The following is a 133376-nucleotide window of genomic DNA, read 5'->3' on the forward strand; positions in this document are numbered from 1 at the left end:
GCTGCTGCGCTGAAGAGCATCGGAACGCACTGGAATACACCGAGTGAAGGTAAGTGCAAGCTCCGCGACAGATTTTTTGTTTTAAATGCGGCGGTTTTTCCGAATCCGTCGCGTTTTCTTTCGGCCACGCCCCCCGATTTCCGTCGCGTGCATGCCAGCGCCGATGTGCCACAATCCAGGGGCATTTCAGGGGAAATCAACGCAAATCGGAAATATTCGGGTAACACGTCGGGAAAACGCGAATCGGGCCCTAGGAAATGACCCCCATTGCGTTTTTTGTTGCGCTTACGCACTTGCTAATATGTAACCTCAGGGCATGTTCACACAATGCATTGCATCGCAGTTTTTGATGCGTTTTTGACCCATTCAAATGCCTTCAGCCTGGATCACATGCTGAGGTTACATTGTGTTTTAGCAGATCAGATGCAGTGGAAACACAACGTAACCTCAGCATGTGATCAAGGCTAAAGCCTTTGGAATGCGCCAACGCATTAAAAAACGCAATGCGACATGTGGTCACGGTTCAAAACCGCAACACATCATGTCACTGCAGCCCTTAAACCACATGAACCCTCTGCTGTACCCAGCACTAAGGCCGCGGTCACACGTACCGCTAAGCGTCCGTCATAACGCAACGCTAGCGCACAGGGGGAGGTCCTCGACCCGAACGCACATGCGTTTCCAGGGAAACGCATGCAATTGTTAAGCCAATCGCATGCGTTTCTCTGAAACGCATGTGCGTTCGGGCCGAGGACCTCCCCCTGTGCGCTAGCCTCACATTACAAACAGACATCTAGCGGTACGTGTGACCACAGCCCAACACAGGGGCAGGACCCCTTTAAGAATAATCCAGGAACCTGTGAAATTAGGGACAGGTGCAGCATAGATCCTCATCAGAGCTGATTGGGAGGGACCGGCGGGTGCATATAAGGTGCAGCGGGTGCAGGAGGAGGCACTGATCTACAGAGGACAAGGAATTATGGCTCCTAAGAAAGTGGCTGCTGCAGCGTCTGCTCCAGAGAAGGGACAGGAGGAAGTCCCTGCAGGTGAGGACACAGGAGGGGGGCTGTTGCAGTGTGTTGGGGGGCTGTTGCAGTGTGTTGGGGGGGCTGGTATTTGCTGGGGTGCAATTACTTTGTGCACATTAAGGCCCTAGTGTCCTGTTCGCATGTAGTGGATTTACTGCAGTTCTTCTGCAGATCTATAATGGAGTAGAGAACCTCCTGTATAATATCTGGATAGGTTGTGGTCATGTGTAACTGGCTGCCTGTAATACCCCACTTATCCTGTAGGGTTGCTATAGGAAAATGGTTTATTTCCTGTAGTGCCCCTTCAGGATATGTGGAGTATTACATGCAGATATTATTCAGGATGCAGTCAAATGCAGGTTTCTGGTTAAAATTACTACTCTGCTTGTCCTGTAGGGGGCGCTGCAGGTAATGAGTAGATAATGCACTTGTGGTGGTGTCTAATAAGATCAACCAATAGAAATGCCTGTTCCATAATCTCCTGTGCTGTATTTAAGGGATTTCCTAGAATAAACCCCTGTCCTTGGGTTGTGGCTGTTACTGCAGTGAAATAAAAAGGGTTTGAGCTGTAATACCAGACACCACCTCTGGATAAGTGTGGCGCACCATATACCTGTAAATCCCTTCAATGAGGGGTCTGGCCCAGGAGTGCTGCTGGAGGTGAGCTATAGTGCCCCCCACATTACTCCTGGAAGCTTTCCATAGTGTCTCCTGCCCATGCTGGTCTTGGATAAGAGTCCTGCCTAGTTTTGGGTAACTTGGCCCCTAATGCTTCCCTGTATCATGCTTTAGGTGCCGCCTGAGGCAAAAGGCTCAACTATCTGGCTGGTGCACCCCCATACATTGAATAGGGTTTAGAAGCAATACCAAGCACAACCAGATGTGGCGCTGTTTTGGATAAGCAATGTTCTCTATCTGCAGCAGAAACCAAAGCTAAGCCCAAGATGGCTAAACCGAAGCTCCTGGGTCACCCCTCGACTCTGTCCATGGTGGTGGAAGCTCTGAAGACCTCCGAGAGGAAGGGGACCTCGGTGCAGGCCATCCGCACGCGTATCCTGGCCGCACACCCCACCGTAGACGCTGTCAGGCTGAAGTTCCACCTGAGATCCGCACTGAACAAGGGGATTGAGAAGGGAATCCTCATCCGTCCTCCAAACTCCAGCTCTACCGGGGCCACCGGCCGCTTCAAGGTACGTGAGCTCTTGGGTCAAGGTCTACTGTGACCTCCTATAGGGGTCAATGTGGTGATGCTATAGGTTGATGGGGGTTATTGTCTGCTCTGCAGCTGGCGAAGCCCGGCGCCAAATCTAAAGCGGGAGGTGAAGATAAAATGTCCGAGAATGTGGACCCCAATGTCCAACCCAAGGAGAAGACCAAAGAGAAGCCCAAGAAGAAGGTCCCCAAGAAACCAAAGGCTGAGAAAGGGGAAGCTAAAGGTATTTGGGGCGGTGCTGTGTCATGACGCATCATGGTGGGGGGAGGGGGGGGTCTGATATTGGGCCAAGGTTCTGGTCCAGAGCTTCTGTTCAGTACCCCCCCCCCCCTCAGTTCTCATATTCCTTTTCTCTAATGCAGATGAGGACGTGGAGAAGGAAAAGGCAAAAGGAAAGGACAAGGAAAAGGCTCCAGAGGTGAACAAGCCACAACCTACACCCGAGATCTGCTGCAGAACCACAACTCCCAGCTGGTCCAGTGTATTCGCCCTTCAGTATTCGGGGTCTACCCTGGGATGAGTCCCTTGGTCTGTCCATACTAAAGGAAATCTCCCATCATGATAACCCCCCCCCCCCCCCCCCCCCAAACACTGCTACAGAAGGTTTCTGGGGCATGTTACCAGAGCCCCTCCGTGCTGCAGAGTCACAGGCTGTTGCACTGTCCAAGGGCAAATCTTTCCCTCTTACTGCAGCAGAAAGTTTCAGTGCACATTGTAACAGCCTGTGAATCTGCAGCTGAATTTGGAATAAGGAAGCCATGGATGACAAATGATACCAGTCACAGGGCCTGGAGGTAATGTCCCTGGTTTAGGAAATCCACCATAAGATACAATGTGACTCGTGTTGTGTCGGCTGCCAGGTTTGACACTGTTGCTGTGGTGCCTCAGACTCTGCAAACCAACTGACATTGGGCATAATGGGGGTTGTAGTCATTCTGGAGCCATGAGGGGTAACTTCATGCCACTCAATCTAATTTGGGGAGTGGGTGACTATCCTCCTGGGTTCTGCTATGAGTCGGTGACTATTTGTCTCTTGCAGGTGAAGGCAGCGGCCACTAAACCAAAGAAAGGCGCCGGAGAGAAGACGAGCAAAGCCCCGGCGCCGGCAAAGAAGCCGAAAGCCAAAGCCCCGGCCGCAGAGGAAGAGGCAAAACCCAAGAAGGAAAAGGCCAAGAAGAAGACGACTGAGCCGCAGGAGGAGAACCCAGAGGAGAAACCTGCCGCTAAGAGCAGCAAGAAGGGGAAGAAGTGACCTCCAGGGGCGCAGGGTTTTAACTTGTGTAAATGTCTATAAATTATTCTGAATAAAGTGTCTAATAAAACCACAAACTTGTCCTGGTGTCTAGAGATGAGAACATCTGCCCAGTGTGAACAGGGTGTAAGGGAGACGAGGGAACCTGTCAGCAGGTCTGACCATACAGACTGCAGCCAGGGTTATATACTGTCCCTGGAGAGATGTGTAATCAGACCTCACACTGCTGTGCTCTGTGCTCTCTGCAGCCAGTGTTATGTATTGTCCCTGGAGAGATGTGTAATCAGACCTCACACTGCTGTGCTCTGTGCTCTCTGCAGCCAGGGTTATATACTGTCCCTGGAGAGATGTGTAATCAGACCTCACACTGCTGTGCTCTGTGCTCTCTGCAGCCAGTGTTATGTATTGTCCCTGGAGAGATGTGTAATCAGACCTCACACTGCTGTGCTCTGTGCTCTCTGCAGCCAGTGTTATGTATTGTCCCTGGAGAGATGTGTAATCAGACATCACACTGCTGTGCTCTGTGCTCTCTGCAGCCAGTGTTATGTATTGTCCCTGGAGAAATGTGTAATCAGACCTTTGTGTATATTGTTAGTAGCAGCAGGACTGTGATGTATGGATTTATACTCCAGGATTGTAGCTTCTAAGTGTTTTGCGGATGTGTTCCCACACTGCTGTGCACTCTGTAGTCAGTATTTTGTATGGTCCCTGGAAAGGTGTGTATTCAGACCTTTGAATGTTATTAGCCGCAGGACTGTGAAATATGGATTTATATTCAAGGACCATACAGGGGATGTGTCCTCACTGCTGTGCTCTCTAATAAACTGCTTCACAGTCCCACACCGGTACAGACTAACGTAAAAACTGAGAAGAAGGCTTGTTAATTTGAGGGGCTGTGGAGCAGTCCAATGCACAGAGCTAATGGCACAGCAGTGTGAGGACCCCCAGTGCACTTGATGCAGTGACACTCCTGGAAAGAATCTCCTTGCAGCTCTGGATGTGACTAGAGTGGAAGATGAGTCTTGAAATGTCAGAATAATGAGAATATTAGACTTTAAATATTTTATTACAAAGATCACATAGAACTTTCATACATAAACCAGGATCTCGCTTTATATACATCTACATACAGTGTGCACAATCGCCTCCGCCGCCAGAGGCAAAGGGTTAAAGTCTGAATTTCACTCTGCTCCACCATAGAGCGATTTGGGTGGGTCTGGATGGATTGTCGGGTCTGTAGCACCGGTGTCCCACAATGCACTGCACAACGGTCTATCGGATTGTATAAGGCTTTCTATGGATCTGGACTCGGATACTGCGGATCTGGCACGGGAAGAGGTTTCGGACTCCTATTGTCTGTGATCCAGGGAATGTGTGGGTGACCCTTCTGCTCCCCTAGACCACCAGGATTCTGCAGTCCCAGTGATCAGAGGACTCGCTCTAATAGCTGCCCGTGAGATCAAATCTTCATACGTCAACATTACGGATTGTATTTGGCCGCCATGTTCGGAGGGGGATGGTGCAAGCTGCGTCCTTGTGCTTGGATCCTATGAAACGCACCTGGTGCCCCCCATGGCATGGATGTGGGAGCTTCACAAGGTCCCTACAGACCAAGCAGAAGTCCTCAAGATGGAAGGAAACTAGAGGGGTCCCAGCATCACTACATCTCCGGATCCTGCAGTCTGCCCCATTCCCTTCAAATATCCTGAGATCCATGACTATAAGGCACTGGCAGGGATGTGTGTATGTGACCCAATGTCACGGTTCTGCTATGGACTTGGTTGTGCCCTTGCGGTCCGATGAAGAGAACATAATGGAAGAGGGAAGGCTTGGACCTACAGAAAAGTATACGGGGACGTGCACAGTGCGTGTGTTCAGGGTATGACCCGAAAAGTTCCTGGAAAGGGAATGTCCTCCAGGTGCCGAGTTTGGACCGTTCATACATTAGGAATCCTCTGTGCACATCTTGAGGGTCGCTGATATCCGCCATCTAAGAGGTGGTGACCGATATCTGCCCATTGGAGGATCCACCAGGAGAAGAGGAGGGTCCGCGCAGCTTCCTACGCTTCACTGCTACACGTGTAGATGTCGTCCTCCATCAGGACAATCACCTGCTCGAATTTGTGCTGGAGCTGCCCCCTCCGGGTGATGGGATTGGCTTCTAGGGCGCAGACAATCTGTGGGGTGAGAAGGTAGAGACGGGTCAGGACCCCTGGACCTCGCTGGTGGTGCCGGTGTCTTACGGTAAGGGTTTGGCGCGGCTTACCTGGGAGCGGTACTTCTTGGCGTACTTGTAGATCTCAGCCAGGGCCACGTTGGTGTTGAATTTATTCTGGTATTTCTGAGAAAATATAAAACGGATAAAGATGAAGGTGAAGTCTATCACAGAGACCCCAGAGAGAGACCACCACAAGGCCCAGGTGAAGAGAGAGGGGAGGACCTCTTCTTCTCCTGCATGCAGACCCCCTTATATCCTTCACTGTGACTCCTCGGCCAGGTGTGCAGACCCCCTTACATCCTTCTATCTTACCCGTGACTCCTCAGCCCGGTGTGCAGACCCCCTTACATCCTTCTATCTTACCCGTGACTCCTCGGCCAGGTGTGCAGACCCCCTTATATCCCTCTCCCTTACCCGTGACTCCTCCGCCAGGTGTGCAGACCCCCTTACATCCCTCTCCCTTACCCGTGACTCCTCGGCCAGGTGTGCAGACCCCCTTACATCCCTCTCCCTTACCCGTGACTCCTCGGCCAGGTGTGCAGACCCCCTTACATCCCTCTCCCTTACCCGTGACTCCTCGGCCAGGTGTGCAGACCCCCTTACATCCCTCTCCCTTACCCGTGACTCCTCGGCCAGGTGTGCAGACCCCCTTATATCCCTCTCCCTTACCCGTGACTCCTCGGCCAGGTGTGCAGACCCCCTTACATCCCTCTCTCTTACCCGTGACTGCTCGGCCAGGTGTACAGAACCCCTTATATCCATCTATCTTACCCGTGACTCCTCGGCCAGGTGTGCAGAACCCCTTATATCCCTCTATCTTACCCGTGACTCCTCGGCCAGGTGTGCAGACCCCCTTACATCCCTCTCTCTTACCCTTGACTCCTCGGCCAGGTGTGCAGACCCCCTTACATCCCTCTCTCTTACCCGTGACTCCTCGGCCAGGTGTGCAGACCCCCTTACATCCCTCTCCCTTACCCGTGACTCCTCGGCCAGGTGTGCAGACCTCCTTACATCCCTCTCCTTTACCCGTGACTCCTCGGCCAGGTGTACAGACCCCCTTACATCCCTCTCTCTTACCCGTGACTCCTCGGCCAGGTGTACAGACCCCCTTACATCCCTCTCTCTTACCCGTGACTCCTCGGCCAGGTGTGCAGACCCCCTTACATCCCTCTCTCTTACCCGTGACTCCTCGGCCAGGTGTGCAGACCCCCTTACATCCCTCTCCTTTACCCGTGACTCCTCGGCCAGGTGTGCAGACCCCCTTACATCCCTCTCTCTTACCCGTGACTCCTCGGCCAGGTGTGCAGACCCCCTTACATCCCTCTCCCTTACCCGTGACTCCTCCGCCAGGTGTGCAGACCCCCTTACATCCCTCTCCCTTACCCGTGACTCCTCGGCCAGGTGTGCAGACCCCCTTACATCCCTCTCCTTTACCCGTGACTCCTCGGCCAGGTGTACAGACCCCCTTACATCCCTCTCTCTTACCCGTGACTCCTCGGCCAGGTGTACAGACCCCCTTACATCCCTCTCTCTTACCCGTGACTCCTCGGCCAGGTGTGCAGACCCCCTTATATCCCTCTCTCTTACCCGTGACTCCTCGGCCAGGTGTGCAGACCCCCTTACATCCCTCTCCCTTACCCGTGACTCCTCGGCCAGGTGTGCAGACCCCCTTACATCCCTCTCTCTTACCCGTGACTCCTCGGCCAGGTGTACAGACCCCCTTACATCCCTCTCTCTTACCCGTGACTCCTCGGCCAGGTGTGCAGACCCCCTTACATCCCTCTCTCTTACCCGTGACTCCTCGGCCAGGTGTGCAGACCCCCTTACATCCCTCTCCTTTACCCGTGACTCCTCGGCCAGGTGTGCAGACCCCCTTACATCCCTCTCTCTTACCCGTGACTCCTCGGCCAGGTGTGCAGACCCCCTTACATCCCTCTCCCTTACCCGTGACTCCTCCGCCAGGTGTGCAGACCCCCTTACATCCCTCTCTCTTACCCGTGACTCCTCGGCCAGGTGTGCAGACCCCCTTACATCCCTCTCCCTTACCCATGACTCCTCCGCCAGGTGTGCAGACCCCCTTACATCCCTCTCCCTTACCCGTGACTCCTCGGCCAGGTGTACAGAACCCCTTATATCCCTTTCTCTTACCCATGACTCCTCGGCCAGGTGTACAGAACCCCTTATATCCCTCTCTCTTACCCGTGACTCCTCCGCCAGGTGTGCAGACCCCCTTATATCCCTCTCTCTTACCCGTGACTCCTCGGCCAGGTGTACAGAACCCCTTATATCCCTCTATCTTACCCGTGACTCCTCCGCCAGGTGTGTAGACCCCCTTACATCCCTCTCTCTTACCCATGACTCCTCGGCCAGGTGTGGAGCCCCCCTTACATCCCTCTCTCTTACCCGTGACTCCTCGGCCAGGTGTGCAGCCCCCCTTACATCCCTCTCTCTTACCCGTGACTCCTCGGCCAGGTGTGCAGACCCCCTTACATCCCTCTCTCTTACCCGTGACTCCTCGGCCAGGTGTGCAGACCCCCTTACATCCCTCTCTCTTACCCGTGACGCCTCGGCCAGGTGTGCAGACCCCCTTACATCCCTCTCTCTTACCCGTGACTCCTCGGCCAGGTGTGCAGCCCCCCTTACATCCCTCTCTCTTACCCGTGACTCCTCGGCCAGGTGTGCAGACCCCCTTATATCCCTCTCTCTTACCCGTGACTCCTCGGCCAGGTGTGCAGCCCCCCTTACATCCCTCTCTCTTACCCGTGACTCCTCGGCCAGGTGTACAGACCCCCTTACATCCCTCTCCTTTACCCGTGACTCCTCGGCCAGGTGTGCAGACCCCCTTATATCCCTCTATCTTACCCGTGACTCCTCGGCCAGGTGTGCAGCCCCCCTTACATCCCTCTCTCTTACCCGTGACTCCTCGGCCAGGTGTGCAGACCCCCTTACATCCCTCTCTCTTACCCGTGACTCCTCGGCCAGGTGTGCAGACCCCCTTACATCCCTCTCTCTTACCCGTGACTCCTCGGCCAGGTGTGCAGACCCCCTTACATCCCTCTCTCTTACCCGTGACTCCTCGGCCAGGTGTGCAGACCCCCTTACATCCCTCTCTCTTACCCGTGACTCCTCGGCCAGGTGTGCAGACCCCCTTAATCCCTCTCTCTTACCCGTGACTCCTCGGCCAGGTGTGCAGACCCCCTTATATCCCTCTCTCTTACCCGTGACTCCTCCGCCAGGTGTGCAGAACCCCTTATATCCCTCTCTGTTACCCGTGACTCCTCGGCCAGGTGTGCAGCCCCCCTTACATCCCTCTCTCTTACCCGTGACTCCTCGGCCAGGTGTGCAGACCCCCTTACATCCCTCTCTCTTACCCGTGACTCCTCGGCCAGGTGTGCAGACCCCCTTACATCCCTCTCTCTTACCCGTGACTCCTCGGCCAGGTGTGCGTTCATCTCCTGCTCGCTCAGGGGACTCATCTCCTTAATTTGCCGATAATATTTCTGCACTATCTTCCGATATTCCGGAATTTCCTTGGCGTACAGCAGCTTGTTGGTGGGTGAATCCTGGGAATAATTTGGATACATATGTTATAACCGGAGCTCGGCGCCTATAGATCGAGTCTACAGCATTGACGGTGACTCCAGTCCTGGCTCAGTGGCGCCCCCTCCCTGCGCTCTCACCCCGCTTCTTCATGCGCTGTGTGTGGTCGCTTGTACAATCTTTTGATGCCCCCCTTAAAGGCATTTCCTGCAAGTATTTATCCGTGTAGGTCACTGAACTCTCGTCACCGAAAACATTCCCAGCTGTGCTGCGAGGCCCGGAGACCCTCGGGGGCTCCATCCACACCACAGACTGACAATACACCCACGTTACTATGTGCAGGTAATGGGGGGCCTCATCACATGTGTCTCCCAGATTTCTGTCCTGTAAATAAAGCTTCAGCTGTCAGGACCCATTGTAAGGGCCCCGACTCCATCTCCACAGCTGGAGGTTATGTCTTCTAATACAGAGACACCTGTGAATGCAGCTCTGGAGGTGACTAGAGTATAAGCCAGGATATCACACAGTAGCGGGGTTAGAGATCGGCAGATTATAGGGTCAGGGAGGAGCACAGGAAATAATAAGGGAATGTGTATATAAGTTTGATATATGGTTTGGGGTCTTAGAGGAACATCTCAGGAATTTTCCCAGAGCGAGAATTTGAGGAAACACGTAAACATCTGTAGATCGGGGGTCTGAACGCTGAGTGTTCCCCCTTCCAAATAATAATTCATCCGATGTGGAAGAGCTAAACAGAGATGATCCCCTCGACCCCGCAGATTTTATAGGATTAGTAGTACAATGTACTCAGTGACGCCCCCCGCTGGACGCACGACCTCACCTTGCCCAGTTGCATATCGGAGATGGAGCAGGCGTCGATGAACGCTTGGGCGATGACCGACAGGCAGGCGTCCATGTGGTCCGACTTCTCCATGTCAAATACAAACTCTGGATTTTTCAGGATATTCACCCAGAAGCGCAGGGGGAGACTGGAGGGGAGAGAAGGAGAAGGCGGTGAAGACGCTGATCCTACGTGTCACATCCACAGACTTCATCCTGATCCGTCCACAGCTGCAGCGCTCGTTTCAATGTATCCCTGATGCACCACTGCGACATTGTAACGTAACACCACTTGCCGAAAAGCAAAAGTTAAAGGGGTATCCTACCTACATCACATAATAGAAGATAGGAAATCCGTGGGTGGATGGAGGGCAATGATTGTTGTTATACAAGAGCTTACAATCTACAACTTATTCTCTATCGACTCTATGGCCATAGACATAGAAGCTGTGTGATCATCTGCTTCATTCATCTGTGGGTACAAGTGGCCCCAGATCCTGCAATGCTCCATTCACTGACACGAAGCAGAGGTATGGACCTGCAGGCTGCCTCTTACCTGTTGGTCTTCCATATGTGTAAGGTGTCCGGGTCGGAGATCCCCCTCTTCTCTGCTTGTTCCTCCAGGAAGTCAAAGAAATACTTGATGGCGAGGGGCGGCCGGTCTTCCCGGATGCTGAGGACGGCCCGGAAAAGGTCATCCAGGAATTTCTGCAACGTTCCCTAAAGCCCAAACAGAAACAGTAATGATGATGATGACCCCAGGAGAAAGGGTGAAGTGTAGGGGGTCAATGTTCACTATAATCAGAGCCACAACTCAGGAATCCCCAATACATAGTGTGTAGGTCACCGTGACCTCTGCCACCAGGACCTCTGACCCCGCTGTGTGACTGGCCACTGCTGATTTCCGTACCTTTGTAGAGAGGAGGCGGGTGAGATAGATTTCGGGTAGGACCTTCTTCCGATGACTCTGCCGGTGAGATTTCTTATTCTCTAGGATGTCTTCAGTCGGGAGGACCTGGAAGAGATTAATGTCAGGGTCAGTATTATTAAAGGGGCTCTCCATCTATAACCACTCATTCCTGTTTACTGTCCAGCTTCTGGTCACTGTTCTGCCAAATTGTCTCCTCTTTGTTTCATTGCAGCCAATCGGCAAGATCAAAAAAAGTTATTTTATTTGCTCATTATTGTGCCCTCTGCCCCCATTTTGACAGAAACTGAAATATCACCTGGTGAAAAGTATTCAGACTCTTTGCTGTGACTTTTATATGTCACTCACATGCTGTCCATTTCTTTCTGATCCTCCTTGAGATTGTTCTACTCCTTCATTGGAGTCCAGTTGTGTTTAATTAAACTCATTGGACTTCATTATGAAAGGCTCACACCTGTCTATATAAGACCTTACAGATCACAGAGCATGTCACTGCACATGAGAATCATGAGGTCTAAGGAACTGTCCAAGGAGCTCAGAGATAGAATTGTGGCAGGGCACAGATCTGGCCAAGGTTCCTGAGAGCACAGTGGCCTCCATAATCCTCCACCAACGTTCACCATCCAACCTGAGGGACCTGGAGAGGATCTGCAAGGAAGAGGCAGAGGATCCCCAAATCCAGGGGGGAGAAACTTGTAGCATCTTCCCAAGAAGCCTCCGGGCTGCACCAGGTCCAAAGCTTCTACTCATCACTGAGCAAAGGGACCGAACACTCATCACCGGGGGGCCGAATACACATCACCGGGGGGGGGGGGGGGCGAACACTCATCACCGGGGGGGCCGAACACTCATCACCGGAGGGGCCGAACACTCATCACCGGGGGGGCGAATACACATCACCGGGGGGGGGGGGGCGAACACTCATCACCGGGGGGGCCGAACACTCATCACCGGGGGGGCCGAACACTCATCACCGGGGGGGGCGAACACTCACCACCGGGGGCCGAATACTCATCAACGGGGGCCAAATACTCATCACTGGGGGCCAAATACTCATCACTGGGGGCCGAAAACTTATCACCGGGGGCCAAAAACTCATCACTGGGGGCCGAACACTCATCACCGGGGGTCGAACACTCATCACCGGGGGCCCGAATACTCATCACCGGGGGGCCGAACACTCATCACCGGGGGGGCCTAACACTCATCACCGGGGGTCGAACACTCATCACCGGGGGTCGAACACTCATCACCGGGGGCCCGAATACTCATCACCGGGGGGCCGAACCCTCATCACCGGTGGGGCCGAACACTCATCACCGGGGGCCCGAATACTCATCACCGGGGGGCCGAACACTCATCACCGGGGGGCCTAACACTCATCACCGGGGGTCGAACACTCATCACCGGGGGGGCCGAACCCTCATCACCGGTGGGGCCGAACACTCATCACCGGGGGCCCGAATACTCATCACCGGGGGGCCGAACACTCATCACCGGGGGGCCGAACACTCATCACCGGGGGGGCCGAACACTCATCACCGGGGGGGCCGAACACTCATCACCGGGGGGCCCGGACACTCATCACCGGGGGGGCGAACACTCATCACCGGGGGGCCGAACACTCATCACCGGGGGCCCGAATACTCATCACCGGGGGGCCGAACACTCATCACCGGGGGGGCCGAACACTCATCACCGGGGGGGCCGAACACTCATCACCGGGGGGGCCGAACACTCATCACCGGGGGGGCCGAACACTCATCACCGGGGGGGCCGAACACTCATCACCGGGGGGGGCGAACACTCATCACCGGGGGGGGCGAACACTCATCACCGGGGGGCCCGGACACTCATCACCGGGGGGGCGAACACTCATCACCGGGGGCCCGAATACTCATCACCGGGGGGCCGAACACTCATCACCGGGGGGGCCGAACACTCATCACCGGGGGCCGAACACTCATCACCGGGGGGGCCGAACACTCATCACCGGGGGGGCGAGCACTCATCACCGGGGGGCCCGAATACTCATCACCGGGGGGCCGAACACTCATCACCGGGGCAGATTTCAGGTTTTCTTGTTTAATAAATTAACAAAAATATCTACATTTCAGTTTTTTCTGTGAAGATGGGGACAGGGTGTTACATTACTGGGGGGCAGAGTGTTACATTACTGGGGGGCAGAGTGTTACATTACTGGGGGGCAGAGGGCACATTACTGGGGGGCAGAGTGTTACATTACTGGGGGACAGAGTGTTACATTACTGGGGGGCAGAGTGTTACATTACTGGGGGGCAGAGTGTTACATTACTGGGGGGCAGAGGGCACATTACTGGGGGGCAGAGTGTTACATTACTGGGGGGCAGAGGGCACATTACTGGGGGGCAGAGTGTTACATTACTGGGGGACAGAGTGTTACATTACTGGGGGGCAGAGTGTTACATTACTGGGGGGCAGAGGGCACATTACTGGGGGGCAGAGTGTTACATTACTGGGGGGCCGAGTGTTACATTACTGGGGGGCAGAGGGCACATTACTGAGGGGCAGAGTGTTACATTACTGGGGGGCAGAGTGTTACATTACTGGGGGGCAGAGTGTTACATTACTGGGGGGCAGAGGGTACATTACTGGGGGGGGGGGTTGGTTACATTACTGGGGGGCAGAGGGTACATTACTGGGGGGCAGAGGGTACATTACTGGGGGGGGGGGGGTTGGTTACATTATTGAGGAAATAGAAGAACTTTTTGATCTTCACAATTGGCTAAAATAAAACAAAGAGTGAAATATGTAAAGGGGTCTGGCTACTTTGGGCCCCCCTGTACACATCCCTGCCCCCCCCCCCCATGCATTAGGCTCCCTATGACTCCCTCTCCTTCTGTGTGCAGTGGGGGGCTCTGCTGTCACCCGGCATTCCTGCGCTGACCCTGAATTCCTGCGCCCCTTCTGTATCTGCCGGCTGCTTCCAATTACATCTCCCGCGTCCTATCTGGAAGATTATCGTCTCTCCACTTTCTATAAATATACACATCTCCGCCGTCGCCTTTCTTGTGACCGCTCCGTATTTCCTCCACATAATCCTCCATCAGGAGACCCCCGCATCCCCCAATATCCCCCTCTCTCTGGCAGATGCTATCCTGTATGGTGCACTGTGAGTATATTACTCCCTGATGCTCCAGAGCTGCACTCACAGTTCTGCTCTTCAGAGTATTAACCCTTTTCAGATACCAGGAAATAATTTTCGGTAGCTCTCAGCTGCTGCAGCTTTGGATGTGATTGGAGCATAATGCTCTGTGCGGATAGTGAAAGAAGCAGAGGTACTGCCGCAGGCTACTCACCAGGTGAAAATACTTGTCTGTGTCCAAGTCTTTCACTGCAAGAAATGAAGAAGAAGCAGATTTAGTTGTACAATCAATCGCCTGATACATTGTTTCACCCCAGAATGTACACCAGACTGACTCCATCCACTGACAGCAAACAGAGATCTTTAAAAATGATAATAAACTGATACAATCTAATCAAAAAGCTGCAGAATTCTTTTTATTATACCTCGGCCCAGCGTGTTATCTCGTTGGTCCTTCAGACTCATCGCCAGCGACGCCCCGTCATTCACCTGGCACCGCGGGGAGGAAAAATGATTTATTTTATTAGTGAAAAATGTAACAATGTCATAAAACAGATAAATATAATGTACAGGTCACTAGAGTATAACTATAAACATCTGCTATATTCGGTATATTATAGAGGACAGGAGGTCATGAGTCTTAATACGACCCCCTAAATCCCACCCACTGTTAGCATAAGCTCCGCCTCCCAGGGCAGAACATGTTGTTGGTGCTAGAATTCGGGGGGAAATAGTGAGATCCTGTTTTCCAGGTACCTTATAGTGTGACAATGTGTTCAGCTTCTTCCTTCCATCTTCCATGATGGACGTGTCGTCAAGGTCTCGCAGGATGAAGCCCCTCGAGCTGAACGCAAACCATTCTGTGGGGAGGAGAAGAGAGGTCATGCTCTGCACAAGTCTGGTCACTCATTAAATAATGTATATAATATGGACTAATCATGCACATTAACATAACACATCCAGAATGCATTGGGGGGGGCGTGTCCTCACACTGCTGTGCTCTTTTCATTTAACTGCTGTGGAGCAGCTCATTCTAGAAAGTACAAAGCAAAGCTATAAAGAGCACAGAGCACAGCAGTGTGAGGACAAGCAATCTGTGCACTTGGGGAAGCTACAAACTAAGAATAAAAATTCATATTTTCACAGTCCTGCTGCTAATAACATACACAAAGGTCTGGTTACACATCTCTCCAGGGACAATAACACTGGCTATAAAGAGCACAGAGCACAGCAGTGTGAGGTCTGATTACACATATCTCCAGGGACAATAACACTGGCTATAAAGAGCACAGAGCACAGCAGTGTGAGGTCACACACTCAGGGCACCCAGAGAAGCTGCAATTCTGGAATATAAATCAATATTTCACAGTCCTGCTGCTACTATCAACATAAACAAAGGTCTGATCATACTGTATATAACTAAAACTATACTACTTGTTCAATCATTGGGGTAGGATGTCACTTAGAAGAATCATCCATGATTACCTAGGTCCACGTCTTCCACTTGTGGCCACTGTGAGAAGGGAAGGTTCTTACAAAAAGCTTCCAGTATCTTCTCCTTACACTGACTGACAGTGTCCGTGTCCAGCACGCGTACAGTCAGCGAGTCCATTCCACAACCCTGGAAGGAGACATTTATATTCTGCAAGAGAAATCACAAGAAGGGATTAGTCACTGAAGAATAGTGAGTGCAGCTCTGGAGTATAATACAGGATGTAACTCAGGATCAGTACAGGATAAGTAATGTAATGTATGTACACAGTGACTGCACCAGCAGCAGAATAGTGAGTGCAGCTCTGGGGTATAATACAGGATGTAACTCGGGGTCAGTACAGGATAAGTAATGTCATGTATGTACACAGTGACTGCACCAGCAGCAGAATAGTGAGTGCAGCTCTGGGGTATAATACAGGATGTAACTCAGGGTCAGTACAGGATAAGTAATGTCATGTATGTACACAGTGACTGCACCAGCAGCAGAATAGTGAGTGCAGCTCTGGAGTATAATACAGGATGTAACTCAGGGTCAGTGCAGGATAAGTAATGTCATGTATGTACACAGTGACTGCACCAGCAGCAGAACTCAGGATCAGTAATGTCATGTATGTACACAGTGACTGCACCAGCAGCAGAATAGTGAGTGCAGCTCTGGAGTATAATACAGGATGTAACTCAGGATCTGTACAGGATAAGTAATGTCATGTATGTACACAGTGACTGCACCAGCAGCAGAACTCAGGATCAGTAATGTCATGTATGTACACAGTGACTGCACCAGCAGCAGAATAGTGAGTGCAGCTCTGGAGTATAATACAGGATGTAACTCAGGATCTGTACAGGATAAGTAATGTCATGTATGTACACAGTGACTGCACCAGCAGCAGAATAGTGAGTGCAGCTCTGGGGTATAATACAGGATGTAACTCAGGATCAGTACAGGATAAGTAATGTCATGTATGTACACAGTGACTGCACCAGCAGCAGAATAGTGAGTGCAGCTCTGGAGTATAATACAGGATGTAACTCAGGATCAGTACAGGATAAGTAATGTCATGTATGTACACAGTGACTGCACCAGCAGCAGAATAGTGAGTGCAGCTCTGGGGTATAATACAGGATGTAACTCGGGGTCAGTACAGGATAAGTAATGTCATGTATGTACACAGTGACTGCACCAGCAGCAGAATAGTGAGTGCAGCTCTGGGGTATAATACAGGATGTAACTCAGGATCAGTACAGGATAAGTAATGTCATGTATGTACACAGTGACTGCACCAGCAGGAGAATAGTGAGTGCAGCTCTGGGGTATAATACAGGATGTAACTCAGGATCAGTACAGGATAAGTAATGTCATGTATGTACACAGTGACTGCACCAGCAGGAGAATAGTGAGTGCAGCTCTGGGGTATAATACAGGATGTAACTCATGGTCAGTACAGGATAAGTAATGTCATGTATGTACACAGTGACTGCACCAGCAGCAGAATAGTGAGTGCAGCTCTGGAGTATAATACAGAATGTAACTCAGGATCAGTACAGGATAAGTAATGTCATGTATGTACACAGTGACTGCACCAGCAGCAGAATAGTGAGTGCAGCTCTGGGGTATAATACAGGATGTAACTCAGGATCAGTACAGGATAAGTAATGTCATGTATGTACACAGTGATTGCACCAGCAGCAGAATAGTGAGTGCAGCTCTGGGGTATAATACAGGATGTAACTCAGGATCAGTACAGGATAAGTAATGTATGTACACAGTGACTGCACCAGCAGCAGAATAGTGAGTGCAGCTCTGGTGTATAATACAAGATGTAACTCATGGTCAGTACAGGATAAGTAATGTCATGTATGTACACAGTGACTGCACCAGCAGCAGAATAGTGAGTGCAGCTCTGGGGTATAATACAGGATGTAACTCAGGATCAGTACAGGATAATAATGTCATGTATGTACACAGTGACTGCACCAGCAGCAGAATAGTTAGTGCAGCTCTGGAGTATAATACAGGATGTAACTCAGGATCAGTACAGGATAAGTAATGTCATGTATGTACACAGTGACTGCACCAGCAGCAGAATAGTGAGTGCAGCTCTGGGGTATAATACAGGATGTAACTCAGGATCAGTACAGGATAAGTAATGTCATGTATGTACACAGTGACTGCACCAGCAGCAGAATAGTGAGTGCAGCTCTGGAGTATAATACAGGATGTAACTCAGGATCAGTACAGGATAAGTAATGTCATGTATGTACACAGTGACTGCACCAGCAGCAGAATAGTGAGTGCAGCTCTGGGGTATAATACAGGATGTAACTCAGGATCAGTACAGGATAAGTAATGTCATGTATGTACACAGTGACTGCACCAGCAGCAGAATAGTGAGTGCAGCTCTGGGGTATAATACAGGATGTAACTCAGGATCAGTACAGGATAAGTAATGTCATGTATGTACACAGTGATTGCACCAGCAGCAGAATAGTGAGTGCAGCTCTGGGGTATAATACAGGATGTAACTCAGGATCAGTACAGGATAAGTAATGTCATGTATGTACACAGTGACTGCACCAGCAGCAGAATAGTGAGTGCAGCTCTGGAGTATAATACAGGATGTAACTCGGGATCAGTACAGGATAAGTAATGTCATGTATGTACACAGTGACAGTTCTGGATGTGTATATCTTCTCATGATACATTGTATACATAACATGTTGCTCTCCTCCCTGTTGTCTCTTGTATCTTGTTACGTTCTTGCTATTATATTACATTCCTGTGTAATTGCATCTTAATGAAATAACTTAATTACAACATAATGTGAATGAGTGGAATGTGATATAGTCTGGAGGGGCTCGGCCTGTGATATCATCAGCTGTGACACGGTGAGAGGTCAGAGAGGAGATAACCCTCCTCCAGGACGCAGACTCTCATCTGGATCCTTCTGTCATGTGGTAAGTAGTGTTGTTATTCAGGCTCTCGGAAAGCTGGGTCCTTGTGTTCAGTTCCGCCTTTACTTAGTTTAGTTCTACTAGTTCTTCTTTCCCAGGTCATAAAAAGTTCTGCAACTTACACTGTTTGAATTCTGCATTATTTTAATATCTGTGTTTGCTGTCAGTGAATGAATGTATAGACCTAATTCTTCCCAGAGCGAAGGTTCTGTTATAATTGTATCCAGTTAAGACAATATCCTATAAGCAAAGACAATTGTCTACAATGTATCAGCGCTGACACAATCTATAACAATCCGTCTGGGCTACACAACTCACAGAGGAATGCTATGATTATAAACCACTGTAACAAACCTTCAGCTTTGACTGGGTATATATTAGACAGAAGTATGTAGTAAGGAACCTGTCAGCAGGTATGACCATACAGACTACAGCCAGTGTTATCTATTGTCCCTGGAGAGATCTGAAATCAGACCTTTGCGTATGTTTTATAGTAGCAGCAGGACTGTGATATATGGATTTATATTCCAGGATTGTAGCTTCTTCACATGCACTGGTAATGTGTCCTCACACTGCTGTGCTCTGTGCTCTCTGCACCCAGTGTTATGTATTGTCCCTGGAGAGATGTGTAATTAGACCTTTGCGTATGATGTAAGTAGCAGCAGGACTGTGATATTTGGATCTATATTCCAGGATTGTAGCTTCTCCAAGTGCACTTAGGGGGAAAAAGGGAATTGTCATCACACTGCTGTGTTCTGTGCTCTCTGCTGGCAGTGTTATGTATTGTGCCTTGGGGAGTTTTGTAATCATACAGTTCTGCTGCTGCTAACAAGATACACAAAGGCCTAATTACACATCTCTCCAGGGACAATACCTAATAGTGGTTGCAGGGAGCACAGCAGTGTGAGGATACACCCCAGTGCACTTGGAGAAGCTACAATCTTAGAATATAAATCCATACATCACGGTTCCGCTGCTACTAAGATTGTAGCATCTCCAAGTGCATTGAGGATGTGTTCTCACTCTGCTGTGCTCTGTGCTCTCTGCAGCCAGTGTTATGTATTGCCCCTGGAGAGATGTGTAATCAGACCTTTGTGTATCATGTTAGTAGCAGCAGGACTGTTATATATGGATTTATATTCTAAGATTGTAGTTGTTACCAGTGCACTGGGGGTGTGTCCTCACACTACTGTGCTCTGTGCAGCCAGTGTTATGTATGCGTCCCTGGAGAGATGTGTAATCAGAGCTTTGTGTATCATTTTAGTAGCAGCAGGACTGTTATATGTGGATTTATATTCTAAGATTGTAGCTTCTGCAAGTGCATTGGGGGCATGTAAGTGTCCCTAGAGAGATGTGTAATCACACCTTTGTGTATGTGTGTATTACACATCTCTCCAGGGACAATACATAACACTGGCTGTAGTGTCATATATAAGTACACTGAGTATGTGTGTATGGTCCTACCTGCTGACAGTTTCCATTGCAGTTTGGTATAAAGTAGCAGAACGTCTCATTATACTGGGGTTATGTGTCGCTCTGGTGATTCTTATGTTACATTTTGGAGGTGACTTGTTCCCCGCAGCTTCTCCCCCTCTCTGGAAAGTCTACATAGGAAATGAAAGTCCTTCCCTCCTGTCTGTACCCCGCTCCCCGTGAGGTCGGAGCCATAAATCACAGCTGTCCTGGGGGACGGGCCCCTCCATCCATTCTCCAGGACAGGGCGGAGGGGGGGCCGGGGGTTTCGATCTTTCCTCTGTCTGGGATATTTCAGGGAATGTTAGAGGGGACGGCTCCGGAGAAACAATGGATCAGTCCTGTCATCTATCAGAGTTACGCTTCAAAACTTTTTCTGGAAAAACATGAAATGTTTTTGTGCTCATTTATCATCCTGCCACCTGCGTGCACCCCAGATGCCGCCGCGCCCGCACGCATGGCATCACTCCTTGTATTATTGCACTGGACGGGCAGGTTTGTCATAGGAACCAATCAGTTCCAACCAATCACATCTGTTTTAGGACCCCTGAGCCCATTGCCCAATCAGAGCTGAACCCTATATTGACCCCAAGATGAACAAGTAGGGGGGAAGGGAGGCTTACCAAGGCTCTACTATGAAGGGGCCCCATTCCGGTGTAGGGGCCCTGATCTGAGCCGCATTTATAGTCACAGGATTGCACCTGACATAACATACCCCGACCTGCGGGTGGCGCTACTCACCATAGGCTTGGCTTCAATGTTCTCTCTCAGCAGCCACTCCTCGTTCAGCGTGTATCGGGCCTTCCCCGTGATGGCGTCAATGGATCCCTTGTTGATTTGCTGCTTTATGGCGCAAAGTAGAAGGAAAAATGGCTCCCCTACCGTCTCCTGTGGAAAGAGGAGCGTGTTCATTGTAGGGGATCACGTGCTCCCAATAATATAGTATTTTGTATTATATGCTATAAGCTTTCCAGACAGTTCCTGCTTCGCAGTAATCTCTCATAGAAGTTTCCATTTGGATCTTTATGCAAATTAGCATTGTAGTGCACAGGAGGCGAGGCTTGGACTATTGGTGCACCTGTAGGATTTATTCTACTTTTTATGCAGAGTATTAGTCACTATGTAAAAGGGCTATAGATAACGTAAGGACCTGAACACATGTGCACCAGCTGGAACAGCCCCGCCTCTAGTGCACTGAGAAGCTCATTTGCATAAAATCTTCACTTTTTTTTTAAAGATAATTAAAGATCTGGTTGGATTTGTCATAGAATCCACTTAATTCTACCCCGGTAGTGGAGATATAATGAAGCAGATTCATCCTGGGAAAGCTGGGTGACATGGTAGGACGGCTCACACCGAGTGTCACCTAACTTTGCCAGGAACAGATAAGCAGGTTGTATACCATTCTATCCATATGTGTGCAAAAAGTGAGATTTACTGGGAATTTTTGTGATATAGGGAAAGTCCTTAATTTACATCAAGGGAGCGGAGCCGTAATATAACGGGACCATGGGACGTAATAACATACGTGTGTGAGGGGTGAATGGAGGAGCAAACACTGATGATAATCCCTTAGATCCTTCCAGACTGATACTAATACAGGACGTCTGGGTGCGCTGGATGCTTGTAGTCAGCCCATGACCCTCTTGTCCTCCGCAGACCCCCGGACCCCCCCTCCGTCACAGCAGTGATTATATTTGGATTTGTTTGCACAAACCAACTGAGTGGAACTAATCAATTCCAGGCCGCTCCCCAACGCCTTACAACTCACGCTTATTAGTGGGGGGCTTCACTATCATAACACAAGTTGTAACCTTTCACCTCAATGCCAGGGAGGCAGCAGCGAGGGACTACAGATATGGAGAAGTGAATACGCTACTGAAAGATGCTATTGTTTAATTAGCAGGAGGAAGGGATTTACAGTTGCACGTTCACTTCCAATTGGAATTATTCCTCTAGTTTGGAAAATCAACAATTCGAAAGTACAGAAGATGACGCTTGTGAATTCACTGGTCCATGGTGACCCCACTAGCCATTGCGCCCCCTATTCTCCGTACCCGCAGACAGCTGTACATGCAGATGGACATCCAGTTGGTCAGCATCTTCTCCACCACCGACTCCGTCCTGCGCAGCATCAGTTTGGGGTTTTTGGAAGCAGAGGAGTCAATGAGGTCGACCAGGAGGTCCTTCATGATGCTCGTGTAGTACTCCAGCTTCCCGTGCAGGGCTATGGTGAGCAGAGAGGCCAGGTTACACCTAGATAGGGTTATCAAGGGGAAAGGGTCACTGGAGGCTGAATGTAGGAAATGTAATCAGTAACAGCAGTCAGTGTATCTGCGCCATATTTGAACCTTGTATAATTTCTATAATAAAGCCCGACTAATATGATCACGCTCCCTTACATCCCATAGAGAGCCTGCCCCACATAATCCCTTTAAAGAAGCTACACCCCTCCTCTGCAGGCTACATCCCTCCTCTGCAGGCTATACCTCTCCTCTGCAGGCTGCACCCCCTCCTCTGCTGACTACACCCCTCCTCTGCTGACTACACCCCTCCTCTGCAGGCTATACCCTCTCCTCTGCAGGCTATACCCTCTCCTCTGCAGGCTATACCCCCTCCTCTGCAGGCTGCACCCCCTCCTCTGCAGGCTGCACCCCCTCCTCTGCAGGCTGCACCCCCTCCTCCGCAGGCTGCACCCCCTCCTCCGCAGGCTGCACCCCCTCCTCTGCAGGCTGCATCCTCTCCTCTGCAGGCTGCGCCCCTCCTCTGCAGGCTGCATCCCCTCCTCCGCAGGCTGCAACCCCTCCTCCACAGGCTGCACCCCCTCCTCCACAGGCTGCACCCCCTCCTCCACAGGCGGCACCCCCTCCTCCACAGGCTGCACCCCCTCCTCCGCAGGCTGCACCCCCTCCTCCGCAGGCTGCACCCCCTCCTCCGCAGGCTGCACCCCTCCTCCACAGGCTGCACCCCCTCCTCCACAGGCTGCACCCCCTCCTCGGCAGGCTGCACCCCCTCCTCCACAGGCTGCACCCCCTCCTCCACAGGCTGCAACCCCTCCTCCACAGGCTGCAACCCCTCCTCGGCAGGCTGCAACCCCTCCTCGGCAGGCTGCACCCCCTCCTCCGCAGGCTGCACCCCCTCCTCCACAGGCTATACCACTTCCCCTACCCTCTGCTCTAATCCTTATGTCTCCTCCGATGAAAAGTGTAAAATAGTTACTAAATTTCTAAAATAAATAAATAAAGTGGCAAAAACAATTTAAAACATAAAGATAATAAATTCATTGCTGCGATGAATATGCAGGGATTTATCTATGTGCGATCTACCAGATAATTTTCACTTGCAGATTTTATTTAAATTTTTTTTTTTAATTCTACAAAACTTTTCCCTCCATCGAGGCCTCAGGCAAACGTTCTCCTACATGTATTCTGTACCTTTCTCGCGCTACAAAGTCCTTCTGTGCCTCCACCGCGTGGATGAAGGTGATCAGGAAGTGGCGGTTACTGAGCAGCGTGGACAGCGTGGCGATTCCTTCCTCCATGTTTGTGCGGCAATTCTCTGGAACCTGCCATAGGGATAAATGTGGTTTTACTACACAACCTACTCTGGGGTCAGTTCTCAGCTAGTTTCCTGCTTGCTGTCAATGAATACAAACATCCTCTATTTATCCAGAAGCTGCAATCCTGTCACGTCCAAACTGTGCGTCAACCAAACAAGTGTAACCACCTGAAACACAGATCGCTCTGCTTGACTTATTCACTGACAGCAAGCAGAGATTTTGAAAAATGTAGTACAGTAGTCCTCTTTCAATGCAAAATTCAGGGATAATTTGGGATTCTAATATCAGGACAACACCGATATTTTTGCAAAAAAAGCTTATTTTGAGCTATTTTGACTTCTGGTCCCAACTCCACGGGATAATTTGTGATTTCCTGTGAGATGATAATTTGATTCTCAGCTAAATAAACATGAAGGATCACAAGATGCAATGGAGCAAAGGAACACAAAAAAATTCCCTTTTTTTTGGCTCTGATCGTGTGACTGTCCTCATTCCTGGGGTTAATGTAATGATATGTCACTGTGTCCTCCATGGGTGGAAAATATTTCTATCCTTTTTTTTCCAGTATTTTGAATAATGTAGGAAGTTTCTTCAGTCTACATTAAAAATGTGAAATCCGTTTTCAATTCTTTGACATATTTCCTGAGATTTAATAACTTGCAGTTACAGGCCCAAAGCCTGAGGCTGCACTACTGAGAGAATCTGACCACAAGATGGCCGACATCAGTCAGAGCGTTACCATGGAGACTCTATGTGGATCCAGATCACCTAATACATCAGTGCACCCCTATATCACCTCCAGCAGGGCGTAGACATTGATGTGGATGGTGGGTTGTCTCCTGTGTACATCACTACAGTATAGGACGCCTTCCATGCCTTCTAGAATCTGATTAGATCTGTTTTTTCAGCGCCATTTTGGGGCCTGAGCCAAAACAAACATCTCAGGGTCGAGGGATTTAAGTGTCGCAGTCCAAAAATTCCATAATGAAGAGGACGAGGACTAATCACATAAACACTAGGGACACTTCATTAACTCTTAATTCAGCCATAGGGCTCGGGTTTCAGGATCAGCAGCGGGATCCCGGGATTATGGGATGTTTATCATGGCCGCTCTGTACAGGAATCCACAGCCATGAATATATCATCCAGATATAATACCCCGGAGTATCATCAAACAGATGGACGAGGCACGACGGGTCTTGTACATGTCTTATATAAATATACGAAGGAAGGTGGGGAGTAACACAGGAATGATAGGGGGTAACACAGGAAGGATAGGGGGTAACACAGGAAGGATAGGGGGTAACACAGGAAGGATAGGGGGTAACACAGGAATGATAGGGGGGTAACATAGGAAACATAGGGGGTAACACAGGAAGGATAGGGGGTAACACAGGAAGGATAGGGGGTAACACAGGAATGATAGGGGGGTAACATAGGAAACATAGGGGTTAACACAGGAAGGATAGGGGGTAACACAGGAATGATAGGGGGGTAACACAGGAAGCATAGGGGGTAATACAGGAAGGATAGGGGGTAACACAGGAGGGATAGGGGGTGACACAGGAAGGATAAGGGGTAACACAGGAAGCATAGGGGGTAACATAGAAAGCATAGGGGGTAATACAGGAAGGATAGGGGGTAATACAGGAAGGATAGGGGGTAACACAGGAAGGATAGGGGGTGACACAGGAAGCATAGGGGGTAACACAGGAAGCATAGGGGGTAACACAGGAAGGATAGGGGGTAACACAGGAATGATAGGGGGTAACACAGGAAGGATAGGGGGTAACACAGGAAGGATAGGGGGTACCATAGGAAGGATAGGGGGTAACATAGGAACCATAGGGGGTAACACAGGAAGGATAGGGGGTAATATAAGAAGGATAGGGGGGTAACATAGGAAGCATAGGGGGTAATACAGGAAGGATAGTGGGGTAACACAGGAAGGATAGGGGGTAAAACAGGAATGGTAGTGGGGTAACACAGGAAGTATAGGGGATAACACAGACAGGATAGAAGGGGTAACAGGCAGGATAGGGTATTAACATAAGCAGGATATGGGGGTAACATACTCTATACATGAATTTTTTTTTTACAAAACTAGAGGCGGGGCTAGTAATGAAGGAGGCGGGGCTGTGACAACACCTAATATTACTTCTCAGCCTAGTAGGTAGAATTGCTGCAATATATAAGAATGAAAATGAAGCATAATAATGAAAATGTCCTCTACATGTAAAAAATACCAGGAATTGGGCGATGGAAACCCCCAACACGGGTGTAAACAGCCGGGAATTCCCACTGATTGCTGGCTCTGGTCATTTTCAGGGGGATTTTAATGACTCACCCTCCACTCTGCACGTAGTAAGGGGTGCGTCTCCGGAGCCTGGGTACCCAGCTGATTGCTGAAACTTTTGGGGGGTAGAATGTAACATTTCTCGTAGATGGAAGAACACTGTAAAAAGAAAGATAAACTGATCACATGAAATTCTGTGACATCCAGCAATAATTTCTGATCAATAAACTCAACATCAAGTGGGCATATTACATACAGCACCGCCAGTATGTTTTGGAGTGTGGGAGGAAACAGGAGGACCCGGAGGAAACCCACACAAACACGGAGAGAACATACAAACTCTTTGCAGATGTTGACCTGGGTGGGATTCGAACCCAGGACCCCAGCGCTGCAAGGGAGAAGTGCTACCCACTGAGCCACCGTAAAAAGCTTGGACATGAGTCCTCCAAAGTGGACCCTCGATCCTATATGAAGGTCTATGATGAATGAAGTGTCCCTTTAATTGATGATCTTTGCCCTTGTTGACAGACTTGTACCCACAGACTCCATGCGGGACAGATGTCTGCAGAATGGGAAGTGAGGACTTTCACAATCTGACACCATATGATGTACATGACATGTGTTTTCCTTCCTGTTTCATCTCCTCAGAGTAAATCATTTTGCTGACAGGAACATCTCCGCGCTTCCACTTCTGTATTTGCAGTTGCATATTGTAGATCGCCTTCCCTCTACCACTAAAAACTGTATAATCCTATCAAAGTTCTACTGATATCCCCCCAATACAAACAGCTCCGGGCTGCACTGAAGCCCCCCGTACCAACAGACTGTCATACTAAAGTATAACAGCAAACTAAACCCCTCAATTGTACTTAAAGGGGTTGTCCAGAAGTTGAAAAACATGGCGGCTTTCGACCAAAAACCAGGGCAAAGTCTGACCATGCACTGCCCATGGTCTGGAGAGGAGCATTCATGTGTTTCAACCTTTGGACAACCCCTTTAAGTCCCCAACCGCATTGTTGCTGAAGCTCTTGGCTATACTGAACCCCCCTCATTATTACATCCCCCACGTATACTGAAGCCCCCTCATTATTACATCCCCCACATATACTGAAGCCCCCTCATTATTACATCCCCCACATATACTGAACCCCGCTCATTATTACATCCCCCACATATACTGAAGCCCCCTCATTATTACATCCCCCAAATATACTGAAGCCCCCTCATTATTACATCCCCCACATATACTGAAGCCCCCTCATTATTACATCCCCCCGTATACTGAAGCCCCCTCATTATTACATCCCCCACATATACTGAAGCCCCCTCATTATTACATCCCCCACATATACTGAAGCCCCCTCATTATTACATCCCCCACATATACTGAAGCCCCCTCATTATTACATCCCCCACATATACTGAAGCCCCCTCATTATTACATCCCCACATATACTGAAGCCCCTCATTATTACATCCCCCCCCCCGTATACTGAAGCCCCCTCATTATTACATCCCCCACATATACTGAAGCCCCCTCATTATTACATCCCGATCGTATACTGAACCCCCCTCAGTATTACATCCCCCACATATACTGAAGCCCCCTCATTATTACATCCTGATCGTATACTGAACCCCCCTCAGTATTACATCCCCCACATATACTGAAGCCGCCTCATTATTACATCCCCCCCCGTATACTGAAGCCCCCTCATTATTACATCCTCCCTGTATACTGACGCCCCCTCATTATTACATCCCCCATGTATACTGAAGCCCCCCTCATTATTACATCCCCCACATATACTGAAGCCCCCTCATTATTACATCCCTCCCCGTATACTGAAGCCCCCTCATTATTACATCCCCCACATATACTGAAGCCCCCTCATTATTACATCCCCCCGTATACTGAAGCCCCCCTCATTATTACATCCCCCACATATACTGAAGCCCCCTCATTATTACATCCTCCCTGTATACTGACGCCCCCTCATTATTACATCCCCCCGTATACTGAAGCCCCCTCATTATTACATCCCCCACGTATACTGAAGCCCCCTCATTATTACATCCCCCACGTATACTGAAGCCCCCTTATTATTACATCCCCTACATATACTGAAGCCCCCTCATTATTACATCCCTCCCCGTATACTGAAGCCCCCTCATTATTACATCCCCCACATATACTGAAGCCCCCTCATTATTACATCTCCCACATATACTGAAGCCCCCTCATTATTACATCCCCCACATATACTGAAGCCCCCTCATTATTACATCCCTCCCCGTATACTGAAGCCCCCTCATTATTACATCCCTCCCCGTATACTGAACCCCCCTCATTATTACATCCCCCACATATACTGAAGCCCCCTCATTATTACATCCCCCACATATACTGAAACCCCCTCATTATTACATCCCCCACATATACTGAAGCCCCCTCATTATTACATCCCCCACATATACTGAAGCCCCCTCATTATTACATCTCCCACATATACTGAAGCCCCCTCATTATTACATCCCCCACATATACTGAAGCCCTCTCATTATTACATTCTCCCTGCATACTGACGCCCCCTCATTATTACATCCCCCACATATACTGAAGCCCCCTCATTATTACATCCCCCACATATACTGAAGCCCCCTCATTATTACATCCCCCACATATACTGAAGCCCCCTCATTATTACATCCCCCACTTATACTGAAGCCCCCTCATTATTACATCCTCCCTGTATACTGAAGCCCCCTCATTATTACATCCTCCCTGTATACTGAAGCCCCCTCATTATTACATCCCTCCCCGTATACTGAAGCCCCTCATTATTACATCCCCCACATATACTGAAGCCCCCTCATTATTACATCCCCCCGTATACTGAAGCCCCCTCATTATTACATCCCTCCCGGTATACTGAAGCCCCCTCATTATTACATCCCTCCGTATACTGAAGCCCCCTCATTATTACATCCCCCCGTATACTGAAGCCCCCTCATTATTACATCCCTCCGTATACTGAAGCCCCCTCATTATTACATCCCCCACATATACTGAAGCCCCTCATTATTACATCCCCCACATATACTGAAGCCCCCTCATTATTACATCCGCTACATATACTGAAGCCCCCTCATTATTACATCCCTCCCTGCATACTGAAGCCCCCTCATTATTACATCCCCCACATATACTGAAGCCCCCTCATTATTACATCCCTCCCCATATACTGAAGCCCCCTCATTATTACATCCCTCCGTATACTGAAGCCCCCTCATTATTACATCCCCCCGTATACTGAAGCCCCCTCATTATTACATCCCTCCGTATACTGAAGCCCCCTCATTATTACATCCCCCACATATACTGAAGCCCCTCATTATTACATCCCTCCGTATACTGAAGCCCCCTCATTATTACATCCCCCACATATACTGAAGCCCCTCATTATTACATCCCCCACATATACTGAAGCCCCCTCATTATTACATCCCCCCGTATACTGAAGCCCCCCTCATTATTACATCCCCCACATATACTGAAGCCCCCTCATTATTACATCCTCCCTGTATACTGACGCCCCCTCATTATTACATCCCCCCGTATACTGAAGCCCCCTCATTATTACATCCCCCACGTATACTGAAGCCCCCTCATTATTACATCCCCCACGTATACTGAAGCCCCCTTATTATTACATCCCCTACATATACTGAAGCCCCCTCATTATTACATCCCTCCCCGTATACTGAAGCCCCCTCATTATTACATCCCCCACATATACTGAAGCCCCCTCATTATTACATCTCCCACATATACTGAAGCCCCCTCATTATTACATCCCCCACATATACTGAAGCCCCCTCATTATTACATCCCTCCCCGTATACTGAAGCCCCCTCATTATTACATCCCTCCCCGTATACTGAACCCCCCTCATTATTACATCCCCCACATATACTGAAGCCCCCTCATTATTACATCCCCCACATATACTGAAACCCCCTCATTATTACATCCCCCACATATACTGAAGCCCCCTCATTATTACATCCCCCACATATACTGAAGCCCCCTCATTATTACATCTCCCACATATACTGAAGCCCCCTCATTATTACATCCCCCACATATACTGAAGCCCTCTCATTATTACATTCTCCCTGCATACTGACGCCCCCTCATTATTACATCCCCCACATATACTGAAGCCCCCTCATTATTACATCCCCCACATATACTGAAGCCCCCTCATTATTACATCCCCCACATATACTGAAGCCCCCTCATTATTACATCCCCCACATATACTGAAGCCCCCTCATTATTACATCCTCCCTGTATACTGAAGCCCCCTCATTATTACATCCTCCCTGTATACTGAAGCCCCCTCATTATTACATCCCTCCCCGTATACTGAAGCCCCTCATTATTACATCCCCCACATATACTGAAGCCCCCTCATTATTACATCCCCCCGTATACTGAAGCCCCCTCATTATTACATCCCTCCCGGTATACTGAAGCCCCCTCATTATTACATCCCTCCGTATACTGAAGCCCCCTCATTATTACATCCCCCCGTATACTGAAGCCCCCTCATTATTACATCCCTCCGTATACTGAAGCCCCCTCATTATTACATCCCCCACATATACTGAAGCCCCTCATTATTACATCCCCCACATATACTGAAGCCCCCTCATTATTACATCCGCTACATATACTGAAGCCCCCTCATTATTACATCCCTCCCTGCATACTGAAGCCCCCTCATTATTACATCCCCCACATATACTGAAGCCCCCTCATTATTACATCCCTCCCCATATACTGAAGCCCCCTCATTATTACATCCCTCCGTATACTGAAGCCCCCTCATTATTACATCCCCCCGTATACTGAAGCCCCCTCATTATTACATCCCTCCGTATACTGAAGCCCCCTCATTATTACATCCCCCACATATACTGAAGCCCCTCATTATTACATCCCCCACATATACTGAAGCCCCCTCATTATTACATCCCCCACATATACTGAAGCCCCCTCATTATTACATCCTCCCTGTATACTGAAGCCCCCTCATTATTACATCCTCCCTGTATACTGAAGCCCCCTCATTATTACATCCCTCCCCGTATACTGAAGCCCCTCATTATTACATCCCCCACATATACTGAAGCCCCCTCATTATTACATCCCCCCGTATACTGAAGCCCCCTCATTATTACATCCCTCCCGGTATACTGAAGCCCCCTCATTATTACATCCCTCCGTATACTGAAGCCCCCTCATTATTACATCCCCCCGTATACTGAAGCCCCCTCATTATTACATCCCTCCGTATACTGAAGCCCCCTCATTATTACATCCCCCACATATACTGAAGCCCCTCATTATTACATCCCCCACATATACTGAAGCCCCCTCATTATTACATCCGCTACATATACTGAAGCCCCCTCATTATTACATCCCTCCCTGCATACTGAAGCCCCCTCATTATTACATCCCCCACATATACTGAAGCCCCCTCATTATTACATCCCTCCCCATATACTGAAGCCCCCTCATTATTACATCCCTCCGTATACTGAAGCCCCCTCATTATTACATCCCCCCGTATACTGAAGCCCCCTCATTATTACATCCCTCCGTATACTGAAGCCCCCTCATTATTACATCCCCCACATATACTGAAGCCCCTCATTATTACATCCCTCCGTATACTGAAGCCCCCTCATTATTACATCCCCCACATATACTGAAGCCCCTCATTATTACATCCCCCACATATACTGAAGCCCCCTCAGTATTACATCCCCCACATATACTGAACCCCCCTCATTATTACATCCCCCCCCCTTGTATACTGAACCCCCCTCATTATTACATCCCCCCGTATACTGAACCCCCCTCAGTATTACATCCCCCCGTATACTGAACCCCCCTCATTATTACATCCCCCCCCCCCTTGTATACTGAAGCCCCTCTCATTATTACATCCCCCCGTGTACTGAAGCCCCCCTCTCGTCCACCGCCTGCATCCAATTCCCACAATAATATTAATTACAAATGATATAAAATGTGTCAGTTCTGTCTGGTGTATAATCAGAGCCCCCGCCATGTATCTAATTGTATCACACCGAATACTCATTGCAGAACATCTAAATTATATCTATTCTTCCCTATTAGCAGGATATTAAGTATTTTTTTTACCTTAGGAAAGAAAGTTCGGGTGACAAAATGTTTGTACTCCAGGAATGGGATTCCCTGGCTGCGGTTTAACTCTTTGGTCAGGTCGGTCATATCGGTCTGTAGCTCTGCAAATCCTGCAAGAACACAAGACAGGAAACTTTACTGTACAATGAAGAGATCTAGGAAAACATGATAATCCAGATTATTAGGAACAAATTTCACTTAGTGGCAAAGTTTTGGATGAAGAGGATAATTAGCCTCCTTATCTATGATATGTACTCAGGGCCCCCTAATATACAGCGTTACTCTGACTGGTGGAGCAAGGAGCCTATTGCTTCCTGCTCTACTGTAGCTCTTAATTGTATAGGTATCCTGATGGGGTCACCGTAGGCCCATCCCTGCAATTGCACAGATTGTGGCATGGATTTGGATACAGAAGTAGCACCAGGGTCCTAGTGCTCTACACCGATTTTGCTTCACCCTAAGAGTGCAGTAAAGTGAGACTGTTTCTGCACAGCACAACAATTGGTGAACTGCTGCAAATAAAGTGCTATCCTTTCTTTACCTTTCCGGATCTCCTCTCGTATCTGCGACTCCATCTCCTCCATCTGCACCAGGGTCTTCTGCCAGTAGCGCTCGGCCCGGCGGCTCTTGGTGCAGAAGATGAAGAGTGCTACAAGAAAAAGAATAGTTAACATCACAGGAGAAGACCCACATGGGGTGAGGAGGGTGCCCTTCCTACTGGGCCCAGGGGGTGTCTCCGCCCCTACAAAGAGAACAATGTTATACACAGGACATTATAGCTGTGGGGGCCTGGTACAGATTTGAGGGGGTGACCTACACACCCCTCTTTCCTACACAATTGTAATATATAAGGTTATTTTTTTTTATATTTTTTGCTTATATTTTAGTATGTGAGGTCTCCACTAAATAATAAAACAGTATTTTTAATAGCCAGTCCTTACTTTGTAGCACACAACTGTGCCCTTGATGCTTCCAGCTGTTGGTGCTGCCTGAGGCCAGAGGCTCAACTCGCCTCAGTACTGATGCCCCCTTGTCAGAATCTTCCAGTTATGTCTCTGGACATGTGATAGAAGCGATCCCAATAATCACAGCATCCCAAAATCCAGGACTTACCCACTACACAGAGCAGTAACAGCACAATGAAGACGACTATGGAGACGATGATGGAGGTCTCTATCCCGGCCAGGTGCAGCATGGTGATGGTCTGGTTAAATTTACCCACTTGTATCTATGAGATACAGAAAAATAAGGAGAAGATCAGAAACGATATATATATATAGACACAGATGAGGTGACACTGCAGGCAACGAGAAGTGACACTCGTATCAGTCAGACTGGAAGTGACTGCACACCCGTACCTGCCAGTGACAACCTGACACCTTACACTTCGTTCTCACAAGGGAAACGTGTCACTTTCATCGGCGCAGAAGAGTTTGAATAAATATTTTCCAAAAAAAAAGGATTTGCATAATAATCTACATACAGCAATAACCTGCGCATACTAATAATCTGTATAAAAATCTGTAGATAATAATCTGCCTGCAGCAATAATCCACATAATAATCTGCATAATAGCCACATATAGCAATAATCTACACAAACATATCTGCATCTGCTGCATAATAATCTGTACAACAATCTGTGAATAATAGAACGAAACTGCAGATTATCTCAATAATAATATATAATGATAATCTCCATAGGGAAATGATATGCAGATAATAATGACTTATGGGTAACATTTGCATAACGATCTGCTTATAACAATATCTGCATGTGCGGTAATCACAATATGCACATTGATAAATATGTTCGTAATATATGAAAACATAAATCAAAATCTATATAATAATAACTTGGTATCGCGATAATCTGCATAATAGATGTATTATAATAGACGTAAAATAATATAATATATTATTAATATGAGTATAAGAGAAGTATAAGATGTATAATATTAGTAATATAAGTAGATGGAATAGTTTTATATATATAATGTTGCCAAACACAAAGGGGGAAAATTTTTTTTACATAACATCACATGAAAAGGGGAAGGATTTAGATGTCGGGGAAAATCATCTATTTTATCCATGTGCAGGTTTAAAACGGAGGTATAGAAAATTCTACATTTTCATGAAATGGCGCCATGAAGGATTAAAGCTTAGTGTATCCGCTGTGCCACCTAGTAAACAAAATAGGAAGCACGGCATCCTCACTTAATTGGTCAAGTAGGTGGAGCAATGTACAGGAAGCAAATTGACTTATTGGATGAGACCCTACAGATAGGCGGGGTTATCCACACTCTGCACCTCCCCTTTGACTAGTTAATCAATAGCAATTAATATGCATAACTGGTTTAATGTTTTAATGGTGCAAAACTGCAATACCAAATACAGCCACATGGAAAAGGGTGGCGCTGTTTATAGGGGAAAAAAACAAACCTGTCCCAATTCTTTATGAAGAAAACCCTCTAAAGGAAGATGACACATTGTTCCCAGCTCAGTGGGGGATTTCAGGTTTTATAGGGGAATTCTTACTTTTCCATCATCTGATGAGATGGCAGGAAAATAAGACAAATCATAAGAGGAAGAGAGAACAAGGACTATTCTGATCACTCCCCCCATCTTGATGAAGGGCAGTAGTCACCGTCCCCCTTCATGTGACCTGTCTATGTTTCCACTGGTGACTAAATTGGTTGTCCTCAGCGATCAATGTGATCTGTGAGAATAACTTGCTCAATCTCCCTGCAGTGCCCCCGCAGGGGAAATAAGGCATTACACATCATCCATTTATATTATTTCAAGATTTTTTTTTTGATATGACATGAAATCCCTGTGTGGGAGTGTGGTTTCCTACTTACTGTGACAGGTAGGTAGTGGTCTGAAGAGCTCAGCGATTCATTGATGCTACAATGTATAACTTTGTCATTAAAGACGATGAGCTCGCAGGGAATCTGCCCGACCTTGACTTGATATTCATCCACCCTCAGGCCCAGGTCGTCGTGTTCTTTCTGTAAGACACCGGAACATTAGAGTTGGACCTTGATAACTCAATGGGTCCTTAGCTTAAATTTTTGGGTTCCTTACATGTATGACCAGAGTCAGAGGTTCCCCGACGTGGTGCTTGATCAACTTCTCCTTCTTGGCGGTAAAGAACATTGGATCGGGCTGATATTCCAGGGTGAACCTGTCGTCCAGATGTTCCTCTGCCGTGTGGTCGTCACTAAGGTCGGTCTTCTCCTCGGACACATAGATGCCATTGATGTAGAACCCGACGCTGACGTTCTTTCCCTCCAGGGTGGAGTTTGGGGCTGTGGGGGATGGGCAGGTGACCATGATGTCACTGAGAACTGTGCAATTCTATGAAGAGGAATCCAAAGATTAGCACTGGCCCTTACATTCCACTGTACCAACCACGGAGACCGACCACGACTGTACCAACCACGAAGACCGACCGGCCATCTAATGCGTATGGTGGTGTCCCAACTATCTCCTAGCGCCATCAAGCGCAACCACGGCTGTACCAACCACGACTGTACCAACCACAGAGACCAACCGACCATCTAATGCGTATGGTGGTGTCCCAACTCTCCCCTGTCCCATCAAGCACAACCACTGAGACCAACCACGGCTGTACCAACCACGGAGACCAGCCGACCCTCTAATGTGTATGGTGGTGTCCCAACTCTCCCCTTGTCCCATCAAGCTCCACCACGGAGACCAACCACGACTGTACCAACCACGAAGACCGACCGACCATCTAATGCGTATGGTGGTGTCCCAACTATCCCCTTGTCCCATCAAGCTCCACCACGGAGACCAACCACGACTGTACCAACCACAGAGACCAACCGTCCATCTAATGCGTATGGTGGTGTCCCAACTATCTCCTAGCGCCATCAAGCGCAACCATGGCTGTACCAACCACGACTGTACCAACCACAGAGACCAACCGACCATCTAATGCGTATGGTGGTGTCCCAACTCTCCCCTGTCCCATCAAGCACAACCACTGAGACCAACCACGGCTGTACCAACCACGGAGACCAGCCGACCCTCTAATGTGTATGGTGGTGTCCCAACTCTCCCCTTGTCCCATCAAGCTCCACCACGGAGACCAACCACGACTGTACCAACCACGGAGACCAACCGTCCATCTAATGCGTATGGTGGTGTCCCAACTATCCCCTTGCTCCATCAAGAGCACTGGAGGAGTGTCCTCACACTGCTGTGTTCTTATCTCTCTGAGCTGACCTGCACCACAGCTCTTAGTAAAACAGTCGCAGTCTTTTGCTGGAATACTCCAGCACACAAAGAGTAGATTCTGGTGCAGTACAATGCACAGACATAAGAGCACAGCAGTGTGAGGAAAATCCTGCAATGAATCTCAATATAAACCTATGAAAACCCCATTGTCCCGGATTCACAGGCTGTCCCGCTATTCTTCAGGGATCCGGGAGGACACTCACCATTATCCCTCCCTTGTGATTTGTAATCTTCATCTTCATGTCTTGTACCAGGTCGAATCTCTCTCCGGTCAGTGTGATGATGCGGCCCCCACTGAGGACAACGTAAAACACGGCTTATTCAGGAAACCTATGAAGACCCCACAATCCTGTGCCCACCAAGCAAAGGTCCTGTGCCACCTAATGCACCATCACCTGATACATTGTTACAGACCCTCAGAGATGCCCCTACCTCATGTGACTGCTCCTCGGCTCCATACTCCTAATCACTGGGTTCTCTTTGTACTGGAAGGTGAGGTTACCATTCAGACACGACCTTCGTTCAAACTGGACACAGACAGGGACGGTCACGGTTGGACCCGAACCCATTGCTGGGACGGTGCAGCGGATACTGCTCTCGGTGCGTCTGTTAGGAAAACATAGAAAAATACATGAAGGTATGGAATAGAAACCATCAAAAGGAAACAGTCAGCAGGTGGACCACAGACTGCAGCCAGTGCTGTGTATTGTCCCTGGAGAGATGTGTAATCAGACCTCACACTGCTGTGCTCTGTGCTCTCTGCAGCCAGTGTTATGTATTGTCCCTGGAGAGATGTGTAATCAGACCTCACACTGCTGTGCTCTGTGCTCTCTGCAGCCAGTGCTATGTACTGTCCCTGGAGAGATGTGTAATCAGACCTCACACTGCTGTGCTCTGTGCTCTCTGCAGCCAGTGTTATGTATTGTCCCTGGAGAGATGTGTAATCAGACCTCACACTGCTGTGCTCTGTGCTCTCTGCAGCCAGTGTTATGTATTGTCCCTGGAGAGATGTGTAATCAGACCTCACACTGCTGTGCTCTGTGCTCTCTGCAGCCAGTGCTATGTATTGTCCCTGGAGAGATGTGTAATCAGACCTTTGTGTATGTTGTTAGTAGCAGCAGAACTGTGATATATGGATTTACCAGGATTTATTCCAGGATTAGAGCTTCTTCAAGAGTGCTGGAGGTGTGTCCTCACACTGCTGTGCTCTGTGCATTGAGCTACATCACAGAATAAAACCTATAGCAGGATTCTGGTTGGCCTTTTCAGCAATCACTCAGAGTAGAGAGAAGGGGACATACATCAGCGTAATGCAGAGAGCACAGCAGTGTGAGGAAACGCCCCCAGGTCACTTGGAGAAGCTACAATCCTGGAATATAAATCCTTTTATCACAGTCCTGCTGCTACTAACGATGTACAGAAAATTCTAATTACACATTTCACCAGGGACAATACAAAGCACTGGCTGCAGTCTGTATGGTCACACCTGCTGACAGGTTCCCTTTACAAGGAAATCTTTAAGATGAAAGCTGCATAGGAAAGCTGAGATCTTGCAGATTGTGTGTAGCTTACACTATGTCTCCGCACTCCAGGGTCTCATTAAACAGAACGCGGACGTCTCCTCCGATGTCCAGTTGCTTGCCGGATATGCTAATCTTCGTGCCTCCGGCTTTAGGGCCGAGATTAGGAGACAGATTGAAGACTTCTGGTAACTGCAGGAGAGATCTATGGTTAGTGCCGTATATACTGGAATTACATGATAAACTCAAGGATCTTCATAAGGTCTTCTAGTAGATGGTTAACCCCATACTTACCATAAAGGAATATTTCTCCTTGGATCGCCCCCTCCCATTCACCTCTACAGACACCCAATCACTGAGCTCCGCCGGGGCCTCTCCGGTCACACACACGATCCTGGAAGTAAAGAATAAGTTATATACAATGTATCTATGTATCACACAAGACAACATAATACAACGTAAGTTACGTAACACAACATGATGACTGAGCTCTTAAAAGCTACCACTTTTACTCTGCAGCACATGCTATTGCCTGTTTCTATCAGTCATTTATTATATGATTAGAACTCAGCTTTCCCAGCATCCTGAATGGTAATCCTTCCCAGTTTTGGATTAATGTGGATCAGGAGAATACACGGCTGTATATCAAAGCCTTCCACAATAAGGAAATACTTTAATGGGGGCCCTACAGGTTGTCACCCAGCTTTCTAGGAATCCTGGATGGTAAATCCCCCTGATTATGAGGTAGTAGTAGGGTCAGGGTGGCCGACGACCCGTGTGTTGGCTTTACTGTTGGCCATATGGGTTGTCGGGCTGTCAGTGTGGAGCAGCACTCACTCTTCAGACACCAGATATTTCTCCAGGATGGGGAAGCAAGGGACGTCTCCGATCTTCACCTTGTCAGCAATGTCAGTAAAGCGACTCCCGAGATTGCGCCCCTGTATGGTGAGTAATGTGCCTCCGAGGAGGGGGCCGCTCACAGGCTCGATCTGCAAAGAGAAGCATATACACAGACATGAGCCGCGGAGTCCCCCCACAATGTCTCCATACGTACAAGCCCGATCTATTCACAAAACACGTAGATGGCGCTACCTTCCTGATCTCTGGGGACGGGCAGGTGTTCTGGATGGGCAGCAGTTCACTGTTCAGCCTGCAGGAGGCGCTGCTCTCACTCCATGTGCACAGGTGTCCTAAATCTGTCCGACCAAGACACCGGGAGCAATCAGAGGTTTCTGAGGCGCAATTATACACCTCAACTGGAAGGCAAAAGATAGATGAGTAACTCATTACTTACTTTGGGTTAAAAAGCCTTTTTTCAAAAAAGAGGACATGCTCACACTGCTGTGCTCTGTGCAGTGGAGTTTATTCACATCTATGATCAAAACTCAAATCAGGAACAATACAAAACACTGGCTGCAGAGAGCACAGAGCACAGCAGTGTGAGGTCTGATTACACATCTCTCCAGGGACAATACATAACACTGGCTGCAGAGAGCACAGAGCACAGCAGTGTGAGGTCTGATTACATATCTCTCCAGGGGCAATACAGAACACTGGCTGCAGAGAGCACAGAGCACAGCAGTGTGAGGTGTGATTACACATCTCTCCAGGGACAATACATAACACTGACTGTAGAGAGTACAGAGCACAGCAGTGTGAGGTCTGATTACACATCTCCCCAGGGACAATACATAACACTGTCTGCAGTGAGCACAGAGCACAGCAGTGTGAGGTCTGATTACACATCTTTCCAGGGACAATACATAACACTGGCTGCAGAGAGCACAGAGCACAGCAGTGTGAGGTCTGATTACACATCTCTCCAGGGACAATACATAACACTGGCTGCAGAGAGCAAAGACCACAGCAGTGTGAGGTCTGATTATACATCTCTCCAGGGACAATACATGACACTGACTGTAGAGAGTACAGAGCACAGCAGTGTGAGGTCTGATTACACATCTCTCCAGGGACAATACATAACACTGGCTGCAGAGAGCACAGAGCACAGCAGTGTGAGGTCTGATTACACATCTCTCCAGGGACAATACATAACACTGGCTGCAGAGAGCACAGAGCACAGCAGTGTGAGGTCTGATTACACATCTCTCCAGGGACAGTACATAACACTGGCTGCAGAGAGCACAGAGCACAGCAGTGTGAGGTCTGATTACACATCTCTCCAGGGACAGTACATAACACTGGCTGCAGAGAGCACAGCAGTGTGAGGTCTGATTACACATCTCTCCAGGGACAATACATAACACTGGCTGCAGAGAGCACAGAGCACAGCAGTGTGAGGACACACCCCCAGTGCACTTAGAGAAGAAGATACAATCCTGACATCTAAATCCATATTTCACAGATCTGCTGCTACTAACAACCTACACAAAGTTCTGATTATTCCGCTGTTCAGGCCTCTCCCTTTTTTTAAATCTTCTGCTCTAGCTCTGACTTCACACATTGTAGCAGCCCCTACTGGTTCGAGTGCGGTCACACGTGGCGCTTGTTACAAACGTTTTTACACACATTCGGCGGGTCTGAAAGCGTTTTTCTTCATTGCTGGAAGAGTAAGAAGGTGTGAAAATGTCACACAGCTGCGGACGCTTCCAGAAATGAAGAAAAAACGCTTTGAAAACGAGACATGGTAACATGTAAAACGCATGGCAAACGCCACGTGTGACCGCGCACTTCGTGTTCTTCTGTTTTCCACAGAGAATGTCCCACAATGTTGATAGAGGGTTGTCCATGGATGGTCCAGCTGTAAGTTGTAGGTGCAGCTTTAGATGTGACTGGAGTATAATACAATGTAGTGTAACTCCAACATTCTGCGCAGATCTTATCTATATGTGGAGGGGATGTACTGACAACTGGAAATCCCAGAACCCACTAGTTACATAGTAAGTGACCCTACACCCTACAGCGTCTGCAGACCCCGGGGTCACCTATGTGTTTACTGCAGCGCTCACCCCCTGTCTGCACAGTGGCATCAAGAAAGATTAGACTTCAATGAGGACGGAACCGGCCGACTCTTCCTCCCACACTGATAAAACTTCCGGAGTCTTTCTTAAAGGAGGATTTTATGACTCGGGGCCAAGTTCAGCAGCCTGTTATCATCCCGAGCCGTCTCCTTGTATACAGTATATATCATAGAGTGCAAGGATGACATATACACACATACACCCAGACACTGACTGTCATAGCAATTACTCAAAGAGCAACTCCACAAGCCCCTCCCACTAACAATGTATCAAAAATCTGTGCTTTATACACAAGAAGAGGAGAAAAGATTCCATCCATAGATACTATGTAACTCAGGGACGGATAGTCAATCATTCATGTGGATATAATTGGGATCTGGAGTTGCCCTTTAAATTTTGTGCAATGGGTCAATCCCTATTACTGCTCCATCAGGACACAGATAATATAACGCTATAAATCCTGCACCGTAAACTTTGTAATAAACTCAATATAGGCCGTAATAAATGCAATAGCCGCCACGGATGGGATTATCTCACCAGTCAGCGTCTGCGGATTGTCGAGAAATTGTCCAGAATGGTCCATTAGCTGCAAATTCACCGGGAATCTCTGGCTGCTCTCTGATGTGTGGAGCTGGGGGGGAGGAATATACAGGGCGGTCAGTGCGGGGTCCGGACTATGAGTTATGGGGGCACCCGGAGGATCCAGGAGGCTGAAGAGGAGGGGATCAGTGGTCCCCCCAACCCTGGTGTATGAGCATGGTGGGTGAAGGTTGGGGCGATCTCTGACCTCTACACATCATCATAGTAATAGACATACAATAGGGGGGATTTTACACCCTACAGACTGGCGGGACCCCATCACATATAGTAGAGCGCTCTCCTCACCAGGAGCTGGGGGGTAGGAAACAATATACAGGACGGTCAGTGCGGGGTCCGGACTATGAGTTATGGGGCACCTCGGGGATCCATGAGGCTGAAGATGAGGGGATCAGTGGTCCCCCCAACCCTGGTGTATGAGCATGGCGGGTGAAGGTTGGGGTGATCTCTGACCTCTACACATCATCATAGTAATAGACATACAATAGGGGGGATTTTACACCCTACAGACTGGCGGGACCCCATCACATATAGTAGAGGGTTCTCCTCACTAGGAGCTGGGGAGGGGGAATATACAGGAGGTCAGTGCGGGGTCCGGACTATGAGTTATGGGGGCGCCTCGAGGATCCATGAGGCTGAAGATGAGGGGATCAGTGTATGATCATGGCGGGTGAAGGTTGGGGTGATCTCTGGCCTCTACACATCATCATAGTAATAGACATACAATAGGGGGGATTCTACCCTCTACAGACTGGGGGTGACCCCATCACATATAGTAGAGCGTTCTCCTCACCAGGACGCTGCTGCACAGGACGGCCGTGGAGTTCAACCATCGGGCTGGGAAAGTCTGTTCTGCTCCAAAGTCACATTCCAAGGCGAGATCCTAGAGGGCGAGAGACATAGGAAACATCTGCCGGATCCGCAGCGCCGCTATCCACACAGTGTACGCCCCCCGCTGGGTCCTGGGACTATGCGGACCTTCCATATATCACTAAATATCTGTGTGGGAACCTCCAGGACGCTATGGGTTAATCCATACATTGTCGACACGTGCATTTTGTTATGGGCCCTCCGCTTGCTTATGGCAGTATTCCGGCAGGCCCCCCTCCCCCCCCCCCGCTCCGGATCTATGGGTGCACCCATGTCACCGTGTGCAGTAGTGGACGCGTTACCTGGGTCGTGTTGACATTTGCCACAGACAGGATGAAGTCCTTGGCGATGCCGGTAGGTGCGGGCACAATGTGGCTGGTGGTGATCTGGGGACAGTCTGTGCTGTTCTATGGGAGAGTAACAACAATGTCAGGAAGCTGCCGTAAAGCCGCACAATTATGTAGAGCTGAATGAAGAATTTACATTACTCAAAGTTTCATCAAATATACATCTTTTGGGTTCCGATTCTGATAGGACGACCTTCAAATGTAAAGCCAGAGCATTGTGCAATCAGGCAGCGGCAATCAACGCTCAATCCCATAATGCTCCGCATGACGGGGACACAACATCACGCTCAGGATTTAGACCTGATACTTATTACAGAATGAACTGTAGGCGCAGGATTTATCCTGGAAAGTGACTATTACTGGAGATTTACTATCGTGAGTTGTCAGGGACCCTCATGACGGAGCCTGGGGTGGGGGGTGGGGGGGGGTTGTCAGCTGACCTTGGGCTGATGAATAGGTTTTTATCTTGGTAAAAATCGAAAAACAACAAACACATCAGTCCGGGGTTCAAAGGGCAAGAAAAGAAAATCACATGATCAAATATTTCAGAAGAGTTAAAAATATTGTTTATTTTTATTGTGTCCCCTAAATGTGACCCCGATTAGTTCACAGGATGGGATCCCCATATCATATATACAGGATAGGAGTAGTAGTACCGTGCTGCATATATACAGGATAGGAGAAGTAGTAGCGTGCTGCATATATGCAAGATAGGAGTAGTAGTACCGTGCTGCATATATACAGGATAGGAGTAGTAGTACTGTGCTGCATATATACAGGATAGGAGTAGTAGTACCATGCTGCATATATACAGGATAGGAGTAGTAGTACTGTGCTGTATCCATATATACAGGATAGGAGTAGTAGTACCATGCTGTATATATACAGGATAAGAGTAGTAGTACCGTGCTGCATATATACAGGATAGGAGTAGTAGTACCATGCTGCATATATACAGGATAGGAGTAGTAGTACTGTGCTGTGCTCATATATACAGGATAGGAGTAGTAGTACTGTGCTGTGCCCATATATACAGGATAGGAGTAGTAGTACTGTGCTGTGCCCATATATACAGGATAGGAGTAGTAGTACTGTGCTGTGCCCATATATACAGGATAGGAGTAGTAGTACTGTGCTGTGCCCATATATACAGGATAGGAGTAGTAGTACTGTGCTGTATCCATATATACAGGATAGGAGTAGTAGTACTGTGCTGTGCCCATATATACAGGATAGGAGTAGTAGTACTGTGCTGTGTCCATATATACAGGATAGGAGTAGTAGTACTGTGCTGTATCCATATATACAGGATAGGAGTAGTAGTACTGTGCTGTGCCCATGTATACAGGATAGGAGTAGTAGTACTGTGCTGTATCCATATATACAGGATCTTTCTGTTTGGGCTTTACACCACCCGCCTGGCATTACCTTAGTGCCGAGGACCCTGTACATGACATGTGGGAAGACTACGATGTGTACGGAAGGAAGTGGAGTGGGTGGACATATTTCTCCAGGCGTATGATCTCATGGGGTCCTGCACTGTACTCCTATTGTTCAGGGTCCAAGTTTCCTCCAATTCACGGCTCTCAGTAAAACAATAGCGGAGTCTTCCCGGCTTCCGTTTGGGAGATCACGGACGCGGACAGGTGACCTCGGCTATTTTTACATGACTTTGTTTTGGATTGGAATAATGTGATGATGGTGGGTGGTCCAAGATCCAGGGGACAGAGGAATCCAGGGGGAAGGGGGACGTGCTCAGGAATGTCAGGAGAAAACGCGGCAGAGCAATGGCCAAATGTCGGGGGATGGCCAAATGTCGGGGGTAAAGGGGCCGCAATTATGGACATTCCAAAAAGGAAACTAAAGTATAACATATATATATATATTGTATACAAATTTGCCCCCACTTCTTGCTAAATTTACCCCACTGGTACCTGGCACAAGTAACTCAAAACATCTCCTCTACCTCCCGGTCTGTGAAGGCCACTGTAGATGGAGATCACCGTGAATTACGCTCATTTGCATATAATTTTCCCAGGATGCATCACTAGTCTCCCTAACTGCACTGGTTACTGTAACACATAAGGGGTTCAGATACTACAACCCTATGTTCTTATATAATGCAAATAGCCCAATACTAAAGGAAGTGTCACTCGAATTTGAGTAAACTGTGAGCTCACCCCCCCTTCTCGTGTATCCGTAACTCCGGATTCTTTAGACTGTGTTAAATACATTGAAAATTTGAAGTGCAGGGTTCTATATGTGCGGCCAAAGAGGGAAGTGAATGTGTATCAGCTGTGCCGGGCTGTGATGTATCACTGGATGTATATGACAGATCCCTGCAGATTCTCACGTCAACTGGACAAAAAAAACCCCAAAAACACCCCCCCCCTCCCCGCCGCCGGGCCTAACGCAGCTGATAATTAGGTAATGAGTTTTCAGACCATCTTTTCTAATTAAGGGATGAGATTGCTCGCTAAAAGAAGATTCAATTTCAGTCCTGGTACAGGGCCCGTCTAATAGGATTATGACCGAGGCCTCGCAGTTCAGGTAGTGGCCTCATTAGTTTATGTTGTTTTGTACGGACACCTCAATGACACCCAGAGCCCAAGATAATGAGCAACTAATCGCCTTGTTTTGCTGAGTTTCAAATGGCAGCTGCCAAGACCAGAGGGTGCAGCTCCGGAGGATAATACAGGATAAGTAATGTCATGTATGTACACAGTGACTGCCCCAGCAGCAGAATAGTGAGTGCAGCTCTGGGGTATAATACAGGATGTAACTCAGGATCAGTACAGGATAAGTAATGTCATGTATGTACACAGTGACTGCACCACCAGCAGAATAGTGAGTGCAGCTCTGGGGTATAATACAGGATGTAACTCAGGATCAGTACAGGATAAGTAATGTCATGTATGTACACAGTGACTGCACCAGCAGCAGAATAGTGAGTGCAGCTCTGGGGTATAATACAGGATGTAACTCAGGATCAGTACAGGATAAGTAATGTCATGTATGTACACAGTGACTGCACCAGCAGCAGAATAGTGAGTGCAGCTCTGTAGTATAATACAGGATGTAACTCAGGATCAGAACAGGATAAGTAATGTCATGTATGTACACAGTGACTGCACCAGCAGCAGAATAGTGAGTGCAGCTCTGTAGTATAATACAGGATGTAACTCAGGATCAGAACAGGATAAGTAATGTCATGTATGTACACAGTGACTGCACCAGCAGCAGAATAGTGAGTGCAGCTCTGGGGTATAATACAGGATGTAACTCAGGATCAGTACAGGATAAGTAATGTCATGTATGTACACAGTGACTGCACCAGCAGCAGAATAGTGAGTGCTGCTCTGGAGTATAATACAGGATGTAACTCGGGATCAGTACAGGATAAGTAATGTCATGTATGTACACAGTGACTGCCCCAGCAGCAGAATAGTGAGTGCAGCTCTGGGGTATAATACAGGATGTAACTCAGGATCAGTACAGGATAAGTAATGTCATGTATGTACACAGTGACTGCACCAGCAGCAGAATAGTGAGTGCAGCTCATTTCCTTCTTACCTTGACCACGCCGTGGCACTGTGACGTGTTGTACATGCACCTGTGCTGTCCCTCGCACCACTTGCAGGGCCATGGGGAGGTGACGCAGCTCGTGCACCTGTAATAATATCAGGACTGGGGTCAGGTCGGTCTCGGTTTGGAGGGGTCTCTATGATATTTATGACGTTGCAGTTTCTTACGATGTTTTCAGGTGGATCCTTTGTGTTCTCTCGCAGTCGTAGATGACAAAGTTCTGCTCGGCGATATGGATCCCGTCCACGGCCACGGCCATTGTAACGGTCACGTGATCTGTGAGGACATTTACTAATTTTAACAAATGCTTTTTGTACACTCCTGCCGCCTGCATCTCACACAGTGCTGAGGCAGCGATAAGTCTTACAGGTGCAGGTCACGGATTGGATTACACGGACGTTTCATGGTAATCTGGACGTTACACATGGATTTATGGTAATGGAAGGGGTTTCCTGTCTCATTACAGTCTACATTGTACAACGTTCTGGACTTGTACCTTGATTTTTAGGAAATGCTGGGATTTGATCTCTTGGAAGGAAGGAGCAGTGTGCCCAGTGCTGGGAGGCATCGGCGTCATAGACGGTGGTCGCGGGCATGAGGACGCCATTGCCATAGTCACAGGACGTGTTCATCAGCTTCAGGCTGGGGAGATTCCCACTGATTTGTAAGAGGATTGTCTGCAGGAGAAGAAGAGACGGATCAGCAGATGTGATGCTACAGGAACCTAAAGGGGAACTCCGAGATATTCTGAGATTATCCATCGCTAGGAGATGTCATACTGCGGTTATAGGGGCACTATGGCTGGCACTGGTATGGAATAACCCTGGCTGGTGCTGTTATAGGGGCACTAGGAGGGCACTGGTATGAGACAGCTATGGCTGGCAGTGTTCCAGAGGAGCTATGTCTGCTGCTGTTATGGGGGACTGTAAGTGGCACTAAAGGGACTATGCCAGGTACTTATGTGGAGGCATTATTGCCATGGAGGATGTGACAGTATGGCAGACACTATGATACATGAATTGTGGTTGGCACTGTTCCAGAGCAGCTATGGCTGGTGGTGTTTTGGGGGAAAGTGAGTGTCACTTATATGAAATAACTATGGCTGGTCCGGTTATCGGGTACTGAGTGGCACTAGAGGCACTATGCCAGGTACTTATATGGAGGCATTATTGCCATGGAGGATGTGGCACATTTATGAAGACACTATGATACATGAATTGTGTTGGCACTGTTCTAGTTTGACAATGGCTGTCCCTTTCCTAGAGGAACTGTGGTGGGCTATTCCAATGGCTGGCACTGGTATGGTGGCACCACAGCTGGCACTGCTATGTAGGCAATGTGGCTGGCACTGGCCTAGATGTTGGGGACTGGCAATGTATGTGACTGGCACATGTGTCTTTGGCCCTTCCATGTGTGTGGCCATCACCTGGGTATCTGAGGACACGTCAATCTCCTTCGGGATGACTTGTAAGGTGGGGCAGCGCTCTGCGCCATCATTGCTCAGGCGGGTCCAGAATGCAGAGTCTTCAGATCTGTGACATTCCTGCTGGATGGAGCACCTGTATACACACATGAGGAGAGGAGGTGATATACAGCGGGGGTGCTGCGTACGCTGCACGATCACCAGAACACAATGGAAAATTTCTGAGGTTAATAGAAAGGAGCTGGAGTAAAATTAATGAGGCTGATATGGTCTGAGCCGGAATAGAGATGAGTAATTATCTGCGGATCGGACACTTTCGCTTCCGGTGACCTTCACAACTCGGTGACAGTATCAGGCGCGGCCGTCAGTGGTGGCGGCATATATTAATCCGCTGCCTAATTAATCAGACGGAAGCTTCGGAGTGAACCCGGGGCGTTGGCGCTGATTTACGTCCGCTCCGCTAATGAGAACATTCTATGTTATCTTATCGCCGCCGCGTGATTAGATTTATGGTGATAACAGGTGAGGGGGGGATTATAACAAGTGATGAATTAAGATCTCAGATCATCGCCTGCAAATGGGGAGATAAGTGGTCTGTCCCGGGGCAGTCCGGAGACGCCGTCAGGATCACCGCTTACAATGTTGCAGCAAAATTGTTGCAAATTTTCTTGGCAGAATTTTCAGTCTTAAGCACAAAAACCTAAAGACAAAATGGATACGACCTACACAAAGCTTGGGGAGGGGCTCTGTAAGGGGGACAGGAAAAATCAGAAGAGGGGGAAAGTCGGGGCAATTGACAGGGGCTCCTATACAGGGTGACAACCTGGAGAAGAAAGCAACAATGTAACAATTGTAACAATGGTTTCCCAAGGTGTCAAAATCGTGATATTCATCTCTGAGCTCATCCCATCCACACGGGTCCCGGACCATGGTCAACCTTGTAGAGGAAATGATGGACCTGATGAACACCTCATGAATGGTGAAGCTGGTGGCGCCCTCTGAGAGCTGGGTGACTGACCTGGCCTCCATGGTGCACCACCCGCAGTACGGATCCGCAGCTCGTAGACACTCGCCACAGGTCAGGAACTTCTCACAATCCGCAACTTTAACTTTAGTCATCTGCAAAATGGGGAATACACTAAGTACATGAGGTCAGATCCCCATAACAGGAGAAACAAGCCAAGACTGTAGGTTACCTGGTGGGTGGTCATCACATAGAGGTAGGTGGCGTCCACAGGGTCAAACTGCATGATGTGGTGGACCGGCTGCCCCCGAGCGATCTGTAAGGACTGTCTGCTGACTATGTTCATGGCGGCATCAAAGTTAATCTGTAGAAATGTAAAGCAGCGAAAACCTGATATTATATCCATCTATAGTATCTAATAATAACAGTTCTATGTAGGGACAGTATTATAGTAGTTATATTCCTGTACATAGGGGGCAGTATTATAGTAGTTATATTCTTGTACATAGGGGGCAGTATTATAGTAGTTGTATTCTTGTACATAGGGGGCAGTATTATAGTAGTTATCTTCCTGTACATAGGGGGCAGTATTATAGTAGTTATATTCTTGTACATAGGGGGCAGTATTATAGTAGTTATATTCTTGTACATAGGGGGCAGTATTATAGTAGTTATATTCTTGTACATAGGGGGCAGTATTATAGTAGTTATATTCCTGTACATAGGGGGCAGTATTATAGTAGTTATATTCTTGTACATAGGGGGCAGTATTATAGTAGTTATATTCTTGTACATAGGGGGCAGTATTATAGTAGTTATATTCTTGTACATAGGGGGCAGTATTATAGTAGTTATATTCCTGTACATAGGGGGCAGTATTATAGTAGTTATATTCTTGTACATAGGGGGCAGTATTATAGTAGTTATATTCCTGTACATAGGGGGCAGTATTATAGTAGTTATATTCCTGTACATAGGGGGCAGTATTATAGTAGTTATATTCTTGTACATAGGGGGCAGTATTATAGTAGTTATATTCTTGTACATAGGGGGCATTATTATAGTAGTTATATTCTTGTACATAGGGGGCTGTAGTATAGCAGTTATATTCTTGTACATAGGAGGCAGTATTATAGTAGTTATATTCTTGTACATAGGGGGCAGTATTATAGCAGTTATATTCTTGTACATAGGGGGCAGTATTATAGTAGTTATATTCCTGTACATAGGGGGCAGTATTATAGTAGTTATATTCTTGTACATAGGGGGCAGTATTATAGTAGTTATATTCTTGTACATAGGGGGCAGTATTATAGTAGTTATATTCTGTACATAGGGGGCAGTATTATAATAGTTATATTCTTGTACATAGGGGGCAGTATTATAGTAGTTATATTCCTGTACATAGGGGGCAGTATTATAGTAGTTATATTCTTGTACATAGGGGGCAGTATTATAGTAGTTGTATTCTTGTACATAGGGGGCAGTATTATAGTAGTTATCTTCCTGTACATAGGGGGCAGTATTATAGTAGTTATCTTCCTGTACATAGGGGGCAGTATTATAGTAGTTATATTCTTGTACATAGGGGGCAGTATTATAGTAGTTATATTCCTGTACATAGGGGGCAGTATTATAGTAGTTATATTCTTGTACATAGGGGGCAGTATTATAGTAGTTATATTCCTGTACATAGGGGGCAGTATTATAGTAGTTATATTCCTGTACATAGGGGGCAGTATTATAGTAGTTATATTCTTGTACATAGGGGGCAGTATTATAGTAGTTATATTCTTGTACATAGGGGGCATTATTATAGTAGTTATATTCCTGTACATAGGGGGCAGTATTATAGTAGTTATATTCCTGTACATAGGGGGCAGTATTATAGTAGTTATATTCTTGTACATAGGAGGCAGTATTATAGTAGTTATATTCTTGTACATAGGGGGCAGTATTATAGCAGTTATATTCTTGTACATAGGGGGCAGTATTATAGTAGTTATATTCCTGTACATAGGGGGCAGTATTATAGTAGTTATATTCTTGTACATAGGGGGCAGTATTATAGTAGTTATATTCTTGTACATAGGGGGCAGTATTATAGTAGTTATATTCTGTACATAGGGGGCAGTATTATAATAGTTATATTCTTGTACATAGGGGGCAGTATTATAGTAGTTATATTCCTGTACATAGGGGGCAGTATTATAGTAGTTATATCCCTGTACATAGGGGGCAGTATTATAGTAGTTATATTCCTGTACATAGGGGGCAGTATTATAGTAGTTATATTCTTGTACATAGGGGGCAGTATTATAGTAGTTATATTCCTGTACATAAGGGGCAGTATTATAGTAGATATATTCCTGTACATAGGGGGCAGTATTATAGTAGTTATATTCCTGTACATAGGGGGCAGTATTATAGTAGTTATATCCCTGTACATAGGGTGCAGTATTATAGTAGTTATATTCCTGTACATAGGGGACAGTATTATAGTAGTTATATTCCTGTACATAGGAGGCAGTATTATAGTAGTTATATTCTTGTACATAGGGGGCAGTATTATAGTAGTTATATTCTTGTACATAGGAGGCAGTATTATAGTAGTTATATTCCTGTACATAGGGGGCAGTATTATAGTAGTTATATTCTTGTACATAGGGGGCAGTATTATAGTAGTTATATTCTTGTACATAGGGGGCAGTATTATTGTAGTTATATTCCTGTACATAGGGGGCAGTATTATAGTAGTTATATCCCTGTACATAGGGGGCAGTATTATAGTAGTTATATCCCTGTACATAGGGGGCAGTATTATAGTAGTTATATTCTTGTACATAGGGGGCAGTATTATAGTAGTTATATTCTTGTACATAGGGGGCAGTATTATAGTAGTTATATTCTTGTACATAGGGGGCAGTATTATAGTAGTTATATTCCTGTACATAGGGGGCAGTATTATAGTAGTTATATCCCTGTACATAGGGGGCAGTATTATAGTAGTTATATCCCTGTACATAGGGGGCAGTATTATAGTAGTTATATTCTTGTACATAGGGGGCAGTATTATAGTAGTTATATTCTTGTACATAGGGGGCAGTATTATAGTAGTTATATTCTTGTACATAGGGAGCAGTATTATAGTAGTTATATCCCTGTACATAGGGGGCAGTATTATAGTAGTTATATTCTTGTACATAGGGGGCAGTATTATAGTAGTTATATTCCTGTACAAAGGGGGCAGTATTATAGTAGTTATATTCCTGTACATAGGGGGCAGTATTATAGTAGTTATATTCTTGTACATAGGGGGCAGTATTATAGTAGTTATATTCTTGTACATAGGGGGCGGTATTATAGTAGTTATATCCCTGTACATAGGGGGCAGTATTATAGTAGTTATATTCCTGTACATAGGGGGCAGTATTATAGTAGTTATATTCTTGTACATAGGGGGCAGTATTATAGTAGTTATATTCCTGTACATAGGGGGCAGTATTATAGTAGTTATATTCCTGTACATAGGGGGCAGTATTATAGTAGTTATATTCTTGTACATAGGGGGCAGTATTATAGTAGTTATATTCCTGTACATAGGGGGCAGTATTATAGTAGTTATATTCTTGTACATAGGGGGCAGTATTATAGTAGTTATATTCCTGTACATAGGGGGCATTATTATAGTAGTTATATTCCTGTATATAGGGAGCAGTATTATAGTAGTTATATTCCTGTACATAGGGGGCAGTATTATAGTAGTTATATTCCTGTACATAGGAAGCAGTATTATAGTAGTTATATTCCTGTACATAGGGGGCAGTATTATAGTAGTTATATCCCTGTACATAGGGGGCAGTATTATAGTAGTTATATCCCTGTACATAGGGGGCAGTATTATAGTAGTTATATTCTTGTACATAGGGGGCAGTATTATAGTAGTTATATTCTTGTACATAGGGGGCAGTATTATAGTAGTTATATTCTTGTACATAGGGGGCAGTATTATAGTAGTTATATTCTTGTACATAGGGGGCAGTATTATAGTAGTTATATTCTTGTACATAGGGAGCAGTATTATAGTAGTTATATTCCTGTACATAGGGAGCAGTATTATAGTAGTTATATTCCTGTACATAGGGAGCAGTATTATAGTAGTTATATTCCTGTACATAGGGGGCAGTATTATAGTAGTTATATCCCTGTACATAGGAGGCAGTATTATAGTAGTTATATTCTTGTACATAGGGGGCAGTATTATAGTAGTTATATTCTTGTACATAGGGGGCAGTATTATAGTAGTTATATTCCTGTACATAGGGGGCAGTATTATAGTAGTTATATTCTTGTACATAGGGGGCAGTATTATAGTAGTTATATTCCTGTACATAGGGGCTGTATTATAGCAGTTATATTCTTGTACATAGGGGGCAGTATTATAGTAGTTATATTCTTGTACATAGGGGGGCAGTATTATAGTAGTTATATTCCTGTCCATAGGGGGCAGTATTATAGTAGTTATATTCCTGTACATAGGGGGCAGTATTATAGTAGTTATATTCTTGTACATAGGGAGCAGTATTATAGTAGTTATATTCCTGTACATAGGGGGCAGTATTATAGTAGTTATATTCCTGTACATAGGGGGCAGTATTATAGTAGTTATATTCCTGTACATAGGGGGCAGTATTATAGTAGTTATATTCTTGTACATAGGGGGCAGTATTATAGTAGTTATATTCTTGTACATAGGGGGCAGTATTATAGTAGTTATATTCCTGTACATAGGGGGCAGTATTATAGTAGTTATATTCTTGTATATAGGGGGCAGTATTATAGTAGTTATATTCCTGTACATAGGGGGCAGTATTATAGTAGTTATATTCTTGTACATAGGGGGCAGTATTATAGTAGTTATATTCCTGTACATAGGGGGCAGTATTATAGTAGTTATATTCCTGCACATAGGGGGCGGTATTATAGTAGTTATATTCTTGTACATAGGGGGCAGTATTATAGTAGTTATATTCCTGTACATAGGGGGCAGTATTATAGAAGTCATGTTAATGTATATAGGTGGCAGTATTATAATCCACGGCAACACTAAGAGTTAAACATATGTCTCTGACAATACAATAGTCTTTGACCACTAAGTAAATTCCATTAAAGCATTTCCCAAAATCTGCAGCCTCCTCCTCCTCGTTTCATTCATTACCTTCATCTCATACCCTCAGATTCCTCCCTCCTTCCTCCGCAGCCCTGTGAGAATATCCAGCACATCCGTCCCCCCCACATCATTAGCCGTTCTCTCCTGTGGCCCCGTGTCACCTCTATTATGGTCTCCCAGTTACATGTGTTTGGTTATTATTACATTATTATGCCTGTGACGTTATAACATGGGGTACCAGGGGACATAGGTGTGAGATGAGATCTGTGCCCAGGATCCCCCCTGCCCGGCCGCCCCCCCTGGGGGATTACATACTGGGGAAGCTTTCATGCCGCCTGTTAATGCATTATCACAATCTCTCCCAGAAACACGGATCTCAATTACACGCTATTAGGGGGGAGGCGAGGGGTCTCCTTAAGTTGGTAGAATTAGATTAGTAACGTGTGAGATGGGAAAATGAGTGATCGCTGCAGATAAGACGCCACGGCCACTCACATGCAGCAAACGCAGAATTTATCGGACAAATATTATGGAGCAGGAAACAAATGGGAAGTCTTAAAGGGACGGTACCTGAAATTCTAGTGTCAGAGACGCGCTCAGGCTGGGTACAACTACATGGATATCTGCAAGGAGCACTCAGCACTATAGATGTATCTCAGCACTGGAGACGTGTATCTGTAGATGTATCTCAGCACTGGAGACGTGTATCTGTAGATGTATCTCAGCACTGGAGACACGTATCTGTAGATGTATCTCAGCACTGGAGACATGTATCTGTAGATGTATCTCAGCACTGGAGACACGTATCTGTAGATGTATCTCAGCACTGGAGACACGTATCTGTAGATGTATCTCAGCACTGGAGACACGTATCTGTAGATGTATCTCAGCACTGGAGACACCTATCTGTAGATGTATCTCAGCACTGGAGACACCTATCTGTAGATGTATCTCAGCACTGGAGACACCTATCTGTAGATGTATCTCAGCACTGGAGACGTGTATCTGTAGATGTATCTCAGCACTGGAGACATGTATCTGTAGATGTATCTCAGCACTGGAGACATGTATCTATAGATGTATCTCAGCACTGCAGACGTGTATCTGTAGATGTATCTCAGCAGTGGAGACGTGTATCTGTAGATGTATCTCAGCACTGGAGACATGTATCTGTAGATGTATCTCAGCACTGGAGACACCTATCTGTAGATGTATCTCAGCACTGGAGACGTGTATCTGTAGATGTATCTCAGCACTGGAGACATGTATCTGTAGATGTATCTCAGCACTGGAGACATGTATCTATAGATGTATCTCAGCACTGCAGACGTGTATCTGTAGATGTATCTCAGCAGTGGAGACGTGTATCTGTAGATGTATCTCAGCACTGGAGACGTGTATCTGTAGATGTATCTCAGCACTGGAGACATGTATCTGTAGATGTATCTCAGCACTGGAGACGTGTATCTGTAGATGTATCTCAGCATTGGAGACACGTATCTGTAGATGTATCTCAGCACAGGAGACACGTATCTTTAGATGTATCTCAGCACTGGAGACGTGTATCTATAGATGTATCTCAGCACTGGAGACGTGTATCTGTAGATGTATCTCAGCACTGGAGACGTGTATCTATAGATGTATCTCAGCACTGGAGACGTGTATCTATAGATGTATCTCAGCACTGGAGACGTGTATCTATAGATGTATCTCAGCACTGGAGACACGTATCTATAGATGTATCTCAGCACTGGAGACACGTATCTGTAGATGTATCTCAGCACTGGAGACATGTATCTATAGATGTATCTCAGCACTGCAGACACGTATCTGTAGATGTATCTCAGCACTGGAGACACGTATCTGTAGATGTATCTCAGCACTGGAGACGTGTATCTGTAGATGTATCTCAGCACTGGAGATGTGTATCTATAGATGTATCTCAGCACTGGAGACACGTATCTGTAGATGTATCTCAGCACTGGAGACATGTATCTATAGATGTATCTCAGCACTGGAGACGTGTATCTGTAGATGTATCTCAGCACTGGAGACGTGTATCTGTAGATGTATCTCAGCACTGCAGACGTGTATCTGTAGATGTATCTCAGCACTGGAGACACGTATCTGTAGATGTATCTCAGCACTGGAGACATGTATCTGTAGATGTATCTCAGCACTGGAGACATGTATCTGTAGATGTATCTCAGCACTGGAGACACGTTTCTGTAGATGTATCTCAGCACTGGAGACACGTATCTGTAGATGTATCTCAGCACTGGAGACACGTATCTGTAGATGTATCTCAGCACTGGAGACACGTATCTGTAGATGTATCTCAGCACTGGAGACATGTATCTGTAGATGTATCTCAGCACTGGAGACACGTATCTGTAGATGTATCTCAGCACTGGAGACACGTATCTGTCTATCTATCTCCTATCTATCTATCTATCTATCTCCTATCTCCTATCTATCTTTCTTTCTATCTATCTCCTATCTATCTATCTATCTATCTATCTATCTATCTATCTATCTATCTATCTATCTATCTCCTATCTATCTATCTATCTCCTATCTATCTATCTATCTATCTATCTATCTCCTATCTATCTATCTATCTATCTATCTATCTATCTATCTATCTATCTATCTATCTATCTATCTATCTATCTATCTATCTATCTATCTATCTCTCTATGGCACTTATCCTTTTATTCCGCCCTCCTGGATGGCACAGGTGGCTCAGTCTTGTGAATTACCTTCTGTAGTTGGCCGCTGGATGTGCCCAGAAATGCCACCGTGTAGCCGCTGACATTGGTCACTGCCACTGAGGTCAACCCCGGAGCCTTGAAGATGGCGCTGGCAGACAGAGGCTGATTGATAGCGAGCGGGTGCTGGAGATGAGCCGCTCCACAGTCCAATTGCTCTTCCTGCAGCTGTAAAGAATAGAGATCAGTGTGAGACAAGGGAAGTGGTCAGAGCGGCAGCGGGGGCACGGCACAGCGGGGGCACCCTGCCGCACAACACGCTTATTATACGCACACACTGGCATGGTCCTCGCTATCAATCTCATGGGGCCGCAACAAGTGATCATAAAATACATAGATTTCATCGTTACGTAAATTGCTGCGTTTCAGCTAAAGGTCAAAGGAGACCGCGATTAACTCTCTGCTTGCCGGAGCGCTGGCAGCACTTGCCACTGAACATGGGATTGAATAATCAGCCTCTAATTGTTTCTGTCTGGAGTCTCTGGGATAATTACTACAAACTGTTATTTGGGACAATGCCAGGGGCGGCTGGTACCCCCCTCACCACCATCACCCCCACCCATCTCCCTCCCCCCACCGCGCATCCTCCGCTGGGGCGCAGGCAATAAAACACAATGTAAAAATACTTTGCTAAAGAGAAACAGCTCCCAGAGGCCAAGTGCAGCAAAGAAGAAGAAGAAGAAGCTAAGATGGCTCTGTAACATCAACACCTCTGCTTGCTGACAGTTTGCAGAATTCTATCCTGATCACAGATGCTTTACACATTACTCCTGACATTGTACCAGAATCTCTCTTACAAGTTTCAATTCACTGACAGCAAGCAGACTGAAAATGAAATCACAAAGTATGATAGAATGTTTCATTGCTGTAGCTGTCATGGCATGATGGGAGTTGTAGTATAGTCCTGACTGCTGGACTGTAGAGGGGGTTACGTGATACGTTATTACATATGAATTGTTATTTTGTATATTCCTATGATTTACTGGGATCCTCTTCCCTCCTTCCTTTCCCGATGCAGACCCCCTCCCCTCTTGTTTCCCAGCCCTGGGAAGCCTGCAGCCTAAATTTAGAAAAATTCCATTGCACTTATGTTGCAGGATTCCCAAGTCTCCCAACATTTGGTTGTGGGTCCTTCATCACGGACAGGGGTCAGCGACATTTATAAAATGACTACATTATTTGTTCAGACACTTCTGACAAGGACATCAGGAACAAGAAGAGCTCGGTGACCCTGTGCGTGATCCTGTCCCAAATTACAATCCCCTGGATAATGGAAGCTGCCGCTGACACATTGCACCAAATGCATCACAAGAACGTCCGATATCCGGACCCCCTAAGTCTGGAAATATGTGAGAAGGGAATTGCACCCCTGGAATTCCTGTTCTTAGGTTATGGCATTTATTGATATTGATGTCACCAAATCTCCGAGGTTTTTATGTATATGTCCTCTCTTATAAACATTATTTTCCTATGAAAAACGTCTTACTGTTTTATGTCCATAGCTCTGATGCCTACCTAGGGTTTCTTTTGTAGTCTGTTACCTTGGAGATACATAATATTATATTTAGGAGCCACAGTCTCCTAAACTGCAAAGGTTCTATAGCAAGGAGTAAATGGGAAGCTGACTACACAGAGTATGCATGTAGTCTGTTACCATGGAGATACATAGGTCTACAGAGGAGTTCCCTACGCAGGATGGAAGCACAGGCAGTCCCTGGGTTACGTACCGGATAGGTTCTGCAGGCTTGTTCTTAATTTGAATTTGTATGTAAGTTGGAACTTTATACTTTATAATTGTAGCTCCAGACAAATGATTTTTTGGTCTCTGTGACGATTGGATTTTAAAAATGTTGGATTGTCATAAGAACCAGGATTAACCATAAAGCTTAATTGCAAACACCATTGATAAGTGTTATAGCTGATTATTGTAGTCTAGGGCTAAAGTACAGTAAATTACCAACATCTAGAGGTCCGTTTGTAACTAGGGGTCGTCTGTAAGTCGGGTGTTCTTACATAGGGGACCGCTTGTATAGTAGCATACAGGGAAGAAGAATCAGAATGTTTGTAGTCTGTTACCATGGAAATACATAGCTTTACAGAAACATAGTAGACACAAAACGTAGTAGTATTTCAGTAGCTAGAAGTAAAGGAGAATCAGACTACACAGGATATGTCAGTAGTCTGATACCATGGAGATACATAGTTCTACACAGGAGCAGTTATAATAATAATTCCTTTAGTTATATAGCTCATACAGATGACGCAGCGCTGCACAGAGTTTTTCCAAATCCGTCCCTGTCCCCAATGGGGCTCACAATCTAATTAACCTACCAGTATGAGTGTGGGAGGAAACCGGAGGACCCGGAGAAAACCCACACAAACACGGAGAGAACATACAAACTCTTTGCAGTAGACACAAAACAGTAGTAGTTCAGAAGCTAGGAGAACCTGACTACAGCGGATATATCTGTAGTCTGTTACTATAGAGATACATAGTTCTACATAGAACCACTAGACACAAGACAGTAGTAGTTCAGAAGCAAGGAGTTCCGAGTAACCTGGACCCAGACTACACAGGGTTAATTTGTAGTCTGTTACCACGGAATTGCACAGCTTTAGATAAGATCTGTAGATGCAGAAGGTAGTTGTTAAGCAGCTCAGAGTAAAGGAGAACCAGACTACACAGGATATGTCAGTAGTCTGTTACCATGGAGATACATAGTTCTACACAGGAGCAGTAGACATAAATGAGTAGTAGTTCAGAAGCTAGGAGGAACCTAGAAGCAGACTACACAGGGTTAATTTGTAGTCTGTTACTATAGAGTTCCACAGCTTTACATAAGACCTATAGACACAAAACTATAGAATATGTTGTAACATTGTTTCAATTCAAATATAAAGTAATAAAAAGCAAACATGGAGATTGTATTAACACTTAAAGGCTCCAGGTCCTGAATAAATCTCCCCTTTAAGGCTCCATCCTGCTACTGTAAGACCCGCGCTGGACGAGTTACTCTAAGAGGATTATTATCATTAGGTGTCAGTGTTTTTCCAGACAGAGATTATCCTGGATCTCCTATCCCAGGCTGGGAGGAATGGCTGCTGCGGCGGTGGCGGTGTACTCACTGGCCGCACACACTGCGCTCTCCAGGATTTCCAGCCACAGATGTTTCCAGTTGTGTGAATACATCAGGGGTCTATGGACTACCTCCCCCCTCATCCTCACAGCTGCTTGCAGACCCTGCCAGTAAGACAAAGCGACAAAGGATCCGAGGCATCAATGACCCTTCCAAGCGCCCGGCATTCTCTGGCACTGGTCGTGGGCACAGGACAAAGGGTCACATCATCCCAGTGAATGAACGTTGTAGTAGTGGAAGCACATGGGTCCTGCTGGTCCTGACCACTCGTATACACGGCCCATCTCATCCACAGCGGTGCCGGGTCTTATTTGGCGCGATGTTCTGCTCATTGCTCAATGTTGTCCAGACTTCTGCCCAGTCTTATTTCCTTACAGGAACAGTGGACTGAGTGGATGTAATCTTAAGTGACCCAAGGGCTCTTTGGGTGGGTACAGACAATGCCAACCGGATCTGGTTTGAGGTTGCACGGAGCCGTATGCCAAGTAAGACCAGAGAGCTGCAGTAATAGCCATAGCTCCAATTTCCACCAATGATGGGGTAGATACCCTGTTGAGGTTGACCGTGCTGTACAGTGGTTGGTAAGGTTGACTTTTGCAGGCAGTGAACACTGGAACTAACTCCCCAACCCAGTTATACATAGGCAGAACCAAGTGTCATTAGTACTAAGTGATCCAGTTGTGCCCTGTCTAACCCAAGTGATCCCCTGATCGAATTGTTCCCAGTTAGATCCGGGTGGTTCCCTTGTCCAGCTTACAGATACAGGGGGTTTATGATATCCCATGTAAGAACAAGGCAATTTGCTGGACCTGTTGGACCCGGGCATCTATTGGTTCCACTGCAAAAATCTAAGCAATAAGACCTGGTGGTGCCCTGATCCAGCTGTGCCCTGCTAGGATCAGATGGTTCCCTGGTATAATTGTAGTCAATCAGACCCAGGTGCCACCTGACCCAGCTGTATTCAGCCAAGCACACATGGTCCCCTAGTAATGAACCCATCATACCCAGGTGGCACCGGATCCAGCTGTGCCCTGCTAGGATCAGAAGTTTCCCTAGTAATGTACCCATCATACCCAGGTGGCACTGGATGCAGCTGTGCCCTTCTAGGATCACATGGTTCCCTGGTAAAATTGTAGTCAATCAGACCCTGGTAACACATGACCCATCTGTACTCATACCCTGATACCCGGCTCCCAGGTGGTGCACATAGAACTGGATGGTTCCTGGTATCTGACACTAACAGCTACATCTGTACCATTCAGTGTTCTCTTGGTTGCCTAGTAGTGTTGCATCAATCAGAACCACATTGGGCCACGATCCAGCTGTACTCAGCCAAGCTCAGGTGGTTCCCTGGTAAGATGGTAGGCAATCAGCCCCATGTGACAAAATGATCCAGCTGTGCTGATCCAGGCTCACATGGTTCCCTAGTAATGTATCAATCATATCCAGGTGGCACGGGATGCAGCTGTACCCGATGTGGCTCAGATGGTTCCCTGGTGTAATTGTAGTCAATCAGACCCAGGTGGCACCTGATCCAGTTGTATTCAGCCGAGCACACATGGTTCCCTAGTAATGTATCCATCATACCCAGGTGGCACCTGATCCAGCTGTATTCAGCCGAGCACACATGGTTCCCTAGTAATGTATCCATTATATCCAGGTGGCACCGGATGCAGCTGTATCTGAGGTGGCTCAGATGATTCCTTGGTATGAAAGTAGTCAATCAGACAATCAGACCCAGGTGGCACCTGATCCAACTGTATCCAGCCGAGCACACATGGTTCCCTAGTAATGTATCCATTATATCCAGGTGGCACCGGATGCAGCTGTATCTGAGGTGGCTCAGATGATTCCTTGGTATGAAAGTAGTCAATCAGACAATCAGACCCAGGTGGCACCTGATCCAGCTGTATTCAGCCAAGCACACATGGTTCCCAAGTAATGTATCCATCATACCCAGGTGGCACCGGATGCAGCTGTGCCCTGCTAGGATCTGATGGTTCCCTGGTATAAATGTAATCAATCAGACCCAGGTGGCACCTGATCCAGCTTATTCAGCCACCTTCAGATGGTTCCCTAGTAATGTATCCATCATACCCAGGAGGCACCTGACCTACTCATGCCCTATTGCTGCCCACATGTAGCTGTTCCCATGAGGCACACATAGGTCAGGGTGGTGACCAGTGGCGTCTCTGGCAGGATCCATGCTCGTGGAGTGGAGCTATCAGGCTTTTTATCAGCGCTCATTAGATTAGTGTCAGGATCCAGAGAGTGATGGTTCCCGGCAGGCTGACGCTGCTGTTCACACTCCATCAGGAGCACGCAGCAGATGCTGCTGACACTCCGCACTGCTACCTGAGAGCTGAGCTGGCTTCTGTCACATCCAACAGGTGACATCGCACATTAACCCACACATCTCTGCATCAGCTCTGGTTCTCACAGACCAGCAGGACCATGAGCTCCGACAGCAGCATGCTGGAGACTGTAGTGCACCATGAGGGCTTCTATACAGATACATCTAGGGCAGGGGGGGAACTAGAGGGTTGCAACCAGTGTCTAGAGGGCCATAGCGTATCTCTTCCCCTTATAAGACCAGTGCTATATATAATATACTATAGGACAGTGATGGCGAACCTTTTAGAGACCGAGTGCCCAAACTGCAACACATCCCCACTTATTTATCGCAAAGTGCCAACGCAGCAATTCGGACAGTAACTTATCGCAATCTTCTTGCTCCGTGCTGTACCACAACTTTTAATGTTACTTAGGAAATCAATATCGTTGACAGAAGGGAAAATTTGGTTTGCCATTGGAGCTTCCCTTGACAACCAAGAGCAGTAGCTCCAATCATAATCCGACCCTGTTCACACAGGATCAGACACGGATGCCTCACTAACGCTAAACTTGTCACGTCCTGGGCTACCTGGGCTTGCAGAAGGATCCCTTAATCTCCTGTCTGGTAAATTCTGTTTTGAGGCAATATTCTGAGTGCCCACTGACAAGGCTTAGAGTGCCACCTCTGGCACCCGTGCCATAGGTTCGCCACCACTGCTATAGGACTATACATACGGCAAATGGCACATGATTAGTGGAAGTCCTGGTACAGATTAGCACCATTAAAGTGAACCTGTCAGCAGGTGGGACCGGGGTCATGCAGCAGTCGGGTCAGTGAGCAGAGAAGTAGGGAGGGGTCATGCAGAACAGGAAGAGGAAGCTGCGGTGCCCCCTGTGTGCCCCTCTGCCTCCATACAGCTTCCCGCATAGCCCTCCTGAGAGTAATGCTTACCTGACTTCATATTATAATACTCTTCAGCAGGTGTGTATTATTTAGTTTTGCAGCAGCTGATGTGTGTTTTGAGATGTTCTGCAGCAGCTGAGGTGTGTATTATGATGTTTCGCAGCAGCTGTCAACATACCGTAATTAAGTGGAGTGAGGGTTTGTGAGCCAAAAGACCAAAAAACTGACCAGACAGACTGCAGCCAATGTTATGTATAGCCCCTGGAGAGATGTGTAATCAGACCTTTATGTAGGTTGTTAGTAGCAGCAGGACTGTGATATGGATTTATAATCCAGGATTGTATCGTCTCCAAGTGCACTGGGGGAGTGTCCTCACACTGCTGTTCTCTTTGATCTAGGAAGCCAGTGTTAGGTATTGTCTCTATGTATCAAAGTTTGTCCATGAATAGACATCTTCAGGGCACTGGCTGCAGAGAGAACAGAGCACAGCAGTGTGAGGACGTGCTCACAATGAAGGTGGAGAAGTTATAATATAAATCCATATACACAGTCCTGCTGCCACTAACACCATACACAGAGGTCTGATTACACATCTCTCCAGGGACTATACATAGCACTGGCTGCAGAGAGCACAGAGCACAGCAGTGTGAGGTCTGATTACACATCTCTCCAGGGACAATACATAACACTGGCTGCAGAGAGCACAGAGCACAGCAGTGTGAGGTCTGATTACACATCTCTCCAGGGACAGTACATAACACTGGCTGCAGAGAGCACAGAGCACAGCAGTGTGAGGTCTGATTACACATCTCTCCAGGGACAATACATAATACTGGCTGCAGAGAGAGCACAGAGCACAGCAGAGTGAGGTATGATTACACATCTCTCCAGGGACAATACATAATACTGGCTGCAGAGAGCACAGAGCACAGCAGTGTGAGGTCTGATTACACATCTCTCCAGGGACAATACATAGCACTGGCTGCAGAGAGCACAGAGCACAGCAGTGTGAGGTCTGATTACACATCTCCCCAGGGACAATACATAACACTGGCTACAGAGAGCACAGAGCACAGCAGTGTGAGGTCTGATTACACATCTCTCCAGGGACTATACATAACACTGGCTGCTGTCTGTATGGTCACACCTGCTGACAGATCCCTTTAATAACACACTGACTTCTGTCCATCCTCCCCCTCTAGGTACTAATAATTAGTATATAGGAACCTGTGCAGTGTGTTACATATTTTCTCAATATATGTAAGTTACTCCAGATGTGATGCAGCATTTTGGTGCCTCCATCAGACGTCAGTGTCGTGATTTCAGCTCCGGGTGCTCGGCTTTGCCCTATAACCCCACATGGGAACCTGACACTGCGGCTGCCCTTGTCCCGTCCTGCTCACTTGTGACTGTCATGAGGCGACCTCCAGAATCTGATCCGTATGTTAAGAGAAGTAGTCATCGCTCCGGGGCCACGGCTGCGCCACGCACTTGTGTTTTCAAAGCATCTGAAGTGGGATTAGGAGGCGCTGACAGCCGGGATGCTGAGATGTTTCTATCCACATCAAGGCAGCAGAGAAGTGTCAGAATACAGAATGCTACAAAGAGGCAAAGTCATTAACCACTCAACTGCTGGAAATACATCGTACAAGACTTTCCAGGAAAAAACGTATCCATTGTAAAAATTTCTCATCAAAATTTGCATTTTCAAAATCTTTGCTTGCTGTCAGTGAAGGGAAATCTGTGGAGAAGCTGGTACTGAGCCAGTCTGACCCTGCCAGCAGCAGATATCTCCTACCTCTCCTAATAGTTACAATGTATCAGCGCAGATAAAATGTATCAGTCTTCATTCCAAACCACTTAGTTCATAGATGTAATTTTAAAGGGAACCTGTCAGCAGGAGTGACCATAGAGACTGCAGCCAGAGTTACACAATGGGGCACATTTACTTACCCGGTCCCGTCACGATCCCGCGGTGCGTTCTCGGATGAGGATTTGGGTCTGCCGGGATTCACTAAGGTCGTGCGCTGGAGTTCCTGCAGGTGTCGCTGCTGCGCCGAGATCCGCCGGAGTTCACCTTCTTCTTCCTGGTGCATGTGAGTGCTTGATCTTGCGACACAATTCGGTTTTTAAATTCCGCGGTTTTTCCGAATCTGTTGGGTTGTCCGACAGCCACGCCCCCGATTTCTGTTACGTGCAAGCAACGCTGATGCACCACAATCCGATCACATGCGCCAAAAAAACGGGGCAATTCGGCTCAAAACGGAAATATTCTGGAAACCCGACAAAAGTGTGGCCACTGAGCCCTTAGTAAATGAGCCCCATTGTCCCTACAGATACATGTAGTAGGATTGTAGCTTCTCCAAGTGCACCGGTGGCGGTATCTAGCACTGCTGTGCTCTGTGCTCTCTGCAGCCAGAGAGTCCCTGGTATTGTCCCTGGAGAGATGTGTAGCAGCAGGACTATGATTTATGGATTTATATAACAGAATTGTGGCTTCTCCAAGTGCACTGGGGGCGTGTCCTCAACAGGGGCCAATGACAGTCTTCTAAATGGGGCCCCCCTTCCTAATTAAAAAAATACACATAATTGTATACTGACACATGCGAGTTACAATCACACATTTATACACTAATGCGAACACATATACAGCACATACACACATATACAGCACATACACACATCATACACCGTATAGATACGGTATATACATAATATACTGTGCAATGTGCAGCATAATATGTATGTAGAGGTGAACATCCTACACTCTTTAATCGTATGATGGGGCCCCCTGACACAGCGGGCCCCATAGCAGCTATTATGGCTGCTACCCCTATAGTTACTCCCCTGGTCCTCACACTGCTGTGCTCTGTGCAATGAACTGCCCCTTCCATATAATCTGTGTAAAAGCTGCATCAGGATTCTGGATGAATACTACAGCAGTTACTCAGAGCCGGGAGAAGAGGTTGTGCAGCAGCAGTGTGAAGACAATCTGGGGGTCATTTATTATGTTCTATATGAATCCACCTCCCACAATGCAGATCTGTCTGGTCTTGGGGTTTGCGGCCACAGATCTTACATCATAAAATATCATAAAGTTCATCTCTTCACATCTCAGTGTTAGTGGGTGTCAGGTTATAGGATCATCTGTCAGCGCTTCCAGCCAACCCGCAAATCTCCCAATCATCTCACTGAGTGATATCATTGCCTGTCACATCACAGGACCATAGGACCAGACTGGATCATCTTACTAATGTGCGGGGTATAGAGGGGGGGGGGGGGGGGCGGCGAAGGGTTAACTACGGATCAACAATAGGAGACAAATCATACAGGCACTGGCATAGGGTGACACAGAGGCAACAGGGCCTGAGAAGACTGTGCAAGTACAAAATAAGTTATGTGTTTATAAGGTGGAATGTATTTCCGGATATTTTGGATCAGGGACCTCATTGGACTGTATTCTGAGCTCTCCTTCCTGTCCCCCATCACACCGGCTCCCAGGATTCCTGCACATCATTTACAGACCTCATAAGAAACAGATTTGGGATGTGACAAGCGTTCCCCTGTTCCTATTACTGAGATATGTAACGCACCGGATTTCGGATTCCTTCCAGTGTCACGTGGGATCTGACTGACGGCTCTGACACCACTGACATAACTGGTGATACATAGACTCAAAATCCAGTCATTTGTGGAGTTACCCTTTGATGTTAGATTGTGGCGCAAGGGGTTAAATTAGAGGCGCAGGACCGAAAAAAGGGTAAGAGCCGTCTCCACATTCAGGAAGGTGAAACTCCGTAGAACGGCTTCTTGCAGCTCTAATTGTGCATCAAAAAAACGTGTTGGAAAACAACATGCGCAGGGAAAATGTCAGATCCTCAAGCGGGACCCAGATTCTGCAGCCAAAAAAAGAGAACAATTTGTGAGTGTCAAAAATGACACTGGGAAGAGGGGACTAATATATGGACACTGGGAAGGGGGGACTAATATATGGAGACTGGGAAGGAGGGACTAATATATGAACACTGGGAAGGGGGTACTAATATATGGACACTGGGAAGGGGGGACTAATATATGGACACTGGGAAGGGGGGACTAATATATGGACACTGGGAAGGAGGGACTAATATATGGACACTGGGAAGGGGGTACTAATATATGGACACTGGGAAGGGGGTACTAATATATGTATACTGGGAAGGAGGGACTAATATATGGACACTGGGAAGGAGGGACTAATATATAGACACTGGGAAGGGGGTACTAATATATGGACACTGGGAAGGGGGTACTAATATATGTATACTGGGAAGGAGGGACTAATATATGGACACTGGGAAGGAGGGACTAATATATGGACACTGGGAAGGAGGGACTAATATATAGACACTGGGAAGGGGGTACTAATATATGGACACTGGGAAGGGGGTACTAATATATGTATACTGGGAAGGAGGGACTAATATATGGACACTGGGAAGGAGGGACTAATATATGGACACTGGGAAGGGGGGACTAATACATGGACACTGGGAAGGGGGGACTAATATATGGACACTGGGAAGGAGGGACTAATATATGGACACTGGGAAGGGGGGACTAATATATGGACACAGGGAAGGGGATACTAATATATGGACACTGGGAAGGGGGTACTAATATATGGACACTGGGAAGGGGGTACTAATATATGGACACTGGGAAGGGGGTACTAATATATGGACACTGGGAAGGAGGTACTAATATATGGACACTGGGAAGGGGGGACTAATATATGGACACTGGGAAGGGGGGACTAATATATGTATACTGGGAAGGGGGGACTAATATATGGACACTGGGAAGGAGGTACTAATATATGGACACTGGGAAGGAGGGACTAATATATGGACACTGGGAAGGGGGGACTAATATATGGATACTGGGAAGGGGGGACTAATATATGGACACTGGGAAGGGGGGACTAATATATGGACACTGGGAAGGGGGGACTAATACATGGACACTGGGAAGGGGGTACTAATATATGGGCACTGGGAAGGGGGGACTAATATATGGACACTGGGAAGGGGGTACTAATATATGGGCACTGGGAAGGGGGGACTAATATATGGACACTGGGAAGGAGGGACTAATATATGGACACTGGGAAGGGGATACTAATATATGGAGAATGGGAAGGGGGGACTAATATATGGACACTGGGAAGGGGGGACTAATATATGGACACTGGGAAGGGGGGACTAATATATGGACACTGGGAAGGGGGGACTAATATATGGACACTGGGAAGGGGGGACTAATACATGGACACTGGGAAGGGGGTACTAATATATGGGCACTGGGAAGGAGGAGCTAATATATGGATACTGGGAAGGGGGGACTAATATATGGAGAATGGGAAGGGGGGACTAATATATGGACACTGGGAAGGGGGAACTAATATATGGACACTAGGAAGAGGGTACTAATATATGGGCACTGGGAAGGGGGGACTAATATATGGACACTGGGAAGGGGGGACTAATATATGGGCACTGGGAAGGGGGGACTAATATATGGGCACTGGGAAGGGGGGACTAATATATGGACACTGGGAAGGGGGTACTAATATATGGACACTGGGAAGGGGGGACTAATATATGGGCACTGGGAAGGAGGTACTAATATATGGACACTGGGAAGGGGGGACTAATATATAGACACTGGGAAGGGGGGACTAATATATGGACACTGGGAAGGGGATACTAATATATGGACACTGGGAAGGGGGGACTAATATATAGACACTGGGAAGGGGGGACTAATATATGGACACTGGGGAGGGGGGACTAATATATGGACACTGGGAAGGGGGGACTAATATATGGGCACTGGGAAGGGGATACTAATATATGGACACTGGGAAGAGGGTACTAATATATGGACACTGGGAAGGGGATACTAATATATGGACACTGGGAAGGGGGGACTAATATATAGACACTGGGAAGGGGGGACTAATATATGGACACTGGGAAGGGGGGACTAATACATGGACACTGGGAAGGGGGGACTAATATATAGACACTGGGAAGGGGGGACTAATATATGGACACTGGGAAGGGGGGACTAATATATGGACACTGGGAAGGGGGTACTAATATATAGACACTGGGAAGGGGGGACTAATATATGGACACTGGGAAGGGGGGACTAATATATGGACACTGGGAAGGGGGGACTAATATATAGACACTGGGAAGGGGGGACTAATATATGGACACTGGGAAGGGGGGACTAATATATGGACACTGGGAAGGGGGGACTAATATATAGACACTGGGAAGGGGGGACTAATATATGGACACTGGGAAGGGGATACTAATATATAGATACTGGGAAGGAGGGACTAATATATGGATACTGGGAGTGTTGTGGACTAGTCCTTTATAAATATGCGTGGAAATATCCTGAATAAATATTGAATGGCCGGAAAACCTAAATTAATTGAAACTCTCCCTTTTTCTTACCAATAATTAAACAATTATTCACGACTAATCTGGAAACGAGGCTTCTATTGTGAGCAATGGCCGTCCTGTAATTTACACCAGGCGGCAGCTCAAGGACTGGAGCAGTGCTGTACATTAGAGGGGGGGGGGGATGACAGATTCCCATTAGGGTCTGGCTTCAAACCAAATGACCTAAAATTACCTTAAAGGGGTTGTTACAAATATAATCCAAAATGCAAACAATTCTAAATCTGTCTTTGTGGTTGTATCGTGTACTGCAGCTCATCCATATTCAGACAAATGGGGGGGGGGGGGGCGCTGGAGTATCCAACATAGACAATAGTCCTGGGGCTGCTGCTGGAAGTAATCAAATACCAATAGTTATATAATGAACAAGCCATATGATCATAGCTGGATACATACATGTATTATAGTGAGCTGCACTCACTATTCTGCTGCTGGTGCAGTCACTGTGTACATACATGACATTACTTATCCTGTACTGATCCTGAGTTACATCCTGTATTATACCCCAGAACTGCACTCATTATTCTGCTGCTGGTGCAGTCACTGTGTACATACATGACATTACTTATCCTGTACTGATCCTGAGTTACATCCTGTATTATACCCCAGAGCTGCACTCACTATTCTGCTGCTGGTGCAGTCACTGTGTACATACATGACATTACTTATCCTGTACTGATCCTGAGTTACATCCTGTATTATACCCCAGAGCTGCACTCACTATTCTGCTGCTGGTGCAGTCACTGTGTACATACATGACATTACTTATCCTGTACTGATCCTGAGTTACATCCTGTATTATACCCCAGAGCTGCACTCACTATTCTGCTGGTGCAGTCACTGTGTACATACATGACATTACTTATCCTGTACTGATCCTGAGTTACATCCTGTATTATACCCCAGAGCTGCACTCACTATTCTGCTGCTGGTGCAGTCACTGTGTACATACATGACATTACTTATCCTGTACTGATCCTGAGTTACATCCTGTATTATACCCCAGAGCTGCACTCACTATTCTGCTGCTGGTGCAGTCACTGTGTACATACATGACATTACTTATCCTGTACTGATCCTGAGTTACATCCTGTATTATACCCCAGAGCTGCACTCACTATTCTGCTGCTGGTGCAGTCACTGTGTACAGGCATGACATTACTTATCCTGTACTGATCCTGAGTTACATCCTGTATTATACCCCAGAGCTGCACTCACTATTCTGCTGCTGGTTCAGTCACTGTGTACAGGCATGACATTACTTATCCTGTACTGATCCTGAGTTACATCCTGTATTATACTCCAGAGCTGCACTCACTATTCTGCTGCTGGTTCAGTCACTGTGTACATACATGACATTACTTATCCTGTACTGATCCTGAGTTACATCCTGTAGATCTTTTATTTTATATAAAAGTAAAAAACATAACAATACAAACAAAACATAATATACAATATATACAATATCTTACCTGCTGGTCCAGCCCCATTCACACCTAGTAAAAACAATAACTTAAAATACACCGAAATGAATGAACACCAAATACCACAACCCCCACCCAACCAATTGTCACACCCTCAACCAAACCAATAAACAATAAGACAAGCCACACCCACAAATAAAACATAAATGACTATAAATATACATAAACCCACCCTACACCCTCTAATAACAAACCACCCCACACAGATCACATCCCACACCCATTTTTTTTTTTTTTTTTTTTTAAATATATGATAACAAATACACACAACACTACACTAAACTAAATCCCTCGCCCACACCCTCCCCTTCCCCCAGACACTGGTCTAACGTCCAAAGTTTGCGTTAAGTAGTCCAGACCAGTGCCCAGGGTCATAGAGTCCAAGGTCAGTTCATAAATCCCAAAATCCCACCACCATCACCCCCCTCCCAACCTAACACTATGTCCCAAACCCCACTATATACAATATATATACAGTATTTACAACACAACATAAAGAAAACAGAATACAAATAAAATCTCAAAATCTCAACAACATCAATCAAAACCACATAAAGCCCAGGTTCAGCGCCTGCAAGCCCAACATCACTATGACCTCAGAACACAAAACAAAAATCTACAGTGTCAGCTTCAGCCCAACACCAGGAGCGGAGATGACAGACTAAGGGACACTAAAGGAGAACCCCCTCCAAAGGAGAGAGGCCCTCCCCGTGCCCAGCCTCTCATACTCCAGAGAGCGCACCTTCACCAGGTCACCCAGAATGTTCCTAACCACCTCATCCACCGGGAGGATTTTACGCTGCGTCGATACTAAACACCGTGCGTTCCACGTGTGGTACCTGACCACTAGACTGACTAGGAATAACGTGCAGCGGTCCCGGCCACCCAGGCCTCTGAATGCTCCATAGGCCCACTCCGCATAGGAGAGACCGGCCAACCCGGGCCAATGGATGGAAGCGCCCACCCGGTTGTACACCTCTGTGTTAAAGGGGCACTGAAGCAGGAAGTGGTCCATGCTCTCCAGCAGGCCACCGCACTCCTCCCGGGGACAACCCCTTTCCTCAGAGCTCCTACACTTCAGATTGTCCCTCACACACAGCTTTCCATGGAAGCAGCGCCAAGTCACGTCCCAAAACTTCAAGGGGATCCTGATGGAATTCAATAAACTCAAACCCACCCCCAGATCCCGACTTGGGCAATCCCTGAGGGCCAGAGGCTTCTGGAAATGGGTCAACAGAACCCTCTTGTCAAGGAGTTTCCTCAACATGGTCCTGATCTCCCACATTCCCAGACCCCACCGGCGAATCACCTTCAGAACCGGGGTAGCGTAAGCCGGAAGATGCCCATGCGGTGTACGGAGATCCTTCACTCGCCCTCCTGTCTCCCATTCCTGGAAGAAAGGCCGAAACCATCCCCTGCAGGAGTATACCCACGGAGGAGCCCTCTCTTTCCAGAGGTTTGCTACATTGATCTTAAGAAAGGTATTCACTAGGAACACCACAGGGTTGACCATACACAACCCTCCTTGTCTCCTCGTGCGGTAAGTAACCTCCCCCTTGATTAGGTTCAGCCTATTCCCCCATAACAGCTGGAAGAACAGACTGTAGACCCGAGTCCAGAGGGGTTCTGGCAACATGCACACACTGCCCAGATAAATCAGTAATGGGAGCAGGTAAGTTTTAATCAGGTTAACCCTTTCTCTGAGGGTCAAAGACCAACCCTTCCACTGGACCACACTCTGAGCGGCGATCTTAAGCCTGCCGTCCCAGTTTTGCATGGGGTAATCCCCCTGGCCAAATTCGATGCCGAGAACTTTGGCAGAGTCCTGGGGCCCTGGAAGAGTGTCCGGGAGATCAAAGCCTGGACCTCCCTCTCCCAGCCAGAGACTCTCACACTTATCCCGGTTGATCTTGGACCCAGAAGCCTCTGAGTAGCGGTCAACCTCTGACATCACCCATTGCGCCTCCCCTCCCGAGGACACGAAAACGGTGACATCATCAGCATACGCTACCACCCTTAGAGTGGCTTCCGGTGCTGCCCGATCCATCCCGACTCCCACCAACGGCCCACGATCAACCCTCCTAAGGAATGGGTCAATCGCGAACACGTACAGTAGTGGGCTCAGAGGACAACCCTGGCGAACACCAGACCCGACCTCAAAAGAGCGGCCAATCCAACCGTTCACAAGCGGGAAACTCTCTGCCCCTGCATACAAAACCTTTAGCCAATTGACAAACTCCCCCGGCAGGCCATACCTCAGAAGGACAGACCAGAGGTACTCGTGGTTAACCCGATCAAACGCTTTTGCCTGATCCAAGGACAGCAAGTACCCCTTCCAGTTACCAGCCCTGCCCTGCTCCACTGCCTCCCGAACACAAAGCACAGCACTAAATGTACTGCGGCCTGGAACAGAGCAGTGCTGGGTCCCCGAAAGGAGCCGGGGCGCAAACTGCACCAGCCGATTAAACAGCACCTTTGCCAAAACCTTTCTGTCCGTATTGAGAAGCGCTATGGGACGCCAGTTCTCAACACGAGATCGGTCCTTACCCTTTGACAGGATGATCAGGGCAGACCTCCTCATTGACTTCGGCAGAGCGCCCGAGGAAAGACACTCATTGAATACCTCAGTCAAGAGGGGAACCAAGGCGTCCTTAAAGGTCTTATAAAACTCAGATGTTAAGCCATCCGGACCCGGCGATTTCTTGAGGGCGAGCCCTTCAATCGCCAGGCTGACTTCCTCTTCCCTGATCAGCTCTGTCAAAACATCAAGAGAGGGGTCTACTCCTGGCTCAGGGACAGTTTCAGCCAGGAAAGCCGACATCACATCCCGATCTAGATCCTTCCTGCCCAAGAGGTGCGAGTAGAAGGATCTGACGACCTCCAGGATCCCTGATCTAGACCTTTTCAGGGACCCCGTACTGTCAACCAGTCCTGTATTATACTCCAGAGCTGCACTCACTATTCTGCTGCTGGTGCAGTCACTGTGTACATACATGACATTACTTATCCTGTACTGATCCTGAGTTACATCCTGTATTATACCCCAGAGCTGCACTCACTATTCTGCTGTTGGTGCAGTCACTGTGTACATACATGACATTACTTATCCTGTACTGATCCTGAGTTACATCCCGTATTATACCCCAGAGCTGCACTCACTATTCTGCTGCTGGTGCAGTCACTGTGTACATACATGACATTACTTATCCTGTACTGATCCTGAGTTACATCCTGTATTATACTCCAGAGCTGCACTCACTATTCTGCTGCTGGTGCAGTCACTGTGTACATACATGACATTACTTATCCTGTACTGATCCTGAGTTACATCCTGTATTATACTCCAGAGCTGCACTCACTATTCTGCTGCTGGTGCAGTCACTGTGTACATACATGACATTACTTATCCTGTACTGATCCTGAGTTACATCCTGTATTATACTCCAGAGCTGCACTCACTATTCTGCTGCTGGTGCAGTCACTGTGTACATACATGACATTACTTATCCTGTACTGATCCTGAGTTACATCCTGTATTATACTCCAGAGCTGCACTCACTATTCTGCTGCTGGTGCAGTCACTGTGTACATACATGACATTACTTATCCTGTACTGATCCTGAGTTACATCCTGTATTATACCCCAGAGCTGCACTCACTATTCTGCTGCTGGTGCAGTCACTGTGTACATACATGACATTACTTATTCTAAAGTTTGCAACGGAAAGTAACTCAAGAATATTTTTTAGTTTTCTGAGGGAAATACCTGCAGGTGGGCGTCAGGTAATGTGAGTCAGTGTCATGCAGCTATTCACACCCCCTGGGAGCTCTGGGCAATAACACAACCTACATACAGTTCAACCTTATAAACTGAGACAGTGAAACGAGGTGAAGCAGCAGCTCAAGGTGTAAAGCTTCTATTTACAACTCATGTATTTTCAGCCTGTTACTTGCTGTGTCAGGAAGGTATCGCCACCAAATAGAAGTTGTGAGAATTCTTGCAAAAAGAGACGGGAGATTATTCAGTCGGATGCTGGGAGTTGTGGTTCATTACTGCAGAAGTAAATTCAAAATGATTTAACAAAATGACAAGTTATTATTATTCATAAACCCTCATCCTCTATATGTGCAGATTACATCAGAGGGGACTGTCTGTCCATGCCTCTAATCCTGTAGGGTCAGCACGGTGGCTCAGTGGTTAGCATTACAGTCTTGCAGCGCTGGGGACCTGGGTTCAAGTCTCAGCATCAACATCTGCAAAGAGTTTGTATGTTCTCTCTGTGTTTGCGTGGGTTTCCTCCGGGTCCTCCGGTTTCCTCCCACACTCCAAAACATACTGGTATGGTGATTAGATTGTGAGCCCCATTGGGGACAGGGACCTATTTGGTAAAGCTCGGTGCAGCGCTGCGTAATCTGTGTGCGCTAAATAAATAAAGGTTATTTTCCTGAATTTGTCCTCAGTTGTGACCATGTAGACTGCAGTCAGTGGGTGACTGCACTTATTGGGGGGCTATTTATTTAGACTTCTATATCAGGGTCCACACTGATTGCAGCTGAGGATGTGGGATTGTATCAGCATGAATTTACGGTGAATATAATGTCATGTCAGGACACAAAAAATAAATTAAAAATGGTAAAAATCCTCTCCATTCCTGGCTGCAATGTGTTTACACCCCTGGCACAGATATGGGTGTCAGCCCCCACCACCAGCAGTCACGTCTCGGAGGTGTAATATATTCTTGGCAGAGCATGAACCCCAAGTAGTAACCACCATCACCTAAAATGTGGGTCAGGTCAGTGCAGGCGCTGAAGATGATGGGCGACGTTGCCCACTTCCGGCAGAAAGACAGAGTTGTGCAAATTACTGATATTTTAACTTATGCCAAGCAAAACGAACGCAGACTGAAATGGATAAATCATGGCAGAAAGGGTAAATAACCAAAAACCACCACTACACCCCCTACCCCAGTAGTAGGGATGTAAGCCACTATAGGCGGGCCCCCAAATGGCATGTGCCATATCCATAAAATGAGAGCCCCTGCATAAGAGTGTCTGCCAGTCCCCTTGCAGTGTAAATTCACATGTTCAGTTTTTTAAACAGGGCTGGTACCAGCGCTGGGCATACCAGGGCAAGTACTGGGGCCCAGGGCTCCTGGGAGGGAGGGGGCACAGGGGGGCTGTATGTAATGAATCCATAGGAGTGAAGGGGGCTTTTTGGGGATGTGGGGCTGTTTGGGATGATAAACTAACAAATATTTTATGGAACAGGAGACTGCTTTAGTTTCTGAATTTTTAATGCCATCATGTGAGCTCACTGCAAAGGGGCCCACTGAGGCTCTGTCGCCCAGGGGCCTACTGATACCTGGAGCCGAACCTGTTTTCAGTTGCAGTTTTTGATGTCCAAACCAGAAGTGGAGTGAAAAAAGAGGAGGAGTGCCCCTATAAACAGTGCCCAAATAGCTGTGCCACACAGGGTGTCCCTATAAACAGTGCCCTTGGAATGACAGAAAGAGGGCACCAGTATTAGAATGGCCACATGCAGCGGCAATAAGGGTGCGGTCACAAGGTGCGTTCTCAGTCCGTTCTTGGTGTATTTTTACATGCACTGAAAATGCGTTTTTGCATGTTTACTATGCGTTTTGTTGGTTTAAATCAGTTTTTCTTCATTAGTGGAAGTGTAAGCAGCTGTATTAACATTTTCACAGCTGCTTACACTTCAACATATGAAAAATAATGGATTCAAACAAGCCAAACGCACGGTAAACATTCCAAAACTCATACGTTTTCAGTGCGTTTAGAAATGCACCGAGAATGAACCACCATGTGACCCCACCCTTAGAGTGCTCCTATAAATTGTGTCCTTATTAACAGCGCAATGCTCTCATACATATGGTCAAGGTATCCCTTTAAATGGTGCCAGGCAAGAATTGCTTTAGGAACTGCCAGCTCAAGAGGGCCCAAATAAGCAGTGCCCCATTATCAGTTGCAGTCAGGGTTCCTCCACAAGCAGTGCCCCATTATCAGTTGCAGTCAGGATTCCTCCACAAGCAGTGTCCCATTATCAGTTGCAGTCAGGGTTCCTCCACAAGCAGTGCCCCATTATCAGTTGCAGTCAGGGTTCCTCCACAAGCAGTGCCCCATTATCAGTTGCAGTCAGGGTTCCTCCACATGCCATGCCCCATTATCAGTGCCAGTCAGGGTTCCTCCACAAGCAGTGCCCCATTATCAGTGCCAGTCAGGGTTCCTCCACAAGCAGTGCCCCATTATCAGTGCCAGTCAGGGTTCCTCCACAAGCAGTGCCCCATTATCAGTGCCAGTCAGGGTTCCTCCACAAGCAGTGCCCCATTATCAGTGCCAGTCAGGGTTCCTCCACAAGCAGTGCCCCATTATCAGTGCCAGTCAGGGTTCCTCCACAAGCAGTGCCCCATTATCAGTGCCAGTCAGGGTTCCTCCACAAGCAGTGCCCCATTATCAGTGGCAGTCAGGGTTCCTCCACAAGCAGTGCCCCATTATCAGTGCCAGTCAGGGTTCCTCCACAAGCAGTGCCCCGTTATCAGTGCCAGTCAGGGTTCCTCCGCAAGCAGTGCCCCATTATCAGTGCCAGTCAGTTCCCCTTGGCAGCCACATTGTTTTTCTTCATTTCTACTAGACACAGACATAGAGAGCTCGAGGACTTGTATTGAATCAGGATTTTTTAGGTTTATTTAACTAAATATATTTGTTAGAAGAATAAATAAATAGTAAGTGCCCCCCTCCCCCCGCCATGTGCACCCCAGCCGCAATCATTGATAACTGAGGGAACGAGTCGTTACGGCCACACACTTTGATGAGAGAAAGAAAAATATAAATATGGAGACGTAACCAGCGCCAAGACACAGCTGTCACTGGTAATAATGGCGTCTGAGCTGCGGACCGAAACAATGGAGGAACAAGGGGTCAGCCACGTTACTAGGCTTCACTGAAAGGACCAAGGCCTAGGCCTCCATTACCAGGAGAAGCAGCCGACCAATCAGAACACTTCTTACATTTTCAAACCAGCTCTAGTAAAATGAAAGTTGCAATCTGTTTGGTTGCTGTGATGAGACCCAGCAGAAACGGCTAATTTATCAGGATATACTGGGTGTCCCAAATAACATTGCAATCCAGAGTGCCCACATAAACAGTGCCCAAATAACAGTGCCACATAGAGTGCCCCCATAAACAGTGCCCAAATAACAGTGCCACCTAGAGTGCCCATATAAACAGTGCCCAAATAACAGTGCCACCTAGAGTGCCCACATAAACAGTGCCCAAATAGCTATGCCACCCAGAGTGCCCACATAAACAGTGCCCAAATAACAGTGCCACCTAGAGTGCCCACATAAACAGTGCCCAAATAGCAGTGCCACCTAGAGTTCCCACATAAACAGTGCCCAAATAACAGTGCCACCTAGAGTGCCCACATAAACAGTGCCCAAATAGCTATGCCACCCAGAGTGCCCACATAAACAGTGCCCAAATAACAGTGCCACCTAGAGTGCCCACATAAACAGTGCCCAAATAGCAGTGCCACCTAGAGTGCCCACATAAACAGTGCCCAAATAACAGTGCCACCTAGAGTGCCCACATAAACAGTGCCCAAATAGCTATGCCACCCAGAGTGCCCACATAAACAGTGCCCAAATAGCTATGCCACCCAGAGTGCCCACATAAACAGTACCCAAATAACGGTGCCACTCAGAGTGCCCCTACAAACAGTGCCCCCCCAGAGTGCCCCTATAAACAGTGCCCAAATAACAGTGCCACCTAGAGTGCCCACATAAACAGTGCCCAAATAGCAGTGCCACCTAGAGTGCCCACATAAACAGTGCCCAAATAACAGTGCCACCTAGAGTGCCCACATAAACAGTGCCCAAATAACAGTGCCACCTAGAGTGCCCACATAAACAGTGCCCAAATAGCAGTGCCACCTAGAGTGCCCACATAAACAGTGCCCAAATAACAGTGCCACCTAGAGTGCCCACATAAACAGTGCCCAAATAGCTATGCCACCCAGAGTGCCCACATAAACAGTGCCCAAATAACAGTGCCACCTAGAGTGCCCACATAAACAGTGCCCAAATAGCAGTGCCACCTAGAGTGCCCACATAAACAGTACCCAAATAACGGTGCCACTCAGAGTGCCCCTACAAACAGTGCCCCCCAGAGTGCCCCTATAAACAGTGCCCAAATACCAGTGCCACCTAGAGTGCCCACATAAACAGTGCCCAAATAACAGTGCCACCTAGAGTGCCCACATAAACAGTGCCCAAATAGCTATGCCACCTAGAGTGCCCACATAAACAGTGCCCAAATAGCAGTGCCACCTAGAGTGCCCACATAAACAGTACCCAAATAACGGTGCCACTCAGAGTGCCCCTACAAACAGTGCTCCCCAGAGTGCCCACATAAACAGTGCCCAAATAGCAGTGCCACCTAGAGTGCCCACATAAACAGTGCCCAAATAACAGTGCCACCTAGAGTGCCCACATAAACAGTGCCCAAATAGCTATGCCACCCAGAGTGCCCACATAAACAGTGCCCAAATAGCAGTGCCACACAGATTTCCCCCATAAACAGTTCCCAAATAGCTGTGGCACTTAGAGTGCCCCTATAAACAATGTCCAAATAACATTGCAACCCAGAGTGCCCCTATAAACAGTGCCACCTAGAATACCCCCATAAACAGTGCCCAAATAACAGTGCCACCCAGAGTACCCCCATAAATAGTGCCCAAATAACAGTGCCCCCATAGTGCTGCCAATAACACTTCCCAAATAAGAGATTCAGCTGGAGAGTTCCGAAGGACAGTGAATAAATAACAATGCCATCTGCAGTGCCCCTATAACCAGTTTGTGATCAGCTAATAATGCAGCCAGGACGCCCTAATAAACAGCGGCCAAATGACAAACACAGCAAATGTGGTAAACACTGCCCTGAAAATGGGTCAGAGTCTTCAAATTCCCCCCATTCAGTTTGGGACATATCATTGGGGTTGGTCATGTGACTTATTCCCCATGGTCTCTGTCCATGACTGAAACCTCAGGTGTGAACAGAGCCTAAGAAGACATATACTGTATATAACGGCTGCTGCTGACATCTTCATCTGAAACTGATTGATGGCGGGAACAATGATGTTAGAGCGGTGAATTATTCACAGAAGACATGTTCTCCACGTTCCCCCCAGGGGATATTCCTCCAGATTTGGGAAATTTGCTTTGTGGCTTTGGGTTTTTTTTTCTTCCCTTTCTCTGAGTAACTCTCTAAAAATGACACCATGAATTGTTTACACAGAGTTGGCGCATTTCAGAGAGAGGGAGCCATTGCGGTTACTTGGTGCATGCTGGGAGCGGCTCGTTACTCCGGGCGTGGAGGGGCAGACAGTAGAGCACCCCCCGCCGCTCCTCGGGGACATGGCGGTGACGAATTTCACAGAGTGGTCATGAGCAAAGTCTGCGAAGCCACAAAAATGGCTGAGAGGGAACAATCACAGTGTGAGGCCCGGAAATGTGCGCCTCGTATAATTTATATGTATTACCGCGTGACGGAATCACGTGACCGCGGCCATAGACATGTTACATGCTCCCAATTATTCCTCCATTAGAATTATACGACTCATATTGGAGAGCACCCAGCTTTCCCAGATCCAGATGTGGTGGATAACAATGGCGGGACAGCAGAACAATCGGCAGTGGGGTCACCGTCGCCCATTTATCATTAGGTTTTCACCAGCGCGGGCGCATGTTTTACTGTTAGGCCACAGGATTTTATGTGTATTTTTACTACTGGATTAGGGAGTCACATAAACTACCCCTACCAGGGCAGGAATTTGTGAGTTGTAAAGGTGGCACGGCTATGACTCAGTGACCTTTGGTCCCCCTTAGGATGCAGGACTGGTAACGCCTAGTGTTTACTGCTCATGTGCAAATCTGACTCTTCTCACATGAGATGAGTCAAGTTTAGGTGGGTTGCCGAGTCATTTTACAAGCCCCTATCAATGGTCCTATAGTACATAGAAACATGCTGCAGGCATCATCTCTCAGTACTCGGGTTCTCTGATCTACAGAACCAGACATACAGGAAGCTAAAGACATAGTTGTATGACTAAAGACTCTACGGCCAGATCTGTAGCTCACAGAACCATAAACCCCGGAGAATCTGAAAGATGAGATTGTCATCTGTAACATGACTCAAAAATCATGTTTCAAGTTACTGTATAACCAAAGATAGGGATGCCTAAATGACACTCCACATGTAAACTTGACTCATCTCATGTGAAAATGATAAGAGAAGAGTCATATTTGCCTGACTTTAGGGGAAAGTTTTTTTATAGGTATGAGATGTTACATAAAAAAAGAGGGAATTCTAGAAAGGATATTTCATACCTTACCTGAGGGGATAGCAGTTTAGTGGGGTAAACCTTGTGACAGGTTCCCTTTAAGGCCTTATTAACACATCATAGTTTCATTATTGTGTGTTGTCCATGTCCTTCCCGGAGACCGTCTTACTGATATTAAGACCTATCCATAGGAGCCGCTGCACTCACCTGATCAACTGATCAACTGGGATAGATTACAGACCAAACAACCCCTTTAAGGGTGATGCCACACATGGCGTTTTGAACCCTTTTTTGGTCCGTTTTTAAGCAATCCGTCCAAAAGCGCATCAGTTTTTGACCAGTTTTAATTAAGATAATTGGTAAAACCTGTCAAAAAAGGATACTTTTTTTAACGGACTGCCTAAAAACGGACCAAAAACGGGTACAAAACGCCATGTGTGGCATCACCCTTATAGAAGTCATGGCTTTGCTTAGGAATCCTCATCTGAATGGACCCATTAGATTATGGGCACACATTTTGCTGCTGCGATTTTGCTGCAGAACATGTGTGGAGCTCATCATCTGCCTTAACAAGGCTTGAGCTGCAGTGTGTGTACAGCGCCATACAAGCTGCCGATGTGCAGTGAATTTTTTTCATTGCCATTCTTCAAAATAGTGGCCACGGGGCAGCATGGTGGCTCAGTGGTTAGCATTACAACCTTGCAGCGCTGGGGACCTGGTTTCACACCCCTGGCTCAACAGCTGCAAAGAGTTTGTATGTTCTCTCCGTGTTTGTGTTGGTTTTCTCCGGGTCTTCCGGTTTCCTCCCACACTCCAAAACATACTGGTAGGTTGTTTAGATAATAAAGAATTATTATTATTATTATTATTATATTATTATTATTATTATGAAATCTCTCCTAGAAATAGGAGCAGATTTTTACATCATATGTGAACGGGGTTTGGGGAACACTTCAATAATCTGCAGTTATTAACCTTTTCATTCCCAGCCTGTAAACTTTTGTCATTTCACAAAGTTCCGCTACAATTTCTCAGTGCAGCAGTGAAATATTTAAAGGGCCAGTACGCTTTATTCGGTTGCGTAGATGTTGACTTAGGCAAAGAGTTAATACAAAGCAGCGGAGCCTGGAAAATAACGCGGGCTCCTGACAGGCCGTGGCTTCCCCCAGATTCCTCCGTGTAGGGTCGTATTTTCATAACCCGCAGATCAGGCAGATTCACTTTTCACTTTTTTCTAACCAGGAAACAGTTTGGGCTCGAGTTCTGCAACATGACTATGAGTCACCGAGACGAGAGGACAATGGAACGGCGGAAACTGTCACGAAACCCAACGCAGAACCGTATGGTAATGTATGGCAGACGCGGCACAGGACGCAGGCGGGTTATTACAACCAGTACAAACATCGTGCGGCCAACACATCTGACACACATCTTGTAATCTGCGTTGTGTTCCATGTGCCCATTCCATAAATTACTCCCAGACATCGCTCCATCAGCCTCCAGCCCTGAAACTGAAGATTTCCCCAAGCTCGTAGAATTTACTGAAAATCGGAACGGTTTAACGTATCGCTCCAGGAACATTACCAACATTAGGGTGTTGCTAGTTGAGCAATTTTCTCATCTAATTGTATACGTAACCCATTGCTACTTTATAATATATAGAAAGAACTACAAAGAAATCAAATCCGATGACACCCTGACCCCTGTCTACACGGGAAAAAGACGCCACACGCATCATCCTGTATTCCCAGAAGGAATCCCTAGAACTAGAAGAAGCTCTGGTGAAGATCATCCGCATGTTGCAACAGCGGTAGGGAATTTGATTTTCCCACAGCCCTATATTGCTTTATTACTGGAATCCCTGCTGACTGTAAGGGGAATGATTCCAATAACATTGTATTAGACAACTGCTTACTATGCAATTCCCAAAATGTTTTAAAAAGGAAACTGTCAGCAGGTGTGACCATGCAGACTGCAGGCAGTTTTAGATATTGTACCTGTACAAAAAGTGTAATTTTTTCTATGTTATTAGTAGCAGCAGGACTGTGAAATATGGATTTATATTCTGTGATTGTAGCTTCTCCAAGTGCACTGGGGGCGTGTCCTCACACTGCTGTGCTCTGTGCACCCAGTAATGAGTATTGCCCATGAAGAGCTGTGTAATAATACCTTTGTGTAGGTTATTAGTAGCAGCGGGACTGTGACAAACGGATGCATGTTTCAGAATTGTATCTTTTCCAAGTGCACTGGAGGCTTGACCTCATACTGCTTTACTTTACCCTCCCCTCTACAACGAGTAAGACTTACTAGGCTTCTGGTTAAGTATTACAGCAGACCAAAGAAGCTGTGTAGCAGTTCAATGTAGAAAGCACAGAGCACGGCAGTTTGAAGACACGCCCCCAGAGCACTTGGAGAAGCTACAATCCTGGAATATGAATCCATTTCTCACAGTTCTGCTGCTACTAACAATATGCGCAAAGGGCCACTTTACAGGAGTGTTCTGTTTTTGGGCAGCTTTGTGGTGCCCACCTATTGCAGAACTATGACTCCTAACAGTTAGGGCATGCTGGAGGTTGTAGTTTTACAAGAGGTTTAGAACCAATGCACTGCGCCTGCCTGGGGTAGAGGGGCTACAGGGAACGTCCAAGCTATTCCGGATTTCCACAAGGAGAGGACGTGGGAAACGGAGCAGCTGTGAGCCGAGTGCGGGATCCGAACGTCTGTGACTCATTAAGGCGCCGGGGACAGAGGACGTGGGAAAACAAACTAACGCTTTATTTCCCTCCCAGAAAATGCTTTATTGGCTAAAAGAGGAGTCGGAATTCACTTTTCTGGCATCTTTAAATCCACAACCCTCTCATAAAGCGACAACGTAAATATATAGCGGTATCGAGTATCCCGTCACATAGAAATACATCGCCTCTCACATATAAAATAACGCGGTCCCTGTGCTGTGGAGCAGAAGACGCACAGAAAAAGTTACTCTGCCGTATTGTTTTTCATGTTGTCCTCCATTCACATCCAAAGCTGCTGCAAATCCATTCTCTATACCAGTGTGATCTGAAGACTCAGCTCTAACCGCCAACTTTTATCCCATAATACACCGCTCTGGGGTCATTAGGATGAAAGTTTTAGCTTTGGATGTGATTGAAGAAGAAAAAATCCAATTTATGCTTTAGATGTGACTAGAGCGTAAAAATTGTTATCATTAAGATTCTGGAAAATATGCAAATAAGCTTTCCAGGTCCGGATAAGGAAAACATTGCCTCTTAGCAACCTTGTAAGGCAGCCGCCTTATCATCAAGCATGACTTTCAGGAAGACTACAGACATGTTGCAGAGCTAAAGTGGCTGATAACAGGGAGCAGCAGCTCAGCATAAAAAGCAACATGAAGATGGTCCTTTGCAGGGTAACAGTCCCTTTAATAATCCCCCCCGCCCCAATGTAATTGATTTAATAGAATTATCGACTGTACATGTAACAAACAAGTACAGAAATATCCACAACGTAAACTTGGATGAAAATAGCAGACGTCAAAAATAATCCTCCCGGGCGTTTGTGAGTAATTAGACGTTTTACCGAGATAAAATTTGACAGGAAAATGGAATGATCAAAAAATGGAGATCACAGAGATTTTTGTGGTTAGATGAGAATTTGGAAAAAATCCAACTCTTCCGGGTATCTGGTGATATACATGTGTATACATGGTGCGGGTATCTGGTGCTAGTATATACATGGTGCGGGTCTCTGGTGCTAGTATATACATGGTGCCGGTATCTGGTGCTAGTATATACATGGTGCGGGTCTCTGGTGCTAGTGTATACATGGTGCGGGTCTCTGGTGATAGTGTATACATGGTGCGGGTATCTGGTGCTAGTATATACATGGTGCGGGTATCTGGTGCTAGTGTATACATGGTGCGGGTCTCTGGTGATAGTGTATACATGGTGCCGGTATCTGGAGCTAGTATATACATGGTGCGGGTATCTGGTGCTAGTATATACATGGTGCGGGTCTCTGGTGATAGTGTATACATGGTGCCGGTATCTGGTGCTAGTATATACATGGTGCGGGTATCTGGTGCTAGTGTATACATGGTGCGGGTCTCTGGTGATATACATGTGTATACATGGTGCGGGTATCTGGTGATAGTATATACATGGTGCGGGTCTCTGGTGCTAGTATATACATGGTGCGGGTATCTGGTGCTAGTGTATACATGGTGCGGGTCTCTGGTGCTAGTATATACATGGTGCCGGTATCTGGTGCTAGTATATACATGGTGCCGGTATCTGGTGCTAGTATATACATGGTTGGGTCTCTGGTGCTAGTGTATACATGGTGCCGGTATCTGGTGCTAGTATATACATGGTGCGGGTCTCTGGTGATAGTGTATACATGGTGCCGGTATCTGGTGCTAGTATATACATGGTGCAGGTATCTGGTGCTAGTATATACATGGTGCGGGTCTCTGGTGATAGTGTATACATGGTGCCGGTATCTGGAGCTAGTATATACATGGTGCGGGTCTCTGGTGATAGTGTATACATGGTGCCGGTATCTGGTGCTAGTATATACATGGTGCAGGTATCTGGTGCTAGTATATACATGGTGCGGGTCTCTGGTGATAGTGTATACATGGTGCCGGTATCTGGAGCTAGTATATACATGGTGCGGGTCTCTGGTGATAGTGTATACATGGTGCCGGTATCTGGAGCTAGTATATACATGGTGCGGGTCTCTGGTGATAGTGTATACATGGTGCCGGTATCTGGTGCTAGTATATACATGGTGCGGGTCTCTGGTGATAGTGTATACATGGTGCCGGTATCTGGTGCTAGTATATACATGGTGCAGGTATCTGGTGATAGTATATACATGGTGCGGGTCTCTGGTGATAGTGTATACACATGGTGCGGGTATCTGGTGATAGTATATACATGGTGCAGGTCTCTGGTGATAGTATATACATGGTGCGGGTCTCTGGTGCTAGTATATACATGGTGCCGGTATCTGGTGCTAGTATATATATGGTGCCGGTATCTGGTGCTAGTATATACATGGTGCGGGTATCTGGTGCTAGTGTATACATGGTGCGGGTCTCTGGTGCTAGTATATACATGGTGCGGGTCTCTGGTGATAGTGTATACATGGTGCCGGTATCTGGAGCTAGTATATACATGGTGCCGGTATCTGGAGCTAGTATATACATGGTGCGGGTCTCTGGTGCTAGTATATACATGGTGCCGGTATCTGGTGCTAGTATATACATGGTGCGGGTATCTGGTGCTAGTATATACATGGTGCGGGTCTCTGGTGCTAGTATATACATGGTGCGGGTATCTGGTGCTAGTGTATACATGGTGCCGGTATCTGGAGCTAGTGTATACATGGTGCGGGTATCTGGTGCTAGTATATACATGGTGCCGGTATCTGGAGCTAGTGTATACATGGTGCCGGTATCTGGAGCTAGTGTATACATGGTGCCGGTATCTGGTGCTAGTATATACATGGTGCGGGTCTCTGGTGCTAGTGTATACATGGTGCCGGTATCTGGTGCTAGTATATACATGGTGCGGGTCTCTGGTGATAGTGTATACATGGTGCGGGTATCTGGTGATAGTATATACATGGTGCGGGTCTCTGGTGCTAGTATATACATGGTGCCGGTATCTGGTGATAGTGTATACATGGTGCGGGTCTCTGGTGCTAGTATATACATGGTGCGGGTCTCTGGTGCTAGTATATACATGGTGCCGGTATCTGGTGCTAGTATATACATGGTGCGGGTATCTGGTGATAGTATATACATGGTGCTGGTATCTGGTTCTAGTATATACATGGTGCGGGTCTCTGGTGATAGTATATACATGGTGCGGGTATCTGGTGATAGTATATACATGGTGCTGGTATCTGGTTCTAGTATATACATGGTGTGGGTCTCTGGTGCTAGTATATACATGGTGCCGGTATCTGGTGCTAGTATATACATGGGGAGGGTCTCTGGTGCTAGTGTATACATGGTGCGGGTATCTGGTGCTAGTATATACATGGTGCGGGTATCTGGTGATAGTATATACATGGTGCCGGTATCTGGTGCTAGTATATACATGGTGCCGGTCTCTGGTGATAGTGTATACATGGTGCGGGTATCTGGTGCTAGTATATACATGGGGAGGGTCTCTGGTGCTAGTGTATACATGGTGCGGGTATCTGGTGCTAGTATATACATGGTGCGGGTCTCTGGTTCTAGTATATACATGGTGCGGGTATCTGGTGCTAGTATATACATGGTGCCGGTATCTGGTGCTAGTATATACATGGTGCGGGTATCTGGTGCTAGTATATACATGGTGCCGGTATCTGGTGCTAGTATATACATGGTGAGGGTATCTGGTGCTAGTATATACATGGTGCCGGTATCTGGTTCTAGTATATACATGGTGCGGGTATCTGGTGCTAGTATATACATGGTGCGGGTATCTGGTGCTAGTATATACATGGTGCGGGTCTCTGGTGCTAGTATATACATGGTGCGGGTATCTGGTGCTAGTATATACATGGTGCGGGTATCTGGTGATAGTATATACATGGTGCCGGTATCTGGTGCTAGTATATACATGGTGCGGGTCTCTGGTGATAGTGTATACATGGTGCCGGTATCTGGTGCTAGTATATACATGGTGCGGGTCTCTGGTGATAGTGTATACATGGTGCCGGTATCTGGTGATAGTGTATACATAGTGCAGGTCTCTGGTGATAGTATATACATGGTGCCGGTATCTGGTGCTAGTATATACATGGTGCGGGTCTCTGGTGCTAGTGTATACATGGTGCGGGTATCTGGTGCTAGTATATACATGGGGAGGGTCTCTGGTGCTAGTATATACATGGTGCGGGTATCTGGTGCTAGTATATACATGGTGCGGGTCTCTGGTTCTAGTATATACATGGTGCTGGTATCTGATGCTAGTATATACATGGTGCCGGTATCTGGTGATAGTGTATACATGGTGCGGGTATCTGGTGATAGTATATACATGGTGCGGGTATCTGGTGATATACATGTGTATATACACATGTATACATGGTGCGGGTCTCTGGTGCTAGTGTATACATGGTGCGGGTATCTGGTGCTAGTATATACATGGTGCGGGTATCTGGTGCTAGTATATACATGGTGCGGGTATCTGGTGATAGTATATACATGGTGCCGGTATCTGGTGCTAGTATATACATGGTGCGGGTCTCTGGTGATAGTGTATACATGGTGCCGGTATCTGGTGCTAGTATATACATGGTGCGGGTCTCTGGTGATAGTGTATACATGGTGCCGGTATCTGGTGATAGTATATACATGGTGCGGGTCTCTGGTGATAGTATATACATGGTGCGGGTCTCTGGTGCTAGTGTATACATGGTGCGGGTCTCTGGTGATAGTGTATACATGGTGCGGGTATCTGGTGATATACATGTGTATATACACGTGTATACATAGTGCAGGTCTCTGGTGCTAGTATATACATGGTGCAGGTCTCTGGTGATATACATGTGTATACATGGTGCCGGTATCTGGTGCTAGTATATACATGGTGCGGGTCTCTGGTGCTAGTATATACATGGTGCGGGTCTCTGGTGCTAGTGTATACATGGTGCGGGTATCTGGTGCTAGTATATACATGGGGAGGATCTCTGGTGATAGTGTATACATGGTGCGGGTATCTGGTGCTAGTATATACATGGTGCGGGTCTCTGGTGCTAGTGTATACATGGTGCGGGTATCTGGTGCTAGTATATACATGGGGAGGATCTCTGGTGATAGTGTATACATGGTGCGGGTATCTGGTGCTAGTATATACATGGTGCGGGTCTCTGGTTCTAGTATATACATGGTGCGGGTATCTGGTGCTAGTATATACATGGTGCCGGTATCTGGTGATAGTGTATACATGGTGCGGGTCTCTGGTGATAGTGTATACATGGTGCGGGTATCTGGTGATAGTATATACATGGTGCGGGTCTCTGGTGATAGTGTATACATGGTGCGGGTATCTGGTGCTAGTGTATACATGGTGCGGGTATCTGGTGCTAGTGTATACATGGTGCGGGTATCTGGTGCTAGTATATACATGGTGCGGGTATCTGGTGATAGTGTATACATGGTGCGGGTATCTGGTGCTAGTATATACATGGTGCGGGTATCTGGTGCTAGTATATACATGGTGCGGGTATCTGGTGCTAGTGTATACATGGTGCGGGTCTCTGGTGCTAGTATATACATGGTGCCGGTATCTGGTGCTAGTATATACATGGTGCGGGTCTCTGGTGCTAGTATATACATGGTGCGGGTCTCTGGTGCTAGTATATACATAGTGCGGGTATCTGGTGATAGTGTATACATGGTGCAGGTATCTGGTGCTAGTATATACATGGTGCGGGTATCTGGTGCTAGTATATACATGGTGCGGGTATCTGGTGATAGTATATACATGGTGCCGGTATCTGGTGCTAGTATATACATGGTGCGGGTCTCTGGTGATAGTGTATACATGGTGCCGGTATCTGGTGCTAGTATATACATGGTGCGGGTCTCTGGTGATAGTGTATACATGGTGCCGGTATCTGGTGATAGTATATACATGGTGCGGGTCTCTGGTGATAGTATATACATGGTGCGGGTCTCTGGTGCTAGTGTATACATGGTGCGGGTCTCTGGTGATAGTGTATACATGGTGCGGGTATCTGGTGATATACATGTGTATATACACGTGTATACATAGTGCAGGTCTCTGGTGCTAGTATATACATGGTGCAGGTCTCTGGTGATATACATGTGTATACATGGTGCCGGTATCTGGTGCTAGTATATACATGGTGCGGGTCTCTGGTGCTAGTGTATACATGGTGCGGGTATCTGGTGCTAGTATATACATGGGGAGGATCTCTGGTGATAGTGTATACATGGTGCGGGTATCTGGTGCTAGTATATACATGGTGCGGGTCTCTGGTTCTAGTATATACATGGTGCGGGTATCTGGTGCTAGTATATACATGGTGCCGGTATCTGGTGATAGTGTATACATGGTGCGGGTCTCTGGTGATAGTGTATACATGGTGCGGGTATCTGGTGATAGTATATACATGGTGCGGGTCTCTGGTGATAGTGTATACATGGTGCGGGTATCTGGTGCTAGTGTATACATGGTGCGGGTATCTGGTGCTAGTGTATACATGGTGCGGGTATCTGGTGCTAGTATATACATGGTGCGGGTCTCTGGTGATAGTGTATACATGGTGCCGGTATCTGGTGCTAGTATATACATGGTGCGGGTATCTGGTGCTAGTATATACATGGTGCGGGTCTCTGGTGCTAGTATATACATGGTGCGGGTCTCTGGTGATAGTATATACATAGTGCGGGTATCTGGTGATAGTGTATACATGGTGCAGGTATCTGGTGCTAGTATATACATGGTGCGGGTATCTGGTGCTAGTATATACATGGTGCGGGTATCTGGTGATAGTATATACATGGTGCCGGTATCTGGTGCTAGTATATACATGGTGCGGGTCTCTGGTGATAGTGTATACATGGTGCCGGTATCTGGTGCTAGTATATACATGGTGCGGGTCTCTGGTGATAGTGTATACATGGTGCCGGTATCTGGTGATAGTATATACATGGTGCGGGTCTCTGGTGATAGTATATACATGGTGCGGGTCTCTGGTGCTAGTGTATACATAGTGCGGGTCTCTGGTGCTAGTATATACATGGTGCGGGTCTCTGGTTCTAGTATATACATGGTGCGGGTATCTGGTGCTAGTATATACATGGTGCCGGTATCTGGTGATAGTGTATACATGGTGCGGGTCTCTGGTGATAGTGTATACATGGTGCGGGTATCTGGTGATAGTATATACATGGTGCGGGTCTCTGGTGATAGTGTATACATGGTGCGGGTATCTGGTGCTAGTGTATACATGGTGCGGGTATCTGGTGCTAGTGTATACATGGTGCGGGTATCTGGTGCTAGTATATACATGGTGCGGGTCTCTGGTGATAGTGTATACATGGTGCCGGTATCTGGTGCTAGTATATACATGGTGCGGGTATCTGGTGCTAGTATATACATGGTGCGGGTCTCTGGTGCTAGTATATACATGGTGCGGGTCTCTGGTGATAGTATATACATAGTGCGGGTATCTGGTGATAGTGTATACATGGTGCAGGTATCTGGTGCTAGTATATACATGGTGCGGGTATCTGGTGCTAGTATATACATGGTGCGGGTATCTGGTGATAGTATATACATGGTGCCGGTATCTGGTGCTAGTATATACATGGTGCGGGTCTCTGGTGATAGTGTATACATGGTGCCGGTATCTGGTGCTAGTATATACATGGTGCGGGTCTCTGGTGATAGTGTATACATGGTGCCGGTATCTGGTGATAGTATATACATGGTGCGGGTCTCTGGTGATAGTATATACATGGTGCGGGTCTCTGGTGCTAGTGTATACATGGTGCGGGTCTCTGGTGATAGTGTATACATGGTGCGGGTATCTGGTGATATACATGTGTATATACACGTGTATACATAGTGCAGGTCTCTGGTGCTAGTATATACATGGTGCAGGTCTCTGGTGATATACATGTGTATACATGGTGCCGGTATCTGGTGCTAGTATATACATGGTGCGGGTCTCTGGTGCTAGTGTATACATGGTGCGGGTATCTGGTGCTAGTATATACATGGGGAGGATCTCTGGTGATAGTGTATACATGGTGCGGGTATCTGGTGCTAGTATATACATGGTGCGGGTCTCTGGTTCTAGTATATACATGGTGCGGGTATCTGGTGCTAGTATATACATGGTGCCGGTATCTGGTGATAGTGTATACATGGTGCGGGTCTCTGGTGATAGTGTATACATGGTGCGGGTATCTGGTGATAGTATATACATGGTGCGGGTCTCTGGTGATAGTGTATACATGGTGCGGGTATCTGGTGCTAGTGTATACATGGTGCGGGTATCTGGTGCTAGTGTATACATGGTGCGGGTATCTGGTGCTAGTATATACATGGTGCGGGTATCTGGTGATAGTGTATACATGGTGCGGGTATCTGGTGCTAGTATATACATGGTGCGGGTATCTGGTGCTAGTATATACATGGTGCGGGTCTCTGGTGCTAGTATATACATGGTGCGGGTCTCTGGTGCTAGTATATACATAGTGCGGGTATCTGGTGATAGTGTATACATGGTGCAGGTATCTGGTGCTAGTATATACATGGTGCGGGTCTCTGGTGCTAGTATATACATGGTGCGGGGCTTTACTGTTATATGGCGCTCACTCATCTCCTGTGTATTGTCCCAGCACCTGTGTGACCTCGCCACTGCCCCTGCACCCGATACTCTCATAGTACTGGATGCAGGTGTGAGCTCATAAAGGCCAATGGAGCAGAATATAGAGGACGCCATAAAGACCATTGTTCCCAGGGACCCTGCTGTAACCTGTCCCCCTCGCTGATAAGAGGGTCCTGCAAGGTCTGACCACACAGCTGGGGCCAGGGTCACACAGCAGACACTTCCCCCCCTATTACACAGCCAGCAGTCACCTCTGAGATCCAAAATATCAAACGATTCCCAAGTAAATACAACAAAAAGGGAACCTGTCAGCAGGTGCGACCATACAGTCCTAAGTCAGGAGTTGTGTATGTTGGTAGTAACAGCAGTGAAATATGGATTTATATTCTAGGATTGTACTGAGTACGAGTCCTCACACTGCTGTGCTCTGGTCTTACTGCAGCCAGTGTTATGTATTGTCCCTGGAGAGATGTGTAATCAGACCTCACACTGCTGTGCTCTGTGCTCTCTGCAGCCAGTGTTATGTATTGTCCCTGGAGAGATGTGTAATCAGAACTTTGTGTATCATGTTAGTAGCAGCAGGACTGTGGTATATGGATTTATATTCCAGAATTGTAGCTTCTCCAAATGCACTGGGGGTGTGTCCTCACACTGCTGTGCTCTTTGCATTAAAGCTTCTCTAAACTGTAGTCAGTTCCCAAAGGCATCTAATAAGATTTTTGCAAACACTGGTTTTGCTTTGAGAAAAAGAATAAAAAACAAAAGGCAAAGACATTGCAAAAACGTACAGGATGTTTTAACGACTGGTGACACATTTTGACTTCTTGTGACATCTTACAACATTGCTGGGTTCCGCATGTCTCCGCCTGACCTACTTATAGTGTGACCTCATATTTATTACATCTGCAGTTTTGTTACAATAGCATCCAGTCTAGACAATCCTCTATGAGCTAAACGCTCTGGACTCCGTTACCTCCACTGATACATTGTAACAAAGACTGTTACAATCTCACATTTTGGTGTCAGACACAACAAAGGTTCCCCTCGCAGAGACCGCGTCTGACTTTACACCTCTCCTGAGATCTTCTTCCATCTTGAAGGAGCGTCTCGGGGAGAGGAAGTTTGCTCAGTCCATAAAATCCAGCACTTTGCTTCCTTTTTACTAGAACATGCAATAAAACCTGACCCCGTTCCTGTTAGTCTGGGGATAATCTGACAATCACGGGGCCACGATCCGTGTGGGGTGACGTCACTACGGCTCCAGTCACAGTTTTGGGGATTATTCTTGCGGCAGACTGATACAAAGTAATTAGTATTATTATTTTGTCATTACTAATACAGGCGGTCCCCTACTTAAGGACACCCAACTTACAGACGACCCCTAGTTAAAGATGGACCTCTCTGCCCCCTGTGACCTCTGGTGACCTCTCTGGATGTTACTATAGTCCCAGGCTGCAATGATCAGCTGTAAGGTGTCTGTAATGAAGCTTTATTGATAATCCTTGGTCCAATCACAGCAAAAAATTGTCACTGGGCTAAAAAAAACTACAATATACATATATCTAAAATATACAGTTTCGACTTACATACAAATTCAACTTAAGAACGAACCTCCGGACCCTATCTTGTAGGTAACCCGGGGACTGCCTGTATATTATGTATTATTTTTATATTTGTATTACTATTATCTATTTTATTATGGTTTGGTATTTTCTTCTTCTCCTGATTATTATTAAATATTATTATTTATAAACTATCAATATTTTTTTTTATTATATTATCATTACATGAACTTCTCACAGGTTCCTCTGTAGTAAGGTGATGGTAAGTCAGGAACATCAGGGGTACAAGGTTACAAGTGCCTAAGGTTGAAGGGTCGTCGCACTGTGCAGAAATAATACCCAAAGGAAATAGACCCGATCCAAAGGGGAAACAGCCTGAATTGGAGGTTTTTGTAGAACTACAAGTCCCAGCATGGGGGGGGGGCAGATGATATGTGACAACTCTCACACCCAGGGCTATAAATACCCTCCATGAGGTCACTCCCGCTGGGCTATGCCTCTGCTGCCGTGTAGGGGTCATTCTGCAGTTTGTAGAGGTGACGTGTGTGGGAACCCAATAACATATGTCTTACAATTATGGAGGAGTCACCTCAGCAGATTCCAAGGGAGTTTTCACATCTCACTCTTAAAGTAACAGGCCTCGGGGTAAAAGGCGATTTTGTAGTAGCGCAATCACCCTGGCGGTGTCACCCATGATTAATCGCTTATTCTGTAATATCTTTATTACCTATGACAGACCAGGGGTCAGCGAGGATTGGAGGGGCAACGTGCCAAACTCTACTGTGCCTGTGGGTCCTCCATGTATATTTCCTTCGCTCACCATAATCAAGATCAATGCTGACTGCTACTGAACATATTGGGGCTTATTCACTATGGACCTTGCGCCATTTTTTTTTTGCATATTCTTCTAGTTGCAAACTGCTTGCACAGGTATTTAAGAAGTGTCTGCACCAAATTTGTGCCACACGTGACCCTTTAGTGGCTCAGTAGCACTAGTCATCATGCGACACAAATTAGGAGGCGTTCCGGTGCTCAGTCGGACCGCGCGCCACATTTATCATGCAAAATCCGACACATTTGTTTCGCACGCCCCATGTTAAAGGTACAACAGAAAAAAAGTTGGAGCACTCTGTCGGAGCAGTGCACAGAGCGCCAGATTCATGAAGAACGTGTCCCACAAATCCTGAATCTGGCGCCCCCTGCACACCACACAGGACACTGCATTTAGTGCACTTTGCCCTGTACTTAAAAAATGTGCCCCAAAATTTGAATCTTGAGGCTGAAACCCAATAAAAGTGGAAAACTTCTCACAGCTGCAGGTTTGTTACCGTTGTATCTACAACAAACAGATACACTGTAAAAAAAAATTTAAAAACCGATACATTGTAACAATCTGTCAAGAGATTTGGTTACTGGTGACTGTAACAAACCCCCAGCTGTAAGAAAGTGTTCAGAATCTGGATATAAAGAATGTTGTTGTTCGCTGGCTGCAAGCAGAGATCTTAAAAGTGGTAAAGTCCAAATATTGCTATATCCTGTGTGTCCAGGATGCTGCTGCTGCAGAACATCTTGGTGACAATCCCAGCTCTTCCTGTTTCCTGTTGTGGCTGCAGGTACAGGAAATAGATCCTGGAGAACTAACAGGACCTGGACGGGTCAGGTACCTAGAATCGCAGCCACAGTACCATATACTAGATATTAGCAGTCACTGAGCGTGCGTCCCATTATCCAAACTTGGTTTTGGACCAAAACTGTCCAGTGATCTTATAATTTAAAACATTCATTGACAACAATGTCATGTTACATCAAAGCTTCCCCCATGACTGATTGGATAAAGCGGATCACATGACTCATTTTGTACATCAGTTAATCCAGTTCATAAATCCAAACCACAGATTTCATTGAAACAAGAGACAGGCCCAAAGTCCATGGCTGCACTACTGAGGTTCTGATCCAGATTTTTGTAAATGTTAACATTTTTTTTTTCAAGAAATATCTGAATATCTGAGCAATGGACTCTACAGAGACCATTCATTCTCAACAAACTGAAATAGCAGGATTCGCCTATTTATGCAATAAGCTTGAAGGTGCAAGGGAAACTGTCAGCAAGTATGCATACTGCAGCCAGAGCCGGGTATTGCCTCTGGGAAGACGTGTAATCATGTCTATGGGTGTGTTGTTAGTAGAAATTGGATTGTTAATGGATTGTTGTGCTGTAATACTTAACCAGAAGCCTAGTAAGTGTTACTCATTGTAGAGGGGAGGGTCTTCATTGAGCTAAAAGTAAAGCAGTATGAGGAGAAGCCCCCAGTGCACTTGGAAAAGATACAATTCTGAAACATGCATCCTTTTTTCACAGTCCCACTGCTACTAATAACATACACAATGGTATTATTACACAGCTCTTCAGGGGCAATAACATCACTGGGTGCACAGAGCACAGCAGTGTGAGGACACGCCCCCAGTGCACTTGGAGAAGCTACAATCCTGGAATATAAATCCATATATCACAGTCCTGCTGCTGCTAGCTTCATACACAAAGGTCTGATTACACATCTCTCCAGGGACAATACCTAACACGATCTGCAGAGAGCACAGAGCACAGCAGTGTGAGGGCTGTGTGAAACAGTACATAACACTAGCTGCAGTCAATAGGCACAGACTTCAGCAGTACTGACTATTTCTACATATATAACATACAGAATATGTTTGTCATTACCTTTACCTTGATGTTGTTCCTCCACTCACAGTTGGGGCCACTTCCTTGCACCACACTTGACAGTACAGACACCTCTGAATTGTCCCGATTCTCGAAACAACCACTGCGCGCCCCGCGGATCTTCTGCCCCACATCCTCCAATCGGAAAGCACAGAGTGCAGCCTCACCCCGCCCCTCGAACACCCCGAATATCCGACCTGGTTCCGCATAGACTGACAACAAGCGCCCATAGAGGGAGCCCGGGGGCCCCTGGCAGCGCAGCCTCAGCTGGATGTAGGACTCTGTGAGTTTCCGGGGCTCCCCCCTAGGGTCCGGCTTGAGGCAGATCCGCGCTAACACACTGCTGGGCAGGCTCTCCTTCTCCGCGGAGGCGGGGTCTACATTCATAGCCAGATATCCGAAGCCGCCCTGCTGGAGCGCCCGCACGAACACCATGCGGTTGTGCACCTTACTCCCCTGTTTAACCTTGAAGATATTGTCATCCGAGGGGCTGATGTCAAAGGTGAAGAGCCTGGAAGGGTGGCTGGTGTTTAGCGCCCGGATGGAGATCTCAGGGCTATTCTCAAAACGTAAATCCGCCACACTGTTATTCCACGAGAAGAACTGGCTCCCGAAGCCGGTGTACGTGGCCCCCACCAGCAGCCTGGTGTCCCCTTCGTGGCTCTTAAGAAGAAGCCCCACGGTGGAGGCATTGGGGTGGTTGGCAGCCACGTTCAGCATGCTGGGCACCACATTACGCGGGGGAAAGGCTACAGCGCGCCGCGTAATGTTCCCCAAGGCGCGTAGGTCACAGAGTCCCTGGTGGACGGAGCCACAGGCCAGCAGCAGCCCCTGATCGGGGTCCAGCTCCAGGATCTTGTTATAGTTGGGGGTCCATGTCCTGGGGAAGTCACAGGAGGACTCCGGGATCTGGGGGGCATGGCACAGGGGGGAGTCCTGCACGGGTCCAGTCTGCTCCTCCTGCTCCAGGTGCAGGTCCGCGTTCAGCTGGTACAGGTGGTTGACTGATGCCAGGTAGACCCGGTGTCCTGCGCTGTCCACGGCGAAGTTGTTGGTGAGCTGAATGGAGAAGAACCTGCTGACCAGCTCCAGCCCCAGCACAGGGGTCAGCAGCAGGAGGACAAGGCAAGGGGCAGCAGCCATGGGGGTGCACGCTCAGCCAGTCCTGGCACTGCCCTGCATGGCACAGCTGGGTGTCTGCTGCTGTCTCTGCTCCTTCTCTGCTGCTTCTCTCTGATGCTCAGCCCCCCAGCCCTGTGCGACCCTCCCCCTCTCCTCACTCCTCCTCACAACTTCTCCCCGCTCCCGACTCTCTCAATTGTTCTGTAACTTTGCAGACTGTCTCATCCCCCGGTCTCTTGCAGTTTTCTCTCTCTATTGTTCCAGATTTTTGCAAACTGTCACATCCCATGTATCCCGTAGTCTCCTGCAGTCTCACTCCCTCTATTGCACTCTCTCTCTCAATTGTTCTGTTACTTTGCAGACTGTTGCATCCCCTGTCCCCCAGTCTCTTGCAGTCTCTCCCCCTCTATTCTTCTCAGCCCCAGTTGTTGTCTCATCCCCCGGTCTCTTGCAGTTTCTCCTCTCTTTGTCTAATGTTCTACATTTTGCAGACTGTCACATCCCATGTATCCCATTGTCTCCTGCAGTCTCTCCCCCTCTATTACACTCTCTCAATCGTTCGGTTACTTTGCAGACTGTGTCACCCCTTCTCCTGCAGTCTCTCCCCCTCTATTACATTCATTGTCTCACCCCTTCTCTTGCAGTCTCTCCCCCTCTATTCTTCTCTTTCTATTGTTCTGTAACTTTGCAGACTATTGCATCCCCTGTCCCCCAGTCTCTTGTAGTCTCTGTTAGGTTCCCCATGTAGTTACATTGTGGAATTGTCTTCTCCTTTTCTGTGTTACACTTTGTCACCCGCCAGAGTTTTGGGTGACTGTGAGACAGGGGTTGGGGGTACATGGATATTTAGGGCCCCCCTGGTTTGCTCTGAAACAGTTAGTTGAGGGAGTGGCACAGTGTGGGTACAGTGTGCAGGGCGCTGTGTAGTATCTGCTGGGCAGAGAATAATTGTAGCAGGCATGATATGGAAAGAGTCACTGAGGTCACATCATCCCAGGCCGATCCTTGTAGAACTACAAAACCCAGCAGAGCAACTTGTCCAACTCTCATGTCTATTGGCTAGAGAACTACAAGTCTTAGCATAGCAATCACTCTATCTCATATCTATCTCCTATCTATCTATCTATCTATCTATCTATCTATCTATCTACCTCCTATCTATCTATCTCCTATCTATCTATCTATCTATCTATCTATCTATCTATCTATCTCCTATCTATCTATCTATCTATCTATCTATCTCATATCTATCTATCTCATATCTATCTATCTATCTCCTATCTATCTATCTATCTATCTATCTATCTATCTATCTGTCTATCTATCTATCTATCCCATACCTATCTATCTATCTCCTATCTATCTATCTATCTATCTATCTCCTATCTATCTATCTATCTATCTATCTATCTATCTATCTATCTATCTATCTATCTATCTACCTCCTATCTATCTCCTATCTATCTATCTATCTATCTATCTATCTATCTACCTCCTATCTATCTATCTATCTATCTATCTATCTATCTATCTCCTATCTATCTATCTATCTACCTATCTATCTATCTATCTATCTATCTATCTATCTATCTATCTACCTCCTATCTATCTACCTCCTATCTATCTATCTACCTACCTATCTCATATCTATCTATCTACCTACCTATCTCATATCTATCTATCTATCTACCTATCTATCTACCTCCTATCTATCTCCTATCTATCTCCTATCTATCTCCTATCTATCTATATATATATATATATATATATATATATATCTCATATCTATATATCTAGAAGATAATCTATATAATCTTAATAGGAGATGTCTATAATGGCTACTGATTGAGATATGTCTATTGGCTGGAGCACTACAAGTCCTAGCATAGCAATCACTCTATCTCATATCTATCTATGTATCTTTTTCTATCATTTAATTTATTGAGTGTGGAACTACAAGTGTCAGCATAACGGCTTGTAAGTGTTCTGTCTATTGTCAGGAGAACTACAGGTCCCAGCATGATGACGAGTAAATAATCTATGTCTGTAGCAGAGGAGAAGCTCCTGGGCTACAACCCCACATTGTAGTACTACAAGTCCCAGCACAGCAGCTGCAGATTCTAGGGACCTCTTACTTCCATTAGTTCTTGTTCAGGGGCTTTTGCCCTAGTCATACGGCGGCACTCTGCGAGCTCCGGGGTCAGGATGAGGAAATAAATCTGGAAAGTCCGACTGTGTGTAATCCTCCCTGTGTGGGAACAAAACAGAGCAGGGCCAAAAATCTACAGAAATACAATTTTTCGATAAAAATTATCAAAACATTTGCAAATTGCTGCGGATTCTGATGGTGCTACATTAGTAAAGCTTTATTTATTTATCATAATTATTTACTTATCATATAACAAATACAGAAACGTATATTCTATAGTATAGTTTAGTATATACAGAATATTCTATAGTATAGTTTAGTATATACTGTATATTCTATAGTATAGTTTAGTATATACAGTATATTCTATAGTATAGTTCAGTATATACAGTATATTCTATAGTATAGTTTAGTATATACAGTATATTCTATAGTATAGTTCAGTATATACAGTATATTCTATAGTATAGTCTAGTATATACAGTATATTCTATAGTATAGTCTAGTATATACAGTATATTCTATAGTATAGTTTAGTATATACAGTATATTCTATAATATAGTTTAGTATATACAGTATATTCTGTAATATAGTTCAGTATATACAGTATATTCTATAGTATAGTTTAGTATATACAGTATATTCTATAGTATAGTCTAGTATATACAGTATATTCTGTAGTATAGTTCAGTATATACAGTATATTCTATAGTATAGTTTAGTATATACAGTATATTCTATAATATAGTTTAGTATATACAGTATATTCTGTAGTATAGTTCAGTATATACAGTATATTCTATAGTATAGTTTAGTATATACAGTATATTCTATAGTAGTTTAGTATATACAGTATATTCTATAGTATAGTTCAGTACATACATTATATTCTATAGTAGTTTAGTATATACAGTATATTCTATAGTATAGTTCAGTACATACATTATATTCTATAGTATAGTTTAGTATATACAGTATATTCTATAGTATAGTTCAGTATATACAGTATATTCTATAGTAGTTTAGTATATACAGTATATTCTATAGTATAGTTCAGTACATACATTATATTCTATAGTATAGTTTAGTATATACAGTATATTCTATAATATAGTTTAGTATATACAGTATATTCTATAGTAAAGTTTAGCATATACAGTATATTCTATAGTATAGTTTAGTATATCCAGAATATTCTATAGTATAGTTTAGTATATACTGTATATTCTATAGTATAGTTTAGTATATACAGTATATTCTATAGTATAGTATATACAGTATATTCTATAGTAAAGTTTAGCATATACAGTATATTCTATAGTATAGTTTAGTATATACAGTATATTCTATAGTATAGTTTAGTATATCCAGAATATTCTATAGTATAGTTTAGTATATACTGTATATTCTATAGTATAGTTTAGTATATACAGTATATTCTATAGTAAAGTTTAGCATATACAGTATATTCTATAGTAAAGTTTAGTATATACAGTATATTCTGTAGTATAGTTTAGTATATCCAGAATATTCTATAGTATAGTTTAGTATATACAGTATATTCTATAGTAGTTTAGTAAATACAGTATATTCTATAGTATAGTTTAGTATATACAGAATATTCTATAGTATAGTTTAGTATATACAGTATATTCTTGCCAGCTCTGGGGGGCATGTGGGTGCTATGCTGCTGATGCCACCTGCCTTGTATATACAAAACGACTGACAAACAAGCAGAGCAGTGTCTATTGTAGACCCTGTGTGACCTGCAGCCTCCATCCTTGACCTCTCCCACCAGGGGGCGCAATACAAGATAGTGGGCATGAGGTTACACATTGCCCCTGTGCCCGTCCGCCCACATTCCTGGCACGACTAGTAGCATGATCTCATCATATAGTGGGGATGTCACAAGACCCCGACCTGGCACTACGCCCTCCACAGAAAATAAAATGATGTGTTGTGCCCTGGGCATGGAGGGTCATGTGAACCCCGCAGCATCTGTTATAACCCTGAGGGGGGCAGCATCTCCGTGCCCATGTGATGATCCCTTCTCCCCATTAACCCCCACTTTACTCTACTTCTGGAATTTTGTGCATGAACCAGGAGGCTCAGGATGGGTAATTGATTAAACAGGATTGGACTCTGTAACAGAAAAGCTGAGGCAGCAGAAATATTTTTTGGAATATGTCATGATCTGCGAGCGGCGCAGCTCATCCGGGGTGACTGCGGATCCGAGACGCGATCCTCATCAGCCCCGGCCTTGGCCCTGAGATAAAAATAAATGATCTAAAATTATCTACACATTCAATCAGCGGCCATTACTGGGTGTATAGAGGGGAACAGGGGGCTGCCAAGTGCAAAGGGGAGGAGTGATGCCCAAAATCTGGGGACCTGCCCCTGCACAGGATTCTGGGGGGCTCTCCAATAATTATATAACCTTGACTCACCTGGTTGATACATATTCATTCTATTTCAAGGAAAGCTGAGTGACTAGAAATACGGCTGCTCTGTCTTGTAACCCAGCTTTCCCACATCAGAATCGGACAAATCTGTAGAGTTAAAGGAAACATCTGTCAGCATCTGTGATCATACAGACTGACCCCCGTGCCGTGTAGTGTCCCTGGAGAAATGTGTAATCAGACCTTTGTGTATGTTGTTAGTAGCTGCAGGACTGAAATATATGGATTTATATTCCAGGATTGAAGCCAAGTGCACTGGGATTAGTGTCCTCACACTGCTGTGCTCTGTGCTCTCTGCAGCCAGTGTTATGTACTATCCCTGGAGAGATGTGTAATCAGACCTCACACTGCTGTGCTCTGTGCTCTCTGCAGCCAGTGTTATCTATTGTCCCTGGAGAGATGTGTAATCAGACCTCACACTGCTGTGCTCTGTGCTCTCTGCAGCCAGTGTAATGTATTGTCCCTGGAGAGATGTGTAATCAGACCTCACACTGCTGTGCTCGGTGCTCTCTGCAGCCAGTGTTATGTATTGTCCCTGGAGAGATGTGTAATCAGACCTCACACCGCTGTGCTCTGTGCTCTCTGCAGCCAGTGTAATGTATTGTCCCTGGAGAGATGTGTAATCAGACCTCACACTGCTGTGCTCTGTGCTCCCTGCAGCCAGTGTTATGTATTGTCCATGGAGAGATGTGTAATCAGACCTCACACTGCTGTGCTCGGTGCTCTCTGCAGCCAGTGTTATGTATTGTCCCTGGAGAGATGTGTAATCAGACCTCACACCGCTGTGCTCTGTGCTCTCTGCAGCCAGTGTTATGTATTGTCCCTGGAGAGATGTGTAATCAGACCTCACACTGCTGTGCTCTGTGCTCTCTGCAGCCAGTGTTATGTACTGTCCCTGGAGAGATGTGTAATCAGACCTCACACTGCTGTGCTCTGTGCTCTCAGCCAGTGTTATGTATTGTCCCTGGAGAGATGTGTAATCAGACCTCACACTGCTGTGCTCTGTGCTCTGTGCAGCCAGTGTTATGTATTGTACCTGGAGAGATGTGTAATCAGACCTCACACTGCTGTGCTCTGTTCTCTCTGCAGCCAGTGTTATGTATTGTACCTGGAGAGATGTGTAATCAGACCTCACACTGCTGTGCTCTGTGCTCTCTGCAGCCAGTGTTATGTATTGTCCCTGGAGAGATGTGTAATCAGACCTCACACTGCTGTGCTCTGTGCTCTCTGCAGCCAGTGTTATGTATTGTCCCTGGAGAGATGTGTAATCAGACCTCACACTGCTGTGCTCTGAGCTCTCTGCAGCCAGTGCAATGTATTGTCCCTGGAGAGATGTGTAATCAGACCTCACACTGCTGTGCTCTGTGCTCTCTGCAGCCAGTGTAATGTATTGTCCCTGGAGAGATGTGTAATCAGACCTCACACTGCTGTGCTCTGAGCTCTCTGCAGCCAGTGCAATGTATTGTCCCTGGAGATATGTGTAATCAGACCTCACACTGCTGTGCTCTGTGCTCTTTGCAGCCAGTGTTATGTATTGTCCCTGGAGAGATGTGTAATCAGACCTCACACTGCTGTGCTCTGTGCTCTCAGCCAGTGTTATGTATTGTCCCTGGAGAGATGTGTAATCAGACCTCACACTGCTGTGCTCTGTGCTCTGTGCAGCCAGTGTTATGTATTGTACCTGGAGAGATGTGTAATCAGACCTCACACTGCTGTGCTCTGTTCTCTCTGCAGCCAGTGTTATGTATTGTCCCTGGAGAGATGTGTAATCAGACCTCACACTCCTGTTATAACCTTCCCAGAAATAAAATATAACCAGGAAATCAAAAGACATGAGAGACACAGACTAAAGAACTGATTCTCTGTACAGAAGCGTCCGGGCTCCAGGGGGAGGGGCCCCAGCTGTGAAGGTTCTGCACCTGGCGGGTCACACAAAAGCCTCCAAAATAAGATTGTTTATCAGTTCAAGGTGATAACAGGAGGGAATGTGTCAGAGCGCAACCCCCAGTACATACCGCAACACTGCTAATGTATGTGCCACAGCCTAACACCAGTGTTATAGCAGTTATATTCCTGTACATAGGGGGCAGTATTATAGTAGTTATATTCCTATACATAGGGGGCAGTATTATAGTAGTTATATTCCTGTACATAGGGGGCAGTATTATAGCAGTTATATTCTTGTACATAGGGGGCAGTATTATAGTAGTTATATTCCTGTACATAGGGGACAGTATTATAGTAGTTATATCCCTGTACATAGGGGGCAGTATTATAGTAGTTATATTCCTGTACATGGGGGGCAGTATTATAGTAGTTATATTCCTGTACATAGGGGCAGTATTATAGTAGTTATATTCCTGTACATAGGGGGCAGTATTATAGTAGTTATATTCTTGTACATAGGGGGTAGTATTATAGTAGTTATATTCTTGTACATAGGGGGCAGTATTATAGTAGTTATATTCCTGTACATAGGGGACAGTATTATAGTAGTTATATCCCTGTACATAGGGGGCAGTATTATAGTAGTTATATTCCTGTACATAGAGGGCAGTATTATAGTAGTTATATTCTTGTACATAGGGGGCAGTATTATAGTAGTTATATCCCTGTACATAGGGGGCAGTATTATAGTAGTAATATACCTGTACATAGGGGGCATTATTATAGTAGTTATATACCTGTACATAGGGGGCAGTATTATAGTAGTTATATTCTTGTACATAGAAGGCAGTATTATAGTAGTTATATTCTTGTACATAGGGGGCAGTATTATAGTAGTTATATTCTTGTACATAGGGGGCAGTATTATAGTAGTTATATTCTTGTACATAGGGGGCAGTATTATAGTAGTTATATTCCTGTACATAGGGGGCAGTATTATAGTAGTTATATTCTTGTACATAGGGGGCAGTATTATAGCAGTTATATTCCTGTACATAGGGGGCAGTATTATAGTAGTTATATTCTTGTACATAGGGGGCGGTATTCTAGTAGTTATATTCTTGTACATAGGGGGCAGTATTATAGTAGTTATATCCCTGTACATAGGGGGCAGTATTATAGTAGTAATATACCTGTACATAGGGGGCATTATTATAGTAGTTATATACCTGTACATAGGGGGCAGTATTATAGTAGTTATATTCTTGTACATAGAAGGCAGTATTATAGTAGTTATATTCTTGTACATAGGGGGCAGTATTATAGTAGTTATATTCTTGTACATAGGGGGCAGTATTATAGTAGTTATATTCTTGTACATAGGGGGCAGTATTATAGTAGATATATTCCTGTACATAGGGGGCAGTATTATAGTAGTTATATTCTTGTACAGAGGGGGCGGTATTCTAGTAGTTATATTCTTGTACATAGGGGGCAGTATTATAGTAGTTATATTCCTGTACATAGGGGGCAGTATTATAGTAGTTATATTCTTGTACATAGGGGGCAGTATTATAGTAGTTATATTCTTGTACATAGGGGCAGTATTATAGTAGTTATATTCTTGTACATAGGGGGCAGTATTATAGTAGTTATATTCCTGTACATAGGGGGCAGTATTATAGTAGTTATATTCTTGTACATAGGGGGCGGTATTCTAGTAGTTATATTCTTGTACATAGGGGGCAGTATTATAGTAGTTATATTCTTGTACATAGGGGGCAGTATTATAGTAGTTATATTCCTGTACATAGGGAGCAGTATTATAGTAGTTATATTCCTGTACATAGGGGGCAGTATTATAGCAGTTATATCCCTGTACATAGGGGGCAGTATTATAGCAGTTATATTCCTGTACATAGGGGGCAGTATTATAGTAGTTATATTCTTGTACATAGGGGGCAGTATTATAGTAGTTATATTCTTGTACATAGGGGGCAGTATTATAGTAGTTATATTCCTGTACATAGGGAGCAGTATTATAGTAGTTATATTCCTGTACATAGGGGGCAGTATTATAGTAGTTATATTCTTGTACATAGAGGGCAGTATTATAGTAGTTATATTCTTGTACATAGGGGGCAGTATTATAGTAGTTCTATTCTTGTACATAGGGGGCAGTATTAAAGTAGTTCTATTCTTGTACATAGGGGGCAGTATTAAAGTAGTTATATTCCTGTACATAGAGGGCAGTATTATAGTAGTTATATCCCTGTACATAGGAGGCAGTATTAAAGTAGTTATATTCCTGTACATAGGGGGCAGTATTATAGTAGTTATATTCCTGTACATAGGGGGCGGTATTATAGTAGTTATATTCTTGTACATAGGGGGCAGTATTATAGTAGTTATATTCTTGTACATAGGGGGGGGGGGGGTATTATAGTAGTTATATCCTGTACATAGGGGGCAGTATTATAGTAGTTATATTCCTGTACATAGGGAGCAGTATTATAGTAGTTATATGCCTGTACATAGGGGGCAGTATTATAGTAGTTATATGCCTGTACATAGGGGGCAGTATTATAGTAGTTATATTCTAGTACATAGGGGGCAGTATTATAGTAGTTATATTCCTGTACATAGGGGCAGTATTATAGTAGTTATATTCCTGTACATAGGGGGCAGTATTATAGTAGTTATATTCTTGTACATAGGGGGCGGTATTATAGTAGTTATATTCTTGTACATAGGGGGCGGTATTATAGTAGTTATATTCCTGTACATAGGGAGCAGTATTCTAGTAGTTATATTCTTGTACATAGGGGGCAGTATTATAGTAGTTATATCCCTGTACATAGGGGGCAGTATTATAGTAGTTATATTCTTGTACATAGGAGGCAGTATTATAGTAGTTATATTCCTGTACATAGGGGGCAGTATTATAGTAGTTATATTCCTGTACATAGGGGGCAGTATTATAGTAGTTATATCCCTGTACATAGGGGGCAGTATTATAGTAGTTATATTCTTGTACATAGGGGGCAGTATTATAGTAGTTATATTCCTGTACATAGGGGGCAGTATTATAGTAGTTATATTCCTGTACATAGAGGGCAGTATTATAGTAGTTATATTCCTGTACATAGGGGGCAGTATTATAGTAGTTATATTCCTGTACATAGGGGGCAGTATTATAGTAGTTATATTCCTGTACATAGGGGGCAGTATTATAGTAGTTATATTCTTGTACATAGGGGACAGTATTATAGTAGTTATATTCCTGTACATAGGGGGCAGTATTATAGTAGTTATATTCTTGTACATAGGGGGCAGTATTATAGTAGTTATATTCTTGTACATAGGGGGCATTATTATAGTAGTTATATTCTTGTACATAGGGGGCAGTATTATAGTAGTTATATTCCTGTACATAGGGGCAGTATTATAGTAGTTATATTCCTGTACATAGGGGGCAGTATTATAGTAGTTATATTCCTGTACATAGGGGACAGTATTATAGTAGTTATATTCTTGTACATAGGGGGCATTATTATAGTAGTTATATTCTTGTACATAGGGGGCAGTATTATAGTAGTTATATACCTGTACATAGGGGGCAGTATTATAGTAGTTATATTCTTGTACATAGGGGGCAGTATTATAGTAGTTATATTCTTGTACATAGGGGGCAGTATTATAGTAGTTATATTCTTGTACATAGGGGGCAGTATTATAGTAGTTATATTCTTGTACATAGGGGGCAGTATTATAGTAGTTATATTCCTGTACATCGGAGACAGTATTATAGTAGTTATATTCTTGTACATAGGGGGCAGTATTATAGGAGTTATATTCTTGTACATAGGGGGCAGTATTATAGTAGGTATATTCCTGTACATAGGGGGCAGTATTATAGTAGTTATATTCCTGTACATAGGGGGCAGTATTATAGTAGTTATGTTCCTGTACATAGGGGGCAGTATTATAGTAGTTATATTCCTGTACATAGGGGGGCAGTATTATAGTAGTTATATTCCTGTACATAGGGGGCAGTATTATAGTAGTTATATTCCTGTACATAGGGGGCAGTATTATAGTAGTTATATTCTTGTACATAGGGGGCAGTATTATAGTAGTTATATTCCTGTACATAGGGGGCAGTATTATAGTAGTTATATTCTTGTATATAGGGGGCAGTATTATAGTAGTTATATTCCTGTACATAGGGGGCAGTATTATAGTAGTTATATTCCTGTACATAGGGGGCAGTATTATAGTAGTTATATTCCTGTACATAGGGAGCAGTATTATAGTAGTTATATACTTGTACATCTCTCTCAGATCGCAGATCTCTCTCTTTTTTCCCATTGTCCTGTGGGGCATTTTAGGTGACACTTTCTCTACTCTTGGAGCGTTGCCCTCATTGTTTGGACTCTTTCTATAATGATAATGAATGGATGTGGTCGGGGTAATGGGGGGGTGGGGGTGTGGAGTATAAGACCCTCAGAAGCAGCAGGAAGGAAGCCTGGAGCGTTAACATGCTGACTGAGGAACACCAATTCCTGTTGTTTAGAGACTTCCCGTCCGGTCTGGAATTAAGAATTCCTAAACTTTTTTGGTCTTGAATGAAAACTTGACCCAGGGATCGGCCTGTTCCCTCAGGATATTTACCCGGGAGATGTCCTGATATCTGCTGATGAGGTGTCGTTACAATGTGATCAGTTTATGTAATTAATAGTTAATGATGATAATTTCATGCTAGAAGTGATAGGACCAGGTGAGCAGCGCCTCTAGTGGTCAGCTCTGGTATAACAGCAGAATATTAATCTAACTTTATAGTCACAATAAAATGTAATAACCCATGGAACTGCACCCACAGGACTGAGGGGTGCTCCACCCAAATATTTATTACACCTCTGGACCAATATTATATAAAGGCCAATAAAAACCCTAAAAGACCTCCCACCCTTCTCTGCAGCGAGGGGTCACATGGACCTGATTGTATAATGATCATTTCTGCAGCTTTCTAATAATCTTTGTGTATCAGTCATTCCCTGGTTTCTAGATCTCCGCTTGCTGTCAGTGAGTGGGAATAATCATTACATCCACAGCCTGAAAACCTGTAAGTTTTTAATGCCTTTAACAGCTGCGGGTTTGCTACAGTTGCATCCAGTTGTCACAAACCCTCAGCTGTAAAGAGTGAATGTTCTCATGTAATGGAGAGAAATATGGATTGTGAGAATGGGGAGAAATCAATCGTTTTTAGAGAAGTTTCTGTTATTGATTTGTTGTTTTGTGCTCAAAACACCAGGACCTGCAGAGATCTTCACTACAGACACAAGTATATAGGAGGAACAGTGCAAATTATGGAGGAAGAGCTTCAAGGGAACCTGTCAGCAGGTGAGACCATACAGACTGCAGCCAGTGTTATGTATTGTCCCTGGAGAGATGTGTAATCAGACCTCACACTGCTGCGCTCTGTGCTCTCTGCAGCCAGTGTTATGTATTGTCCCTGGAGAGATGTGTAATCAGACCTCACACTGCTGTGCTCTGTGCTCTCTGCAGCCAGTGTTATGTATTGTCTCTGGAGAGATGTGTAATCAGTCCTCACACTGCTGTGCTCTGTGCTCTGTGCAGCCAGTGTTATGTATTGTCCCTGGAGAAATGTGTAATCAGACCTCACACTGCTGTGCTCTGTGCTCTCTGCAGCCAGTGTTATGTATTGTCCCTGGAGAGATGTGTAATCAGACCTCACACTGCTGTGCTCTGTGCTCTCTGCATCCAGTGTTATGTATTGTCCCTGGTCAGATGTGTAATCAGACCTCACACTGCTATGCTCTGTGCTCTCTGCAGCCTGTGTTATGTATTGTCCCTGGAGAGATGTATAATCAGACCTCACACTGCTGCGCTCTGTGCTCTCTGCAGCCAGTGTTATGTATTATCCCTGAAGAGATGTGTAATCAGACCTCACACTGATGTGCTCTGTGCTCTCTGCATCCAGTGTTATGTATTGTCCCTGGTCAGATGTGTAATTAGACCTCACACTGCTGTGCTCTGTGCTCTCTGCAGTCAGTGTTATGTATTATCCCTGAAGAGATGTGTAATCAGACCTCACACTGCTGTGCTCTGTGCTCTCTGCATCCAGTGTTATGTATTGTCCCTGGTCAGATGTGTAATCAGACCTCACACTGCTGTGCTCTGTGCTCTCTGCAGTCAGTGTTTTGTATTATCCCTGAAGAGATGTGTAATCAGACCTCACACTGCTGTGCTCTGTGCTCTCTGCATCCAGTGTTATGTATTGTCCCTGGTCAGATGTGTAATCAGACCTCACACTGCTGCGCTCTGTGCTCTCTGCAGCCAGTGTTATGTATTGTCCCTGAAGAGATGTGTAATCAGACCTCACACTGCTGTGCTCTGTGCTCTCTGCATCTAGTGTTATGTATTGTCCCTGGTCAGATGTGTAATCAGACCTCACACTGCTGTGCTCTGTGCTCTCTGCAGTCAGTGTTATGTATCATCCCTGAAGAGATGTGTAATCAGACCTCACACTGCTGTGCTCTGTGCTCTCTGCATTCAGTGTTATGTATTGTCCCTGGTGAGATGTGTAATCAGACCTCACACTGCTGTGCTCTGTGCTCTCTGCAGCCAGTGTTATGTATTGTCCCTGGTGAGATGTGTAATCAGACCTCACACTGCTGTGCTCTGTGCTCTCTGCAGCCAGTGTTATGTATTGTCCCTGGAGAGATGTGTAATCAGACCTCACACTGCTGTGCTCTGTGCTCTCTGCAGCCAGTGTTATGCATTGTCCCTGGAGAGATGTGTAATCAGACCACACACTGATGTGCTCTGTGCTCTCTGCAGCCAGTGTTATGTATTGCCCCTGGAGAGATGTGTAATCAGACCTCACACTGCTGTGCTCTGTGCTCTCTGCAGCCAGTGTTATGTATTGTCTCTGGAGAGATGTGTAATCAATCCTCACACTGCTGTGCTCTGTGCAGCCAGTGTTATATATAGTCCCTGGAGAGATGTGTAATCAGAGCTCACACTGCTGTGCTCTGTGCTCTCTGCAGCCAGTGTTGTGTATTGTCCCTGGAGAGATGTGTAATCAGACCTCACACTGCTGTGCTCTGTGCTCTCTGCAGCCAGTGTTATGTATTGTCCCCGGAGAGAGGTGTAATCAGACCTAACACTGCTGTGCTCTGTGCTCTCTGCAGCCAGTGTTATGTATTGTCCCTGGAGAGATGTGTAATCAGACCTCACACTGCTGTGCTCTGTGCTCTCTGCAGCCAGTGTTATGTATTGTCCCTGGAGAGATGTGTAATCAGACCTCACACTGCTGTGCTCTGTGCTCTCTGCAGCCAGTGTTATGTAATGTCCCTGGAGAGATGTGTAATCATACCTCACACTGCTGTGCTCTGTGCTCTCTGCAGCCAGTGATATGTATTGTCCCTGGAGAGATGTGTAATCATACCTCACACTGCTGTGCTCTGTGCTCTCTGCAGCCAGTGTTATGTATTGTACCTGGAGAGATGTGTAATCAGACCTCACACTGCTGTGCTCTGTGCTCTCTGCAGCCAGTGGTATGTATTATCCTTGGAGAGATGTGTAATCGGAGCTCTGTGAATGTTGTTAGTAGCAGCAGAACAGTGAAATATGTATTTATATTCCAGGATTGTAGCTTCTCCAAATGAACCTGAGGCATGTCCTCACACTGCTGTGCTCTGTGCTTTGTTTGTTGAAATTCCACAGCCGTTATTTTTCTAGTTCTGCTGCTACTAACAACATATACAAAGTTATAAGCATATAAAACCCTATATCACAGTCCTGCTATTACTAACCACATACACAAAGGTCTAATACACGTCTGTCCAGGGACAATAAATAACAGAGAGAACAGAACACAGAAGTGTGAGGATGCACCCCCAGTGGACTTGGAATATAAATCCATATCTCACAGCCCTGATGCTACTAACAACTATAAGATTATATAAAACCCTATATCACAGCCCTGCTGCTACTAACCACATAATGGTCTGATTTCACTTCTCTCCATGGACAATAGTTAGCACTTGTTACAGAAAGAATGGAGCACAGCAGTGTGAGGATGCATCCCCAGTAGATTTGGAATATAAATCCATATATTACAGTCCTGCTGCTACTAACAACATACAAAAAGCTCTGATTCCACATCTCTCCAGGGACAATACATAACAATGGCTGCAGGGAGCACAGAGCACAGCAGTGTGAGGTCTGATTACACATCTCTCCAGGGACAATACATAACACTGGCTGCAGAGAGCACAGAGCACAGCAGTGTGAGGTCTGATTACACATCTCTCCAGGGACAATACATAACACTGGCTGCAGAGAGCACAGAGCACAGCAGTGTGAGCTCTGATTACACATCTCTCCAGGGACAGTACATAACACTGGCTGCAGAGGGCACAGAGCACAGCAGTGTGAGGTCTGATTACACATCTCTCCAGGGACAGTACATAACACTGGCTGCAGAGAGCACAGAACACAGCAGTGTGAGGTCTGATTACACATCTCTCCAGGGACAATACATAACACTGGCTGCAGAGAGCACAGAGCACAGCAGTGTGGGGTCTGATTACACATCTCTGCAGGGACAATACATAACACTGGCTGTAGAGAGCACAGAGCACAGCAGTGTGAGGTCTGATTACACATCTCTCCAGGGACAATACATAACACTGGTTGCAGAGAGCACAGAGCACAGCAGTGTGAGGTCTGATTACACATCTCTCCAGGGACAATACATAACACTGGCTACAGAGAGCACAGAGCACAGCAGTGTGAGGTCTGATTACACATCTCTCCAGGGACAATACATAGCAGTGGCTGCAGAGAGCACAGAGCACAGCAGTGTGAGGTCTGATTACACATCTCTCCAGGGACAATACATAACACTGGCTGCAGAGAGCACAGAGCACAGCAGTGTGAGGTCTGATTACACATCTCTCCAGGGACAATACATAGCAGTGGCTGCAGTCTGTATGGTCACTCCTGCTGATGGCTTCCATATAACTGGTCTCCATGTATCCTATGGGGTCCTATATCAGCAGGGGTCACCCCATAGTGTGTCAGAGGTCAGCCCCTCGGCACAGGGACCCCCTTATCTATATACTGAGCCACCTCTCACATGTGGAGCAGAGGTGGCCCCCCTTATCAGCTTGGGTTGCGGGGGGTTACTGCCTGGGTCCCCCCTCTGTTCTGGCTGTGGTGTCATATTTGGGGTTGTGTCCAGATTTTGGATCCCTGAGACTCTAACGTACAGGGGGGATCCTGGCCAAGTACAGCCCCCCGGGACCCCCGGTGCTCACCCCCCACACACACACAACACGGGACACGTGTGACATACAGCAGAGCCCGCTGCTACATGACAAGATTACACTCTTCAAACACTTGTATTCTGGCCACGGCACAGATTTCGGGGGCCCCCGTGGGGTCTGGACAGCAGCTGCTTCTCGTCTTGGCCCTGAATAGACAATGACTGCAGATGTTCTCTGGAATCAGGGATTATATATACAGGGAAAGCTGAGTTATAACCCGTATATAATCACATAGTGTAACCCAGCTTTCCCAGAATCCAGAATAAGAAATGTACAAGTTATATAATGATGCAGAGGAGCAGGGACAGGGTGGGGGGCGAAACACAGGGGAACCTCAATGTATTCAGATTTGTTAGCACCCAGCTTTCCCGGGAGCAGATATAACTAAAAATAAGCAAATACGACTCAAGGGGCAATTATTTCTGCAAAACATCCCATTTCTCCCAGAGTTATAAGATGATGTAATACTTGTACCCCAGAGGGCGAGAGGGCGACCCCCTGATCTGGGGGGACACAGCAAACGTATGTGCTGATATAAGGGTTAATCTCCCCCTGTATCTCATGTCATGTGTAGGTTTTGTTCCTAGATCTTTAGGACGTATAGAAGGGGCGACCCCCGGGGACCCAAACTTATAACACAACAAGGAAGTGGCTGAAGGAAACAGACAGAAAAGTGTAAAGGAAGAGGAAATAGATACAATGTACAGACAGGAAACCCCGAGGGGAAGGGGGGCAACCCCATAACATGTCACCTCCCCCAGAACCAGCACATAACTGCTATAACATAAGCATCTCCTCTATATTTAATATATGTACAGCCGGTATAACCTGGGGATCTCCTGTATATAATGATATATGTACAGCCGGTATAACCTGGGGATCTCCTGTATATAATGATATATGTACAGCCGGTATAACCTGGGGATATCCTGTATATAATGATATATGTACAGCCGGTATAACCTGGAGATCTCCTGTATATAATGATATATGTACAGCCGCTATAACCTGGGGATCTCCTGTATATAATGATATATGTACAGCCGGTATAACCTGGGGATCTCCTGTATATAATGATATATGTACAGCCGGTATAACCTGGGGATCTCCTGTATATAGTGATATATGTACAGCTGGTATAACCTGGGGATCTCCTGTATATAATGATATATGTACAGCCGGTATAACCTGGGGATCTCCTGTATATAGTGATATATGTACAGCTGGTATAACCTGGGGATCTCCTGTATATAATGATATATGTACAGCCGGTATAACCTGGGCATCTCCTGTATATAATGATATATGTACAGCCGGTATAACCTGGGCATCTCCTGTATATAATGATATATGTACAGCTGGTATAACCTGGGGATCTCCTGTATATAATGATATATGTACAGCCGGTATAACCTGGGGATCTCCTGTATATAATGATATATGTACAGCCAGTATAACCTGGGGATCTCCTGTATATAATGATATATCTACAGCCGGTATAACCTGGGGATCTCCTGTATATAATGATATATGTACAGCCGGTATAACCTGGGGATCTCCTGTATATAATGATATATGTACAGCCGGTATAACCTGGGGATATCCTGTATATAATGATATATGTACAGCCGGTATAACCTGGAGATCTCCTGTATATAATGATATATGTACAGCCGCTATAACCTGGGGATCTCCTGTATATAATGATATATGTACAGCCGGTATAACCTGGGGATCTCCTGTATATAATGATATATGTACAGCCGGTATAACCCGGGGATCTCCTGTATATAGTGATATATGTACAGCCGGTATAACCTGGGGATCTCCTGTATATAATGATATATGTACAGCCGGTATAACCCGGGGATCTTCTGTATATAATGATATATGTACAGCTGGTATAACCTGGGGATCTCCTGTATATAGTGATATATGTACAGCCAGTATAACCTGGGGATCTCCTGTATATAATGATATATGTACAGCCAGTATAACCTGGGGATCTCCTGTATATAATGATATATGTACAGCCGGTATAACCTGGGGATCTCCTGTATATAATGATATATGTACAGCCGGTATAACCTGGGGATCTCCTGTATATAGTGATATATGTACAGCTGGTATAACCTGGGGATCTCCTGTATATAGTGATATATGTACAGCCGGTATAACCTGGGGATCTCCTGTATATAATGATATATGTACAGCCGGTATAACCTGGGGATCTCCTGTATATAATGATATATGTACAGCCGGTATAACCTTGGGATCTCCTGTATATAATGATATATGTACAGCCGGTATAACCTGGAGATCTCCTGTATATAATGATATATGTACAGCCGGTATAACCTGGGGATCTCCTGTATATAATGATATATGTACAGCCGGTATAACCTGGGGATCTCCTGTATATAGTGATATATGTACAGCCGGTATAACCTGGGGATCTCCTGTATATAGTGATATATGTACAGCCGGTATAACCTGGGGATCTCCTGTATATAATGATATATGTACAGCCGGTATAACCTGGGGATCTCCTGTATATAATGATATATGTACAGCCGGTATAACCTGGGGATCTCCTGTATATAATGATATATGTACAGCCGGTATAACCTGGGGATCCCCTGTATATAATGATATATGTACAGCCAGTATAACCTGGGGATCTCCTGTATATAATGATATATGTACAGCCGGTATAACCTGGGGATCTCCTGTATATAATGATATATGTACAGCCGGTATAACCTGGGGATCTCCTGTATATAGTGATATATGTACAGCCGGTATAACCTGGGGATCTCCTGTATATAATTATATATGTACAGCCGGTATAACCTGGGGATCTCCTGTATATAATGATATATGTACAGCCGGTATAACCTGGGGATCTCCTGTATATAATGATATATGTACAGCCGGTATAACCTGGAGATCTCCTGTATATAATGATATATGTACAGCCGCTATAACCTGGGGATCTCCTGTATATAATGATATATGTACAGCCGGTATAACCTGGGGATCTCCTGTATATAATGATATATGTACAGCCGGTATAACATGGAGATCTCCTGTATATAATGATATATGTACAGCCGGTATAACCTGGGGATCTCCTGTATATAATGATATATGTACAGCTGGTATAACCTGGGGATCTCCTGTATATAGTGATATATGTACAGCTGGTATAACCTGGGGATCTCCTGTATATAGTGATATATGTACAGCCAGTATAACCTGGGGATCTCCTGTATATAATGATATATGTACAGCCAGTATAACCTGGGGATCTCCTGTATATAATGATATATGTACAGCCGGTATAACCTGGGGATCTCCTGTATATAGTGATATATGTACAGCTGGTATAACCTGGGGATCTCCTGTATATAATGATATATGTACAGCCGGTATAACCTGGGGATCTCCTGTATATAGTGATATATGTACAGCTGGTATAACCTGGGGATCTCCTGTATATAATGATATATGTGTAACAGCCACACACGCCAGACCACGATGGGCTAGCAGGGGCGAGTTCTTTTAGGATTCTGAGGGTGTGTAGTTTAGGGGATATTAGGCCCAGATAGATAAGCACATGTTCCACAGTCTCTTTGAACAGTTTATTCTCAGCAGTGTGAACACTTCATACAGCAATCACAGTAATAATATCCAAGACAAGTTCTAGGGGCAGTGACTTCAGTACCTGATGTATGAGGCTGAGGGGTCTCTGTGCTCCAGTGTCCTCCCTCTGCACATGTCTCTGGATCCTCTGTAGCTTCTGCAGTTACATATATTCATTCTCTGTCCTGTACAGAAATATCTTGTGCTTCCAGCTCTTTCTTATGTGCAACTAATGTGCAATCTCTTCCCAGCTTTACCGAGGTGCTTCTGCTGCTACAGGTTGCTGCACTACAACACAGACACTGGACCTGCTCTGCACTACCACCCAGACACTGGACCTGCTCTGCACTACAACAACTCAGACACTAGGCCTGGTATGCACAGGTCTCTGCAAATGTAACAATATTGTGTGATGTCAGCAGCTTTGTTTTGTTAACTCTATAGTGGCTGTGTAGTAGTGTGATACACATGTGTATGTGCACAGTTTAGCTGTGTTTGTGAGGCAGGGATCTAGAGATGATGATACCCCTGTTTTCACTGGGTTACACTCTTCCCCTCTGAATTTAATGTCGTCCTCGACATCAGTGAGTTACACTGGTGAAGACAGGGTTGGTTGGAAATAGTCTTCCCAGTTTTGTTCCTGGTATAGGGTTGTTACCCCTGGTAAGGTTTCCTCTGGGTAGTGGACGTCTACACTTCCAGTGGTCCAGTTGGTAAACTGGTTTAAGGCATGTGAACCAGGTTTCCACCGTGGTAGGTGTATATTGCTCGACCTGTCCTTTTTGTGAGGTGACAAGGGAGGTGATGACCTGACATATTAACAGATGTAGGTTTAAACAGGTTACAGCAAAAACAATAACATCCTATTCTATAAATTCTAACTAACATTCTCGAAGAATTTCCTGCTTAAAGGAGAAAAAGAATGTTAAAGATGAATTAAACATTGCATGAATATATATATAAACAGTTTCTTGAGATCTTGTTGGGTTGATCTGTTGTTCCTTGAAGCTTGAAACCTAAGCTAACACTAACTAAGTGATAAAACATTGTATGTCGTTAGTCCATCAAAAAAAATATGAGAAAAAGGATTCAAAAATCAGTGTTCAAAAAGGTTCGGAAAAACAAGTGGTTGGTAGGTACCACTCAGGTTGTAATTCCTGGGTAACAGGTAATGAAACTTGTTTCAATTGAACAGTTCTTGGCACGGCACTTGGTTCACCCAATGTGTCATAGGTTAAAGTAAGAGGTCTTCTTCTTTCTCTTGTAGAAGATCTGATTACAGTCTCAGGTATTGGATCATCAGCATCAACTTCCGGAATTGGTTCAAGTTCAGGTTCCTGATCTGTTTCCGCTTCTGGTTCAGCTGTAGTTGGCTCTGGTACGATTTCAGTACTTTCATGAGTTTCTTCACAAGATCTTTGTGGTGTAAACTCTGAGGCTTCAGGGTTTAATGTATTTCTGTTTTGAGGATTACTGCTCCTAGTAGGCATTCTCAAGATGTAAGTATTATCTTCTTCATCTGAGCTGTCTAAGTAATTTTCTTCAGGTTCTTCAAGTGGTTCTTCAAGTTGAGGTCTTCTTGAAGGTTTAGAAGGTTTAGGTTGATTCTTTAATTCACGATTGAATTTATCTGGAGGTAGGTAGTCACAAGGCAATAACAAGTTTCGGTGTAGGATTCTTGTTTTATTGTTGTTTCCCGCTTCTTGCTTCACTTCATATACAGGACTATCTTTACTCCTTCTTCTGACAACAACGTAGATTTTGTCTTCCCAGTAAGAACGAAGTTTACCAGGTCCACCTTTTTCAAGTAGATTTCTGACTAACACTCTGTTTCCAGGTAACAATTCAGCTCCATGACATTTCCTATCATAGTGGTCTTTGTTTTTGTGTTGTCCTTCAGTGGCAACTTTAGAAGCTATTTTATAGGCTTCAGTCATGCGTTGTTTCCAAGCACGAACATAGTCAGGGTAGGTTTTGTAAGTGTCTGAAACTGGTGTATCAAACATAATGTCTATTGGAAGACGGGGTGATCTGCCAAATAGAAGATAAAAGGGTGAATATCCTGTGGCTTCACTTTTGGTACAATTGTAGGCATGCACCATCTTAGACAGTGAATTTTTCCAATCTCTTTTCTTTTCCGCGGTAAGAGTTCTCAACATGGAAAGTAGAGTTCTGTTGAATCTTTCCACTTGGCCATTTCCTTCTGGATGATATGGGGTGGTATGTGATTTCTGAATTCTACAGTATCTTCCAAGGTGATGAAAGAGCTGGTTTTCAAACTCTCTACCTTGATCATGGTGGAGCTTGGTTGGAAAGCCAAACTTGAGGGCAAAATCATTGAAGATTTTCTCAGCAGCTGTTCTCCCAGACTTATTAGTAGTTGCATAAGCCTGTGCAAACTTAGTGAAATGATCCATGACAACAAGGATGTATTCATAACCTCCTTTACATTGTTCTAGATGTAAGAAGTCAATGGACACCATCTCAAACGGGTAAGTTGTTGTGATGTTTCCCATGGGTGCTCTGATAGGTTTATGAGGGCGTTTGTCTTTTAAACAACCACATTCCTTGGTCACATATCTTTCAATGTCTTTCTGCATACAAGGCCAAAAGAATCTTTCTCGAATTAGGTTAGTTGTTCTTTCAACTCCTAAATGACCCATGTCTTCATGGAGTTCTTTAAACACTGTATGGTGGTAGACTCTTGGTAACACAAGTTGTGAATTGGGTCCTCTCTTTCGATGTAGAATCCCATCTGAAGTCAGATAGAGCTTAGGCCACTCCTTCAATAAAGTATTGATAGCAGGTGACTCAGCTTCTCTCTCTCTTTTGCTTGGAAGTTTATCTTGACTTAGATAGTGAAGTACTCTTCCAATAACTCTGTCTTCTTTCTGAGCCTTTCTGATTGTCTCTTTGGACAACTGACGAATAGAAACAGTAGAGTCCAATTCCTGATCCTTTACAGTTATTTCCACGGCAAGAGGACACCAGGTGGGCATGTATTCCTCTTGTTGTATTTGAATGGCTTGGACAGTACTCACAATGTCTTCCATTCCCACTTCTTCTGAACATTGTTGCATGTAGTCATCTGGTTCAAGTGGCATTCTTGACAAGACGTCTGCATCTGTGTTAGACTTGCCTGGACGATATTTAATACTGAAATTAAAGTCTGCTAGTTCAGCAACCCATCTTTGACCAGTTGCATTTAGTTTTGCTGTGGTTAGGACATAAGTCAAAGGATTGTTGTCTGTGTAGACCACAAATTCTGGACTGTAGTATAAGTAGTCTCTGAATCTTTCACAGATGGCCCACTTCATAGCTAGGAATTCTAACTTCCCAGAATGTAAATGGTAGTTTTTCTCAGCTGGTGTTAAAGTTCTTGACCCATAACCAATAACTCTTAGTTTTCCATCTTGTCTTTGGTACAGGACTGCTCCAAGTCCTACTTGAGAAGCATCACAATGTAGGATGAATGAAGTGTTAAAGTCAGGGTATCCCATAACTGGTGGTTGGATCAAACAGTCAACTAGTTCCTCTAGCACTTCTTGGTGATGAGAAGTCCAGTTGATAGGTTGTTGGGCAGAAGCTGATATTCTTCCTTTGGTTTTAGGTCTGCTTTGTTTCTTCTTTTTGTCCTCTGGTGTCACAGCACTAGAGGTGGAGTTTCCTGACAAGAGAGCATATAAAGGAGATGCAATCTTGGAAAAGTTCTGAATGTAAGTTCGGTAGTAGGAAAGGAAACCTAGAATCTTTCTTAGTTCTCCTACTGTAGATGGAGGTTTGTCTTTCAATGCTTTCACTGGAGCAATTTCTTTTGGATCCATTGTATAACCTTCTCCGGATACAATCTTTCCAAGATATCTGACCTTTCTTTTGAAGAGTTCACATTTTTTGGGTGTCAACTTCACTCCATGTTGTTGATAACGTTTTAGAACAGTTCTTATGTGTTCCACATGATCAGCGAAGGTCTTACTGTGGACGAGGTTATCATCCAAATACGGCTGGCAGATATCATCTCTCAATCCTTCCATACAGGCTTCCATGCTTCTTTGAAACTCGGCGGGTGCATTGCTGAGTCCAAAGGGAATGCGAATCCACTCATAGAGACCCCAAGGAGTAATGAAGGCAGTCAATGGTCTACTGGCTTCTTCAATAAAACCTTGATGATAGGCCTTGCCTTGGTCTAGGACAGAAAACCAAGTGCTTCCGGACAAGCTGTCTAGCATATCTTGTATTCTGGGTAGAGGATGACGATCTGGTATAGTCTTTGAATTTAATTCTCTGTAGTCACAGCAAAGTCTAAGAGTTCCATCCTTCTTCCTAACACACACAATGGGAGAGGAATAAGATGATTTTGACTTCTGGACCCATCCTCTGTTGATAAGGTCTTGTAGGTATTCTTTAACTTCTTTGTGTAGGGGTTTTGGTACTCCTGTATACCCCTTAGTCACTGGAGTATTATCTTTAAGGTTGATCCTCATTTTCAGTGAAGGAATACATCCAACATCAAAGTCATCTTTAGCAAAGGCATGACATTCTTCTCTCAACATCCGTCTTACCATCTGTTGTTCTTCTGCTCCCAAATGCTCTAGGGAAACCGGTGGATCCCAATGTTCTCTCGAGGAAGGTGTCTGTTTCTCTTGTTGACAGGTGTTCACTCTACGAGATGATGATGCACTCTCAGGTGGTGAATGGATTGGTCTCACATTGGCTGGGTAAACAGTCTTGATATCTTCAAGATGTCCCAATGAAGTTCTAGGATCCAATTTCACTTCATGCTTGGTGGAATTCATAACTAGCACAGTCACTTTGGCAAAACCACTATAAGGAACGCTTACCACAGTCTCACCTGTGATGACTCCTTCAGGCAGCTGAGCAGGATCTTGAGGAACAAACAGCATCTTCTGTGGCTTTGGTCTTGGTCCCACTCTGACACCACACTTCACTCCCACCGCTGTATGAGCAGGAATGGTAGTTGAGCGTAGGCCTATCCTTACCTCTCGGACTGACACAGTTGTTTCGGCCTTCTTGAGAGCTTGCACCACTCTCTCTGCTGCCCTGTTAGGTAATCCAAAGGATGTAGACACTGAGTCCACTAGTGGAGTATGGCTCTTGGTTTGCTGAACCACTTCAGCAATCACATTGTAACCAATAATAGGTTCTTCTGCGACTCGCTGGTCACTAGTAACCAGGAAAGGTACTAACAGTTCACAAGAATTGTTCTGCTTGGCACACAATTGAAAGGTAACTTCAACCCATCCTAAGAAAGGTATTACAGTCTGATTTGCAGCTCTTCCACTGAATGGGCCAGAACCTACCAGTTCTTGTACTGACCTGAGTCTGGTGTGAGGTAGGTATTGTCGCCTCCACTCTTCATTCAGGATACTGACTTGAGCTCCTGTGTCCCACAGAGCTTTAAAAGGAAATCCATCTAGTGTGCACTGGATCATGCATTTTTCTCCAACCAGGTTAATTAGTTTAGGCTGGTCTTCTGACATGCTTTCTTCTGATGGTGCATAGCCTGAAGAAGTGTCACTATCAATACTGGTGACTGAGTAGTTTCTTCTTGCTTGGAGTTGTTGAAGACGGTCACACACTTGGGGATAATATTGGCGCAACCTCTCTCCATTCTGAGTAGCTTCAAAAGACATAGCATGGTTTGTGTGATTAGTTTGGGACCTCTTTGGGGTTGAGGTTACTGGTTGTCCCTCACCAGCAACCCTCTGCCTTTTAACTGCTTGAAACGAGGTACTCTGCAGTCTTTAGAAAAATGTCCTTCTTCACCACATTTAAGGCAATGGCAACAGGCTCTAGCTTTATTGGAGTTTATGCAATCTTCACAAGCTGGAGGTGGTCTGTTCACCAGGGGTGGTCTGTGTTGAAAGACTCGACGGGTTCTCCTGAATCTCTGTTCTGGTTCTGCTCTTAAGGCTCTTTTCACTTCAGCCAATTCTGCTCGAAGATCACTTACTACTGTTTCCCAATCAGTTGGTGTTACTGTCGCTTTAAGTAGTGTTTTGGGGGTGATTGGTGCTTGGTTAGGCACAAAATCAGTTTCTCTGACTTCTCCTTGTGGCACACCCACCATTTCTGTTTTAGGAGGAGTCACCTTGGTGATTTTGCTTGCAGAGTGCTTCTTTAATTTTTGTTCCCTTTCTGATTCAAGGCTGACAGCATCATTCAGTTTCTCAATTAATTCCTCATCTGTTATGTGGGGCACTTCCAGATACCGCTTCAACTGGAACTTGATGTTTTCACTTAATAAACCTGTCCAAACAGATCTGAGAAACTTCTTCTGGATTAAACCTGGATCAAATCTTTCTTCTGCTTCATCTTCTCTGGATGCAAACAAAAGCCTCTCTTTAAGCACAATAGCTCTGAACATGAAGTTTTGAGGGGATTCTCTGATGTCTTGAGAGATATTGATGAGTTTATGGTAAAGGTCAGATGTGCTTTCTTCTTTATAATGTCCCTTTAAGATAATTCTGAGCTGGGGTAAAGTCAGATTATTTTTCATTTCCAGCATATTTCTGAGGTGCAGTCCTGGACTGATGGCTTTCACTACTGCCTCAATAATTTCTTCATCACGGTATCCTTTCTGGACTCCCAAATCTATCTGATGAATGAGATTAGTATAGGACAGTCTTTCTCTTTCCTCTCTCTCCCCAATCTTGCCATTTATTTTAAACTCTTTCCTGATGGTGATCTCAGGAGTAGGACTGGTTCTCTTTACTGGCTTAGACTTGCTTGGAGATGGACCAGTGCTAAATACTCCTTCCAGTGTAGTAGCTGACTCTAACACAGTCTGCTGTAAAGCTTGAACCTGTTCTTTTAATCCTTGCAACACCTTTTGTGGGGATGACAGGTCCTCTTCAGACACCAAACCCTCATTTGAGTTACTAGTTCCCAGGCTTGCAATAAATTGGGCTAGTCTCTGCAAGAACACAATCACAGTCTCTGATTCTTCACTCTCCTCAGCTTCATCTAGGGTGCTATTAATGGCTGTGATTAGATGTCTGCGGGTGCGTGCTTGATTAATTCTGTCCTCTGGCACCTTGGCTTGTTTGGCCACTGACACCAGTTCTGCATGGGTTAATGGCAGGAGAGACCCACTAATGGCATCTAACTGTTGCTGTATATCCATGGCTATTGTTAGGACAGCAAGGCACTTTCTCTTTATACACAGTTCTGAGATTCACTAGCGGTGTACTGTATCTTTAAGAGACTCTGGGGCATCCCAAATCCACTCAAAATCCCCGTACGGGCCACCAATGTAACAGCCACACACGCCAGACCACGATGGGCTAGCAGGGGCGAGTTCTTTTAGGATTCTGAGGGTGTGTAGTTCAGGGGATATAAGGCCCAGATAGATAAGCACATGTTCCACAGTCTCTTTGAACAGTTTATTCTCAGCAGTGTGAACACTTCATACAGCAATCACAGTAATAATATCCAAGACAAGTTCTAGGGGCAGTGACTTCAGTACCTGATGTATGAGGCTGAGGGGTCTCTGTGCTCCAGTGTCCTCCCTCTGCACATGTCTCTGGATCCTCTGTAGCTTCTGCAGTTACATATATTCATTCTCTGTCCTGTACAGAAATATCTTGTGCTTCCAGCTCTTTCTTATGTGCAACTAATGTGCAATCTCTTCCCAGCTTTACCGAGGTGCTTCTGCTGCTACAGGTTGCTGCACTACAACACAGACACTGGACCTGCTCTGCACTACAACAACTCAGACACTAGGCCTGGTATGCACAGGTCTCTGCAAATGTAACAATATTGTGTGATGTCAGCAGCTTTGTTTTGTTAACTCTATAGTGGCTGTGTAGTAGTGTGATACACATGTGTATGTGCACAGTTTAGCTGTGTTTGTGAGGCAGGGATCTAGAGATGATGATACCCCTGTTTTCACTGGGTTACACATGTACAGCCGGTATAACCTGGGCATCTCCTGTATATAATGATATATGTACAGCCGGTATAACCTGGGCATCTCCTGTATATAATGATATATGTACAGCTGGTATAACCTGGGGATCTCCTGTATATAATGATATATGTACAGCCGGTATAACCTGGGGATCTCCTGTATATAATGATATATGTACAGCCAGTATAACCTGGGGATCTCCTGTATATAATGATATATGTACAGCCGGTATAACCTGGGGATCTCCTGTATATAATGATATATGTACAGCCGGTATAACCTGGGGATCTCCTGTATATAATGATATATGTACAGCCGGTATAACCTGGGGATATCCTGTATATAATGATATATGTACAGCCGGTATAACCTGGAGATCTCCTGTATATAATGATATATGTACAGCCGCTATAACCTGGGGATCTCCTGTATATAATGATATATGTACAGCCGGTATAACCTGGGGATCTCCTGTATATAATGATATATGTACAGCCGGTATAACCCGGGGATCTCCTGTATATAGTGATATATGTACAGCCGGTATAACCTGGGGATCTCCTGTATATAATGATATATGTACAGCCGGTATAACCTGGAGATCTCCTGTATATAATGATATATGTACAGCCGGTATAACCTGGAGATCTCCTGTATATAATGATATATGTACAGCCGGTATAACCTGGGGATCTCCTGTATATAATGATATATGTACAGCCGGTATAACCTGGGGATCTCCTGTATATAGTGATATATGTACAGCCGGTATAACCTGGGGATCTCCTGTATATAGTGATATATGTACAGCCGGTATAACCTGGGGATCTCCTGTATATAATGATATATGTACAGCCTGTATAACCTGGGGATCTCCTGTATATAATGATATATGTACAGCCGGTATAACCTGGGGATCTCCTGTATATAATGATATATGTACAGCCGGTATAACCTGGGGATCTCCTGTATATTATGATATATGTACAGCCGGTATAACCTGGGGATCTCCTGTATATAATGATATATGTACAGCCGGTATAACCTGGGGATCTCCTGTATATAATGATATATGTACAGCCGGTATAACCTGGAGATCTCCTGTATATAATGATATATGTACAGCCGGTATAACCTGGGGATCTCCTGTATATAATGATATATGTACAGCCGGTATAACCTGGGGATCTCCTGTATATAATGATATATGTACAGCCGGTATAACCTGGGGATCTCCTGTATATAATGATATATGTACAGCCGGTATAACCTGGGGATCTCCTGTATATAATGATATATGTACAGCCGGTATAACCTGGGGATCTCCTGTATATAGTGATATATGTACAGCCGGTATAACCCGGGGATCTCCTGTATATAGTGATATATGTACAGCCGGTATAACCTGGGGATCTCCTGTATATAATGATATATGTACAGCCGGTATAACCCGGGGATCTTCTGTATATAATGATATATGTACAGCCGCTATAACCTGGGATCTCCTGTATATAATGATATATGTACAGCCGGTATAACCTGGGGATCTCCTGTATATAATGATATATGTACAGCCGTTATAACCTGGGGATCTCCTGTATATAATGATATATGTATAGCCGGTATAACCTGGGGATCTCCTGTATATAATGATATATGTACAGCCGGTATAACCTGGGGATCTCCTGTATATAATGATATATGTACAGCCGGTATAACCTGGGGATCTCCTGTATATAATGATATATGTACAGCCGGTATAACCTGGGGATCTCCTGTATATAATGATATATGTACAGCCGGTATAACCTGGGATCTCCTGTATATAGTGATATATGTACAGCCGGTATAACCTGGGGATCTCCTGTATATAATGATATATGTACAGCCGGTATAACCTGGGGATCTCCTGTATATAATGGTATATGTACAGCCGGTATAACCTGGGGATCTCCTGTATATAATGATATATGTACAGCCGGTATAACCTGGGGATCTCCTGTATATAATGATATATGTACAGCTGGTATAACCTGGGGATCTCCTGTATATAATGATATATGTACAGCCGGTATAACCTGGGGATCTCCTGTATATAATGATATATGTACAGCTGGTATAACCTGGGGATCTCCTGTATATAATGATATATGTACAGCCGGTATAACCTGGGGATCTCCTGTATATAATGATATATGTACAGCCGGTATAACCTGGGGATCTCCTGTATATAATGATATATGTACAGCCGGTATAACCTGGGGATCTCCTGTATATAATGATATATGTACAGCCGGTATAACCTGGGGATCTCCTGTATATAATGATATATGTACAGCCGGTATAACCTGGGGATCTCCTGTATATAATGATATATGTACAGCCGGTATAACCTGGGGATCTCCTGTATATAATGATATGTGTACAGCCGCTATAACCTGGGGATCTCCTGTATATAATGATATATGTACAGCCGGTATAACCTGGGGATCTCCTGTATATAGTGATATATGTACAGCCGGTATAACCTGGGGATCTCCTGTATATAATGATATATGTACAGCTGGTCTACGTTCTTAATGTTTTGTATTTGTCGGAGCTGATTTCCCTTTCTGGTACAGTGTGTCAGTCAGTTATGAGCACTTCCCTGAGGATGTGAGTCATTATCGCAGCTAATTCCACATCCTATATGGGGGGGGGGTCCCAGTAAAACTGATGGACATTAAGTGACAATTTGTTTTCCTGCATCTCCTCTTCCGTTGTGCGGCTGCTGATAATTGGGGTCTCGGCTGTAGGAGGGTAACAGCCCCTATAGACCCCGGCAGACGGGCGCAGCTCTATTATCACCTGGAGAGATTCTTCATTGTTTCATATTGAGTGTAAAGTGTCGCCACCGTCAGGATACAGGATCCGATTTAACCCTTTATCGGCTGGGAATGGCGTAGATTATTAGGGGGGTCTCCACCACATTACAGACCCTGCTATTATATGTGGCACACAGTAGGAGGGGTCTTGGTATTGATTTGTATAGGGGGCTCCATCCTGGCCTATGCTACGGGGCCCCTGGTTACTGATTTACAAAACTTTACAAAACAAGGCACTTGTTCCCCTCCCCCCACTAGAGATAAGGGGTGCCATGACCCATACTTGTTTGCAGAGAGGGGGGTCCTAGGCAGAGTATTGGGGGATGGGCCCCATAGAGGATCGGTGACCACCAGCGGCCGCTGACTCACTGGTCGTGTAACATTGTGGTCGCCCAGGAGTCAGGAATTACGGTTCAGACTCCGGGAATGTGATCACATGACCTCATTCAGGGCGACCGAATCATCGCCCCGGAATCTGATGGGGGGGGGGAGGGGGGGCGGGACTGGGTTGTCTTGGAGCTTAAGCTTTTGTGTATGTTGTTTGTAGCAGCAGGACTGTTATATATGGGTTTATATTCCAGCAGTCCTCACACTGCTGTGCTCTGTGCTCTCTGCAGTCAGTGTTATGTATTGTCCCTGGAGAGATGTGTAATCAGACCTCACACTGCTGTGCTCTGTGCTCTCTGCAGTCAGTGTTATGTATTGTCCCTGGAGAGATGTGTAATCAGACCTCACACTGCTGTGCTCTGTGCTCTCTGTAGCCAGTGTTATGTATTGTCCCTGGAGAGATGTGTAATCAGACCTCACACTGCTGTGCTCTGTGCTCTCTGCAGCCAGTGTTATGTATTGTCCCTGGAGAGATGTGTAATCAGCCCTCATACTGCTGTGCTCTGTGCTCTCTGCAGCCAGTGTTATGTATTGTCCCTGGAGAGATGTGTAATCAGACCTCACACTGCTGTGCTCTGTGCTCTCTGCAGCCAGTGTTATGTATTGTCCCTGGAGAGATGTGTAATCAGACCTCACACTGCTGTGCTCTGTGCTCCCTGCAGCCAGTGTTATGTATTGTCCCTGGAGAGATGTGTAATCAGACCTCACACTGCTGTGCTCTGTGCTCTCTGCAGCCAGTGTTATGTATTGTCCCTGGAGAGATGTGTAATCAGACCTCATACTGCTGTGCTCTGTGCTCTCTGCAGCCAGTGTTATGTATAATCCCTGCAGAGATGTGTAATCAGTCCTCACACTGCTGTGCTCTGTGCTCTCTGCAGCCAGTGTTATGTATTGTCCCTGGAGAGATGTGTAATCAGACCTCACACTGCTGTGCTCTGTGCTCTCTGCAGCCAGTGTTATGTATTGTCCCTGGAGAGATGTGTACTCAGACCTCTGTGTATGGTGTTAGTGGCAGCAGGACTGTGATATATGGATTTATGTTCCAAGATTGTAGCACTGGGGGTGTGTCCTCACACTGCTGTGCTCTGTGCAGTGAACAGTTCAACAACCACTATCTATTTTCAGTGACTGCTGTAGTATTCTTCCACAAGCCGGCTACACCTTTAACTCTAAACAGAGGGGAGAGGCCATGGAGCAGTTGAAGGGACAGAACAGAGCACAGCAGTGTGAGGAAAGAACCTAGTGTATTTAGTGAAAGGAACACTCCAGTTGCAGCTGATTAATTGAATTATATATTGTGCAGGACCTGAAGGGATGAGCAGGACTCTAGGTTATAGGAAGATAATGAAAATAAGACCTGCATCATGTATTATTCAATGAGTTAACTGTGACTGCTACAGCTACAATCCTGGAATATAAATCCATATATCACAGTCCTGCTGCTACTAACATCATAAAAAAGGTCTGATTACACATTTCTCCAGGGTCACTACATAATAATGGGTGCGGAGAGCACAGAGCACAGCAGTGTGAGGTCTGATTACACATCTCACCAGGGACAATACATAACACTGGATGCAGAGAGCACAGAGCACAGCAGTGTGAGGTCTGATTACACATCTCTCCAGGGACAATACATAATACTGGCTGCAGAGAGCACAGAGCACAGCAGTGTGAGGTCTGATTACACATCTCTCCAGGGACAATACATAACACTGACTGCAGAGAGCACAGAGCACAGCAGTGTGAGGTCTGATTACACATCTCTCCAGGGACAATACATAACACTGACTGCAGAGAGCACAGAGCACAGCAGTGTGAGATCTGATTACACATCTCTCCAGGGACAGTACATAACACTGGCTGCAGTCTGTATGGTCTCACCTGCTGACAGGTTCCCTTGAAGCTCTTCCTCCATAATTTGCACTTTTCCTCCTATATACTTGTGTCTGTAGTGAAGATCTCTGCAGGTCCTTGTGTTTTGAGCACAAAAATAACAAATCAATAACAGAAACTTCTCCAAAAACGATTGATTTCTCCCCATTCTCACAATCCATATTTCTCGCCATTACATGAGAACATTAACTCTTTACACCGGAGGGTTTGTGACAACTGGAGGCAACTGTAGCAAAGCCCCAGCTGTTAAAGGCATTAAAAACGTACAGGTTTTCAGGCTGTGGATGTAATGATTGTTCCCACTCACTGACAGCAAGCGGAGATCTAGAAACTAGGGAATGACTGATACACAAAGATTATTAGAAACATTCCTTGTGTCCTCACACTGCTGTGCTCAGAGCACTGACCTGCATTCTGCTCGGAGTAAAAGATTTAGCAGGTTTCTCAATGGACATTTTTGCAGTCACTCAAAGCAGAAGTTCTGGAGCAGTTTAGTGCACAGAGCACAGCAGTGTGAGGACAACCCCTCAGATACATCTCATTACACTTCTCTCCTGGGACAATAAATATCAACTTCAAATGTTGTCACTCGACTTTAGCCGAGGTCTAAATGTCATACCAGCTGCGTGTACATCCCCCCATCTCTGGTCACTACATCCTGGCAGCCATATTAGTTGTCACCCAGCTTTCCCAGTCTCAGATCGGTGACTACTATTGATATTGCACTGATGCAATGCAGTTCAGAGCATGGAAAGCTGGATGACCTCCCACCTCTAGGGCACAGACCAGATGTCACCCAGCTTTCCCAGAAACATAAGAAATGAACAAATTCTTTTCATCCAAAAAAAAAAAAAAAGTCTGATAATCTGATCCTGATCTGTGAAATATTGGGAAACTTTCCGACCGGAAGAAGCCGGAGCAGAGGAAAGGGACAGCAGCATCCGAGGATCACCCACCTATCAGTAACCATTGATGTGGGATATAGAATTATTGGGGTGTATAGTGATAGGGTATATAATTATTGGGGTGTCTAGTGATGGGGGTATATAATTATTGGGGTGTATAGTGATAGGGTATATAATTATTGTGGTGTCTAGTGATGGGGGTATATAATTATTGGGGTGTATAGTGATAGGGTATATAATTATTGGGGTGTATAGTAATGGGGGTATATATAGTGATGGCGGTATATAATTATTGGGGTGTATAGTGATGGGGGTATATAATTATTGTGGTGTCTAGTGATGGGGGTATATAATTATTGGGGTGTATAGTGATGGGGTATATAATTATTGTGGTGTCTAGTGATGGGGGTATATAATTATTGGGGTGTATAGTGATGGGGTATATAATTATTGTGGTGTCTAGTGATGGGGGTATATAATTATTGGGGTGTATAGTGATGGGGTATATAATTATTGGGGTGTATAGTAATGGGGGTATATATAGTGATGGCGGTATATAATTATTGGGGTGTATAGTGATGGGGGTATATAATTATTGGGGTGTATAGTGATGGGGGTATATAATTATTGGGGTGTATAGTGATGGGGTTATATAATTATTGGGGTGTATAGTGATGGGGTTATATAATTATTGGGGTGTATAGTGATGGGGTTATATAATTATTGGGGTGTATAGTGATAGGGTATATAATTATTGTGGTGTCTAGTGATGGGGGTATATATAGTGATGGCGGTATATAATTATTGGGGTGTATAGTGATGGTGGTATGTAATTATTGGGGTGTATAGTGATGGGGGTATATAATTATTGGGGTGTATAGTGATGGGGGTATATATAGTGATGGGGGTATATAATTATTGGGGTGTATAGTGATGGGGGTATATAATTATTGGGGTGTATAGTGATGGGGGTATATAATTATTGGGGTGTATAGTGATGGGGGTATATAATTATTGGGGTGTATAGTGATGGGGGTATATATAGTGATGGCGGTATATAATTATTGGGGTGTATAGTGATGGGGGTATATAATTATTGGGGTGTATAGTGATGGGGGTATATAATTATTGGGGTGTATAGTGATGGGGGTATATAATTATTGGGGTGTATAGTGATGGGGGTATATAATTATTGGGGTGTATAGTGATGGGGGTATATAATTATTGGGGTGTATAGTGATGGGGGTATATAATTATTGGGGTGTATAGTAATGGGGGTATATAATTATCGGGGTGTATAGTGAGGAGGTTATATAATTATCGGGGTGTATAGTGAGGAGGTTATATAATTATCGGGGTGTATAGTGAGGAGGTTATATAATTATCGGGGTGTATAGTGAGGAGGTTATATAATTATCGGGGTGTATAGTCATGGGGTATAGTTATTGGGGTGTATAGTGATGGGGTGTATAATTATTAGGGTGTATAGTGATGGGGTGTATAATTATGGGGGTACATAGTGATCTGCGGTGCTGTATACGGAGTAGGGGGGTCAGTCTGTGGAGGGGCGACGGTCCGCCAGGGGTCAGCACTTCCTTTAGGGATGTGTGAGCTGTGGTTGTGTTTCCTGCAGATAAGCGGCGCCTCTGCCTGCAGATCCGGGGGAAGCGGGGAGCGGAGCTGGGAGGGCAGATAAGAGATGAAATCTCCAGGAGGGTCCTCAGCTCTGCGCCTCC

The 133376-nt window shown here is 45.8% G+C and overlaps 2 protein-coding genes across 4 annotated transcripts; one reads left to right on the forward strand and one right to left on the reverse strand.

Annotated features, from left to right (window-relative positions):
- The first annotated feature begins 887 nt into the window (after positions 1-887).
- Positions 888-3570, forward strand: H1-8 (H1.8 linker histone). Of its 2 annotated transcripts, none has more exons than XM_072128071.1 (5): positions 888-1046; positions 1950-2218; positions 2314-2464; positions 2604-2659; positions 3281-3570. In XM_072128071.1, the coding sequence occupies exons 1-5, from the start codon at positions 980-982 to the stop codon at positions 3491-3493; spliced, it is 756 nt and encodes a 251-aa protein (XP_071984172.1). In that variant the 5' UTR covers positions 888-979; the 3' UTR covers positions 3494-3570. The 2 variants fall into 2 exon arrangements, with proteins under 2 accessions (XP_071984172.1, XP_071984173.1); XM_072128072.1 differs by having other exon boundaries at positions 895-1046; positions 1953-2218.
- A 993-nt stretch (positions 3571-4563) lies between these two features.
- On the reverse strand, positions 4564-98267 carry PLXND1 (plexin D1). Of its 2 annotated transcripts, none has more exons than XM_072128997.1 (36): positions 97043-98267; positions 56643-56819; positions 48943-49074; positions 48765-48865; positions 47750-47882; positions 46820-47000; positions 46491-46599; positions 46312-46408; positions 42694-42798; positions 42315-42404; positions 41462-41555; positions 39036-39199; positions 38781-38932; positions 38238-38337; positions 37996-38135; positions 36856-37029; positions 36627-36717; positions 35245-35517; positions 35019-35168; positions 33272-33386; positions 32700-32807; positions 32156-32268; positions 25969-26076; positions 23497-23627; positions 22120-22318; positions 20804-20950; positions 15629-15785; positions 14900-15003; positions 14569-14632; positions 14358-14392; positions 11002-11106; positions 10648-10811; positions 10093-10240; positions 9134-9274; positions 5760-5834; positions 4564-5670 (listed from the first exon to the last, which is right to left on the reverse strand). In XM_072128997.1, exons 1-36 carry the CDS (start codon positions 98177-98179, stop codon positions 5554-5556), a joined length of 5631 nt encoding a protein of 1876 aa, XP_071985098.1. In that variant the 5' UTR covers positions 98180-98267; the 3' UTR covers positions 4564-5553. The 2 variants fall into 2 exon arrangements, with proteins under 2 accessions (XP_071985098.1, XP_071985097.1); XM_072128996.1 differs by having other exon boundaries at positions 97037-98267.
- Between the last annotated feature and the right edge of the window lie 35109 nt (positions 98268-133376).

Source organism: Engystomops pustulosus, chromosome 10, assembly GCF_040894005.1.
Source record: "Engystomops pustulosus chromosome 10, aEngPut4.maternal, whole genome shotgun sequence".
NCBI classification, from domain to species: domain Eukaryota; kingdom Metazoa; phylum Chordata; class Amphibia; order Anura; family Leptodactylidae; genus Engystomops; species Engystomops pustulosus.

What these genes read in the sequence shown, in the direction of transcription:
- H1-8 (XM_072128071.1), top strand. Translation starts at nt 980, where the DNA reads ATGGCTCCTAAGAAAGTGGCTGCTGCAGCGTCTGCTCCAGAGAAGGGA. An exon ending in ACAGGAGGAAGTCCCTGCAG is followed by an intron (nt 1,047 to 1,949) that starts GTGAGGACACAG and finishes CTCTATCTGCAG; the next exon opens with CAGAAACCAAAGCTAAGCCC. An exon ending in TGAGAAAGGGGAAGCTAAAG is followed by an intron (nt 2,465 to 2,603) that starts GTATTTGGGGCG and finishes TCTCTAATGCAG; the next exon opens with ATGAGGACGTGGAGAAGGAA.
- PLXND1 (XM_072128996.1), bottom strand. Translation starts at nt 98,179, where the DNA reads ATGGCTGCTGCCCCTTGCCTTGTCCTCCTGCTGCTGACCCCTGTGCTG. An exon ending in CAGACAAGTATTTTCACCTG is followed by an intron (nt 11,107 to 14,357) that starts GTGAGTAGCCTG and finishes AATCTCTTCCAG; the next exon opens with GTCCTCCCGACTGAAGACAT. An exon ending in CCAAGAAGTACCGCTCCCAG is followed by an intron (nt 5,671 to 5,759) that starts GTAAGCCGCGCC and finishes CTCACCCCACAG; the next exon opens with ATTGTCTGCGCCCTAGAAGC.